This window comes from Toxotes jaculatrix, chromosome 12, assembly GCF_017976425.1.
Source record: "Toxotes jaculatrix isolate fToxJac2 chromosome 12, fToxJac2.pri, whole genome shotgun sequence".
NCBI classification, from domain to species: domain Eukaryota; kingdom Metazoa; phylum Chordata; class Actinopteri; family Toxotidae; genus Toxotes; species Toxotes jaculatrix.
The window spans coordinates 12,224,850-12,341,318 of record NC_054405.1 but is presented as its reverse complement, the minus strand read 5'-3'; the positions used below and the strand labels follow the sequence as shown (position 1 = coordinate 12,341,318).

At 40.4% G+C, this 116,469-nt stretch overlaps 5 protein-coding genes across 11 annotated transcripts; 2 read left to right on the top strand and 3 right to left on the bottom strand.

The window, feature by feature from the left end:
• Nucleotides 1-4,157: 4,157 nt before the first annotated feature.
• On the bottom strand, nt 4,158-18,574 carry il13ra2 (interleukin 13 receptor, alpha 2). Of its 4 annotated transcripts, none has more exons than XM_041051358.1 (11): nt 18,321-18,567; nt 18,147-18,194; nt 17,846-17,966; nt 17,224-17,375; nt 15,598-15,754; nt 15,386-15,506; nt 13,377-13,561; nt 13,022-13,170; nt 12,243-12,384; nt 5,988-6,105; nt 4,158-5,891 (listed from the first exon to the last, which is right to left on the bottom strand). In XM_041051358.1, the coding sequence occupies exons 3-11, from the start codon at nt 17,934-17,936 to the stop codon at nt 5,804-5,806; spliced, it is 1,203 nt and encodes a 400-aa protein (XP_040907292.1). In that variant the 5' UTR covers nt 17,937-17,966; nt 18,147-18,194; nt 18,321-18,567; the 3' UTR covers nt 4,158-5,803. The 4 variants fall into 4 exon arrangements, with proteins under 4 accessions (XP_040907292.1, XP_040907293.1, XP_040907294.1 ...); XM_041051359.1 differs by lacking the exons at nt 4,158-5,891; nt 5,988-6,105 and adding exons at nt 6,737-8,849; nt 9,174-9,227 and having other exon boundaries at nt 18,321-18,573; XM_041051360.1 differs by lacking the exons at nt 4,158-5,891; nt 5,988-6,105 and adding an exon at nt 6,737-9,227 and having other exon boundaries at nt 18,321-18,574.
• Nucleotides 18,575-21,829: 3,255 nt separating this feature from the next.
• On the bottom strand, nt 21,830-54,696 carry lrch2 (leucine-rich repeats and calponin homology (CH) domain containing 2). 2 transcript variants are annotated; one of them, XM_041051418.1, is made up of 21 exons: nt 54,390-54,696; nt 45,657-45,801; nt 45,314-45,440; nt 45,117-45,222; nt 44,473-44,609; nt 44,149-44,279; nt 43,928-44,015; nt 43,048-43,144; nt 42,826-42,923; nt 42,584-42,651; nt 41,834-41,938; nt 41,260-41,328; nt 40,623-40,685; nt 34,314-34,362; nt 34,081-34,221; nt 33,507-33,557; nt 33,328-33,391; nt 31,970-32,082; nt 28,909-29,046; nt 28,589-28,666; nt 21,830-27,487 (listed from the first exon to the last, which is right to left on the bottom strand). In XM_041051418.1, the coding sequence occupies exons 1-21, from the start codon at nt 54,694-54,696 to the stop codon at nt 27,368-27,370; spliced, it is 2,295 nt and encodes a 764-aa protein (XP_040907352.1). In that variant the 3' UTR covers nt 21,830-27,367. The 2 variants fall into 2 exon arrangements, with proteins under 2 accessions (XP_040907352.1, XP_040907353.1); XM_041051419.1 differs by lacking the exon at nt 41,260-41,328.
• Nucleotides 54,697-56,373: 1,677 nt separating this feature from the next.
• zgc:163098 (uncharacterized protein LOC100037380 homolog) lies at nt 56,374-66,475 on the top strand. 2 transcript variants are annotated; one of them, XM_041051129.1, is made up of 24 exons: nt 56,374-56,525; nt 57,733-57,817; nt 58,042-58,153; nt 58,748-58,857; nt 58,984-59,051; nt 59,155-59,270; nt 59,365-59,429; nt 59,511-59,676; nt 59,779-59,978; nt 60,613-60,656; nt 61,797-61,901; nt 61,990-62,056; nt 62,278-62,447; nt 62,545-62,707; nt 62,799-62,878; nt 62,973-63,060; nt 63,148-63,276; nt 63,423-63,612; nt 63,892-63,972; nt 64,058-64,121; nt 64,235-64,385; nt 64,765-64,875; nt 65,829-66,007; nt 66,096-66,475. In XM_041051129.1, the coding sequence occupies exons 2-24, from the start codon at nt 57,740-57,742 to the stop codon at nt 66,214-66,216; spliced, it is 2,658 nt and encodes an 885-aa protein (XP_040907063.1). In that variant the 5' UTR covers nt 56,374-56,525; nt 57,733-57,739; the 3' UTR covers nt 66,217-66,475. The 2 variants fall into 2 exon arrangements, with proteins under 2 accessions (XP_040907063.1, XP_040907064.1); XM_041051130.1 differs by having other exon boundaries at nt 56,374-56,547.
• Nucleotides 66,476-67,183: 708 nt separating this feature from the next.
• wdr44 (WD repeat domain 44) lies at nt 67,184-75,754 on the bottom strand. Its single transcript, XM_041051127.1, has 20 exons — nt 75,224-75,754; nt 74,200-74,233; nt 73,303-73,386; nt 72,564-73,173; nt 71,892-72,031; nt 71,664-71,759; nt 71,394-71,530; nt 70,866-70,949; nt 70,651-70,757; nt 69,797-69,948; nt 69,570-69,708; nt 69,398-69,462; nt 69,131-69,247; nt 68,893-69,015; nt 68,595-68,786; nt 68,387-68,488; nt 68,190-68,305; nt 67,925-68,052; nt 67,682-67,816; nt 67,184-67,599 (listed from the first exon to the last, which is right to left on the bottom strand). Exons 1-20 carry the CDS (start codon nt 75,298-75,300, stop codon nt 67,511-67,513), a joined length of 2,727 nt encoding a protein of 908 aa, XP_040907061.1. The 5' UTR covers nt 75,301-75,754; the 3' UTR covers nt 67,184-67,510.
• A 2,525-nt stretch (nt 75,755-78,279) lies between these two features.
• Nucleotides 78,280-113,154, top strand: klhl13 (kelch-like family member 13). 2 transcript variants are annotated; one of them, XM_041052140.1, is made up of 8 exons: nt 78,280-78,359; nt 79,946-80,017; nt 98,758-98,899; nt 100,520-100,652; nt 101,941-102,137; nt 102,915-103,710; nt 106,612-106,725; nt 111,941-113,154. In XM_041052140.1, the coding sequence occupies exons 2-8, from the start codon at nt 79,965-79,967 to the stop codon at nt 112,426-112,428; spliced, it is 1,923 nt and encodes a 640-aa protein (XP_040908074.1). In that variant the 5' UTR covers nt 78,280-78,359; nt 79,946-79,964; the 3' UTR covers nt 112,429-113,154. The 2 variants fall into 2 exon arrangements, with proteins under 2 accessions (XP_040908074.1, XP_040908073.1); XM_041052139.1 differs by lacking the exons at nt 78,280-78,359; nt 79,946-80,017 and adding an exon at nt 85,421-85,619.
• Nucleotides 113,155-116,469: the final 3,315 nt, after the last annotated feature.

Genomic DNA, 116,469 nt, shown 5'->3' with positions numbered 1-116,469 from the left:
GTATTCTACTGCAGCAGAAAGTTTTAAAACTTTCAGGATACGCTCACGCCCACGCTACATCAGTTAAACCACACAATTTGCAAATCTATTTCCCACTGCAGGTTTTCTCTGTTTTTATTCGGAGGGAAGAAGGTTTTAAATTCTGCACTCTCTAATTTTGGTGTGTTGTAAAGGTCAAAGGTCAAAATGTCAGTGGGTACTCATTCTCAGCAATCCACCCACACACAGTCACTGCTTTTTCTGCATTACATTGACCCTGCATTGTGAAGAGACATATTGGCACTGGTGAAGTTTTCCAGTAAATATAAGACCCCCCCCCCAACCCATGATCAGACTCAGTTTACTTGGGGCACCATATTTGACCACACCTATGCTAAAAACTCAAAAGTTCCCCCCACCAAGTGATCAGACTCGATAGTACCTGGTGCTGCGAGGCTGTGAGAGCTGTCAAAAATCATGAGAACAAAAGCCAAAGTTGAGATTCTGTCTTTCAACGGAGAGGTGACGTTCCAGCTGCAGCTTGTTAAATTAAACAAATGCTGATCCAAAATCAATGATGCATTTTGCAGCGGTTTGTTTATCTTCATTCTTTCTCTGGAGAAAAAAAAATTGTTTCATTTGAATCGTTTACTTTTTGTTAAGCTAGAAAGGAAAACAAGCTTGATGCCTGCATGCCTGTCTGAGCACAAGAAAAACAAAGGACTCTAGTATGGCTTACCTGAAACAATAACCCAGAATTGTCGTAATCATTTATAAAATGAAATTCTAAAATAATTTTTTTCATATGTGCAGCTGAGGATAGTTCTGTTCCTCCGCAGCAGCTGCTGCTGCTACATTCTCTCATCTCTGAATACTTTGGATATGACCACAGCTTTTCACACCACTGCAGAGAATTGGATCGACTTACTGTAAGTCAGCAAAGGAAAAAAAAAAAAAAAAAAAAAAAACTTTTACCGTGGTTGTCACGACAGACGACACATTTGGTCACATTTGGTTGTGAATCTCATGCCATGGCCTTTGGAGAGTAGCCTGACCCCTGGGAGCAGTAACCAGCCAGGCCCTGCACACTTTCACTCTGCAGGGACAGATTCCAGTTACTGAGCCCGGGGGACAGAGACAGAAACATGGGGCTCTGACACCTTGTTGCCTGAGGAGGGAAATAGTTGTTTCAGTGATATTCATATTCACAGATTTACTGAAAATTCAAGAAAATTATGACTGCAAACCTGGGGTTGTCCAGCTCCTCGTGTGATCCTCAGCAGTGGAAGTCCTCCGCAGACTAGTGAGGCAAATAAATGGACTGAAAAGTAACGCCTGGGCTATACATTACCCTCCTACCAAACCTCTGTCAAGCTTGGCTCCACCAAAATTACATATTAACCCAAAAAAGGTTACGCACTTCTTCTCCACTATCAGCTTGTGCTGCCCTGCAGTCCCCTTGGTCCCGATAAACCCCAGCACTGCGCGTGGAAAACCTGTTGTGTGAATATAAGTCAAGTTACATGACTAACATTTGTGTGTCTCTTCAGAATAATTCAGTTATCATTCAGTGAGCTGCATACCAGTCATTGTCTGCTGTTTTGTCACACAGCAAGGGTGCTTTCATTTGGATGAAACGCACAGCAGCTTCTATTCACCCGTGGCACAAAAATGAGAAATATCAGTGTGAGCACGCTTTATTAGAGTTTCTCTAATGTACTCTCTGCCGATTCATTTTAAAAGAATGCTAGAAAGAATGCTTTTTTTTTTTAGCCATTATAAACCATGTGGCTTAACCAAGAGAGAAGACAACTACCCATAGACACACATGAAGAACAAGGCAGCCTGGTGTGGGAAGCAGTCAGCTGTTTAGCTGACCTTGTGGATGTCAATGAATGTTGGATCAAACACTGAAAAATAGCAGTCAGCCTGGAGTCAGATGGTTACTTTCCCAACATGAAAGAAAATATCACGTTGAGGAACTTCTACATTTAATGTATGTTCACACTGCAAATTGACTAGTGTGGTGAGATCAATATGTATTGCACAGTGCCACAGAATAGTGCTATCTGTGTTAATAATGACAAGGAACATACCTGCACACTGAATCACAGCTTTCTTTGGCTTTATTACAGCGCTTGTCTTCCTCAGGCAAATACACACCTGTAGGTAGTAAGAGATCGTATTTATAACAAGATGACAAGTGGCGTCTAAAGCAATTAATCAAATTTATATGTGCACATGTAACACATTTCATTTATGAACAAACATGGTTGGGTGCTATTGTTGATGCGGCCACTAGAGGGCATCATGAGCATAACAAAATTAATACCATACACACTGGTGTTGTGCCATGTAACTGTGAAGGTACCCTATCTGCCTGCTAGTGTGTGTGTGTGTTTGAGTGTGTGTGTGTGTGTGTGTGTGTATGTGTGTGTGTATGTGTATGTGTATGTGTATGTGTATGTGTGTGGCCCAGTCAAATCCAGTTAACTTGGACTCCTTGGCCCCAGGACCAAGGGGGTTGTTGTAGGTTTCAGCAGTGAGGATCACTTCCACGTTCAAAAAGCTGCAGTTCCTCAGCTGCTGCTGGGGGCTGGCTCCAGAAGTGAGCAATTCTCCATTGACACCCATGTTAAAATAGCCAACTTTACAGCCTAAAAAAACATTATTATTATTGAGGCTTAAAATTCCTACATAAATTAGGGCGTGATTGAGTGACAGCCCCATAGACAGGCACTGGCAGTTAGCTCTTTGCTAAAGCATCGGCTGGGCTAGGCGGCTACATCCAGAGGCCTCTGGCTACCTCCAACCGTTGACAGGGGCTGCTGTTTCCGTGTTTGTTTGCCAATGTTCAGATAGGTTTTTGTGACAGTATGGCTTGTTGTAGTGTAGACTGCACTAACCGACCATCGAAGGAGTCTGTGTTGCAGTTTTTTCGGTAAGTAAATTTCTCACTATTTTACCTGGATGTTTGCACTAATTAGCATCTATTAGCATATTTTGCTGCTGGTTTTATGACTTAATTGCTGATTTATGGTCGCTGCTGATACAGATAGAGGACCGGAGCAGCTAATGTTAGGAACGCTGTTGCGGTGTGTTCCGGGTTCTCGGCCGGCTGACCCCAGATGACTCATAGAGTAACCGCCTCTTCGTCACATATGGAAAGTACACTCCCACTAAAATCCAAGATGGCCCAGCTCAAATGCCCAGGGTTTGGTCACAAAACCGACTCCCTGAAACCAATGGGTGACGTCACAGGTGCTACGTCCATGTTTTATATAGGGCCGTGTGGCTGCAGGTTTTCGCTCCAACCAGCAGCACACCAGACTTGACTCATTTAATCAACTGATCTCAGTCTTCAGACAGTTGATTGGTCAAACTGTGTGCTCTTCATTGGTTGGAACAAAAATCTGCAGCCACACGGCCCTTTGTGGAATAGTTTGGACACCCCTGTTTTATACAGTCTATGCCCAGGGCACAAAATGGACGCCAAAAGGCAAAAGTGGCTCCTCGATGTGTGAAATGAAAGGAATCTGGTTGCAGCCATGTATCCTTATTTCTAAGGTCTTGCTGTAACTGTAAACTATTTTTTTTCTATTTAATATAAATACAGCTTTGAAAATGGAGCCTCTTAGAGGTACTGTGTGATTAAAAATAATAAGAAGAATCGTTTGACTTTGAGGTTGAAATGTTATAAAAATATTCTGATATTGTGAAAATTTGAGGAAAATTATATTCAAAATAATCTGATAAGGCTGCTACAAAAGCATTGATTGTTGTCATTGCTTTTGACTGGTTATACAAATGTACCATGCTACATAAATAATGAATGGGCTTACACATTGGTTATGCCATTTCAGTCCCCAGGGTTATGTAGATGTTAAATAGTGTATTTTTACTGAAGCATTTTCACTTTAAGAAGTAAATTAGCACGTACGTCTGCCAAAGTTAATTGTTCCATATAAATGCATCCAGTGGACCATACCAACGTTGAAAGCTCAGCCTGATAAGCCTCCACCACACTAATATGCTTTTCACCTTTTCTGAGAAGAGACAGCTTTCATTTAGGCAAGAAATTCGGGAGGTTCAGTTGATGTGATCAGTTTCAGCTATAACCCTACTTAGTGTTCCTTAACAAACCTTTCTGAAATAATTTGCAATACTACATCTCATAGTACCTTCAATAGTAGACTTTATTTGAAATAGGCCATAAAGTGAAACAGGAATAAAAAAATAAACAAAACAAACATTGCCCATATCCAGTGGTTGGTTTGACATTTTGGGTATCTCATTTCACTGTATGAATCAGGTACTAGTAAAGTACTTTTGTTTCCCAGCACCCAAAGTGCAAAAAATACTTTCTACTAAAATGCCCAATTGTTACTGTAGTTTTGTTTTCTTACACTGTACATAGATTTAAGTATGAATAGGAAAAGTAAACATTTTTTTAAATTTTCTATAACCTAGGAACACATATCAAATGCTGCACATGAAACAATGAGGTGAAGAACACCAAACACCCAAAAATCCCATTAAGTATAAGTATACTGTGTAAAATACATTCATTCATAATGTTTAAGTAATAGGCAGTATTACGGTAAATATAAAAGGTCCTCATCATTCACAATTCCCAGAGTCATACTTATAGAAATAACAGCACTGGCTCAAGTTGGAATTATTTTGATGAGGATGGTTATTACAAAACATTTAACACATAAAGTAAGAGTTCATAATAGTCCAACATGACATTAGAAAGTGAGGTTGTGTGTGATATGTTCATTTTTTGCAGTTTCTTAATTACTTTTTATTCTAAGTTAAGAAAAGACAGATGGTCGGGTACCTGGATGTCATGTACATTTCTGATTAAAAATGATGCATTAAGGTCATTTAAAAGTAATGACAACATTCAACTGCACTATTCAATATAAGGAAATGTACCAAAGTTAAAGGAAGGGTAGGACATTTCGTGTCAGCTACAGAAACATTGTTTGGCAGTCATGTTGAATTATAATTTAAACCCTTCAAGACAAAAACAAAAAAACAACCTAAAAGTGGCAAGGTGTTGTGGCATTAAAACCCTCTGACACAGTCATTTCTCCTGTACTAACCTCTTTAAAGAAATATATACCTCTAAGTTGCACTATAAATTCTGCAGTTTGCAATAAAGACATAGTACAAAACCATTTCACATGTTTAATCCCTGTGTACTGGATTTAGACATAATAAAATCTACCTGGCAAGGGTTGAGGCAATAGGTAAACAATTAAACAAGAAAAACATAAAACAGATTAAAAAAAAAAAAATCTCCATAACATGAAATGAACCTACAGTGATTGGATCACCTGGCAAGAGATTTGGAAAAATAGTAAAACACCAAAAACCAATTCCCATAGAGTAAATACCTGCTTCTGAACAAAACATCTGCAAAATATATTCTCTCCTAACTCAGCTGGCAAGCCTGGTAGCAAAAAGTAAACAACATTTTGGAGTAGATCATACAAATTTCAGCATAAAAGCATAAAAATGTTAATTAAAAAAAACCAAGCACAGTTCATCATACTTGAATAATATAATACTGTTTGTAAAAGTTATATTTTTGAAAAATAACTCACTTTAACTTTCAGTCTAAACATGCAGTGTCTTCAGTAATGTGTCAGCATTGGCGACAATTTCAGTTGATGACTGTGTGGCATCTTTGAGTGCTTCATAGTGTGATTTTCAATCAAAGACCCTGAAAAATTAGAGAGGTGAAGTGCAACAATAAAACATCTGTCAGAGGTGCTGTGCATGAGCGAAGAACATGCAGGTTTTTCTTGTCTTTTCAGACCTCCGCCATTGTAATAACTGAATTCCTGGCAAACAGGGTGGTGAGCAGAGAATCCGGCTTCTTCTCTTGTTTTGATCTCCTCCTAGAATTGAAGCATAGTTTGGCGTGAGCTAACCTTCTAATTTCACTGTATATCTCAGTGTGTGTAAAAATATGTTGTATATATGTATGTACTCACAATTTGAGGACTGCCCCCACACACATAGACAGCACCAGTATGGCAATGATGGCGGCCGCAATATATACATAGACTGGTACCATGTCCCATTCTGGTTCAGGTGCAACTTTTTTCACTTCTAGAAGAAAAGCAAACACACACACACACGGTCAGGTTTACAAATCACCTCTTTAAAAACATCTATAAATGAACCATACAAAGACAAGTCAATTAACATCTATGTAAACAACAATAAACGCATGAATAACATGCAAAACTGAAGAGCCATATTTGGGCATTATATAGATCAATGAGTAGCTGTAGATGTCTAAAAATTCAGGGGACTACGCACACTCTGGACTGCAAGAGCATTGTTTCAACTCAAATATGTTAAAGATCAGAGCCAAAACAACAGAAAAGGTATCACTGTTCAAATGTTTGCAGACTGTCCTACACACCTAAGTAAATTAACCTCAAACACTGAAAACAGATTACATTTCAGCTTCACATTCATTTAGTTTTCTCTTTTTGGAGTTTAGAACCAGTTTCCCATGAATGAAAGTCATGAAGTGTGAAGGTCATTAAAAGCTGACACTGTACTTGGAGAAGGCCTGATTTGCAGTAGAGCTGATAGAATACAAGATCGTCGGCATAAAAACTGACATTGCAATGTTCAGTTGAAAAATTAATATTATTTCAAGCGGCCTAATTTTAATCCTTGAGGAACACCTTTATCAACCGTCTGAAGTACAAAGAAGGAGACTCCAGCACAGAGTTTAATCCAAAGTTTTATTCTCTGAAAATGACAATGAGTTTTATTCAAGCTTTAGTTACATTTTTTTCAATAAAATAGGAATTGTAATTTTAACAAGCATGACGTCAGGGAAGTCTAAATAAAGAGGTAGAGATTTGGCAAGTAGTCAAACATTAAACATCAAAACAAAAAACTCCAAGAATAACTTATTATTGGTAGACATCCAGAAGGAGGCGGATTTTAACAAGCATGAAGACAGCAATGTCTGCAAACCATTTCAACACATACAGTAGATGAACTAGGCAGTCTGTAGCCTATAATAATTTATCTTCTAGGGGGCAAAAATTAACAGTTGGGCACATTATGCCCTCCCACTCTGTGTACAGATGCTGTTGAATTCAAACTGCTATTAAATACCCATAAAAAACAGTTCCCACAGCCGAGTACAGCTGGCAACTCCATTGTACTGTATTTTATTTTGAGTCCCAGAAATCAACCAGCACTCCCTTGTTCTCATAAAGAGCTAGCTCATAATTGTCTCATGCAGTCCTTGTTGTGGCCAACTCCCTTTACCTGGCGGGGATGTAAGGACGCAGTGTAGACAGGATGAGTCACTACTGGCGCGACAAAGGCAGGATTTTTTCCTATGCCTCAGTCAGTTGAGTCTCTATTATCATACATTGGGAATCTAAACTTTCCAAGACATCTCTACCTTCATACTTGATGAAAAGCTACAACTGTCTCCAATAATGTCCAATAATTGTCCAATAATGTAATGTAACTCTCAACATAATCTCAAATAACACAGGTTCTCAAACTAGATTGACATACATCTACAACACATATAATGCAGGACTCACTATAAGGTGCTTATCCTTTTGGGTGATGTTGCAACGAGGCATTTCAGGGCACTGGGGGTCTTTTCTTTAAAGCTAAAATACATTTTTTATTTATCACTTTGAGCCACTCATTGTTACATCATTGTATACACTGTATACTATACAGTATGTTTCCATTCATCCTCATAATGTTCAGGATGTTGCTGATACCCTACACTGTGTTTGTGAGGTTCTCAGTCATCCAGGTCATGGTTCTCAGAGAAAGTTTGAATCTAGGGCAACAGGACTGGTATTAGACTCTTGAAGACCTTTCCAAGAGGTTCCTTCAGTTCTGACTGACTGGTGGGGAGACCCAGGTATTTATTCTTGGTAGGATCATTAACCAGGCCACTGATAGTACTTATTGGTCAGTGCTCCTGGGAGTTGTGATGACTGTCGTCAGAGTCATTAAAGTCACTTGATAGACAGTTTAGTCTCCTGGGAAGGCATGAAAGGACAGCATTGTAGGCCTTCTCCTCTTTTGAGGGACCGTTTCTTTACTTTGATGTAGATGGACTCCTTCACTCCTCTTTCAAACCACCTGTCCTCCCTGTTCAAAATGCGAACATCATTGTCAATAAGCCTGAAGAGTGCGGTCTGTTGCTGGATTTGAAAAACACAGGGATGAGATGCTTGTCGAAAATTCTCCAATACTTCAAGTTTTTCCAATACTTCAGACACGTAAGGGATGAAAATGTTGTTCCATCTATTCTTCCTTTTTTTTTCAGCACCCATTGTGTTGGTGTTCTTTCTGGATCTTGTGGCCGCTTTCGCAAAGTTCCAGTTGGGTTATCCACAAACTTTGACTGTGTTCTTCAAATGACAGTGCTCCTTTTCTTGGGCCTGGGCACTCGTAGGCACTTTATCAGGTCGGTGTCGCAAGGTTCTGATATCCCCAAGCTTGTCTTCCAGTGGATGGTGAGAATCAAAGAGCAGGCACTGGTCTGTGTGTGTGGGTTTCCTGTATACACCAGTGTGGAGGCTCCCGTCTTCCTTAATGTGTACAGCACAGTCCAAAAAGGGCAAGGTGTTGTTCATGACATCCTCTCGTATGAACTTGGTGTTTTTATCCACTGAGTTGATGTGTTCAGTGACCCAGGAAGTTCACACATTCACTCTCAGTCAGTCAAGAACACCAGTCCAGTTGCCTTAGATTAAAACTTTCTCAGGTGACCCTACACTATGAAGTCTAAATACAAGATAATTCCTTTCTCTGCCGTACAAAGGGCCAGACCTCAGTGACATCTGTGGCTGTAGAAAAAAAGACAATAAAATAGAAAATTAGTGCAAATTATAACTTCTGTTGGCTTGTTTTTTGCATGAACTGTTATTTTGTTATTCTGGCACACCTAGTTGAAGTGATATAAATTAGATATTGAAATGCATAACATTTTAGAATGAGATTCCCACAAAATGTTATTCATTGTCAGTGCAAGTATTTTAATGGCTCTCTGTATAAATGAAAAAGATTGTGACTAAACAAAATCCTTCTGAATGTCTATTAAAGTTAACATTAGAAAATAAGGATAGCAATATCATAAAATGAATAATAATAATAATAAAATTTACACTTACTGTGATATCAGGTTCTTCCAGCGGAAAATCCACCAACGTGAAGACTTGCTGTGGCTTTAAACAAAAATGTTGCTTTGCAGCTTAGTTTGTAATTCCTTAACTCATTGGAAACACACTTTGAATGGATCATTTAGGAATGATTAAATACAAATCTCTCATGAATTTAAATGTCCCAGTCAAGTTTTTTTGGCCCAGATCCCAATCCAACACAGACCTTTAATATTGAGTATTCAGTTTAATTGCTCCAGTCGAGAGTGGCACCAAGGTATGGTCTCAAGGTGAAAACAGCAAGTGGCAGAATGTAGTCTGGAAACTGAGACTAAATAAAGGAATAGAGAAGGCCACACTGATGATGGAGGGAACACAAGCTTCATCTGTGAGCCTTAAGGATATTAATGAACAAATTGCTGTTCTACTAAAGAAATTTATAGACTTACTCCAAAACACAAGTGAAAACAAAAGACAGGATATAAAGGAAACATTCAAAGGTAAGGCAAAAAAGTTGGCCGATCTATAGTGTCTAGAGCACTGTAGACGAACCTCGCCATTCTGAGCATACCAAAATGCCAACAGAAAAAACGCTAAAAAAATGTACAGTGTATATGAACAATCCAATATAATAGATGTCTTTTGTACGCACTCAACAGCGTTCAATAGCTTTGGTGTGTGACATAGAAAAAAATGCTTTGTCTGTTTCAAGTCCAAGAGAATGATTGCAAATACCTCTGCTTCTTATGGTGGAAAAATGGAGATGTAGGCACACAGATATAGCCAAAGAGAACAGCCTTGCATATCCGTTTGGTGCCCAATTCATTTGTAGCATTAGAGACAAGATCTCATCAGTGTTGAGAGAATACAGACAGATGTTAAGTGCCTGCCAACTTAGGAAAAGTGGTGAAAAGGGAACTGCATCAGGTGCAAGCACTACTAGATATGGACAGTGTTCTTATCTGAGACTTAAGAAGAAGGATGGAGACGTTCACTGAGTTTTTATCATGCGTAAGTCTTGTGTGTCTCCCACAAAGGTCACCGCTACTCTGAGGCTAGAACTGACAGTGGAACTGCTGTCATCCAGTTGGCTCATGGGTCCCAAGCACCCATGGGAAAAAAAATACATCTCTCATGGCTACTCCTAAAAGACAGATTAAATGCAAAAGACACAAAGCAGAGGGAATCTGCTACCAAGTAACAATAAGCTATATCATCTTGATGTCTTTTTAGACAGAGATGCTCTGCTCAAGGTGGGAGGAAGACTACGTCATTCAGCCCTTTGTAGCTCACTGAAGCTCACAATAGTCATCCCCAGAGTACATGTTATCACAAAACTGATAACTGCACAATGCCTTGAAATGGTTAAACACCTGGGCATATTTCTGACTAAACAAGAATGAATAGAACACAAAAGACATGGATTTTTGTTTACATGCTTTAGTTCTCGTGCGACTCATGTTGAGATGTTAGATGAGCTGTCGACTGATGTTTTCATCAACAGTCTGCATTGATTTTTTTCCTGGTACTGATTTTGTAGGTGCCAAAAATGAACTTCAAGGCCAAAAATGAACTTCAAGCAGTGTAAAGTTGATGCTGATAGACTGGCAATTGTCCTTGTAGAAAAACACATTTATTTTGTCTTGAACACACCTCATGCAAGCCATGCTGGTGGAGTGTGGGAAGGACAGATCGGTCCTGATAGAGTCAAGGGAATGTCCCCAAGGACTTTACCGTATGAGGCAATAGCTGCCCTCTTACAGCAGACAACCTGGGCAACCTCTGCACTGCACTATCTGTCCCAGGCAAATTTGTCAGAGAGGCCTTGTGTGAACAATGGCAGAGCCGTTTTGGAGCCACTGCAGGAAAGCGTATTCCATTAGCATCACGGTCTAACAACCTTGGCACATGCCCAAGGGAAACTTTCATGTAGGTGACATACTGATGGACACAGATGAAATGCAATCAAGATCTGTGTGGAGACTTGGAAGAGAGGCTGTATCAGACAAAGATGGACTTGTAAGGAGAGTCAAGATATTTCTAGGAGATAAAAGTCTGAACAAAAAAGGTGAATGCGTAAGCAAAGCATCTGTGGTAGAACATCAAGTTAGTGGCCCTTGGAGAGGCCTCTTAAACATAAGGGGAAGGTAAGAGTGTGATGTGTAAACAGTGTTCAGTAAAAAGTAATTTCACATAAGCAAATTACTTGTGTTTTAAATGAACCTACATGTAAAACATTTAATTTGGTGGTAGTGTAAACGACATCAATGCAGAGTGGTTCACACGTGTAAAATTTGTGTTTGTAATGTATTTATTACGTTGTTCTTGTGAACACGTACTTTTATTTTGAAAGGACACTACGCATATAACAAACAGAAACTAATCGTATAAAAAACAGTAAATGCTGCAGAGACGGTAACACAGAGCACGGGGAGAGAAACGATGAGGATGAAGAGGGAGAGTAAGTTAAAATGGAAATGTGAGAGTCGAGATGGCAACAAGGTATGCTAGTTGCATTTGTTTGTCTCTAATAATTTCAAGTTTATTTGACGTACTTTCTGACTTTGTGATGCTAACACAGTTTAATGTATTATTTGGTCTTCTGTTTGTGTCATTTATGTTTAACTCTTACATTGATCCACGAACTGCAAGAAAACAGAATAAACTGCATTAGAACATCAGTCCAGGCTCCCACTTGTTCAACTAGAATGCTACAGGTTGGCTCGGGACATCTCTACTCATGATGTTACAAAAACTCAAGATACGGTTCTTTAGATTTCTAATTCTGTGAAACATAATCACAGAGAGCAAAAGTATTTGTCAAATGGGACAAAAATCTCATGGGGGCATCCAGACAAAGAGTGAATAGGAGAGTACTGGCGAATGACAATGGCATTTACAAAATCCTAATCTAAAAAAAAAAGTTTCCCACGATCTAGCTTTATAATTTTGTCACACTCAAACAGATTTCATGCAAGAAATGATCATGTCAGGTTTTCTATGTAATACCTGGGATTACATTATGACAAGAGAATACTGGTGTTTTTAATGCAACGCTGTAGTAAACTGAAATACCTTTACCTGGGTAGCAGGTTGGATGACTCCACTCGCTCCAAAAGCTTCGGTCTGCACAATACTTGTGCAATTTGGACCGGACCCTGAAGCAGTTTCTCTCATGGTCGTGAATGAGGGGCAGGGTCAGTTTCATCTCTTTGGTTAAAATCTGCAGTTGTTAAGAAAAAAAAAATAAGAAGAGAAATGATTTGAAAGAAATACAACTTAGAGAGTTGACATCCATTGCCTAAACTGGCTTAAAGAAAAACATCTAACAGCTAAAGACCCAGAAAACCTCCTCAGGGGTCAGTCACAGCTAAAAGATTACTGAATATTGGACTGTCAGCAACCACAAACCCACCCCCAGTGGAACTATAATGTTCCTCCATGTCCATCAAATGTGTTAAGTTCAGGGATGAGGTTGCAATTGGGATTGTCAAGCATGTTTATATACTTCTCATATGTCTCAGAACGTTATAAATAGCAAAAAATTTATAAATATATTAAGAGGTTTAATGCTGCACTGCAAAAAGTACTTTTTTCTGACTTCATTGTTAATATTTCATTATTTTTTATCCTCCCCTGTTGCTCTTGCAGTTTTTAAGTTTTAAATTATCTTATCTGACTCTTCCCAGCATGCTCATACAGCTCTCACAGCAACTTAATCCTATTTACATCAGAAAGCTCTGGAACCCAAACCCATTCAGAGCAAACAAAGGCGGAAAGATACACACCCTATAAATCTCTGAATGAATAATAGCTTGATTGAGTGAGTGCCTTAAGAGTGTTCTTTAAGTAAACCTTACCGATGCAGTTTTTCCATCAGATCCCTCCTGTTGCACCTCCCATTCTAGGCAGCGTCCAGAGTCCATCCCAACAGGAAGCTCCCAGTGTACTTCCAGCTGCGCGTCTGGACCTGCTTGCAGATGCAGCTTCTCTGTGGTTCCAGGCTTCACTGCATAAATATTAAAATAAGGAAGACGAGATTACGGAGTGTGACAGGAAGCTGAGAGGAAAACAAACAGGAGTGTCATTACAGTGAAGTGAGTAACGACCACTAACACAAGATCAAAACTTGAGTGCAGTAATTATTATACCCTGACTGAACGCTCATCCTGCATATTATGGTTGCCCCACCCCAGAAGGCAAACATGCATGTACCTTGGTTTTGCATCTGCAGGGAGGTGAACATTGGTTTCAGCAGCCCTTCAGAAGAGGAGCCATTTATGCAGAAGTTGATATCAGTGAAAAGAGGGAGAGCGTTCTCTGTGAAGTTGCAGCCGCTCCTGAATCCGCCTGAAAATATGTATTTTGGGCATTCCTCCGCTCGTTCCAGTTTCTTGTGCCTGGGGAAGATGTAGACCAGAAGACACACTGCTTATCATTATCTATTCATCCAAACTGTTTTTTTTTTTCAGGTGTTGGTGAGGCATCAATGAGCCATCATCTATGATGTGACCATCTCAACCAACAGGATATCCAAGGCACTAGAGCTTATCTTAAAGCTTCTGGCAGAACAGTAACTCACAAGAAAGAAATAACTGAAAATGAGAATGTATATTCAGGTCTGATTTGCCAGTGACAAGTATTTATTTTATTCTGTTGCTTTGTGTTTAATGTCACATGTTGCTGGTTTTAAAGTGCTAAAATATGGTCAAATGGACCGGCTGCTTTCTGGCATCACAGCCACATTGCAGAAATGTTGACCCCGAGGCCGTGGCTAAAGCACGTAGATGGTTCCGTCAGCAAGACAAAAAGGCTTTTCAAACTTATTCCATGTCCAAAGACTTGTTTCTCCTTCTTCCTGGCTACGCCAAAGGAAGTGGTGTTCATAGGCCAGGGTTTTGTTGGCAGGAATGTGTGACTTAAGTGTGTGCATGCTTGTTGCCTCAGAATGGAAGGCCAGAAGGAAGTTGGGTTATTGTACTTTTGTGCGCTCAACATTTGACCATTGATTAGATGGCTTATATTTCTTACATCTGTACATTTCTCCCTTTAATTTTTTCAGTTACACATAATCAACACTTAATATGTTGAAATGACACATTTGTGTTTAATTACATGACACAATTACATTAAATGCCTAAAATATTTAGAAGTGGTGTGTGCCCACTCAGCCCACTCAGTGGTAAATTCATTTTTAGCCCACACAACAGCAAAATGGGTTCTTTGTTTCAAGCCTACACTGTGCCCACACTTTTGGGCTTGTGTGGGTTGCCCACTAGGGCCCCGTGACTTGGAGTGTGGCAAGCGTTTCACCAGGCATGCAAATCGTGAAACCCTCAGTGGCACCACATGGGACTACATGGGGTTGTTTGCTGGATTACTTTTGTTTTTTTTAAACAATCAGAAGTGATCATCAGTAATCATCGCAATCTTGTAGGGACACAGCTCAGTGATAGCAAACATCACTGAGCTGGTTTTCCATTGTTGTTTACATTTACGTCCCTCATCCATTAATGTTTGTTTCTGTCTGTGCACATCTGGACAAATGATAGGTGAAGAAACTACGTCAAACCAGCCTGTGAATCAAATGTGTATGAACGATTGCTGAAGAGTTTGTTTAATGATGAGAGGTGCAGAAAAGAGGTGCACGTGTCCTGCACCGAATTTCACAGAGGTGTTCCGCCTCAATAAAAAAGAACTATAATGTGCTTGTTTCCCCACCAAAAAAAGGGGGGTGGGGTTGGTGGTGGTGGTGAACAACTGAACAACTGATGTATTTCAGCGTGAAGCTTTTTTAGACTTTATCATCACACTGAGACTATGGAACTGGATAATCAGTTCATGTTAAAACGAATAAAGGGAATAAGTTTTAGCCTCAGTTTTAATTCAGTTACTTAATTTAGTTCTTAGCTAATATCTTTGGCTTTATTTTCGTTAAAGCAAGACCAAGTTTCTGCAGAACAGACTCTTGGTCTTAAAACAAACAAACAAAAAAAATTGTAAAATAAGACTTGAGCTCTAGTTTGTTTTGATTTTTAGCAGTAATGGTGACCGAATATAAAATGGTTAAAAGTGGTTGAACTGACTGTAACAAACAGATCAATGTCTGTAGAACATTTCATGGAAATCCATCCAATAATAGTGCAGATATTTTGCTTTGAAGTAGCTTGTGACAGGTGATGGCATAGCTAAAAAAAATAGTCTCTATTGGACATATGACATACCAGAAATACAGCTTTTGCTGTGAGTTGGCTGGCATCTTTGGGCTTCTTTCCCATGTGCACTCCATGTTCTCCATGTTATGGAACACACAGACAAAGTCCTTGACCGTGGCACCCACAACACCTAGAGGTCGAAAGATCAAGGTCAATTCATAGATTTTCCAAAGCGGACAGTTTTTTTTAATCAATATTTCACTATTCCTTTCTCCTTCTACCTGTGCTGGGAGGCTTCTGAACCAGTTCAGTGTAGTTTGTACTCTCGACCATAGTGCCGTTGGTGCAGGGTCCGCTCAGCAGCGTGTACACTCTCACTCTGACGTCTTTCATCAGATCAAACTGGGCACGGTATGACCTCTTAGACGTCCTGACGGCCTGTCAATCCAGAAAAGCAAATCCATCATTCAGGTTAGAGACTGGAATTCCCATGAGATATATTGTTCTGGGAAAGCTGACACTATAGGCTTGTATTCAAAGCTGATTATTGTTTTGAGCCAGTCCTGTTTGGAAAAAAATTTGATGCCTCAGCTGGCATCTCGAAAAAGATTGTGTCCTCAGGCATTCAAGTGTAGTGAGAAACTATAACCGGCCAACAATGAATGCACCTTATGACAGTGAAACTGGGTGGGGATTTGTAAAAAATTACAGTAACTTTCAGGAAGTCAAAGTCAAACTTTGTGTTTCATGCTTCTAAGCATTGCATCATGTCACAATTGTTACCATTTCCATTACCACAGTCTTTGTCATTATTATGATTACTCATCCCCATGGGCACAGAGATGATCATTGTCTTAGTCATTACACACTCATTGCATTCTACTTTTCTGTCATGGCTCTCCCATTTTAACTAGTGATCCTGCCAGTTCTGTGTTTTCATTGTACACTAACTCTATTGTCTATTTGTCTTCGTCACTTCAGACCCAGCTGCTTGCCTCTGCCCGATTTCACACCTGTTGGCTGCTCCATTCCTGCGCATACCAGTCCCCATCTACCTAATCATCACTTCTGTACATATTCCTCCCTTTGTACTGCTGCCCGCCCGTTTGGTCTGCCTTGTTCCAAACACACCATTAAATGCTTGTTCCCTGCCATCATTGACCCTTTTGTGCTTTTGGGTTTTCAGTTTCTCGGAATGCCCTAGCAGTATTTCTCATTGTAACCTGACTGCTTCCTTTGTCAGATGCCAACATCCCTTGAAAACACTACATGTTTGTTGCTGTTTCAACCTGATTGGTCTACCCTGTGCTGGCAGAAATCAGATTGACCCATGGCTAGTCAGTTTTTGTTCAGACATATCATGGTACAAACACAGGCATCTTTGATACATCTATGAGTCAGACACCTGGCTTCCGTAATGGCACACTTCCATGACGCATAAAGTCAGATGAAGTAATATCCTTACCTAAATCGGTGAAGCCACACTCAGGTATGTGCAGTTTGGCACACGTTTGAATTTTGCCAATGTATGAAAGCAGACTTTTTTCACACACACACACACACACACACACACACACACACACACACACACACACACACACACACACACACATCCTTGTTTCACATAGATTTGCACACGTAATCAGGGATGTTGGAAGTGGAGCAAGTTCCACTGAATTCCAGACATCAAAAACAAAATTACAAAATTCCTCTTTATCAACTTAATGTGAGCGCGAAAACGTGTCATCTGTGTGTGGTTGGCATCCTATTCTGATGATGAATCATCATCTCAGGATTATTATTCATTCTTCATTAATGTCATCACTTATCATACACATAGTGTTGTAGCTACATGAACATCAAGTATGTGAAATGACTGAACTTTGAATAAAATTGTAATCACTCACAGTCCAACTGTCCTTGTAGGTGTTGAAGTACTCCAGCTGGTAACGTTTGGGACACTCTGTCATGTTGATCATGCTGGCTGGGGGACTCCATGTAATCTCAAGGTGTCCAAGATGTCCAGGGTCTAATATCACAAGGTTCTCAGGAGGATCCACTGCAAGTTGAAAAGGAGCTTTATTTGCAGAGGTTGTGTCCCACTCTTTTCTGGTCATCAGCAGCATGGTACATCTCATCACCGTATTTTACCTGGCTCACGTTGACGGGTATTTACACTAAATTGAATAATCCACCGCTGTTTTTAGGAAACGAGGCGTTGATATTCTGATCATTTACACCCTTCTTTTTTTTTTTTTTGGAAACGCTCTCAGCGCAAGTGGAACCTTCAAGCACAGAGTCACACCTAAGCTCGTGCTTTCTCTGTAGAACAATCAATTTATTTATTTATTATGTCAATATCATGTTATGTTATGTTAATATTAATTAACTGTACTTTGCTTTATTTGGTTTCCTCGGTACATTAAAGAATAATTTCGTTGTTTTTTGTTTTTTTTTTAAATGGTCCAAGGGGGAAAAATAGCAGACGAGAGACCGGAGAATAACTGAATAAAACTAATCTGGACTAACCTGTATATCCATCGCAATGTATGCTTCCCCTCCAGGTCATTAAAAGCAGCATCAACGCAGCTTGATGAGTCACCGCAGATTTACTTGCCATCAGTGTATATGTACGCGTTTCTATCCGAGACTGAAAGAACATTTAAAGAGTGAAGAAGATGTAAAAATGGCTAAAACAGATTCAAAAATATATACAGCCTGCGTGAACTCACTTTCAAACCTACCATTAAACTGTAATTGGTTTAACAGGATAATGAAAGTTAAACAGTATGGGGGAATACAATCACAAAAAATAAAATAAAATAAATACCTCAAGGGTGTCCAAAATACTTCCCGAATGACTTTTCCCTGTGTGGTCCTGTGGTTAAGAAATAAGAATAGAAAAAAAAAATCTAATATTAGAACAAACAATGCTTAATGAAAAAACAAAACAAAAAAAACAAAAAAAAAAAAAACTGTCAGACTTCCAGACGAGTGTGCTTACCTGAACGTGAGAGGGAGCGTTTTCCTTCTGTAGCAGGTTCAGGCAAAGTTGAGGAGACTTAAGTGGGAGGATTGACCCAAGAACGAATTCTTTTTGGGTTTTTTTTTTTTTTTTCCTTCCCAGTAATGTTTGGATTCTAAGTAATCAGGAAACCCAAAGTGAGGGGAATCGGTGAGTAACTGTCCCGTAAACGCAGACGTGTTTTGGTGTCAAGTTAAAATTGCAAGTAGGGTGTGGTAGTGATAGTTGTGGCGGTGGTGGTGGTGGTGATGGGGTGGGGGATTTGAGTTATCACCATGTGAGATAACGTTTTGTTTCATTCTATTGACTCCACACCTCAGCACCTTTCGTTTCATGTTGGCTCTTGTCACTGCGACTTGTAGGATGATTGATAGTTCCACGAAAAATATAAGCCTGACTACATTAATGTCTCTTTGTCAGTCATAAAAGAGAGAGAGAGAGAGAGATTGGCCACAGATATTCTGAAACGCTGGTGGGACCAGTCCACGTCTGACCCAGTGGTCAGTGACACAGCAGATTTCAGCCAGAAGAGGTCAGTGAAACAAAGCTTTTCAGGCTGGTGGTAGATCCCTCTTTAAAATGCCTTTGGAAAGTCAATTTCTCTTGTATCACCAGTCCGGTGATGACTTGTTCCCAACAGTAAAGACAGACAGGCAGACCTGGCTACCTCACCTGGTACCTGCCAACCTGACTCTAATGGTCAAAGCGTAATATTTGATCCCTCCTACCTCTGAACTGTCTTCTCAGCACCTGTCTTTCTCTTTGATCTCCTTGGATCCTCATCATGGCTCCCACTGGCCCGTGGGATACCCAGGTTCTTGTATCTGTCCTGTATGTCTGCTGTCCTGGCCTCTGGTAACTCCACCCCTTCAGTCCTGATTTCCTTCTCTTTGCCTCCGTGCGCCCACACTCACCCAGTCCAGAATGACATCCTGATGTCCTCACAGTGAGTCAGCGTCTCATTCAGTCACTCCAGACATAAAGCTTGATGTTATCCATGTTTAAGAGGTGTGTTTTGTGGCGGCACTAATTCCAGTTAAAACAATGGTAAAGAATATATCAATAAATAAATAAAACTACTTAACTTTGTACATCAGAATATTAACTTTTATTGATGTTGTTTGCAGTATCAAATTTGGTTCTTCATACAAACTGAAACATAATGCACCTGTAACACCAAGGAATACAGTGTTTTTTGTTTTTTTTTTCATGTTTGATCAAATCAAATATGAAAGAAATTAAACATTCATCTGTAATATTTGTTATTTCTGATATACTGATATTTACTTGGCAGAACCTTGATAAAAAAAATGCTTCTGCATGAGACATTTGCTGAAATCAAACCGAGGCCAAATAACAAAAATGAGACTGCACCTGGGTTGGTTTACTGTAAATAAGACAAAGGCTTTGACCCTGATCAAAATGTTGTGTGTTTAGATAAACATGTGGTTTTGAGTCAATCCTTCATCGGTAACAAGTGCAGACAGTAAATTAGCCGTGAAAATCAGAGTGGTTCTGTCTCAGTGGTTTGAATTCTGATTGATACCTTAGATGTTTTAAGAGTTAAGAGGCTTCGTCTTTAAAGCTTACTTTTGAGACTGGTTGATTTTGAGGATAATGTTCATGCTACAATAACAGGCTGATGTCTGTGGCTGTGTGGAGGTTTTCAGGGTTTTGGACTGAAAGATAGTGTTGAGAGTTAGAAAAAAAAAAGGTGACATCATAAAAGTGTTGTCCATGAAACCAAATACAAGCGCAGACATGATATGGTTCAACTGCATTTCATAGGCCATTGGTCAAAGAATAGGCGAAAAGTTGGCAGCTGATTGGAAGTTAGGACAACAAACAAATCCAAACATGCTGAAGCAGGAAAGGAATCTGGCAGGCAGCAGGACATTCATACAGATAACAAGGGAGGTAAGGACAAACTAATCCAAAAGGCAAACATCATTCAGAACCCCAGAACCGGTCCAGCAAGCACTGAGCACAGGAAAAGCAGAGGACTGCTCAGGGAGACTGCCAGGAGGTTGGACAGACTGGCAGAACCACTTGGAAAGGAGTCAAATGAAACAGCCTGAACTGCAGACACAGGTGGGACTGCTCAGGATGGCAGCTCACAAGCTTGGAGAGACTCATGGAACAGCTTCAGAGGACAGCCTGATGGCAGGAGTAATGGAAAATGGCTCAGGAGAGGATGTCTTAAGACAAACATACAGATCCGCAAGATCAGGTTGATGACACTCAGGGGATGGCCGCAGGACGATCACGCTTGGAAAAGGAGCTACAACACTGAGGCTGAGAATATAGATGACTTGGGCAGAGAACTGAGGTGGAGTAACTTGAGCAAAGGTGAAGAAAAGGCAGGCTGAAAAACAGATGTTCATTGTAAGAGGAAAAAGGCTGAATATATACAGAGAGATTAAAGAAAACAGACTAGGGTTGAAATACTGACAGTTATCAGGGATCCTTGCCAAAATCATTCTCTTTTTTCCAGAGTAAATACTTGCAGAAAACAAACTTATAGAAAATTTTTAGCATGTGTATGCTTGTGTGTTCAAGTACCAAAGAATACAGATGTCTTCTCCAAATCGCTGACACCAGAGCAGACATCAACAGACAGAGCATCGAGTGCATAAAATAGCTCTAACCTCTAAACAAAATGTCCAAGAACAATGATCCCCTGTCTCAAACTGCCAAAAATGGTTGCACGCTATGTATCATTCTTCATGGTAATGAACCGCGGGTCATCATTGTGTGCTCATACCATGTGGCATACATGTACTGAACAATAAGAAACATTACAAGAATAGCAACATAAATGACAGTATAAAACATTTCATTGTCCGCAGTCATACGTTAGTAATAAATTCAGTTTACCTTAGAACAGGGACGCAAAAGACAGTGGGATGGAAAACACGGGCTCAGGATCAGATTCAGAGGGAAATTAATTTTGGTTCAGGCAGGGAAACCAACTGACAGACTCAGGCTATGAGATGCAGTTTCATAAAAACAGAAACAGGACAGGGCTTTGACACACGAGCGAGATCTGACTGATGGAGACATCACAGGTGACACCTGAAAGTGATTTAGCAGTGTCAGCATTAGGGCATACATCTGTGTGCTGAACAGTGGTTTACCCTGTTTGTGATTACTACACTTCTGATTGATTGATGTTCCTGTTTTGGAATTAGGTTGTTGATTCCCATCTGTTATGCCTTTTGGCTTGCTGTACCTGTATGGCTGCATGAATGTAATTAGTACATTCCCACAGTATTTACCTGGCACATCAGCCTGACACTTCTAAATAAATCTGTTTCGGGACAGTCACTAATCACAGTTATCCACTTCACAAGCTGATGCCACTCCTATAATAAAACACTGATGATGATTAGCAGACATTGCTTTTGGTAAAACATCAAGCAAAGTAGTCTACTGGTTAGAGGTGCATGTAATAAAGACAAGACAGCCCAAGCTGCAAAGAATTTGACTTTATTTTATATTGACCAAGTTTGTTTTTTAAGAAAACCCTGGAATTTATACAGATGATATGTACAGGTTCAGTCATTCAGTATTCTTGCATGCATGACTTAAAGTACAAAAAGCTCGTGGACATGAGTTTGAATTTTCTCAGCAGTGTAGTATTTAGACATAACTCACTTTCACTGTTTTCTTTGGATGAAATGATGAGTGTTAAATCATAACAAGCTAAATTCTTGATATCTGTTGTGGCACATGAACCAGTAACAGATACAGATGTAGTTAGTGCAATGATTTATCACATATACGTTGCGAAATATGAATCAGCACCACTATTTGTAGAAAATGATGCCCCACTTGTCTCCACAATGCAGACATTTCTGAACGTTCATTAACCTTTGTTGCAAGTGAGCTATAAAGGGAGTGTCCCGTAAAACTGAAAAGAAAAACATTTTGCACTTTGCTTTTCTTCCAAAGCACGCACAGGTCTCATTAAATACCTTCCGTCGACCTGTTTATTCGTTTTAATTTATTAGTTTAATAATAAAGAACTGGACAGAAGTGTTCTTGAGGTAAAACACTATGTTCACAAAAGACAACAAACCCATTAATGTTTAAAAAATGACAATCGGCTACAACTTTTGACCAACAGGAGTTTGGCATACTGTACAATTTCAACCTCCTCCAAGCAGAGCAAACCTTTTAAAGGATAGATTCTCCTTTTTTCTTCAAACAGCACTCACATGATAGAATTATCAGTCTCTGCAATCATTCCTCCAGTTCATATCGGCCCAGAAGTTTGATAGGATTCCAGTGTAAGTGATGAGGGACAATTAATGTAAATAAAAAACTACTTCATTAAGTTCAGCCAAAGTTAATAAAAGCCTTCCGGAGTCAAGGAGTTAGAACAAATCAAGAGGGAATCTTAAAGTTACAGTGTTTTCATTACCAGATTAAGTTTTCATGTCGTGAGTCTGTCCTTTGAAAAAAAGGACTAAAGGCTTAGCAACTCCTGCTAAACACACAATTCACACAGTATGTGGAAACATGGGATTTCTGGCTGCGTGTGCGTGTGCGTGTGCGTGTGTGTGCGTGTGCGTGTGTGGATGTCTTTCATCATAAAAGAGATCCATTGTTAGATACCTGTCTAATTGTGTTAATAGATGCCAGTATAATCTTTTTTTTTTTTTGCTGTAGGCTGGAATAAAATGATGCCTTCATGATTTGGCACTGGGTTCATTTACAGTAGAAGTGATGAATGAAAGGGCAACATGACCTACAGCAGTGTTCGCAGGTAAAACAAGAGTAAGGCATCAGTGTGGTGACATACTGTATGACCACACAGGTACACTGTGTACCTGTGTGGTCATACACAGGTACACTGTGTACAAACAGAACAGAAGTTACAGGTTCTGGCCTGCACAGAGAATAAAAGAAAGCGAGGAAAGGTCCCACAATGACACTGTACTGCATTGGACTATTAAGTAAGGGTGTATAACAAATATTTAATCTTAATTGGAATTCTAAGGGCTGATTAACTGCAACCTGCATGTACCAGCATGTGTGTGAAGTGATGGGGGGGATTAACGCTAAAGGCAATTAGAAAGAATTAAAATGGAGACGTCCAATCCAACTGGATAAATACTGAAAGGGAGACATAACATGCCCCAGAGTTGCGTGTCACTATGGAGATTAGAAAAAAAAAACAAAAACAAAAACAGACACAAGATGTGAGTCATGTCTAGCACTTCCACCAGTGTCCTTACAGGTTTGTGATGAAAGGCAGATGTAAACTGCCACTGTAGGACAAAGCACTTTCAGGGTGTGATGCAATTCCCAGCTAGTGAATTCACCACACCTTATGGCAGATTGAATGTTTCTGCAAGGATGATAAAAGTTAAAGGTTTACAGTCTTTCTGGCACTAACTGATGGTAATACTTGGTTCAGGATGTTCCTCAGCAGATCTCATTTCAAGCCGGTCGTGGGACTTTTCCCATGACACACAATGCACCTTTATCTGAAAGTCAAAACAGTCAGATAACAATTATGACAAAATATTCACTTTCTTTCTTCTGTGCCTCGACTCATTGCTCAGTTACAAAGTCGAACTCCTTTTGTTTCAGTTTTTCACTTGTTTTTTTACCCCAAAGATTAATTAACTGCATGTCATCTGGAAAACTCAAGATAAATGTGGAGTGACATGAGACAGAAGTGCATACATAGAGTAATTTATGGCAGTAAGTTCACATCATTTTAGGCATCTGGAACCATTTTTAACTTTTCATCAGAAAAGCATTGAAATCTAAACATGGAAAATTTGACACAGCAAACCCGAGGTAGGTTACACATTTTCATTCTCTTTGAACCTGCAATTTTAGCCCAATGAGCCATCTGGTGGTAAAGTCTTTCCCGTGTGACTCTTCCAGTTCAGATACAGCCATCCAGGGTCTATAATGCTGACATAGCGCTGTGTGCTACAATTTTGAGTTTATTTTTTTAATTATACGCTAGTGTTTCACAATAAATCAACATTTCATGAGGTGATAAATGAATATGTTCAGTAGTTGCTGTTCTAAGATGCAGTCCACTGTTACACATGATATAAAGTGTTATTGTTTTCCTATGGAGGTTTATATAGATATGTGTGTATCCTATAAAAAGCTGCTCATTTGATAAATATATGTTAGCCATGACCATAAAAGATGATTTGTCTGCAGCAGCAAAAAAAAAAAAAGAAAAACAAAGTGTAATGGACAGCAGGTATTTCCAGATGCAAACTCTTTCTGGGTGATTTCATTCACTGTGTGATAACTTGCACGTTTTAAACTTGAGACCTGATAAACTGGAAGCCCTGTATAATTTTGTATATCTGTGGTATCTGTTCTTCGGAAAATGGCGTCACATGGTTAGACAATGCAGCCCATTCAGAGGAAACAGAGGTTCTCATGAACAGTATTCAAATTGGAACATCTGACCACAGGACATACAAGTGACAGTTGTCCAACCTGTGAGGAGCAAAGCCAAAACAGTAAAAAAAAAAAAAAAAGCAAAAAAAAAAAAAAGCTGATTCGTGTCCATCAGCACAGAGTCAGTGAATCAAACCTCAGGTACAGTTCTGTCAGTAGACCTCCACACACTTGTTTAATATTGAGCACTGAACTCTCCTCCAGTTTGGCAGCCAATCAGAATTTGTGTAAAACAAAATCTAAAGCATCTAAAGCAGAGATAATTTCTGAAACTACAATTCATGGGATAACAAGGTAAAAAAAAAAAAAAAGACAGATTAATCTCATAAACCTAAAATAATTAAAGATACCCCTCCTCTAAGGCACAATATGTCAGGTTTTTGGATGTTACAATGCTGTTTGACATGATGACACAAGAAAAACTTTTTGCAGTTTTTGCAAAAAATAACTCGCTACATCTTTACTTGGCATCAAAACTCAGCTCCATCAGCCTAGCTGAACTAGCAAAGCCTGTGCCATAGTCAGAGATCATTTAATTAATATTCAATTGATGTCACCTCAATATATCCTCGAAGTATCAACACATCACAGGGTATTAAATCCTCAACTTCTCTTCAAAGGTGCATTTTTAAATATAGTGTTCTCTCTGGCCATTTGAGAATTGGAGCATGAAATTCTTAAGTTTGATTCACACACATTGTTATGTACCATTTGGTCCAAAAATTCAGTGACTCAGTGGGAATTAATTTTAAAATGAATGATGCACCACAGCCACCTCATGGAACCCAAAAAGTCAAGACTCACATGCCAACCACCTAACAAGAAGACTTTGCCCTGCAGAAAAACCAAATCATTAAGAAGGAACTAATGATACGCCTATTTAAAATGCAATAGGCTAAGTAAACAGGGTTGGTTAAAATTAGCTGATGACAATTCTGCGACGCTGTCGCTCCTGTGAACACAATCAGCTCTTGCACAACATTTACAACAGAAATAAGCCTACCATATGCTGAGATATTTCCTGCTGTCAACACTGTTGTCAGCTCTGTTGACATACAGTGTGCAAATATTTGTTTTGAACTTCCACAGAGCCTGTTCCCATGATATGCCGGTGTCGCCCTTTTTAAAAAACCTACATGAAGAAAACATGAGATCAGCCACACCTTAACAGCTAGTCAGGGTTAAGACGCAGAGAGTAACAACATATAAATATAAAAACAAGTGAATAAATACATAAATAATTTCATTTCCCTGAAATAATAAATTGTATTAGAAACCACATACAGCAGGATGAGGTGGCAGCAAGATAAAACCATGCCGTGTGTGGAAGGTTTGCAGGAGTGCTTACCTCTGAGCAGCACTGACCCACTTTCCGATCCAGAGGCCCATCACTCAGACCCCTTCCACTCACAAACACATACCGTATAAAGATGTTTCATCTGAGTAACAAAATCCTAACTGCTATGTGTAAACACGTTTCATCTGAGTAACAAAATCCTAACTTCTTTGTATATAGCAAGGAAAACAAATGCACTGAACTGAAGCAATAACTGGCAATGTCTGGGAAGAAAGTACAAAACCTTTAGAAAAGTAAGAATACTATTTTTCAAAAACAGACACCTTTCATGTACACTGGCGGAAAAAAATGCTACGAAACAGGACCTTCATGCTTTTGGCAACAGTCAAGCATGTTCTCACAGTGGTCGTATGTCACAATCCCTGGTGCATGCAGGACCGCATTGAGAAGGAGCTTCGGTACAGAGTTGCACATGACTTGAACAGTGGTTTAAAGTTGTCGAAACCACACCTGTGTTTGAAAAAGGGCAGAATGCCTACTGTGGCGTGGCTTCCCTAAAGTCACCACATCTAGAACTAGGCGATCCTCCATCAAAAAGCAGAGGAGATGTAATTGCTCCAGTGCAGTACCTGGCAAATAAATCAACACAATTTATGAATCAGGCTTGGCTGCTGGAGAAAAGAAAAATGGTACAGTCTGATGCAAACCGTGTAACAAACAGAAAGCTGATCAATTCAAAAATTACACCAAAAAAGAAAAGAAACTCAAGAGTGTAAGAACCACTTGAGGTCAGTCAGTGGTTTGGGGTTAAGAGGCCAGCGTGCAGCTTGGGCCTCTTCAAGTGAGTCACATGACTGTCATCTCCTCACTGCCGATGTGTCCAGCACCTGCATGGAAATGTCGTCAGGACTGGCACTTGCAGGCTCAATGATCACTGAGCGTGTTAAGAGGGATGTACAGGTCTTTCTACAGACCCTTTTTCTTGTCTGTCTCTCCTTGAGCAAAGTCCACACACATACAGGATTCTCCCAGTAACTAGAACAGGATACAAATGAAAAGGTGATGGACAGGAAGTGGGTGGCAGCTGACATCATATGAGAAGACAGAGGTATTTCAGCCTCCTGTCTCCTGTTTCAGTCAGACGGAAGCAGACTCCCAAAAACCCACCGCCCACTGGGTCCTCACCCCGCGGGGCTCTCTGGTCCCTGGCGAAAGGGTGTGGGTTTTGGCTGGGGACAGGGGTTGGCTGGATGACTGCAGGTTGGATGCAACATTCGGGCTTGTGTCAAACAGCTGACAGTTGTGTGGGCTTCAATGTGGGCAGATCCAGCAGAGCCTGGACAGTCACACCCACCTTCACCAGGCCGCGCTCCTCTAGGATGTGATGAGGCAGACAGAGCTTGTCCTGAGTTAGCAAAGAGACTTCTTTAGTCAGTCACAGTAAAAAAAAAAAAAAAGGTTGGGTTCACACAGCTGCTCCTCTCCCTCATTATTTAACAGGTTACTTCACCCCCATTAGAACAGCCACTGCATTACAGGTGATTGAGAACAGTTAACCAAGCAGATATTTTTTATGAGCTGAGGTTTTGAGATATTCATCACTGAGATTTCTATCTGTGATTGTCAAGATCACAGATCCCGTATTTTGTTTAATTAAAAGACTACGATACCAAATATGATTAATAGGTTTTCTTGAGAAATCCTTGGACATTCTCAAGAATCTTTGCGGTTGACTAAAGTTGACATTCTGAACTCCAGTAACAGCACGAGGCTTGATTCACTGTAACACAAATTTTACAGACCATTTATCAAAGGACTGGTTTACTCCAAACAAATACAAAAAACATGATTTCCTGCTTTTGTCAGTAATGTTTGACTTGTCAGAACTGTCATGCAGATTGTTTTGCTGGAGCGACTTTTGAGAGTCTTGTCTCTCTGAGTAAATGATATGCCATTGGCCATTGGTATTGGGTGAAGGCAGAAATCTCAACTCCTGGGAAAACCTACATCAAAACTATGGAAGAATAAAAAAGATGAATGATTCCGAACTTATATGCAACTACTTCATAAGCTGAAATTGAAATTTGCTCCCATACATAACTATCCATATTGGTTAAAACCACTCAGGGTAAAAACGTGTTGTAATTTGTGTGGGATGACGCATTTGTTTGGGGATAATTTTAGTTGCACGCTTAAGAGTGGCTCTTATCTAGATCTCCACAAGTATCTACTACAGTATGATATGTAAGTACCTGTTTTGCGGCAGAAATTTGTAGAAATTTCCCATCACTGGGAGGCTCAGCTAAACCAGACGAGTGAGCGTGCATGAATTAACTTGTAGAGATTTACTCAGTCATTACTGTGGGTTTGTAATTTGTGTCCCCGAGCTCAAAGCTTATATTGATAGGTCGCAAATCTTGATAAAAACATAAAAGAATCGAGAAATCGAAAACATATCGTAAGTAATGCATGACAGAGAATAATAACGTGTCATTGATGTTATTACCTGTGGAACACCCATCTTCTTACAGGCATCCAAGAAGTTCTCCACATTCCTACGGCATTTAGCCATGCTAAGCTTTGGCTGGAAGCCAGAATATCAATCATGTTAGCAATTAAAATCAGAACAAGCAAAAACAGATTATGAGGGTGTCAGGTTGTCAGGTCATGTAGACAGCCATATATGTAACTGACATTACACGGGAAAAATAATAAAATAAAAATAAATAAATAAATAAAATAAATTTTAAAAAATAGAATAGAAAAGCTCCTTTGTTTGATGAGGGTATTATAATAGGAGCCTTTTGAGGGTTTTAATGTGCTTACCACTGCAGGCGACGGTACATGGATGCTGGCTACAGACCGAGGACAAATGTGATTGGCTAAATGGCAAAGGACAACCCCATCCATCAGAGCAGCTCCAACGTCATCTGGGAGCAACACCTTCAGCCTGGACTCAATATTCTACAAACACATGAACAATGGCCTCATTACATTACCATCCTCCAACAAAAGTGCATTTTTGGTTGAGAAAGGTGTTTGTGATTTCTTTTGATTTTTATTGAAGTATTCAACTTGAGTTCCGTCTCCTCTGTCCTATATTTACCAGGAATCATTTTCAACACAACTGTCTGCTGCAATGGTGGTAGTCTGTGTCTATTTTGCACCTCTAAATGGAAATAAAATGAAATACATTTTGCAGAAGCCCAAACAAAGCTATGACACCTTTTCCCCCTAAAATTGATGCAGCCCATTAGCAAATATGGACAAACATAATTTGACTGTTTGACTCCAAAAAACAGCTGCAAATAAACACCACAACCGCTGTCTTGTTGTTGGTGAACAAAGGGTTGTTCTGTTGCCTAATGATGTTTTCTAAATGTGAAACTCTGGTCCATGATTTCTGTTCCTTTTCTGAAACCCGTCTGCTTCTGTCTGGCGTGAATTGTAGTCTCCATCCTGAACATTTTCCTCTGAGAACAAAGTACTGTTGTTTCTCACCAGACGTGACAATGATTTTATTAAGACTGAAAGTCCATTCTTGACCTCGAAAACAGTCGACCAATGTTTCCAAGGTCAGGAATAAAGTTCATATCCAAACCTTTAAGCCAATGGCGATGAGTAGACCTTGAAATGTTCAGAAAAATAGAATAATCAACATAAATAGAGCCCCAGCTGCTGGTGAAAGTGGCTGGTTTGCCAGTAAAGGGCATGTCTGCTCTATTCAGGGGAAGAACTGCCAGTGCATGCCCTGCGTTCCTTTAGTTCTTTCATCTCAGCCCTGGAACACACTCCCACTTTGAGTCCTTGTCCTTTAGCACTAAATCACGTGTCTCTATTATTCTCTACTTGTCTTTGTCTGCAAAATACTTGAGAAATGCTGTTTTGTAAAGTCCTTCAGGTATCTCAAGGCATCTGAACCTTGAACGTCACATACAAGATGAAGTCAAGAACATCAGTCACTGGTGTAATAACATCTTGTTGTTCCAAACTGGGTGGGTTCAGATGGGCATGCTGCCCATCTGTACACTTTGTGTTGTATTTCATAGGTGATGAGTGGGGTATAATATCTGTGGCAAGTGAGGACAGGTTGCAGCCACTGCCACTGACCTGCTGATACGGGTCTCCATGGGGTGCAGCTTCCTCTGCATAATCAACAATGTCCCAAAAAGCATTCTTTGGTCTCTCCTGGAAGAAAAGCTCCTGTCTGTGTTTTGCTTAACAGTCTGGGTCACCTTTGAATTTTATCTTCAAGCTGGTATCTATCTTCTTTAGTTACCTCTGACTTAAAGCCAAGGGCAGTGCACTCTTCGCACATAGTTTAGGTGTGTCTGACAGTCTCTAACTTGCTGCTGAGGGTTTGATTCTCCTCTGTTTCTTTACAGACACTTTGTAAACAAACCCTGTGTTTTTCTCGAGGAATTCACACCAGGATGCAGGCTAAGAAGGCTAGACTGCGTTAATAATAATGCGATAAGTCTTGTTATTCAGCTTATTGTGCCTGATTCACTGAAATGTTGTCCTCTTCTTGTAGGAAAAGATTGGACCATCAGTGACAAGGCTGTTACTAATTTCTGGCCAGTTGAGCATCCTAATCTCCATCCATAGCTGTCCATTGTTTATTCAAACTTTCCATTATTGGGTCCCATTTTCAATTTCATGTTGCAAATACAGTGAAATACTATTCAATCTTCCTAGAAAAAAAGATGTTATGGTCCACATAGAAATAACTGACATAATTACAGTAAGACGCAATGTCACATAGAACATATCTTGACAGTTCAAACTTCAACCAATCACAGCGCTGTGGCTGGAAATGACAGTGTTTTCGGTAATTAATATTATTATTAAGTATGTATGTTTATGGTATCCTGTGGAGTTTTTGATTTCTAGTATTGCTAAGGCGCCGCAGTTTTTTAAATGAGTGGGACCCTGTTTTGTTTTTGTCATGCACATGCATGAAGATACACATGGGTTAAACAATACCGTACACAGTCCTGCCAATGGTTTCACACTGTTCTACTGAACAGCACTGTGCCGAGATGTTCAGCAGTGCACCATCAAAGACAAGGAAGAAGATGAAGACTGTTTGCATGGATGTAAACAATTCCTTAACTTGACTCAGCTGCTGCTGATACACGCTATATAGCACAGACTTGTTGCTTTCAACACTGCTTTCCGTACACTAATGAGCGCCACAGAAACTACTGGGGAGCTTGATGGTTTCCAGTGGATATTACTCCTGATTCCTGCTGCCTGCATGCAGACGTTTGTGACACTTACTGCTGCAGTTTGGTTAAGTTACAGTAAGTATTAGCCTATTAGTGTTAATGATTGTTTTGCATTTAAATACTTTATCATCTCCAGGTCATTTCTTATTTCTGCTACTGTCATAATTCAACATAAATACGAGTTGATAGGGTTTTGTTTATTTACTATAAAAGAACACAAGCAGCAACACAATATCAGTGTAGTAAAATTACTTCTTGATTTTGTAATTTATCAGCTTTATTTAACCTGCAGCTAGAAGGTTGGTAGTTTTCAGTGGGCAGATATGTAAATTTAGCAATGAAACCGATTCTGTTGCAGCAGCAACGTGGTTTACGAGGCGTCACGGACAGGCAGCAAGTGAAAGCTGAGAACCTTAAGTACTATATGCTGTGCTGTCTGAGTATACTATGACTCAACATGAAACTGCATGGCATTGTGACATTTCTGTGTTGCTAAATGAGAACAAAGAAAACACACAATTCTCAGAAGATTTGATTTAAGTGTCACTTGCTGAAATGTATAAACACTGGAACAAAAGCAGGATCTGACAGGCTTTGGCATCTGAATGACTCAATGCTTTGTGCAAAAGGCATAAACAAGCTGTGCGGCTTCTGACCTGCCGTAAGAGTCCTATCTGTTCCATTTCCTCTCTCAAGTGCTCCATCTTCCTCCTCATGGTGAAACTGGGGTCTGTTGAGCTGTACTCCTGACGGCTTCCTCTGGTGAAGGCTGGGGAAAAAAATGATATGAAGTGAACTGTTCTAAATTTACAGCACAGTGAAATTCACAGAGAAAGCAGAAAGTCCTAGAGATAGCTACTATCCTAGCAGGTCAACACTGAGCCCCCTGCGGTCTGCTTCAGGTCAGTGCAAAGACAGGTGTGCACATTCCACCAGAAAAATTGGACAAATAAAATTTAGTCTTGTGAGGCCAAGAATCAAATCCACCACATGTCTGATGACATCCAAGCAACACATCTAGATATTATCTCTGCTATCAGTAAAAAGACGACACCACCACAATACAAAGCTACATTGTACAGAAAAAAATATCATTACATCTTTACCACTGTGGTTTAAAGACACTGTCAGGGCATGTCTCACAAATGATTCTCTTATCTTTATTATTTTTTACTGCGGTATACTGTAGGTGAGGACAATTCCCACATCTCTTGATGAAATGTTTCTTCTCTCACAAAGTTTTAATAGGGCAGCCAGCTCAAATCTGTTATTTGCTAAAGCTATAATGTAAATCAGCAATGAGGCAAGCAAACATCTAGGAATTCTTAATGCACAAAAACTAAATATATTAGAGCACCCAAATATAACTAATCAGGAAAAGATAAATAATGATCATGTTCCTCCTTGTCCCGCTGATATAAAACAGATTAGCAGTTCTTCAGAAACCTTCCCCACTTCCAGAGAAAGTACGCTGGGACTCCACCTAAAAAACATCTTGGCTTCATGCGAAGAGGATAGTGTTCACTTCACAGATATGAGCCCTAGGTTAAAATGGAACACTGCCTGAGTGTTTGTGTAAGCCAACTGCTCCCAATAAAGGCTCATTAAGCATGTTTCTCTGAACTGAGGGCATTCTAAGTAAAAGAGACTGTTTTATAGTCACCGACATAGCAAAGGCATGGGGAGGAAATTATTCAAGTATCTTTTGCAATTTAACAATTTTTATTTTTTACTTCTGGATTTATCAAGTCTCAGGGGTTTACATCCTTTCAAATCTCTATTTCACTATTATCTTCTCAAATCAATTCAAAAGAGATGATAGAAATGGACATGAACTTGGCTTGGCATGCATTCCCTCACGTTCACGCACAAGTTAGATCATACGTTTCCACCACAGACTGAAAAGATGTGGCTGTCTATTTATAAAGTTCCCTGATTATCACTGCAAAGAAAAGGAAAGACACTGAGCCATAAAGTAGACAATGGTGTTAAAACAACAAGCATTGTGTATTACCTGATCTGGGCTTCAGTCCAAACACTGTCAAAGTGGTGCTGAAATCAGTGTTACGCAAGCCCTCCTGGAAAGAAAACATTAATTAATGTCAGAAAAGAGTTTTATAATATCACTGAAAGATGTTGTGAGATGATAAGATATTTGGATTTTTGTCCACACGGGATGTTTCTCACACCCACCTCGCAGTCATCATTGCCACTGGAGTTTTTCCGTGAACTCTGACACTTGTACTGCAGAAGGAAAACAGGTTCTTTTTATTATATACTACAAATTGTTTTGTTTCTTTTCTCTTTATGTTCAACAGTTGGACAGGTGTTTGACTGCTGATGAAAATCTGATGTGTATTTTACTCAGTAGATAACAATCTTGACAATTTCAGTGAGATGATATTGGTAAAAGAATGACCAATAATCATCATACAATCTTTTGCGATGTTATGTTTGATTAAAATGACTGTTAAAATCAATCTTTCCTGAGAAAACCTGGGGCTTTCTCAAGGATCTTTGTGGTTACCTGATGCACTACAGAACACACCTGCACATCACTTTTCAAAGGGTCAGCTCACCTATCTTTTCTCACGCCAGTGATTATATCTAGCACTGCAGGTTTTATTGGCTAAAGTTTTGGGATGTCTGCCATGGAAACTAATGAGCCAGAATTTCATCTAGGACGATTAATAAGGTTAGTTCTGCTTTCATTTTACCAACCACAAATGCAACAGCTGCGGTCATGGTGACATGTGCACACTCATACCTTTAGATAATCTTTTCTCAGGTACTTGTTTCTCCTGCGCTCTTCATTCTGATTGAGAACAGGCGGGACTTCGGGCCATTTTGGCTCTGAATCTGACTGATTGGTCTTCAGGCTGCCATCAAAGGAGCAGGAAGAAGAAGGCTGTAAAAGCAGACAGTTAACATTAAATCATTCTCTGCATCCTCCAGAGAGAAATCATCACATGAGAAATGAGAGACACAAAGAGTTTGTACCTGTCCACTTAGCACTGACGCTCCACTACTTCCTTCATCCAAAGATGCACTAGAATAAAGACACAACAACTTTTTATTTTTACAGGTCTAAGGAGAAGATACTCCATACATACAGTACTTAATTAATTTCATGCAGTTCGCAGTAAACAGAAATAAATCAAATTAACATTTGGCGAGTCCACCCTTAGAACAGCACCTATTCTCCTGGGAGCACTTGCACACAGTTTCTCAAGGCACTTGGCCGGTAGGTTGTTCCAAGGATCTTGAAGAACTTGCCAGAGTTCTCATGTGAATTTAGGCTGTTTCAGTCTTCTGTCTCTTCATGCAATCCCACACTGACTCCATGATGTTGAGACCAGAGCTCTGTTTGGGCCAGAACACCTGTTGCAGGACTTCTTGTTGACGTGCCTAAGAACGAATCTATGACCAACTGCACCCCTCCTGATGGTACTGCATGATGGATCAGAATCTGCCTGTACTTTTCAGCATTGACAAATCCACTAATGCTCAATCCTTTAATTCATTTGCAGATATGCAGCCCAAAAACGAACCTCCATCATGCTTCACTGTTGCTCGCAGACACTTCTTGTTGCTCTCTTTAGCCCCCTCTGCAAACAAACCATCCTCTGTTGTAGCCAAATGTTTCCAAATGTGGCTCTGGAGCACATGCTGTCATTTATCTGCACACAAGCTCTTATGTTTTCTGATACATCCAACAGAGTATTTCAGCTAGACATACTGGAATTGGAGGATGTGGGTGGAACACACTGCTGAGTATCATCTGCATAACAACGACATTGGATTTTATGCTTGTAGATGACATGACCTAGGAGGAGCATATAGATTGAAAATAATAAAGGTCCCTTGGATAGAGGATAGACCAGAGGTGTCAAACCTGTTCCACAAAGGGCCGTGTGGCTGCAGGTTTTTGTTCCAACCAAGCAGCAGCACACCAGACTTGACTCATTTAATCAACTGATCTCAGTCTTCAGACAGTTGATTGGTCAAACTGTGTGTTCTTGATTGGTTGGAACAAAAACCTGCAGCCACACGGCCCTTTGTGGAACAGGTTTGACACCTATGGGATAGACCCTTGTGGAGTGCCTCAAGTGAGATGGGCTGAGGAAGAATTTTTCTGGGGACAGATCTATGTGGAGAATGGTATTCTTAGTATTGAAAGAAGTAATCATCTTGTCATTAATTTTAATCAGTCTGCTGATATTTCAAAATGAGCTGCTTACTGTTAAAATTGTTGCTCACATCATCAATGTTGGGATAGTGTTCAGTGGGACATGGGTGAGAAGAGGCTATAAAGCACTAGCAAACTCAGAGTTAAAAATGAGGGATCTAATAAGAGCAGATGGTTTTGGAATAGCATGGATTGTGGAGAATTAAAATCCACAGCTAGACCCAACGAGAACACTAAATCATTCACAAACTGCATAAAATCAAATGACTCAGCCAGACTCATTAAATCAACAGAGAAAGAGTAGGAGGGGCAGCAAACATGAATGTTGAAATCTCCTAATAAAATAATATTATCATACCACTGAGTGATGAGAGATAGGAGTTCAGAAAATTTTGCAAAGAAACCACAGCTCTGTTTTGAGTGTCTCACAATAATCAAAAAACAAAGAACCTTGTTGCTAGCAGGGGGGGAGTTGTAGCTTTCAGCAGTGAGGATCACTTCCGAGTTCAAAAAGCTGCAGTTCCTCGGCTGCAGTCCTCGCAGTCATCATTCTGGCTCCAGAAGTGAGCAATTCTCGATTGACCGCCATGTTAAAATAGCCAACTTTACAGCCTAAAAAAAATTTTACATCCTGGTAGGCTACATTTTTTGTTTTTGGTCTCTATTGATAGTTTCCACCTCCGTGGGCACTGTGGAGGCGGGTGAATTTTTTTGTACTACAACCGTTTTAGTGTTAGGCTTAAAATTCCTACGTAAATAAGGGCGTGGTTACGTTGAGTGACAGCCCATAGCCAGGTACTGGCAGTTAGCTCTTTGCTAAAGCATCGGCTGGGCTAGGCGGCTACCTCCAGCGGTTGACGGGCTGCAGTGTCCGTGTTTATTTGCCAATGTTCGGATAGGTTTTTGTGACAGTATGGCTTGTTGTAGTGTAGACTGTACTAGCCGACCGTCGAAGGAGTCTGTGTTGCAGTTTTTTCGGTAAGTAAATTTCTCACTATTTTACCTGGATGTTTGCGCTAATTAGCATGTGTTAGCATACTTTGCCGCTGGCTTATGACTTATTTGCCGATTTATGGTCGCTGCTGATACAGATAGAGGACCGGAGCAGCTAATGTTAGGAACACTTGTGGTATGTTCCGTGCTCTCAGAGTCCGTTTATTGCGGGAGTACTAGGCTACAATTTTATTTCGTCTCATTTTTCTGTTTAAAAAGTTGGACATTGCATGGACTGAGCAGCTCCGTCAGTAAGCGGCTGCTGTTGTTTGTGTGCTGCTGTAACTGTAAGTGGATAGTGGATGGAGGCAGCGGTGAAAGCCGGTAAATATTAAATATTGCTCCGAGCTAAGTGGGCGGGTTCTCGGCCGGCTGACCGCGGCTGACCCGTAGAGTAACGGCCTCTCCGCCAAATATGGAAAGTACATTCCCACTAAAGTCCAAGATGGCGCAGCTCAAATGCCCATGGTTTGGTCACGAAACCGACTCCCCGAAACCAGTGGGTGACGTCACGGGTGCTACGTCCATGTTTTATACAGTCTATGGTTGTTAGTTAAAAAACAAAATTTAATGAGGTGGGAGAGACAGCGAGCCCACCACCCCTCCTCTCTAGTCTTGGCAGGATAGAATAAGCAATACTGGTGGTGGTTAGCCAGGTCTCTGTGATCGTGGAACACACAACTGTTATGTTACCTGATAAAATCTTGACAGATAACAGTCTTAAAGGACGGAGACCAAACATTTAAAAGGCACATTTTAAAATAGGAAGTAACAGGTGGAATGTGGGAAGCCAGGGTGACAGCAGAGAGCTGAACAGAGTCCAGAATAGGTCTAAACCAGATTGAAATGAGATTTCTACTGACAACTGAGTGTTCTTTTTTATTCTTAAAATTTAAATTAGCCCTGTGCAGTCTGGATGTGTTATTGATCAACACAGTAATTACAAAGGGACTGTCTGCAGATATATTTGTTAGTCAAATTAATTAGGTAATGCTTCCCTCACATTAGACAAAAATTGCTTCACCCCATGTCTGGACAGATGAATGTCATCTCTTTTTAAGTAAATGTTCTTCCTTCCAGAATGAAAAGTGTTCAACAAAATAATAACCAGCAGCAAGAGATAAAGTCTGGAGCCAGAAATTCAACTTATTAAGGCAGCTAAAGCATTTGGATCTCTTCCTCAAGCTAGGATTTGGACCAGACAGAATCCAGATTTTTCCAAGGCTCTCAACAGTGGGCACTACTGACTTGAGCTTGTGGTGGAGTTTAGCCAGGTGCCTCATCATGACTTAATTGGTGCCCAGGTGTAAAATCACAGTGTGCACAGTGGGATGCAAGTCTGTAATAGCAGGGGCTTGTTCGATCATATCAACCACCTTAAAACTAGAGGAATTACAGTAACCCTGGATTGTAGCCATAAACTGCTGAAATATAATGGAGGCATTGACTTATTGCACAGCGTAACAGCAGAAAACATTATGTAGAATGATATCAGCATTGAGAGCTGAATATATGTATTCATTCAGCCTGCAAGCCTGCATCCTTGAGCCTGCAAGACAGAACTGACAGTCTGGTAGTGTGTGTGTGTGCATGGGCGTATGTGTGTGTATTAAAGGGAATTGAGGAGTCTGACAGCCTGTGAAAAGAAGCTCTGGCAGAGCTTGGCAGTCTTGCATTGCATGCTGCGGTAGCGTTTGCCTGAGGGCAGAAGGGTAAACAGTCCGTGGGAGGGGTGGTTAGAGTCTCTGGAGATTCTGGTGGCTCTGCTCAGGCAGCATTTTCTATACAAGGAGGCACTGCCCCTGAGGGGACTTCTGGTCTGAGGCAGTGCAGCTGCCATACCAGACAGAGATACTGCTGGACAGGACGCTCTCTATGGTGCCTTTTGTAGAATGTGGTGAGGACAGGGGGAGGGTTTGCTCTCCTCATTTGTCACAGGAGGTGCAGATGAAGCTGGGCTCTCTTAACAAGACAGGTGGTGTTTGTAGTCCACATCATATGATCTGTGATGTGCACCCCCGGGAACTGACTCTGAGAGAAGTGGAGTTTGTACTGTATGGTTCTTCTAATCATCTCCTTCATCTTGTTGACATAGAGCGACATGTTGGTGTTGAAGAGTTGATTGATGCCCTCCCTGTGGGATGAGTCATCATCACTGCTGATGAGACATACAAATATGGTGTCATCCACAGACTTGAGGATGTGGTTTGAGTTGAGGCATCAAGCTGAACAGCAAAGGGCTCAAAACATAACCCTGTGTGGGAACCCATGTGTTCAAGACAATGGTCTCATTAGTATTTTTCCCAACTTGTACTGACTGGGTTCGGTGTATGAGGATCTGTCTGATGACCAGTTCCACGGAGGGGTGTTCCAGACCCAGTGGGCTAAGTTTCCTGATCAGGCGCTCAGGGACGGCTGTGTTGAAGAAGGAGCTGAAGTCAACGAAGAGCACCTGCACATAACTGTTCTTATTCTCCAGATGTGTCAGGCTCACACGAAGGTGAGGGGGACAACCGCTGAACTCAGGGTGCTGTTGAAGATGTCTGTGAGGACACGTGTTAGTTAATCCACAAATTCCTGAGCACATGCCCTGGAGTATTGTCTGGACCTGCAGCTTTCTGTAGATGAGTGTACAAAGGCCCCACTAGTTTCTGCCAGTTCTGAGCTGATTGTGCTGCTGGACATCTTCCGACTGTGAACAGGAGTGAGCTTGATGTATCTTTTGTTTGGCCGACCACTGCATTTTACAGTCCTCAGAAATGCCGTTTCTTTCCCATTTCTTAATGCTCCTGCAGAAGGGACAGCTGTTCTTGCTGATGCAGGATGACCACTTTGCATATTAAGCTATGCTCATTCTTGCCTTGGTGTTTTTCATTTTAGATGAAACTGTTACTCCACCTTTTTCAACCTCACCTTTTAAGTCTGTCTGTCTCTCCCTCAGTATAATTCGCCCTACACAGCTTTTCCTGTTTCAGTAAAGGATTTTTTAGTTTAACCAACATTTAACCAACATATTGTCATTAGCACCTGTTTGGTACTGGATTGTTTTATAATGCACTGGACTGATATGGCTACAAGTTCCTTTATGTGGAAGGCGACCTGTTTGTTACTCTCTTTAACAGTAAATACAAATATCTCTCTGGAATATTTCACTCTTTGCAAAAGGAATGGCCTATTGACTCACTAATGCAGAAAATAACCATCTTATGTTTTTGTGAAACGTAAAGTGTATAAAGCATTTGCACAGAAATGCCAGACACATGAGAGGCTGCTGTTTTTTTTTCTGTTTTATATCATTTCAAATATAATATTAAGTTTTTGATCATTTGTCAGAAAGATTTAATCTTCCATGACTGGAATGAATTTTTAATGTTGTTGAGATTTCTCCATACAACTGCATATAAGTATGGTTTGCTCATTGTTCTGCAACAGACTGTAAAGCGCTCCCATGGGTGGTGATACCCATCGGAGAGATCACAGACGCCTGCTTGAGAATGTTTACCATAAACGCTGCTGGAGAAGAGCATTATCAAGCATGCGTCACACATGGACGTTTTTTTTACTCTCCTCCCATTTGGCAGGCACTACAGGAGCCTCTGCTCCCGCATCAGCATGCTCAGGAAGAGCTTCTGCCCTGAGGCTGTGGCAGTGCTTCACATCAGCACTTCACTTCACAGCACTGTGCATTATTGCACTCATTACTGCATGTGTTTCAGTACTTTTATATTTGCACTGCTCATTCTTGCACAAGCCGAACTTCTCACGTTGTTCAGATCACTGTTATTTATATTGTGCATGCAACCAGCTGTGCATATTTTGTTTATACTGTACATACAACATTTGCACAACCCTTTCCAACTCTGTTCACTTCACCTCTATGTACACTATATCGTATTTAATGTATTATACATACATAATAATCTGTATATATGTTGCTCTCCAAAGTCAGTAACACTGTACATACTGTAAGATATAGCACCATTTATGCTGTAAGTACTTACTTATACCTACACTTATCTGTAAATACAATTCTTTGGCACATCTGGTTTGATGCCAACTGTATTTCATTGGCTTTGTACCTCCACTCTGAACGTGTGGTGGTATAGTATATGTGATTCAGTATGTACCTTCGAGCGGTCTGAGGAGGAGGTCTTGGTTTGCTGCTGGAGCTTCCAGAGTGACTCAGGAACCTGCAGACAGAAAGAGATTCAGATTCAGATACGGTGCTGTATTTATACGATAACTGTTAAAATGACAATGACTCGTGTCACCCAATACGTTAAAATTTCCCCAAAGGTGAATTTGTTTACACATAGAGCTGGCATGAAAAAAGTGAAACAACTGGGCTGAGTCAAATTCAACAGAAATGTCACAAGTGGTGCAACAAAAGGAAACTAATCTGCACAATGGATGGATTTAAGAGCTGTCTGTTTATGGGCTGGGCTTCCTTTTGCAGGAGTATTGATTTATACAACAATCATCAACGCTTGCATAAACCAGCTCATGGAAAAAGTAAGCCAGCTCCACTTCTAAGAGGGAAATATTTTTATATATTTATTGAAAAGAAAGTTCATCATACTCACTCACATATGATAAAAAAAAGACCCTAATGAAAATAGTATGAAAATGTGTGTTTCTAATGGCATTAATTATGTACTGTACTTGTTGAGGTGGATAAAGAAACACACCAGAGACTGGCTGTGTTGGCATGTTTGAACAGTAATATTCTATCAAGTGAGGCATAAAAAATTCGGCCCCCTCTACCTGTGTGCCCGGCCAGTCACTCTCCGTCGGTGAATAAGACTCTCTGCTCTGCAAATTAAGGATCGTCGTCTAGAAGCCATAAATCAAATATGCAGCAGGCCAGTCAAGTAGTCAGGAGAAAGCAGGGAACAAGAAAAAATCAGGGAAGGATAAGAGTAAACAGAGAGAAGGTGATGTAATGCTGAAAAGAATTTGATTTGCGGAGAGGTCACATGGTGCAATTGGAGCAACATTTGAGGACATAAGGAAAAACAACCATTGGGATATTGATAAACAGACAACAAATCCACAAACTCAGGGGTACAGCACTGTGTACAGCTCCGATTCTGAGAGAGATCAAAAGCATATAAACACCAGATTCTGGGAAACAATCTCCTCTGTGAGTTGTCAGCCTGAGCAATGGGAGCAGCACATATGAACACGCATATTACATGATAAGGAGTAAGAAGAAAGTATCAAAAGAAATGTGAATTTAAGCAGTGCAACGAACAAAGATCCAAATTAAAGCGCAGCGTTTTAGTAAGTGTCCACTGTCTTTTGTTTTACTGCTGGAAGAGAAGTGAGAAACACACACCTATTCTGCTGCTCCTGCTGCAAAAGCTGAACAGCAATTTTCCTCAGGTCCAGCACTTCCTTCAGCTCATCATCCTCTTCCTCAACTAGCTGCTCCTTGTCAGAGCTGCAACAAAATCAGAATCAAAGTTATCGCCATCACAGACAGTATGCAACTTGCCACAAGTCATGAGTTTGCCTAGGGCAACAACATACAGTAATCTAGCCCAAATGCACAAAGTGTCAGGAGAGAGAAGAGCAGAAGCCATATCACTAAAACAACAAATTCAACAAGATTGAACACATCAATCAAAACATTAAATCCTCTTTGACATAGTCAATGTCTCTGTAAACTAAAAAAAAAAAGGAATGGAAAAAATGGAATCTAAACTAGTCTTTTTTGGCAACAAAGCTGCACGTGATTATGCAACCTTTTGTACTATCAATTTCTCAAAATATCTGCAGATGTTTTAAGAGACTGCACACTGAGTGTGCCTGTTCAGAATTGCTCCAGTCATTGCATAACAGATTTTTTTAGTGTTTATATGAACAATATGTTCTTATATGTTATCCTGTTTAACATCAACTACTTTACAAGTCCATAACTGTTTTTCAGCCCTGTTAACTCATTCAAATCTGTGATTAGGAAAGTCCTCCGTTCCACAGAACTCTTTTTGCAAGTCTTTGCACAAAATGATTTACATGCATTTTGAAACTGACACATCACAGTTACAAGACTTAGCTTGATCAGTGTGCAGAATAATAAACTCACCCTGACTCCTCTTTCCAGCTGTCTTTATCTTTGCTTTGGTGAGACATGTTAAGAACTTTCTCCAGTTCCTGAAACACACACAGACACACCATGTTTAGGTGATCAAGAAGCAGGAATCTTATCTTTCGCAGGCTTCCCATAAATTTCCCATACTTGACGTTTGTCACCATCTTTTTTCCAAATGCTTGCTCACATGTGCATACGTGTGTACATAGATAGATCATGGATATATAGATTCATACCTTTATACAAGACACATGACTGCTCTGCTGCCCATCACACTCTGACAGAGCAGGATCCTCATCGGGGTTGGGCTCTATAAAGTCATAGAGATCCTGATCTGATAGAGGGAGGAAGCATCCGCGTTGATCACATGAACTGTCACATTTTAGGCACTTCATTCAACAACCCCGTGTCTCTGTTATTGCTTTCAAAGGGAATATGTGATACTTATTTTCGGTAACCTTTGCAAGAGTCCATTTTGGAGAGGAGTGAGAGAGCATCAGCACGGGCTGTCTCTGAGACCTGAGAGTGCAGGCTGACGGTGTCATCATCAGAGGGCTGCAGGAGACGAAAAGAAGGAGGAGTGAACTCTAGGTTATTTGGCTCTAGTCATATTGGCTTCTGTGCTAGTCTGTGTGCTTGCATTGTGGTAGTCTGGTCTAAGATATTTAAATAGGAATGTTTGCACATGATTTTCATTATAAATTGAACCTGTCCAGTTTCACCTGATACAACCTCTACTCAGTCTGTCTTGTTGCCTTCCAAAACATTTATCTTCATATTAATCAGTATTTAACACTATCTCCATTTCTTGGTGAAGTTTAAGAATTGTAGCCAGCTCTAGAAATCTAGCCAGCCATTCCTCTGAACTGGATTCTGTTTCCAGTGTTATTCTGCGGTCAAGAATAAGGATGCAATACTGTGGCTCAGCAGCAGGAGGGAGGCTAGTTGTGTCTGAGAGAGTTGGATTCACACACACACACACACGTCATGTGGACTCAGTTAAGACTCAGTTATTCCCCATTTGTCCACCAGTCGGCCTCAGGGAGCTCCCATCTTGCCAGCTTGTGCACTGACTGATTGCCCTAACATATCCAGTCACTGTTTTGTCCACTCTGTCCACTTTTTTATGACCCTCAGCGAGTGCTGTGCTTCTCTGGTGTTGACAGCAAGGCTGAATTTTGACTGTCCTATTCTCTACTGCTTTGTATGAAGAGTCCCATTGGCATTTACTTTGAAACTTGACATTTATGTATCTCAAACTGTTGCATTCTGGTATGTAGTAGACATGTTCTTCATGTATTGGCAGTGCTGTTAATTAATGTGTGTTTGAACTCTGACCTCTGTTGTAGACAGCCTCTTGTCACCATTGTCACTACCAATTCCAGAGTCAGGCCCGTGGTTCTTACTGGGATAAAAATCTTCCATGCTGGAAATATGCAAAGTCAATGGTTCATTAGCGTTTCTGTTCATCACAGTGAATGAGAAAATCAAATTTGCATGTGCACTTCAGAGGATACCTTTTGATACTGTACAACAATATTTAGTAAATATGTCAGTACCTATCTGTAAGTGGCTGTGGAAGGCAACGTTTGCCGAGGGAGGGGAGGTCCAGGGTGTCTGGTTTCTTGTCCATCCTACACGCCTGGATGTTCAGGTACTTGAATATGTGCACTTTGCCCTTGAGACAAATCTGAAACATACAAATGAACACAGGGTGTCTCTAGAGTCTAAGTCAGTGTTAATGTTCATTCATCCACTAGATGGTGCAATGGTACCAATTGTACCAGGTAGAATGTGAGGACAATGAGAAGCTGTGTCATCTGACACCACATATATACTCCACATCATATGCACAAGCACAATCATGAAGTGACTGCACATACCTGAGCGGGTGGAGACTGCATAGGATTGTTGTCTAGGATGATGTGCTGCAGCTGCCTGAGTTTCCTGTAGGCTGGAGGAATCTCTGTGATCTTATTGCAGGAGAAGTCAAGTCGGATGAGAGGCAGGTCAGCCAACTCTGCAAGAACAGACCAGAGAACAATTTTGAGACATCTCTTTTCCAAACTCTTTTAAATGCAGATTTCCATTACAAATTAATAGTTTCCAAATTCCAGTCTCCAAATTAAATGTGGGATCATATTACTTTTTTTTTTAATTTACTAAACTCAAATTCAAATACATACAAAAGGAATGGGAACTGCCTTTATGACTCTACAGATTTCAATCGTGGCAAATTCATTATTAAAAAAAAAATCAACAAAAATATCAACAACATGAGAGGCTAGGTTACAGTCAAGAAATGGCTAATGCCAATCTTCAGGAATGCTTTGCTTTAGCTGTCTTGCTACATGTCGTTTATACTCATCAAGGTGATTTTGGCTGCACTGACAATACCATGACAGCCAACACAAAATAAACACAACTGATAAGAGATTCTTGGCTATGAGAGGAAGGCTATGCTTGCCAAAAGTGTCAAACATATTCAGTAACAGAGCCTAAAATATATCATAAGCAATGGACGGACCCTCAGGCAGCATGTGAAGACAGTTCTTCCTGATGTTGAGTTCTCGTAAACCTTGAAGCCTCCCCACCTGAGCTGGCAGCACCTGGATCTCATTACAGCTCACATCCTGAAAGGGGAAGCAAAGTGTAGAAAATGGAATTGCTCTGACTGTACAGTGTACATAAGTTCATATGCACTAATGCAGACACACTGCTCACCAGTTCCATCAACTCTTTGGCCTTGCCGATCTCCTCGGGGATGGACACGAGCTTGTTGTTGCTCACAAGTAGAACTTTGAGTGGGAGGTTGAACAGGTATTTTGGCAAAACTGACAGTAGATTTCGACTGTAGAGAAAGACAAGACATTGACCTACTTTTAAAACAGCATACAGAAGCATGTAACAGTGAGGATCTGGTGACCTGGGATTGAATCTCAGAAAAAGAGGAAACGCTTCTCTTTCATGTAGGCATTTGAAAGGGGAACAAGCACCTCCTGAGAGACATAAAGCTGAATACACATAAACATTCCAAACTGAAAGTATAGTGTTAGCAATGATCCACCTGATGTCAAGATACGTCAGCATCTGCAGGTTGATGATAGCTTCTGGGATGCACTTGATGCAGTTGTGGTAGAGATTGAGCGATTCAAGGGGGGCAAAAAGACACACTTCTGGAGGGATTTCTGTGAGGCGATTCTTGGACAAATCTGTAAGGTGCAGAATAAAATCAGATAAAATGTGTACATGTTGAACATTCGGGAGACATACACATTAACTTTTCAAGATATGGGCATCGTCCATTATGTTTCCTTTAGGCATGAGAGGCCATAGGCTTGAAGTACTGATCAATATGTTTCCGTGGCAGAGCAGCGGGTAGTGTCCCTCTTCAACACTGGTCTAAGGTTACATAAGAGTTTTGGGCCTTTAGGTTTTGAGTGCTACTGGCAGGGTAATATCTTAGTATTTCCAATATCGATCTCACTGGGAGCAGAGCAGTAATGGCTTTAGATTTGTATGAATGGGTGGAAAGTGTTAGAACTCACGTCACATCTTTTGTTTTTGTTGAAACATCAGTTGCAAACAACAGAAGATAATCACCACATTGTTATTAAAGAGGGAGAGTGGTAGGTTTTCTATGCCACAGGATAGTTTGAAATAATTTACAAAAAAATGTCTCTTTCTGAGCTTGATCATTAAAACTGCATATCACACTTGAGTTATATAACTTTACTTATACAAGTATGTATTTTTCTACAAATGTTAATTTTGATATAATGTAGCATATTTGCAACGTAATGTGATATGTCTAATTATATTGTGCTATATGGTAAAATACCACTTTTAATATACTGTGGCAAAGTCCAGCCATTATAATGACTGTAAGTCTATACTTAGATACTGGAGTGCTATAAGCTAAAGGCTAATGCTGGCAGGGCAACATATTCACAGTGACAATGCTAACATGTTAGTGTTTGGCAGGTATAAAGTTGACCATGTTGACCATCTTAGTTCAATGCCAGGACCATTGCTAGAATAACATTGCAAAGATATTGTAAATACAAAGTAGGTACAGTTGTTGTATTGTTGCACTATTCTTGAAATACATATAAATCTTAAAAAGAAATAAATAGAAAGTATTTGTTAGTAATTAAAGCTTAAAATTAAAACTGTGTGACAGTTAATACAAACCTGACAACAACTACTACTGAAGCCAATTTACTGCAAAATCAAGGCATGCACCTGAATCAGTCAGGTAGGTGTGGGTGCTTCTATCCTGAGACAAGAATATAAGTGTAATTCCTCTTTCCAGTCAATGAATATGAGCATAACCACACATCTGCATCTGCCTCTTATGATAAAATATTTAGATACGGCTCTCTTGCCCCTCAACATCAAAGTGAAGGAGTACACTCAAGCTGATTTTGCTGATGAAGCTCATTACTCAGCTGTCTGTCCTCATTTTTTCCTATTTATACAATCGTGTCATAAATGTTTTCATTGACATCTGATATCAAATAAATCTAGACACGTGCAGTCCCTAATCCAGTGTCTGACTGTGCTTTAAGGCTGCACTGTTATTACTTCCAGGAATAAGAAAGTGTTAGATGGAGCCAGACAGAACAAACAACATACTGTTGATTTTGCAATTCTTCCAGCCGTCCTATTGGTGAGACTACAAATGTAATGTATTCTTAAAGGGTTATACTGAAGAAACAACATCAGGTCAGTAAAAACCAAATGTCTGGACATTTGGTATGGACATAATGAAAAGACAAAAAGCTCATTAAATAGAAAGGGTTCATCCTCTGAAGCGTCCCATGCATGCATCTATAATCCACCAGGCTCGTGCTTATCCCGGAGTTCTACATTTTCTGCATGTCTGCAAGAGTCTGAATGACGGCACGTTAGCCCTCAAGGTTGCTGAATCACTCACACAGCCAAAGACATGTCCATGCAAACATATGAACACAAATCCACACTATCTTTCTCTGTGTCTGTCTTCTATTAAATACAACTTAACACAAACAGCATCTATTTAAACGGGTAACATGAGGATAGATAGGAACCCATGAGAACAGCACTGGCAAACCTTCCTTTAGCTTGTACAGAATTCACCTTCAGACATATTGATTCAGCCGCTGCTAATTGGTGTGTGTGTGTGTGTGTGTGTGAACAATCCTGTCTTCTGAATTATCTCTGGGTGACATGGTAATTAGAGACCTATGTGAGGAGCTGCACAGCCACAGATAAACAGAGAGAGCTTTCAATTATTCTGTCCCACCTTGCTCATCCAAGTGCTACATCCTTACTGCTGGAAAAGGAAACAGTACTACAACCTCCATCCCCTCAATGCATGCAGTTACATATGGCTTCCACCCTTTTATAAAACAACCAAGCTACTGCGTATGGGGTTTAGTGGAAGCACACGTTTACTGTCCTACTGTTAAGAGGTTCCTGTTTACTGTAGACGGATTAGCAGCATAAAGAATGTATAAAATGGCAAATGAGTGGCTTTTTAAATAGCATAACACACTTATACAGATAGTGTCTGTATAATCCCTACTGATGAGGTTACAAGACGTCATGAGGAGAGCAAAACCGTGTTTGTGTCTGTTTAAATAGACTCTAATTTCTAACAAGACTGAAACGACCAACAATAGACCTGACAGGCCTCACTCTGTAGCTGTGGTCTGAGCTCTGACAGCAGCCAGTAAGGAGAAGTGAGAAGCAGACCATGAAACAGTCAGCAGCTCAAAGGAAAAGACGTCCAGGGGTTAAGGGAAACAGAAATTACCACATGGGGAAAGACCAAAGCTGAGGTCACAGGGTATATTCGTTTTCCATTAAGAGTAAATTCTGCCTGTCCCTGAGGCTTGGGCCTTGATGCTGTAACCCAGTCATACACGGATGACTCCCCCGACCCTCCCTCCCTCCAACCCCACAACTGGGGATTCTTCTGTAGCAGTGAAAATCATATGGGTCGATTGGAGATGGGGGGTGGGTGGAGGCAAGCTTTGTGAGCCTGTCCATCTCCACCCTTGTCTCCCTCCTCCAACCCAGGCCATGCACCATCTGCGGCCCACAGTGGGTCTTTTATCCACCTGCTGGTCGCCTAGGGCTCCCGCAGGATAAGACCCCCGCCAAGCAGATGAGCACTCCACTGAGGCAGTGTACCCTCACGCCAAATCAGCAATGTATTCATTTTTGTAGGGAGTGCAGATGATGTCTGGTTATGTCTTCCCATGACGCGGCAAAGTCTATACTAATAGATATCCTGCTGAGTGCTGGAGCAAATAACAGACTAATCTCTTTCTCTCTCGCTCTCTCTCTGCTGCAAGTTGCTGCAGAGCAATTTGGAACAGGAAATATTTCTGTTTATGACTACCAATAAAAAATTCAAGCTGGCATCAGCTTCATACAACAGGGCATAAATATCATTGCTGACAAGACATCCCAGCATCAAGTGCAAAATCTGCAGAGAAACAGATCCCAAAATACTTCAATTGTAAAGCTCTTTATTATAGCACTTTGGCAATGCTTTTACAAGGTTCAATAAAATGAAAACAAAGACAGAACCAAACAAAAATACGATTAATTGGGGCTAATTAATTGTACCCTGCAGCAGATGAGGCCACAGTTTCTGGATGGCAGGTTTTGGGTGTGGTCTGGAGCTCTGCTGGGTGTTCAGACCCAGCAGGTACCTTCTGTGGGGAATGAAGTGTTTGATGGCCCGTCAGCTAGGTGCTCCTGCTATCAATCTGCTCCAGAAGACACCCTTATGGGATTCCTCATCAGGTTCTGAGGACCCATTTTTAAGAAACCTACTATTTTTCCCTCAGGCTTTGACCCCAACAATTACCAACAAATGGAATGAAATCTTGGATTTGACCCATTTTCTGCTTTTTAAAAGAAGAAACAACTAGCTGCTGCTTAACAGTCACATGTGGGGGACACCCCTGCTAACCTCTAACCCAACCATGCTTTGCTAAGTAAAATTAGCACAGCCACTATTATATAACACACATAAGTATCTCATTTTATTTGCAGGCAATTTCTATAGATTCTAAATTAGTGAATGTGTTACCTGTCAGTTTTTGAATAATCATTTAAGTCAACTGTCAAGTACAAATATCAGCTAAACTAAATTCATATTCATATTCATACACATAGGGCATTTATATTTATTGCTATGCATATAGACAACAACACTGTTTGATTAAAAACTAGTTAACTAATAGGTAAATGAAAATAATCACAAGTTGCATCTAAAATTAACCCCAAGATAACACACAAAAACCAACATACTCTAAATGTATTTGTTGTTTTTAACAATACATTCTGGCTTAAATCACTCACAAGCTTCTTTCAGTTCTGGGGCTTTTGAGGAACATGTTTCGTTTTGTTTTCCATTCAGCTGTTGAAATACTGAAGATTTATGACCCGAGTATCTCTTCTTAATTAGTTAAGAGGCTAAAGTTATGTGTGGGGGGTGACAAATGGCATTTCCAAAAAAAAAAAAAAAAGAACAGATCAGTATCATATTTCCAAAAAGCTCAGGTTGTCGCTGCAGGGAATAATCTCCAGTAAGAAACATTCCCCATCTGCTTAATATCCTAGAAACAGACAGTAAATCATTGGACATATACTGTGTGAGTAAAAACTCTAATTACAAAGGAACTAAATAAATATTTTTCACAATCATCTCATTTTTAGCAGTTTAGTTTCACAATCACAAATATTTAATGGTCGAATCATTTAGGAGATAACGCATTGTTTTCCCGCTGACAGGTACACATATGTCTTGTCTAGACATGCAGAGGTACATCTAGAAAGAGCCCTGAGGGAAGAAAAACAAGTCAGGAATGTGACTTTTTTTTCAGGCTACACTTGCATTGAGGTGGTAGAAGGGTTTTTTGTGTCCGTGTTGTCTTCACAGACCAGCCGTGGTGAAGCACGTATGAGCAACTAAGAGCAGTTTGACAGTTTTTAGCCTTTTGAATGAGTCTGCCTGCAATGTGCTCGTACTTGGGGAACGACACCATTTCTGCTGGTTGATCATTATTATCTAAGAATGCCACCTCGCTGCTTGCGTCCTTGTGGAGATTGTCCTTCACAAGCTGTGTTAAAAAAAACCCAAACTTCTAAAGAATGTGACAACGAAGAAGCATTTGCACAGTGTGCTTCACACAGTCAAATGAAATATGCAGTTTTCATTTTGCCTCTTGTTTCAACCAGCTCTGGACAGTACACTAAAGAAGTATTGGGCACACAATGAATTTTGCAGCTTTTAAATCACTTAAACATGTGCCCTCAGTTAGCGAAAAAAAAAAAAAAAAATCACACTCCTTTGTCTTTTCTTTGACCTCATGTTCTTTTCATTTGAAGTAGTATTTGACTGTTAAATATTACACCAACCCTTTCTTTAAGGACACGACAAAATGCGAGAAGGTGAAAGATTTGTAGGGTGATGACAGATTCTGGGCAGTCTTTAAAAAAAGGGAAAATAAACTCAAACCACAATCACTCTGCACGACCCATATTCTTCCCCATGTACTGTTAATACTCTACACTGTGAATAAATCATTATGTTCCCTCAGAAACCAAACAAAGTTGTGGGTTTAAAAATCTGTTTGTTTATTAGGAATCCCCTGAGCTACCACAAACAGTACAGCAGATGATCCTCCTGCTGTCTACACTTTGTTGTGTGTCTGAGAATAATGCTCACATGTGAAAACACTGCATGGTGCTGCAGCGGAAGCACATCACACTGTCTAACGCGTGTGTGTTTGTTCCCTCAGGGGCGGCAGGAAAATGGCAGGCAGGGGCATGCTGGGATATGAACCTGAACATCTGCCCAGGTTGTTGCACCGCTCCCCAGCTCTTCTCCAAGGTCAGGGCAGCGACTCAAAGCTCTTGCACTTTCCCCTGGGAAAACAAACTGACTGGAGACAAACTGCCAGTAGCACACTGCAAACACACACCCTTGTGTGAGAGAGGCCTCTCTCTTTCTCTGTCTCTACAATGACTGCTACTCATTAATCAGATGGAGACCACTCAGTTAGACCCTGTTCTGTATATAAACCCTATGTAATTTCTAAAAACCAGCAGTGGGGTTGGTTTATGGTGGAATAACATGTTATTGCTTAAATGAGCAGTATAAAATGCAACTGAGAACAGTTTTAGAGGAATCAGTCATTTCTTCTTTTCCATCAACTTTCAATTGGCTGCAAAATAAGCTAGCCCGTTCCCAGACACCCCTATTTTTGTGCACAAGCCTGAAAACAACATGCCCAAAATAAAAAGGTTACTGTTCTACAACTATTTTGATTGGAGTCATAACCCTGAGGCAACTGTTTAAATTTTACAACCAAAAAGTCAAAAAGGCCGTGAGAGATACTGAACCAAGGCTACAGAGGCACAGACATAGAAAAAAGGAAGTGTTTCTGCCTCACCTATTTGTTCTTTGGAATCAAAAAGGGAATATAAGGCCTACTGTAGTATCTTTTGAGTGGAAATCACTTAGCCACAAGTCTGAACCAATTTTGTGTAAACAGTTGTTTTGCACAGATAGAATCAGAAGACTTTGAGCGTTCAAACAATGTATATTTTGTCAAGGTTGTGGGAAGGTTGAGTCCAGTACAGATTAGTCCAGTTGAGTCCAGTACAGATTAGAACATTTATGCATTTAAAAGGAACACTTGACTGGTACTAGAGACTATTTGAAATCATAAGGCGTGCAGTCTGTTAACAGACAGAATCTGTGTCTCCAAAATGACGGATTCTGTTTAATGGTTTCAGAGGACCAGTTTTTACACGTCAACTTGAGCTGTCCCCCTAAGAGAGAACTACTCAACTAAATTGTCGAGAGAGAACTAAGAAAGAACAGGTTTTATGTTCATTTCAGGAGAAATTGCCTTATTAAATGTGAATGTGTTCGATCCGGTGATGACACAGAAACGTAACATCTGTATGCAGTGCTGCAAAAGCTGTTTCTTTTCGCAGCAGAGATTGCTCTTGATGTGAAAATGGTGCTGTGTGGTGTTGATCTCTCTTTGCACATTTGAAAGTGAGACTTTGCTCTGGCACACCTTTAATTCGAGGCATCGAAATGAAGATGTGGGGGGAAAAAAAGCGAAAAGATGGCAGCATTCACAGTCACAATCTAGGAAAGGGATCAAAGACATGACAGAAATGTATGCTCTCTCTCAATATCTACTTTGATTGCGATCAGTGTTATATAACATCCAGCCATGATAACAGCAGTTATTTCAAAATCCTTTATGAAACCATCGTGGTGTTTAGGGGTTTAGGATCCATTGCAAGCAATGAATGGTTACACACCTGGATCACTGACAATGAAAAGCAAATGTCGGCATTCATGTCCAAAATACAGTCTGTGCTGGATGTTAATTAAACTTGTTGTCTCAAGAGGCTGCAGCCAAGTTAATCAGTTCCTGTATACCATGTATATATATATATTATGATCTACCACAAATAATTTATCTATGATTTCATGTATAAATCTCTTTTAAATCTGTCAGTTTTTCAGATGGGTAGGATTTTCTCTGTGTTGAAAAAAGCATACTGTCAGGGTATGAAGAGGTACCAAAATCTTTGAGCAGAAAATTCAAATCCCCCCGGGGTTAGCGCTCTCCAACAAACCAGCGGCTTGCCAGAGTAACACCATATGGTATGTGGACATCTCTGAGAAGGAGATTGTGATTCTGAGATGGAGCATCATCTAGTAGTCCACGATAATGACAGGATAATGATGACTAAAAATTAATTCAATTTACCTAAAGTCTAAAAAGATAGATTGTTGTAATAATATGCACAAATATCCTCCTACACAGGGTGATCTTACGAGTAGCATGGTCTACCTTGTGGTCCTTTCTGTATAAAAGTTAAACCCATCCCTTTTCTACATGATCATGTTTTAATACAAATTAGTATGTATGGCCTGACCCTGATAACACAGCCCTCAGAAAAGATAGCAGAGATGGCTCATTATCCTAATCACATCTTGCAGAAACCCAGTAAAATGCATGATCAAAGATCAGATAAATAGCTATCAGCCAGCATATGAAGCCACAAGCAGATCACGGTCTTCCTCCTGTCTTGACAGATGCTGGGCTGTGTGGGCATATGCACCCAGGCAGGCAGGCAGGCAGGCATGCAGGGGGGTGAGGCTGCAAATACCCTGCATCTTTTGTCTGGTGTTGCCGAAAATGAAGGAAAGCGTGTACGTGCATCACATGCTCTGCCGCGAACGATTATTCAGAGAGCAGGGATTTACACCTGGCCTCACGGTTCATTCATATTCTGCTCCCGCTGCCCGGTGCCAAATCAACTGCAGCTCGGTGTGCAAACCGCTGCACAGCGCCTGACTTTGGGTGCGCCTGCCGTCTCATTCATGTGTCTCATGGGGTGGAGGGTGGGGAGGGGGGGCTACCGAAAGCGATCGGCGTCGACCAAAACAACCACACAACAGCAACCGAGCCCCTTGTGTAGTAAAACTGGTGTGGTTATACGGACCCGAGTGGACAGTAAATGCAACAAGGATGTATGTGTGAATTTGCACAAGCCACCTCAGTGGCCGGAATATCCCTTTAAATATTGTCACCTACACGTTAATGCGCCCCTATTAAGAAAATCAAACAAAAAATCCAATGCACAATGCGGACGTGCTGCATCCACTAACGCATAAATCCGTGAGATTTTTTTTTTTTATGAAGCACACTGGGACTGACGGACTCGTGGTTTTCCTGTGGTCCAAGCATGCACGGCAACCCACCTGCTTGTGTTGTATCGGTCAGATCGTAGCTCATCCCCGGGTACTCTCTCAGCTTCCTGCCGCTCAGGTTCAGAATCCCCGAGCACACGGCATCATCCAGAGCCCGGTCCAGGCTGCGGGCCGTGTGGTGCTGCTGCTGCTGGTGCTGAAACTGGTTGACGCCCGGGCTCCAGTGAGGTCCGCTAGAGTAGTGATGGCTTTGTAGAGCCGTGACAGCTCCCACACCTCCCTGACTAGACGCCATTTTCGTAAAAAAGAAATTACTCTTACAATAATAACAGCGCACAGCGGCAGTTTCTCCGCCCATGCGCATACAGGGTGCGTTCCCGGGACGGACGCTAGGGGATGGGCTTCTGAGGAGGTGATGGTGGTGCTGCTGCTGCTGGTGGTGATGGTGATGGTGAGTGGGCTTTGGTGGCCATTTTAAGTTTTTTACCCTTCCTCCACCTGCTTATGCCAACATGCTAGAGGAGGGGCCCCAGTGCGGCACACAGGGGGCAAAGGGCTCTTCATTCATTATAGTTTTCTCAAATGCAGCTTCCAATGCCTGGAGGTCAGTGGGTAGTTACTCACAAACTATGATTAATCACTATGATTAAAACAATATCAGCTACATTTAAACAAAGCTGAGTGTCCCGTGGTACCTTCTGAATATTAATAGTACATCATTGATCAGAGAGTCTATATTACAGATTTTAAAAAAAATAATAATAATAATACAGCAACCACATATCGGGTCATTACTGGCCTACAATTCACTGGGTATCAATTATGGTTTATCATCTACTGCTTACTGCTACTCCTGGTTAGTGGATAGCCACTGGCAGATTGCAGACTGGAGGCTAAGCAAAAATAATTATCCTTAAATAGACCTTTGTGACAACCTCCACAACAGCAGCAAGATATTTCTTGGTCCTAATGAGGTATTTCATTTTGTCCATCACACCAGGGGCACACTAAAGTAGCACAAAGGCCTCTTTTTGGCCAGCCCAAGCAGCCTTTAAACTGCCCAACCGGTGCTCCTGTCAGTCCATGTTGGCTCAAATACACACAGACAACCTGTTGGCCCAAACGCTCCTGTGTTCCTCTAGTCAGCCAAAGCTCCCCTATGGCCAGACCCCGTCTCCCATAAGTGGCTTTCTGGTCGACCTAGTTGCCAGTCTGGTTAAAAGATATATATCAACAATAGCAATTTTATTCCAGCATTAAACACTCAAGGTGACCTCAAACAGCTGGTTTCTCTTAGCTCCACTGTATCCAACAGAACTTTAATACGAGAAGTTGAAACAATTTTATTGTTTTTTCTGAAACCAAAAAAGTCAGACCCACATAGCCTGTTTGATATCTTCTGTGGAGTTTTATCGTTGTTAGAAGCAAAGACAAATATGGCCTACATTTTTAATTTAACATATTTGATTTAGTATATTTATTTATACTGCAGGCTTGTGTTAGAGATATTTTATGCATCACAGTTTATATTATTAAATTATTATCTTTTATCATTTGTGGCCAGCATTATCAACGGTACTTCACGGCATCAAGGTGTCAAAAATATATTGTCATATAGTAATATTCATGCTAATAAAAGATTAAATCAGATTGTTTTTACATCTACCTGTTTTCAAACCAAGCTTGTTTTATCCATGAAATTCACTTTATTCCGCAATGCACATAACTTTAATTTTCAAAATATGAACGATTTTAAGGGTTTAAACCCCAGAAAGAAGCTTCTGTCCAGTGGATTGAAGTGTCAAATTATTTAAACCGTGTTTTTTTTTTTTCTCAGCTACAGGACCTGTTTACTAGAAACAGAAAAGATTATGTGTAGGCTGTTACATCTGAAGCAAACCTGCCTCTGCCAGAGATGACCACAGCACACACGGGGATATAAGGAGGAGGCGGTATGCACATGGAGAATCTGACTTTACGGAAGTCAAATTTCCACGAAAGATAATGTCTTCTTCATAAATATGTATGAGCGCTGAGACAGGCTCATTTATTACCGAGCACACCGACCAAGGAGGCGTCTTCAGTCCAGAGCTACAGTCCGATATCACGCCTCCTGCTATTGCATGTTGTGATAGAAATCAGTTGTCGTCGCAACCAAAATGGTGAAGCAATAGCATGACACACATTGTAAGTTGCAGTTTTAGCTAAGGTATGGAGCTATGTGCATGCATTGTGGTTTAATAATATCCCGTGTGGCCACTCGGTAGTTTGTGGCGTTACAGAGGAAAAACAACCAGACAGTTAATGTTAGCTAGCTGAGAGTTGTATTCGCTGTATGACATCCAGAGTTAGCAGATATTAACGATTGAGGTGGACAGGGATGTTTGTATCTGCATGGGTTACGGGATTATCAGGATCGAGGATGAAGTAACAGCTGTGTTCAGCTTTACTCATCTTAAGGTTGACGCTAGCTTGCCATCTCACTGGTGCCCAGCGACAGTTAGCTAAGCTAAGCATTAATGTTAGCTAACGTTAGCAAAGTGAAGAGATAGCTTGTGTTATGTCCAGGCCTACTCAGCAATATTTGTGCTGCAAATGGACTAAAACAACATCCAGAATATTTGTTGAATGCTATGGTTGAATGGCATTATGAAGATAAAACAGCTACATTATGTGATAGATTAGCTTGGCTGTTGCTAACTCCAGACTTATTTACATCCCAAGTTCCCATCCCCTCTGATCATATGTTTGAGCAGTTTGTAGTGTATGTGGGAAAACAGAAATACTGCTGGTTTGTATGGTTCAAACATGAAAAGTTTCAGGTTTTCAAACACCTTCTGTATGTATGCCTCACTCCCTGCCTGTATCTACCATCTGACTAATGAAGGGATGGTATATAATAATGGTCGATAACGGATGGTGTATGCAAATTCATTAGTGACTGAAAACATAGACTCGTGCTGTTTTTGCCCAGTCCTGTCCCCCAGAGCTGTCTCACTGCACCCTACTGACCCTGAAACTGACGCACAGTTTCTGCATGCAACACAAAGGATGTCAGACATTTTCGGGACAAGGGTACATGTAACAGGATTGCAGTAACTTGAACACCAAATGGGTGAAATGTGTTATATTCTTACTTTTAACTAGTGAGTGTAGTAGAAAGGGCTGGGTTAAATGATAGCAGTAAGGGGATTATGTCATGGATTGAACAGATATGTAACTGTCATTCTTTTATTTGAAAATTTAAACAACTAATTAGTGAATTGATTTGAATTGGTACAAAACAGTTTGCCATAAGAGAGAACTATGACCTGGATGAATGAGAACATTCACAGACAGTTTGCCAGTAGCCTCCTTTTTTTAAAATTTCTGTATTTATTTCTTTATTTTGCAGTTTGAGCATGGCAGATAGAAAGGGAAAACCTGTCACTCCAATCAAAACACTCACAAAGAAAGAACAAGAGGAGCTTAAGAAAAAGGTAAGGAGGTTGGGGATGGTATAATATCTGATATTATTCAGTGCTTGTTTTATTTATAAAGCGTTTGTCTTATGAGGATACATGCCTTTCCAGTAAAAGAATATGGGAAATAAATGGATATTAGTAACCACTAATCTTAAAGTTTTGAATTTGATCAACAGTAAACCAAAGGAAGGGATGAAGTACATATTATATACTGTCTATGTTTCTGTGTGACTTTCTAGGAGGAAGAAAAAGCAGCAGAGGTTTTTGAAGAATTCTTGGCATCATTTGAGACCAGCGAGAAAAGTGGAGTCAAAACTTTTGTCCGTGGTGGTATCGTGAATGCAACTAAAGGTCAGCAGCTAGGATTTCACGACTTTCAGTCTGGCATTATAATAGGAGGCAGTTACATCGCAATTCTGTTCCTCTATCTTGACAAAAGATGAATTGTGAGTTATCTGTTCCTAAAATGAAAGAAAAAGAGAAGTGAAAATTAAAGAATAGCAGGCTGACTCAGCAGTGAAGTGGTTCAACATCTTAAGTTTTCAGTGCCGATTCTTTTTGGATGGTAAAATTCATCCACTCTTGGGACCTATAGTCAGCAGTTCATTATCACATTGATTTGAATAAAGCTTTTACAATACTGAGCAGTTCTTCAACTTACCGCTACACATAAAGACTTTTAATTTAAATGTTAACTGCAAATCCAGTGGCATGATTGAGACTTAATTCATTCATGTCAGTTTTTCTTGGAGCCAAGGCTGATTTGTCTACCTAATTCTACAGGGAGCTGCTCAGATGTCCTGCTGACAGACTAAAGAACACGGGCATTAACAGAGCCTCCTCCTGTTTTTACACATCTAAATTACTATGACCTGAATTACAGTTTGCACACCTAATGAATTGTCCGTGGTCATCAGTGCTCATGAATTTCTATACTTTCTTCAGAGGAGGAAGCAGCAGAGGTCAAGAAAAGTAAGCTGTATCGACCTGCTACGAAGTTTGTCCCTGTGTCCCAGCATGTCCCGCCAGTATTTTCTGCTGAAAGCAAAAAGTCTGTAAGTTTGTATTAATATTTACACCCATCTTTAAATGTTGTTGACGACCTCTCACTTTGGTCAGTACCACTGTACAAATCAGTCAGTTGTAATAACAACCATGCTGGTTGCCTGTTTGATTGACAGACATTTAAAAGAAAGACAGAAGAAAAGAAGAAGAGTAATCTTGAACTCTTCAAAGAAGAACTTAAGCTGTAAGTGTTTTTGCATATCTGCCTGATGTTGTGTTTCTGCTCAATCCGTTGATATGTTTTTGGCATATGTAAGCCTATTTTTATATGTGGAAAAAAAATGCAGAATACAAGAGGAGCGTGAGGAAAGACATAAAAGGAAGAAAAATGACCCTGGCGGCGGAGGAGGAGGAGGTGGAGGAGGATACGGAGATCTGGACATACCATTATCAGGACGATCAAGTAAGAGTCCCTCTTCAGCATCACTGTTTTATTAGTTCAAGATGTTGCTATTCTCTAAATCATGCTAAGCTCAATCCCATTTTTCCCCCTACAGCGTTATATGATGACCTGACAGTGCCAACCACCACTAACCTCTACATCAGCTGCATTAGCCCAAAGGTAGAAGGAGCACACTGACTTTGACTGGCTCGGGGCAGCACAGATGTTCGTCTCTCACTGTTCATTTTTATCATTTTTCAGATGAATGAGGAGATGCTCTGCAAAGAGTTTGGTAAGTATGGTCCCCTGGCCAGCGTGAAGATTATGTGGCCCCGAACTGACGAAGAGCGCTGCAGGACCTCCAACAGAGCCTTTGTGGCTTTCATGACACGGAAAGATGCAGAGAGAGCATTGGCTGCACTTGATGGTATGGCTGACTCTTGAAAATAGGTTTGCATTATCTAATAACCATTGCCCCATTGCTTTTATTGTATGGTTATGTTCCCCACTGACTGCGGTTGTATTGCAGGTAAAGTGATAATGGGGTTTGAGATGAAGCTGGGGTGGGGAAAACCGGCTCGCATTCCACCTCAGCCTCTCTACACACCGGTGGGGGTGAGAGCCACACCGCCACCCCCATCTGGTCTGCCTTTCAACGCACAGCCAAGGGGTCGCTTCCGCAATGACTTCACCAAGCCCCTGGGCATGTCCAAAGGGGAGCTCGACAAGGTAAATATGTTTCTGTTCTCTGGAGCGTCTGCATGACCTTTTTTTTTTCTCTGTAATGTGGAGTTTCACTTGGTGCTATGGGCTCATATATTTTAGTGACAAGTAATTGATGCTGAAAATGATCTTCATCGAAAATTAAGGAAGGATGAGCCTTTGAAAAAGATGACTCAAAATTCATCCCGGCCTTTATGTTTAATTAAAATGTGACTGATTCAGAATAAATCTAAGAAGAAAAACAGTTTCTTTCTCATAAATCTCTGTAAAAAATATTGACAATCATATTAATATTATGTTGCATGTTTGTTCGTTCATTTGCTTGATCACCTTGTCCATGTAGCACTGTATTACAGGATGCAGGACTATGGCAATGCACAAATTCAAAGTAACAGTTTGACTGTATTCAAAGTACTAATGCATTTTAGCTCTTATATGTTCAAATAAAGTAGGTAGTTTAGATGGTTTTAGTATTGTAGAATAATTCACTGGAGTAATAAAGCTGTGTCCCCCCTCCCCCTCATTTCACTGACTGTGAATGCTACTGTCGTTTTCTATGCTGTATGTATCCTGCAGTGTTTCATCTGTACAAGTACTCACTTTTTAATATTTTCACTATTTGATTTGACTTCACAAACAGACTCTGTCCGAAGCCGTAGTCAAAGTGGTTATCCCAACCGAAAGGTACACACACTCTTCTTACTACGACCGACCAGCTGTTAATAACACAAGTGTTACAGGACGGAGGCTGTGGTGCAGTGTTCTTATAGCCACACAGGTTGTTTCAGGCAGGAAGTCCCACTCCTGAGAGCTGTTACTGTATTTGATATGTAAGATTTAGTAACCAAACATACACGTCAAACTCTTTGTACTGTTGCCATTGTCAGTGGACATTTTGACATCTACAGCTGGGGGCTCTCATTGTTGATGTCAAAGGTCCCTCTGGCCTCAAATTTACATACAATGAATGTGCTTAGCATTGCTTTTCATACTTGTATTTTCTGCTCTAGTCTGTTCAAACACCTCAGATGATTCCTGTTGTTTCCAAAGTAATATTAAGGCAGTATTATTGTGAAGCGAATAGCTGTAGACTTTGTAAATGACTGTTGCTTTATACCAACATCTTTGAGGCCTGGGTTTCCCGTGGGCTGGCTGAGACACTGCAGACCGATACAGCTAGAAGGCAGATAGATTTAATATTAACCCTAACCAGACTGTGTCAGAAGTAGTTGGATGCTAGTGCCGTAAATCAAAGTAGATAATGTCTCAGGTTAGAGTAGTGATTAATATGAACAATGGTAGATCGGACCCATAATCAGCAACACTTGCATGAAGATACTGTACGTTGATACTCCAGAGATTTCAGGTCTGAAGCCCCACACCACAGTATCTGTTCGACACAGTATGTAGATACTTTCTGACTTTCTCCAGTTATTTTCTTAAACTTTGGATTGGGGCTTTCAAACAAATTCAGCGTTCAGGAATGGAAATTGTGATTGGTGTGATTTCTTTTACCCCTTTCATGGACACAGTGAGAGTCCCGTGTCCCATGTAGAACTATAAAGTTTAATACAGTGGAATGTCCCATGGGCTGTTACCTTATTATGTCCAACATTTTTTTTAATAGTAAATGATTTGACATAGAATGACACTGGTTGGGTCAGTTGCATTCAATTTGTCAGTCAGCCAGCAGTTTGCACGGGCCAGTAGTTCACTGTAAAGAGATATTAGAGATCTCATGGTGTAACTGGCAGAGAGGGAGACAAGTTTGCATTGAAAGTTTTGTCACAAACCCTGGTCTGATACGCTCCTCTTTCCCCACAGGAATCTATTATTCCTTATTCACAGGATGATAGAGTTTGTGGTGCGTGAAGGCCCTGTATTCGAAGCCATAATAATGAACAAGGAGAAAAACAATCCAGAATACAGGCAAGTGTTCCTGTACGTGTTCGTGTGTTGTTCTCCCAGGTGACCTTGTGAAGTACATATTTAATTTGCTCTTTCTTTACTGCCTCAGGTTCCTTTTTGACAACAAAAGCCAAGATCACGTGTACTATCGCTGGAAACTGTTCTCAATCCTCCAGGTATGTCAGCCAGGTGTAATTTATAAAAAAAAAAAAAAAAGTGCAACCTCCAGGAGTTTATCTGGAAGAACTAAAAACGTCTATGCCAGTCATTTAATTGTTAATGTAATTTTTATAGGGAATAGCCGTCTGAGTCATGCTGATTTCAGTATTATCAAACTAATCAAACTGTGCTGTATCTCTGTAAGAATCCATGTATATGACCTTCAACCCTACCACAGGGAGAGTCCCCAACAGAGTGGAGAACCACTGATTTTCGTATGTTTCGGGGGGGCTCCTTATGGAGACCCCCTGTCCTGAACAACTACTCGCAGAGAGGTGAGGAGAGGACAGAAGTGGAGGAGGATGCTTCCCCTGAAGAGGAGGTGAAGAAAGGGCAGCTCAGAAATGAGTAAGTGCGTCTCGCAGGCGTAGCAACATTTACATTTGATAACTTGAGTTGGAGTTGTCGAATTTAGTCCTGTTGCTCTTCTGTACACATCATTCAGGCACAGACAGAGACTGGAGACTTTGCTGAAAGAGCTCACTCCCAGCAGAGAAGATATTGCCAATGTCATGCTGTTCTGTCTTGAGCGAGCAGATGCAGCAGAGGAAGTGGTGGGACACATCACCGAATCTTTTTCTATGCTTCAGACGCCCCTTCAGAAGAAGGCTAGTGGTTTCCTTTAAGCCTTTATGTAAACAAACTTGCACAGAATGTATGAATATTTAACTTTTTTTTTTTTTATCCTCATTCCTACAGATTGCCAGATTGTATCTGGTGTCAGACATCTTGCACAACTCATGTGCCAAAGTAGCTGGCGCATCATATTATCGTAAATAGTAAGAAACTTTCCCATAATTAAGCTTTGACACATTTATCATGGTCTGTTTCTCCTCTGACAGTCTCAAAGTGTTTTTGTCTTTGTCTTTTCAGTTTTGAAACAAAGCTGACACAGATATTTGGAGACCTTAATGCAGCGCACAAAAACATACAAGCCAGGCTGCAGGCTGAGCAGTTTAAGGTAACTGTGTCTTTCATTGGCCTCACACAAGGACATTTACCCAAAAAAAGAACAACCAAAATACATTTTCATCTCCTGTGTCCATAGCAAAAGGTCATGAGTTGTTTTAGAGCATGGGAGGACTGGGCCATATACCCCGAGCCTTATCTAATCCACCTTCAAAACATCTTTCTGGGCTTCGCCAAAGCAGGGGAAGAGTTGACAGAGACAGCAGAGGTGAGCTAAATATTCACCTGCTCATTACAGTCTCCTCTTTCTAATGGACAGCTGTTCATGTCCAAAGATGTATGAACATAATTGTCTTCTTCAAATATTTTTTAGCACCAACAACCAATGCAATGCATTTGTGTGTCTGTTTGTAGGAGGTATCCTCTGATCTCGATGGTGCGCCAATGGACAGCACACCTATCGATGGGTTACCTTTGGACAGAGCTCCTGCAGATGACCTAGACGGCTGCCCCATGGGCTGGGACCCTCTGGATGGAGTCCCTGTTGATGACATAGACGGCGTTCCTTTAGCAGTCGCCATTGATGACATTGACGGGATGCCCTGTGAGTCCACCACATATCAAAAGCACATCTTTCAAACACGGTCCACGGTTTCCTGTTGGTGTGGTCAATTATCTGTCCGAGGCCGGTGTTTTAGATCAATACACTGATCCAACTCCCACATGTAGCTGAGTGTGCACCCTGATCTCCATGAGAACAGGCTGTGCAAATACAGGATTTTCCTACAGGGATTTTTAGAAATGTCATTAAGCATAAACCATAATCATAGTGTTATTCACCTGTCCTGGTCCTGACCAAACTTTCTTTTTTTTCCTTCCTCAGTGGATGACAGCAATGTTCCTCTCTCCAGAGTGCCTTTGTCTAAGTGGGAGAAGGCAAGTGATAGTGGGACATTTTCTCAAGGTAAATGGGGTCAAGATGTGCTCAGTATCATATCACTCTGTCCCCCCCCCCGTGATCCTGCTCATCCTTTTCCTTTCTCTCTCAGCCAAGGCTGAGTCTAAGTGGGACGCTGTGGTGGAGAAAGACAGTGAAGATGAAGTGAATGTAAGGTAAGAAGCCCAGCTGTCGGTTTCAGTGTGTCATCCGTGAAAAGCTTTCGCAGTATACATAAACTGTCAAGCGGTATGGAAATTTATAGCTCTCCTCTCCCTCGCGGTGACAGCATCAACTCACAGGAAGGAGATGAGGACTCAGAGAGTGACAGCAGCGATGACTCCTGCGGTTCGTCCAAGTACGACAGCGCAGCTTTCCAGAGCTCCCTCAGAAGTTTTCAGATGTCTGAGAGCAAAAGGAAGAGGCTGAGAGAGCTGGAGGCAAGTGCACATTTTAAAAAATATATGCCATATTACCTGAAACACTGTTTGAAACGCTGCGGTTGTCATCTTTGTCAGCACTTTTGAAAGTCCCACTTCATTTCCTGTTCACCTCAACATGTTTAAGCCAGAAGTATAACTTGTTTCATTTAGGAAGGAAGACACTATTAAAATATAGCTTTCTTGTGATCTTTAATTATCACCAGTTGTTGTATAGAGCAGTTAAATCCACAGCTGTATTAGCACATTCTAATGCTCTCATACCAACAGTAGAGACTTTAGTTTGCTGCCGCCCTGTGGTAGCAGATACAGCTACTATGAAGATATGTCAAGATTAGAGATAATAATATATAGAACTAATTAGATTGATGTGACACAGGTAAAGGTTATGAAGATCCAAGACGAGTTGGAATCTGGCAAGAGGCCGAGAAAGTCTGGAATGAGCATGCAACAACAAGTGGAGCACTACAGAAACAGACTGCTGCAGAAGGTGGGCCACTCAACAGCTTCTGTTTGCATAGCTTTGAATTCACATTGCATGTTTTATTTTACCCTTAAAAAAATAAGAGGTTTCTTAACTATCACTGCATTTAATTACACACAGTCATTATTTAGACCCAGCATTTTTTCGGCAGTGCGGGGCCTCTAAAGCAAAACAGAAACCATCACTGATGTGTAAAAGAAATATTTCTTTATTCGCAAACAGTATGGGGCAAAGTTTAGAAAAGTGCTTGTTATTAGTACTGTACATTGAAATAAGAATATCAGTTGGCACCAGAAAGCAAAGTGTTACTGATGTAAAGCTCTCAAACCCAGACACAGTTCATGTGAAACTGCCCAGCCACAGTGTTTGCACTTTCACATCTGCAGACTTTAGTCCAGTGTGTGCTATCTACAGGGAAGTAAAGTCTAGCTAGTTCTTTTTTTTCCCTATTTCTATTTGTGTGTTATATTTGTATTTTACAAGTTAAACATGCAAAACTGATGTTTTGCTTACCGGAGTGCAGTTTCTGTTGAACGTTAAAGTGGGAACAAAGTTTATGCTGCTTCGAGCATCATCTCGTGTTCTATCCTTGTGGTTAGTTTGTCCAGAGGAGGAACTGCAGGGGTTAGCCAGGACTGACACTGTGCCAGGGCATTAGTGGTTTCACTGAATGGACAAAGATGCTGGTTTTGGAGAAATATCTCTGCCACACACAGAGAACACAGCATCTTTAAAAAAGCATGACATATATTTCTACACCTGTGGGTGTCAATGCTGATATTTATAGATCTGCAGGTGTGAAATGATGTTATTTTCCTTGACCAAACAGCTCCCCCTTGTGGAGAATCTGCAGGCTATTAAATGGAAATGATTGGGTTTTTGTTGTACAAGTCCAGTTCCATGTGGTGTTTCGCATAGAAGCCTATTTCTGATTACACTGAGATGTTTTACTACTATAGGAGTTTGAAAAAGATGAAGGAAAGAATGAGAGACCAAGATCAAAGTCCAAAGACAGGTCAAAGGAGGACAGAAGGGACAAAGAAAGGAGCAAAAGAAGTGACGACTTTGACAGAAAACAAGGACGGAGTAGAGACCCCAATGACCAGACTCAAAAATCGAGGAGCATCTCTCCTTCAAGGTAAGTGCTGTGACATGTTTTGATAACACACGAAGACATTCACCCTGGTTCTTGAAAGCCACTCTACCCAGTTCTACCCATTTAATAGGACAAGGTCTCCTAAGTGGTCCAAACGTTCCCGATCACCGTCTCCAGACCGGAGGGCGGGGAAGTCCAGGTCACGGTCACCGCACCGCTCTCACAAGAAGACAAAGAAGAGAAAACATTGACTCTAAACTGTGGACCTTGTCATCCATTAGCTTGCTAGTGTCCATGGGTTAGACAGTGCACTCCTGCAGTGCTCTTTAAACAGACGGTGTCTGTTCTCTCGGTCCTCACTTACATTATCCATGCAAGATTCAGCACTCTTTTGTATGATGAAGTTTGAACACTGTAACTAAATATATTTTTGTTTTATTGTTTTTAAAATGATAACCAGAAATGTTGCTGCAAAGTTCTGACACTAAATAAATCACAGTTGGTGATGAATGTGTGTGTGTGTGGAGGAGATGATTGATAGGGCCAGGTATCAAAAATATTTTTACTTTATTTTTACTCTACTGAATTGTTGATATTGATTTTTTTTTTTAGTTTAAAAAAAGATTAACAAGCATTTTTGTGTGGATTTTTTTTATTGAGGAAATTAATAGAGCATCATTTGGTTCTGTTTACAAAAGCAGTAAGTTTGCAATGTTACACAGTAAATTTACAATACTATTTTATATAATGAAATGTGCTTTCATTGATCAAAGAAATGTATCAAAAGTACTTAAGTACTGCCAGTACTGTTTCTGGGGAAAAAAAAAAAAAAAATTAAGATACCCAGCCCTAATCATTAGTAACCGTGTACAGATTTCCTGTACCATATATTTGCTGTCATCCGCTGAAATATCCGCTGTCTGATATATTTTAGAGGAAAGCTTGAGAAGCTTAATTTAGAAAAGCGATCTAGATTTCGTAGGCACAAATAGTTTGTAAATGACATTTCAGACCACTTTGCTTACAAGATGAGACATAAAAAATTGTGACTGACATTAGGATAGTGTCTTGTACTTCTTAGGAGTTAATTTTTCTGAAATGTGGGAGAGAAACAAACTAGTACGGTGCCCGTACTGTTACAAATAGCTTTCTAGCTATGCTCAGCCTTGACCATCCACCTGTTAGTTTACACATACGTATCTGAACAGATTTAGCTTCTGCTCAAACACGTTTGGCATTATGGGGTCCTTTTTTTTTTTTTTCTTCTTAATGCCAAACCATTCACAGTTGCTTGGTGTTAAAGATGTGAAAAGGAATCACACTGTGGTTTGCTTTGTAGGGTCCATTTCTTCCAACTATTCCCTTATCTTCCATTTAAGGGTCCCTGTTATCCCGAAAACGCTACAGTCAGCTTTCTGTCTCAGAGCAATAACCGTTAGGTAGTTGACGTGACGACGGCTGACTCCTGATGGGTTGTCCTGCATCTTTAGGACAAGTGTCCAACAGACAGGCCTGAACATTAAGAGCTGACAACCTCTGAACTGCTCAGTACTTTTTTACATTGATGAAAACCTTGATGGCTCCAGTGAAGTCCGCAGAGAGAAGGACCTCTGTGTGATCTGTCTTAAGGGCTCCTGCAAAGGACAGTACAGTTGAATAGCACTGAAATTCTTGATGTCATGAAATCTGCACATGAATGACTTCAAACCAACATACCTGAGGGTATCGTTTCTGAGTCCGTGGAATCCAGACTCTTACACTCTGCTTCTGGTTTCTCTGCCCCAGTTTCTTGTGGAACAATGAGGCCTGGGTGCGGCGCAAAAATGGCTGAAGTGACCACTGCATTGTGTGCTGAAAGATAAGCAAAGCTTTACTGATAGTTCAGTCGCAGGTAACACGTTAATTAGACAGAGTGCTGTATTAAAGTGCTGTTTGTCGTTCAACGCATGGCACAGTTACCTTTAATCCCTTCCCAGAAGTCATTGCGGTCTCTTCGCACAGATGTGAACTTGCTCAGGTCGTGGTAAGTGCTCCAGATGTACACATACTTATCCTCTGAGCCACTGACTATGAAGGAGTAGTCGTGGCTGTAGGAAGACAGACCCACAATAAATCATCAAAGGTGTAGTGCAACATATAAACAAGACTAAGTGATAGTAGATGTTACTAGTATTAGTTCGACACGCCGTCAAGCCAAAACTACATGAAAGGAAACCTTCCTCACCTGAAGCTCGCCTTGATCTGGCTGCTGCTGTTGACATAACCCTTGTACTTCATGGACAGAGACAAGTCCCTCAGGTCATAAAGGCGAATGCGGGAGTCATTTGAGGTCACCAAAATCTGTTGAAGGGAGAGAGGGAACTTGACACATCTGTCTGACACACCTCATTATAGGGACGTCAAACATACTGCAGATGTTACCTTATTCTCTCCAGGTAAAGGTTCAATGCCAGTGATTTTGCGTCCAACTTTGTTCCTGCCTCTGGTGGACCTCACATGAATTTGGGTGTGATATTTCAGACGCTAAGTAATGCACAAACGGAAAAATATATTAGGTTCAACCTGGAATTAATGCGGCCATGGCAAAAAGGACATTATGAATAAATATATTAGCAGCTCGACTGGTTACCTCTGTGTCATAGAAGATGCATCGGCCATCGTAGGTGCCAATGACGGCGTACTTCCCATTTTGGCAGAAGTTGGCAGCAGTGATGAGTCGTGTTTGACCATCCACCTCATTCCACAGCGCCACCTTCTTGTCTGGAATGTTCCACAGCCGTAACTTTCCATCTAGAGAGCCGCTTAAAAAGTACCTGTCATCCTGGGAAAAGGAGAAATGAGCGTTACTATAAATACAGCCTGGGAGTCCAAATGAATAGACGTCTGATTTGTGCTGAGCTAAGTAACCACAAGGCGATTCAACTTACTCTGGGATGAAAAGCGATGGCTGTGACAAAGTCAATGTGCTGAAAGCAGCAGAGACACTCTCTCCTGGATATGTGCCATAATCTGACTGTTTTATCCATGGAAGAGGAGAGCAGGAAAAAGTTCTAGATGGAGACAAAAATAGAAAAGAATTAGACGAGAGGTAAAAGTCCTGCACGCATCTAAAAATATATGAAGAACAGGGACAAAAGGATAAACATAGAGCAGGAAGACCATCACCTTAGACCAGGACAAGTCCAACAGATCGGCTGTATGACCCTTGTACTTGCAGAAGGGGACTTGGCGGAAAGGGGCATTCCTATCTTCTGTGTCTGGGTCCTCTGGAACACAACTTGCCTAGGATAAAAGAATAATCTGTTAGGAAAACATGGAGCCCCAAAACTGCAAAATATGCAGAATCACAAAACTCAAACTATTAGTCAAATACCTCACAGATCTTATAATGTTTACTTGACAACCCATTAAGGGGGTATTAATTTCACTCACCCCAGGATCAGTGTCAGATTTAGAGGAGCATAAACTTTCCTGAGAAGGAGAAGGTGAAACTCGACCTGGAGAAGCCAAAACGAAAAGAATCTTACTGCGGCCAAGGCTGAGCGACTAAATTAAAATAATCAATCATCATACAACACAAAATCTGAGATTCAGATGAGGCTACCTTCAGTGTTGTACTTTAATCTCATGTTATTGAAGTAGTCAAAGGCGGTCTTCAACACCCAGATGCGAACCACGTTATCTTGGCCTGCGGTTGCCAGCAGCCTCCCACAGTGAGAGAACTTCATTGTCCAAACGGCCCCCTGAGGACAAGACAAAAAAGCTGTAACACAAGCATTCATTGGTCCACATCTTCTCTTAAACATTAACAAAAAAAATAAATAATCTTACCATATGCTCCCCGCTCAGGTCCTGCACGACCTTAATCTGATCAAAGTCAAAGGGACCCTTGAAGCTGTGTGCTGCCTTGAACTTGGCAGGCCTGGTGTAAGGCATGCCCTCATCGTCACTGGATGATGGATCATCCTGATCGTTATGGAACACTGAGTCCAACGAAAACAAAAAAGAATAACCGATTATCAAAACCTCTGCAGCGGCAGGAGCATCAGTATTTCATAAGCATGTTAAAATGAATTCAACAGCTCAATCTGAGAAATTTAACAACTGCTCTGTCCGAGCAGTTACCACTCCCATGATTATGAAGAGCCTGTTGTGGATTTAATAGCCACGCTTTCAACAGTAAAACATTTTAATGCGAGCTGGGACCCACAGGGAATAGAAACACTTTTATAACAGTTTTATAAATTCACACATAGTAAATACAAGAAGATACACAGATGAGGCAAAAGCAATAGTTCACTAAGCCAAGGAAAACAAATTCTCTGAATTATTAGTGTAACCATGTTTGTTGATTGAATTACTTTGTGAGTTTTAATGATTCAATGGTGCATTTATTTGGCTGCTGCTACCTGCATGTGTATGTGCTTAGCATCCTGTTTTACTTTCACTTACTAAAAAAAAAGAAAAAAGAAAAAAACCCTAACCACCCCTTCAACCAATTTACCTTGTACCTCTAGCACCTACTTCAATGTGTTTGAAGTAGGTGCTAGAGCCAGTACAAAATTTAAAGCAGTATATTTAACATTTAGACACCTTTCTCACATCAAAAAACAAGATTACAGTTGAAGAGTTTTCCTGAAATATAACCATGTTCAAAAAAGCTTCAAATTACTGTTTTCTTTTACCTTCATCACGCACACTTTTCACTTTGTTGACGGCCTTCTCTCCATATTCCTCAGCGAGATGCTTGGCTTTCTTCACAGACTTGCCCAGGAATTTTTTTAATTGGGTTCTGGTTAGAAACAAGGGATGACAAATTATTTTACTCTATACTAGATCTTGTGGCGAGAAGGAGAAGGAAATCAATACCCAGCCACAGGCTACAAGAAGCAGTTCTTACGTTTTCTGTTTCAGTTTTCCTCCATCTGTGTCGGCCAGTGGAGCCTGAGGCTTGTCATCATCATCCGACTGTGCTGCATCATTCCTGCAAGGAAAAAAAATACATAACAGATCTTAAAATACAACAGAACTTCCTCTAGAAAATGTACCATTTGTTTTTACATGATAAGGCTTTTAAAAAAGCTTTTCACAGTGGAAATATAGTTTTATTTATATGTATAAACTCTCCACACTACAAAGTTTTTCCTGGAAGCTTGATTTGTGGTCAGTTGTCTGGATTTTGTATATTCTGTCCACCTTCAATTTTTTTCTGTTTTGCACCAGTGGTTGCTTTTGTCTTTCTTTTTTTGCTGCTGTTGTGAGTCCATGGTCACTGAATGTTGTTTTCTTCCAACTTGCAGCTGGTTTTTGAGTAGATTACTTCTGTTTTCAATGTGTGAGTCAGAATTGGTGTTACATATTAGTTACACTGCACCAATCACATCTAACAATTCTGCAGCTAATTCAAGACATATGACTTTCTGCTTACGTAATGTACTCCTTGGTCCTCCTCATGATGTGCAGAGTGAGAGGGTTAATCCCAGCAGGAAGTTTTTCCTCTGCCTGAATTAGAGGGATCTCTTCACCAGTGTCCAGATTCTTGATCATCACACTTGCCAGGATTTCCTATTTTAAGATAACACACAAATGTGGATTTAGTACATAGAGGGTTGGGGGAAGGAATGTGCAAGAGGCTGGGTTATGGCTTAGATTCAAGCTGATAAAAAGGCAATAAAAAGAAACACAAAGGGACTCTTACTTCATCTGTCAGTTCTCTACCAGAGTTGGAACGTGGACGTTGAGGGCCTGGAGTTTGTCCTCCGCTCTGAGATGAGGCCTGTTCGTCCTCATTTTCCTTAAAAAAAACAAAAAGCAAACAATGCTGCAATAGTACAACAGATAAGGAAACTGCTACACCAAATGTAGTTTCATTTTGAGCAGTTCTGGGTGAGTACCAAAAAGAGGTCAGGTTCACAGACTCACTCACCTGTGCTGTCACCACCTTGTCCCCACTGGTGGCGCTGGCCAGATCCAAGGAATGCTGCAGCTCTTTGGTTAAACTCCTCACTGTACTGCTAGGAGACACCAGGCCGGAGGGCTCCAGAGCATCACTGCTGACCGCAGACACTGACCGATCATACAACAGAACACAACACCTCATATGAAAAACGGGTCATCCAGTCTGTCTGCTTTGCACACAAAATAAAGGTTGTCTATAGCAAGGAATGTGATATGACAGCATAACCCTAAAACGCTTTACTTCCTATTATAATAGCAGTTTGAGTAGCGGATGTTAAAGTCTATGTGTAGCAAATATTTTGAAGTCATACCTTTGGTTGCTTTCTGTCCACTTACTATTTTACTGTGGTTCGAGGCATTCGCCAATAATCTGAAACACTATTCACACTTGGAGGCTTCAGGCTTGTCATTGAACAGTACAAGTAAATCAAAAGCAAAACTTTTATGCTCACAAAACTAGGACTTGGAAAAAGCTGTTGCTCTAAAGGCTGCACTTCACAGCAATCTCAAATGCTTTATAACAGTTACTAATCCAGTGATGTCTTAAAGGTTGAGTTCAATGTTTCAAAACACAAACTGGATCAAGCGGGGTGTTATCAACTTAAGCGCCATTAGCTGTACACTGTTTTTGTTTTTTTACCTTCTAGTCCACTTGGCCTCAGACACTCCTGAGACTTCTTGGAAGGTAGACTATGCCAAGACGGGGGAGGCGGTCTCGGTGGAGGACCTCCACTGGGAGGAGGTGGGCGTGAGGGAGGAGGCTTCTTGGTGCTGGCTACAATGTCTGGCTCCACTGTGAATTGACGTGGGGGTTTCGCAGGCCCAGAGGAGTCTGAGTCAGCTGACCTGTCTGTAAATGGGACCTGGTCTAAGATATCTGCAGGTCTCTGCTCCTGCTCCACTTCTGCAGCCCCCAAAGACTGACTCTGCCCTATGGTGCTGGTGATGTCTGGGGGCTGAACATGTTCTTGTGACCCAGCTGATGGCCCGGGGAGATCTGCTGGCTCAGGGGCAGGTATAGAGCACGCTCCATTTCTTGCTGCACTTTCCTGTTGTTCCTCTTGCCTCTCAACAAGCTGGGGTTCGACAGCTGGCGCTGCTACCTCCACAGGAACTTCCTGAGAATTAATCTCTTCCTTTTGCTCCGGCTCTGCTCTTACATCAACATGTAGCTGATCTAAAAGCTGAGCCACTTCACCAACATCCCCAGCACTTCCCTTCTGACTCTCCTCAATGATTCTGTCAATGATCTATGAGAAAGAGAAAATATCAGTAAGCTGATTTAACAGTACAGTAACTATGTCCAAGTTCCCATGTTCAGCTCAACTACAAAAAAAATGACTGTCTGTACATGGATCTTTTCTGTCTTTCTTTCTTACCTGTAGGGAATCATCTTGCTGAGTCTCAGATGCAGCCACTCCGCAGCTCACATCTTGTGCATTATTAACGGATTTCTGCGAAAGCTGTTCAGAAAACAAAACATCTTAACCAACAATAAACACACATGGGAAATTAAAAAAAAAACAAACACTGTTCAATGATGAAATTTCCTTTTGCTGCAAAAACTATTTGCACTTTGCTGAGTTTAGGTGCAGGGCTGTAGATCTAGTGTAATTTAAATTTCAGCTATAACAGTCTGCGGGAACGGCAGGCAGAGCGAAAAGATCATTTTCATTTCATTTACATTTTCCTAGCTGTTAGGAAGGTGGCACAGGCTAACCTACAAAGGAGGCAGGCATCACGGCAAAGGGCTGAATATCTGCAGTCAGTGACTCATTACTGAACACTGTGTTAGTGTTTTTGCACAGGGTACCTGTATCTTAAGATGAAGTTACTTAAGGTAGGTGCAAAGTCAAGGAGAACTGCTATTAACACTGCAATCACCTGCAGAACAGTGTGTTGTATTTGTAGGGTCAGTTCCCACAGCCACTGATACCTGAATCTGGTAAAATATCCAGACTAATTAAGGTCCAGCTCTGACAAATTTGCTCTTTTTCTATCAGACAAAGAGCACAGCTCTAAACAAACAGGTAGTCATTTTGCCAAACAACAAACAGATATAATCTGACAAAACGAACTAACAACAAAAGGCCCAAATATATTCAATAAAGGATATGAAAAGGTTCCAATATGGCAACATTTAACCCTGTGTATTAGCTACCTCTACTTCATTTTCGAGTCTTAGTAACTTTCAAACTAATGTTGGTCTAATCCTTCTGTTAGCAACTAGGTACACACTGCTTGTTTCAACAGTGCCTGGGTTTAGATAAACATACCTTAGGCGAAGGAATGACAAACTTTGCAGGTGACCTAAAAAAAACACAAAGGGAATAAGGTTAAAAATGCACTGGATGTTTGAAATACAACATCCTAAAACAAATCTAATATAAAGCTTAAATTGTTATCATTTTAGCTTCCACTTCACAAACAGTTTAAATTAATAGGCACGAGTTACAACTCTTTTAACCCAAATAAAGACAGAGTTTCAGATCTGCAATATTATTACGCAAAACTTTCAGAATGAGGCTGCTAACAAACAGAAACCCGAATGTAAGACATGGACAGTGATGATCTTTGACTCAGTAGCATTCTGAATAATACTCTGCATGTCAAACTAGATATTTACAAGGTGGCCTCTACTTTTTGCATTTACTTTGGGAAATTTTCCAGCAGTTACTTACCAAAATGTAAGACAGGTATAACAAAATCCAACAGGCAGAGGAGCAGTTTAATTTTCTCAAATTTATAACATCAGTCTATCACAAACTGGTTGCACTCCCTAATATATCTTTGTAAATTACACCATTTAACTGGTCAATCCGGACTTCAGTCACTGTACCCACCAGCCAGTCTTCTTGCTGTTGCAATAAACAACGTTTTTGAATGGACACTGTCGATTTGCATCTAGGTTTCAGCTTTCAAAAGAACCTGTTCCCAAAAACAAACCTTGTCCTATGGTCCCGAGATCTCAGGAATAACATCATGTGACTCGAGTGTTGGGGTTAGACTCTCCCTGCACTGTCAAACAGCTGGTGAACTGAAGCACTGTGTGACACTTAACGACACATTTTAATTACTCAAAACTGAATGGACAGTTGTTTGCACCTAGCTTCTCTCTGAAGCAGACACAGTTAACGTTATCTATACAGATGAGCATATTTGCAAATTTAACGTTAACCAGTTAGCTGTCAAGGCTAAGTAGGCTAGGTACTTATACTAACGTATGGCAAATCAGATTTTTAAAATACGAGCAGAGGTGACAGTAATCAAACGTAATATAATGAAAATGTGTTTCCTTACACTTTTGGAGATGGAGTAAAATTGACGTCCTCGGCAGCATCATAGAATTCCTCGGTGTCACTTGTATCTGACGCCATGCTAACGTGAATTTAGCTCGCTTGCTAGTCTAAGTTAGTCGCCAGGCAGCTGTCTAAAAGCCTAACCTGCGAGAGACGTAAGTGTTGCACACATGCGCTTGTCCCTCTTTATCCTGCCTCCTCGATATTAATGTTATAATTTAAAAAGGCTTGGCCCGGGCGTCGTCAAACAACCACTTTCCTGTTCAACGTCACTCCATTACGTTTCAGTAAGTATGCTAGCCAACTGCTGCTAGGCTAACAAATGCAATCTGGTTGTTCGACTGGCCAACACCTATTGCTGACTAGCTTTCAACACTATTTTAAATCTGTCTCGTTCACCGCAACGTATATTGCGTAAAATCAGACATCAAAATGCGCGTTTCCACAACAGGATACACTTGATCAGCTGTCCAGCTAACGGAGCCAGTGGACCGCGTCATAAACAAACCATACACTGTATGAAACACACCAGTAACACACACTAGAAAAAAAAGAAAAAAAAAAACATCTGAGCGAGGTGAGTCAAAGGGCGGGGCTCAGACGGACGCCCTCTTCTTCTGCTCCACTGTTAAAGCAGCTGGGAATCGTTTCGCGTCAAGACTGCCCACCACTGGATTCACTGAATAGCAACGAGCAAGATGGATGGAGAGATCAGGGATGGGCTGTCATGCCATGTGCCACTGGATGCTGAGTAGGGCTTATCATTAGGGAGATTTTCATTATATACAAATAATACATCAGCTACAGTATTTTTCAGAGGCTGTAAAAACATCCTCCAAGGGTGAGAAGCTAGTCACTGAAATTACTGATGCTTGATATACATACACATCAATGGCAACACATCTGTGATGCACAAAATCTGGCCAACAATATCAGCAATGCCGATTTAAAAGTCTGTCTATGTACATGTAAACTAACTTTCCAAGTAAAATATCTATATATCAGTCTATTCGTTATTTATTTATTATCATACCTTTCTTTGTCCACTCTTAACCTCTAATCTGTACCTGAGAATCCTGCTGAATTACTGCTGTGCCCATCCATATGTGAAATGTTCCTCCCTGATTCTTCTTGGACCCCATACTGGTCATATATCAATATTTATTTCACAGTTCAAACACGGCCTCCATCCCTGCCAGGCACCAGTTCTTCATGTTACATTAAAGATTCTCTTATCTCCCACATTCAGCCTGTCCTCCCATACAAGCCCTTGCATACTAAATAAAGAGGCTTTATTCTGCTTCTTCCTGCTCCATGTACCTTTGTAACCCAAGGCCCAATCAAAAAAATTTTAAAAAGTGGAAATGATATAGCAATAAATTACTCTGGATGGTGTGCGGGAATCGTTAATTATAAACTTTAATTATACTTAAAATGTAATGACATGGTACTGTTATCAGTTGGATGTTTCTTTATCTCCAAGTGCAACTCATGAGGCGAGGATAGGGTGGTAAAAGATGCACATAAATTTGCAGCTGTAGGTCTCACTCATTCACACATGATGTGGGCAGGCACTATGAAGGACTGTAGCACAGTTCAGCAACATGACCACTGAATTTTGATATCTGTTTTTTTATTCTGTCATCAGTTGATTTATAATGAGCTTGTAATTTAACTGATGATTTGAGAGGACAAAAAGGTGGAGGTGGTAGAGGAGTGATTATTGAAAGAGCTTCCGTGCATTTTAATGAATGCATACATTATTTTGTTTTGGTTATATTGTAATTGGAGACTGTGGTTGAGTTAATGTTGTCAAGCATGGATTAGATGATGATTGTAAAAATAAGCTTTGTCGTTCTTCAAGCTTTCAAAATTAAGTATCTCTAAACCCTGTTTGAATGTTGGCAGCTAAACAAAAACTCACTGCATTAGTTCATCTGAGGTTTTGTAATTCTTTCCCTTGCCACTGTGTAGGGTTATCTTTCTTCGTCCTTTTAATTTCAAAACAGTTCTACCAAATTATGGCAATAAGAATGTGTTTAGATTTAATGGATGTCAATGGTCAATGAAATTTTTACAACATTTAACAACATTTAAGGGGAAATACAGGCCATTGTAAAACAATTATTTATAAACCCTAAATCCCTTTAGTTATTGTTTTCGGATGTGTCTGTTGTGCTCCTCCTTGAAGCTCTGTGTGCTGCGCTGAAGCTCTGTGCTTAGATTATTTTAAATTATTGGTTTGTCTGCTTTCTTTTGTTGAGGAAGTTTCTGAGTGTGGGGACAAGGAGCGTGATTATGTGTGTGTGAGTGGGTATGAGAGAACAAGAACATAAAATTAAGGAACCTGCTTAAAGTGTACCTTATTGTGGTCATGCCAACAAAGAAAATCTGAACTTGAATTTGAAGAGGAGGAGAAAATGACTTAAGTGTTTGCACTTGCGATAACAGTAAAAGTAGGGGAAAGGGAGTTATTATGCAAACTGAAATATTTAAGAAATCTCTCAGATTATTGCAGTGTAGTTTAGCAACTGTAAAAGCAGATAGCTTCCGTATTTGAACAAGAATAGCATCTCATTACCTCATCTAGAAATTTCCTCTTCAGTCCCCCTACTAGCCTGTTCAACCAAAAAAGTAATAGGCTTGCTTTTGAAATAATTACCATACATGTAGAACTAGGGTTTTTGTTTTTTCCCCCCCATAAACCACACAGTGTGTTTCCTTGTTACAGTCACTTTTGAAATGAGTGATGTTTTCAGTAAGTTCACTTTTATAAAAGGAAACCTGTCAGGTTCCTTGAAACTTCTGCTACTTAAACTTCTGTTTAAAGAGACACGTTTTAAATGATCATAAATAACAATTTAGAGCAAAGAAATCCAAGCATTTATTTCAGGCTGAAAATGCTTCAGAGAAAGGGGACTCTTCTTTAGAGCCACTTTATTTAGTAACGGAAGTTTTGAGCCAATGAGAACAGATTGCCATACTCTTCCACCAATGGAAAGTTAGGATGCTCCAGCTCTTCTAGTAAGCGACAGCTGCATTGGATAAAACGAGGAAGGAGGCTCCAGTGGCATAAGTGGATTTGAGGGCTTGGAAGGAAAACAAGGACGCTAGTTAACGCTGTGTCGTTGTTGAAGGTATGGAATCTGTTTTTTGTTAAAGTTTACAGAGTGTATTTAAGATACATACAGTGATTGGAATAGCATATATAGTGTATTAAGTTTATAGCTAGCAGGTTGACAGTTAGTCACAGTCATTTGTTGGTGGTGGCAAACCAACCAACCAACCAGACTAACTAATAACTAACCCAAGTAAGTCATGTTAAGACCCCGCTCCTTTACGCTGTCGTTAGTTAAGAAACCATTGCTAGCGGATAATGGTTAACTGTAACCAATTTCACAGGCATATAGTCGACTGTCCTTATCTAACGTTATTTCAAGCTAGCCAATGTTAACGTTAAAGGTTAGCTTAGCTAGTTAGCTTTACCCTGTTCCCACTGGGGATGTAACGACAGTGTGGAGGCAACATGGCCAGAAAATGAGCAAAGCTCCGGTGTGACAGCGTTGCCTCTTTTAACAATACAATAGTTCAGTTATGCCAATAAACACTAACATTTTAAATGAGGACACCCTAAAGCCTTTGCTAGCAAGTCAGCTATCTCGTCGTGGACTTAGTTTCTCCCTGCATGTCACACTCAGCTTTGAAAGAACGAACCTCTCCGGCTTGTTGTCTGTCCGAGGGCTACAGCACTGTTCATACACACTAAACAGTCATGCAATTCATCTTATTTTTTACGTGTTATAACAACGGACTAAGCAGCAACTTTTGAAGAAACTTTACTGTATCCAAATTGATATTTTTACCTGTTACCATTCTTTAAAAAAAAAAAAAAAATCGAGATCAATGTTAATACGCCCTTTGTTTTGTACATAGTGTTAGCCGAATGTCACAATACGATGGAGATAGTTCTGTCAAGTAACACACACTACAGATATTTTTAGTTTCCATTAGCCTAGTTCTGTGTAAAGCAACAAGTTATAGACATATGATGCAACTGTCACATTTCAGCAGGAAATAAGGGGTCAAGGAACAACCGTACACCTTTCCATCGACTTCTATAGGACAAGATATATCCAAAATGAACATGAAAGTAAATATATTGGTATTACCCCACTCTCATAAGTAACATGGCTGCAGGTTGTAAATTGAAGATAAATCTGGAGTCATAAAAAGGAGTTAAAGACTTTGAAACTCACAGATGGTATTTCTGTTTCATTGTCATCTCAGTTGCAAAAACTAAGATTTTACCTGTGGTTAAGTTTTTTAAAAATAACTGTGTGGAACTGGATGCCAGTGTTACTTGCGATCTGTAGTACACTAATGATTTTGTTTTTCATGTATCTTTCATTACACAGCACCAGATTCAGAAAGCTTCCATGCATGACTTTGTTGTAAGGAGAAGGTTTCTTAATTACAACACTCACTAAGATATTGTTACCATTAGACTGTAAATTGCATCTAAAATAGTGTGCAGACTGGAAAAAACATATAGTGTATTCTGTTAAATGTGCAGATGTCAGTCTGACTTGCAAATGCTGAAAACTAACCTGTCTACATGTAGTAGTGCTATCTTGTTTTACTTATTTTACTTTTTTTTGGAAGAAAGACTTAATACACTTAATACAAATGTTGAAAGTACTATGTTTCTGTTTTTGTTTTTGAGGTGTGGTTTTGGTGAGGGTATGGAGCACCCTGTACACAGAGGGGAGACGATGCCCATCGGACTGCATGAGAGGTAATGTGCAATGTCTCATGTTCCATTAATTTGTTAGCCACTGTGAATGTATGTATTGGTTCACTTTTACTGAGCACATATCACTTTATAGCTCACAAACCTTGCCAAAAACTCAGGTGGTGTTAACAGACAGCATTAGCTGTCTGTTAAGAATGTAAAGAATGTTACTTATTAAATTACTTTTTATTTTTATTTTTTTTTTAAGCAGTTTTTTGACACAGGACTGCTGGTTAACTACTATTTAACTACACAAATTGCAGCAGTTATCAGTCCTGGTATCAGTCCTGGCTTGGAAATAGCTTCCACTAGGAATCAGCGAGTTAATGAGGTAATCCCTGATTAGGCTGACAGAAAGGAAAGCAGAAGGGCTGTGGCACTCAATGACAAGGACTGAGAACTGCTGCTGAGTCTTACCAGAGTGTCAACTAATGACTTGAAAGATATTATAATGTTTCTGCTACATGTATGTGTGGCAGTCCTCCACACCTGGTTGGTGCTGGCAAACAAGCAAATCTTTTTATGAGCTGACCCCCTGTCTCTGCCAGGCGGCTGCGAGAGAACCATTGTATAGCAAAAACCATGGTGAATCATGTACTTCATTCTCAAGTTCAGACAGAATGTCAGAAAATAACGTTAGTGAATAGTAGAAACACATGAAGATTACTATCAGGGTCCAACACATCACATGGTGGTCACTGAATTTGAAGTTCTTTAGTCATCTTAGTTGTGTTTCTTTGTCCAAGCACTGACTTCTTCTACAGTTGTTTGTGTTTAGACAGGAGTGCCCTTTAACCTGATTAAAAAGACATTTTTAAGATGAAATGTTTGTAGAGATTCAGAGCTTTTTGCAGTATTCTGCTTATGACTTCCAATATGAGTTGAGGCGACACATTTGGCAAAGTTTCCCTTGTCTTGGCTGCAGAGGGATTTTAGTTTGACTGTGAGTGAGAAGAGCTCAGACAAGGTCAAATGGAGAATATGCAGAAACTTTGGTTTGATTATGTAACCGTAGTTCTCTAATTAACATGTGAGTGTATCTCACATTAGAAACATCTTATGCGTGACCTCAACAGAAACTATTGCTCCATGTCAGCCATGATTGGGCACGCACAAGCATATGAATGTCAGGAAGAAATATACTCTGGGCTTACACCACACAATTCAGAAACCTTCTCTGTGCTCCTCATATAAATTCTGTAATTGTGGGCTTCAGCTGTTTCTGATGTGTTGATTTGTTTATGTCCCAGTTACTCTGCAATACCAAATGAGGCAGTATATGTCAGTTATAAAGTTTGGAATGCTGGCACCGGTGGCAAATGAAGACAAAAACCAGGAAGAGGATGGAAGAGTCTGTCTCACATTATGTCAGTACTGTAAATCACACATTAAAAGAAGAGACGTTAGTGACATTTTTCTGGATCTTTTCAGTTAAATGGTACAGGTATAATACCCTGACTGGCAGGTATGAGAAGCGTAGTGACACATCAAATATACCTTTTCTTGTATGCTGTGGTGGTGGTGGTGGGGGGATATTGGCTAATGGTGAAAGAATGAATTTATGGCTAGTGAACTCCCTTTTTCTTTGGCTGGCTGAAATCAAAGTGAGCATCAACAATCAGCGTTCAGTTCATCAAATGCGATGCACAGTAAATATCTTTTCAAGAGACATCATGCTGGTTAATGTGATGTTTGAATTGAGATATGTTTGCAGAGAACAGGACTGTGCATAGAAGATGCAGTGAAGCTCATATAATCATTCAGCCCTAGAGGCTTACCTGCTCTCTGCCAGCTTTTAAATCACTATCACTGCCCTCATCTTGTCACGTTTACTGACAATTATGTGACTTATGCATGTTGACACATCAATTGGCTGGCTAGTTTAAAACATGGCGTTCTTGTCTGATCGTTTTGTTTTATGATTTTTTTTTTTCCTCAGCTTTTAAAAAGGCTAACACTGCTTTCAGACTGAAGCTCTGACCTTGGATAAACCCACGTTTGCTGTCAGTATGAAAATGTCAACTCGCATTTTCCAGCCTAGTTCATGCACTCCAGGTTCAGTGCCTGTTTGACAGATCAGTTTGGAATGAATGTGTGCATTTGACAAGTCCTCAATTTTTGAGGCTGATACTGATCAATATTTGAGAGATTAAAAAATAAGATAGAGATATATATATAACTAATTTGTTTCACAAACACATCACCTAAACAGTCAATGTTGACATAGATTTTTTTTTTAATAGAATTGTGATTAAGGTCCATACATAGAGGGGACATATATATTATATATAGGTGACACTGTTTTTAAATTGCTTCAATTCAATAGTTTTGGCATTTCTGTACTGTTTCTTATCAGCTGGCATGTACATCAATACCAATATATCACCGAGAAGCTAATGGCAGTTTGAACAGTTTTATCAGTCTCGCTCTAATAACTACAGGATTAGTATTGAATCAAGCAGATATTGGCAAGTGACCTCAAGCACCCTCAGCAAACAACGGTCCTACTTTTGCATCACTTTCCCCGCACTGGTTACTGTGTTAAATCTCCATTCTAGACACTGCAGTGACCAATGTTGTTGAACCAGAAACCTGCTATGTCATTCCTGACATACCTGTCATAGTCAAAGCCTAGCCTGCTGGAATATGTAATGCATGTAGATAAAAGCTCAAATTGCATATTTATCGACTTCTCACTGATTTTTATTTGTTACTGTAGGCAGTGCCAGTTGGTTGTATACAGATACAGATTCATCTTGAAATTTGACCTGCGTGATGAAATACTAGGGAGAGGAGGTTGTCTGATGTGTGTTTGGTCCAATCTGTTCAGTTCTCCCTCGCTTGTGAACAGAATTGTAACTGTGTGGAGGTGGATGAGACATTACACCAACTGGATAGGCAGAGTAAAGTATTGTAATTAATGCAGGTGGGGGCAGAGAGCAGACTGTCTGTCCACAGTGTGAGCAATCCAAAAAAAAAGCTATTTCTCAGAATAACCCAAGAAAGAGTACTTAATAGTGCTAAAAAGTAAATTAACATCTTTTATTTTATTATTGCTCTGCTATTTGTTAATTTGTATTATATAGAGCAGTGAAAGTATATAATATATTTAAAAAAAACATTTAAATCCATATGGGAGTTGGGTGCAGTTTTGGTTGGACAGTCACATTGTAGAACTGAGGATAACAGGTGTAGCGCTGAGCTGACAGGCTTTGACAGAGGAGATGTAATGACTGCTGCCTTTGCTGGAGAGATGAACCCATTCTGCCATTTACAGTATAAGCTATTGTGGCCAAAATGTGTGGTGACAAGGTTGTTATGAGGATGGAGCTGCAGGTGGTAGAAGAAGGCGAGGAAAGAGTCATGACCAAGATTTAAAGGACTCTGTCTTTGCCGGGAGACTTGTGAACCATAATGCTCTGTGGTTTTGAAAGCAGCACAAGCAGCCACATAAGGTAGCCATTTAGCTTAATAAAGGAATCAGCTGGTTCAAGATTTTCTTTTTTGTTTTTCCCTGATGTTGGAGTAGACAAAACTATCTGGCTTAAAGTTGGTGTTTAAGTGATCAGCAGTACTGCAGCCATTGTAGTGTGGTTTGTCTGGGGGTGGGTTTGTATGAGCGGACAGATGTATGTCATAGGCAGAAATATCCCTGAGCGACTGGGCATTGTATTTGTACACGTATGTTGTGTAGTTGAAATTTGACACAAAAACAGATCATCTGGACCGATGTGCAGCTTTTTTTAGGGAGTTATTTCAAGGTCTATTAACTTCCATTTGAACACTTGTTGTGAAACTGTTTATGTATTAGCTTCCTATGCCACCTTGACCACTTGCAGTTTTCAGTATTTTTGCTGCTTTGTTTGGTGTATGTATCTGTGAATCCTGAGACTGACTGTGTATCCTGTTTTTGTGGGTTCCATTGCTTCTTCAGTTATTTGACTCATACTGATGTGTTTTTGTTTTTGTTTTTTGGTTGTTTTTTTGGGTCGACGTGCCACCAGCTAGTGTTGTTAACTAGTTGTTCCCTTTTTTGAAGTGGTTGAACTGGAATTTGTCTGTTCGATACTGGGCAGGACAAAATCCACTGAAACTACACCCGCATGCATCTGTTTGGGTGTGGTTCACTTTTATCTAAGTCGTCTTTGTACATTTTATAGAATTATAAATGCCATCAGAAGTTGTTGCTTCTCAGTCCATAATGAAATAAATGTAACTGATTTGATTAAAATGGTCAGTTTTCAGTAAAATTGGATTTTTTTCCCTCTTGTAATGTGAAGCACCTGCTTACTAAGAAGTTGAACCAACTCTGGTCATTGACATTTTTTAACTTTATGCTTATAATCTGCCCTACCCATCACTCAAGTTTATCAAGCTCAGTAAAGCCTTGACAGACTTGGCTGATGCAAGCTGACACTGTTGTCAGACACTGTTGTCCAGTCTTGTTCGTCTGAAGTGTGCAGAAACGTTTTCTGTGTCAAGGTTACTTTAATCATCGCAGCAAAGCATTGAGTGGTTTACCTGGAGAATGACACAGAGGTGGAGAGAACAGTACCTTGCAAAGAAAATTCTGAAATTACAATGGCTGCCTCAACCCATAAATGCTCCAGAATAATGCTCATTCATCCCACTTTGTTTTATTTAACAAAAACACAAAATAAAGCCATGTCCAAAAACGATGGTGGAAAAACCTATAGATTCAGTGAAGGAGTTTCTGATCATGTGTTCAGAGTTATCATTTAATTTGGTGTCACAGCTCTCAAAGTCTCAAAACTGTGGACTGCCATGGTGACAAGACATATAGTGAAAAGATAATATAAATTAAATTCTGTAGCGTTTCATCAGTGCATCCACTATGAAAATAATGTGTTGTTAGGGCCACTGTTTTCTTGATAAACTTAAAACCTACTTTCATTGTATAAGGAATCACTGGATTTCAAGTTTCATCTGATAGATTTTATTTTAGCATTACTGCTGACTGAAATTTGACTTCCAGAAAACCATGTTTAACCCTTAGAGGATAGCAGATTTATTTGGTTCAAATTAATTAAATTGTATAAATTTCATTATAGTTTTTTTTCTTTCTCCTACTACTTTTATTTCCCCTTTACTTCTTTCTATAGCAGGCCCAGAGCTGTAATCACAACTCCTTTAACAAGGTGGCACTGTTGCTTAGCTACTGGGCTATTCACAAATCCTGAGAGGGTGATGGGAAGGCAGGGCTTCTTCCCCCTCCTACCACGAGACAACAGTGAATGCAGCAGGGCAAGTAGTCGTGGTGGATGCAATCTATTGGCTTCTCAGTGCTGCCGCTAAAGTCACAACCCTGACTATAGCCTGCACTGCCTCTACCAGTGTATTTCTGTAGCTGCTGCTGCTGCTGCTGCTGCTCTCCCTCCCCCTTAAATGGTGTGGGCAGAGTGGGATGGAAGTCTGCATTGGAAACCTTTTCATGGAAATGGTCTTTGCTGTTGGTATTGCTGTAGCACCATTCTGGTGACAACAACATGCCGTTGAAATGGAAAAGCGGTTCTCCTGTCAGCTGGAAATTCCCAGTGCCAGTTCTTAAGACATCCAGGTCCTCACCCCTTTCGCCTGCATACATGTGAGTAAGAGCTAAATAGCGTTTGCAGTATACCTTAGTGGCATTGCATATAAAGATGGATTTGTTTGTTTTTCAGTTTTAAAGATATCTTTTTTTTTTTTTTTTGTAAATTATTGTGACATTATTTTTTGTTGCAGACCTAATTAGGCAGAATGCGATTGAGCCTTGTAGTGTGTCAAGAGATTTGCCTTGTCCAGCATGCATTTTATGGTTCGCTGGCAGAATGCTTTTCTCCTGGGCAGAAGGACTCATTTTGCCGCTAGTCTGGACATGGCAGGCACCACATCCCCGACTCTTGCCCTCTCCCTGCGGCTATGTTTATTTGGGAACAGGGACTCAGCAGCTTGGGAGGAGCCTGCCTTTGTCAGGATGTCTGGCGTGCCCTGGTTTAGAAGCTATTGTCATCTGCTACTGTTCAGGAGGGGGGGAAGGGTAGAATGGAAGTGCTTCACTGTGCCTCTCGCCATCCTCTCTCTTTACCCCTTTTCCTGAGCTCGGCTGAAAAGGACAAGTGTCTTGTTTGACTTTTGATCAGTAATATGGCTTCGGCTAAAAAGAGAGAGAACCAAAATCATGTCAAACCACTCCCCCCACACAGTTTTCAAGTCAAGGTAGGCTAGTTGATAGCCTAAAGGTAATTTCAAAGGCTAAGAAGACTTGGATGGATTTTTTTTTTTTTTTTTTTACCAAACTGGATTTATGCAGTCTGCAGTTATCATACGGCTTTACTTAGAAGCTTAAGAACTTGATTTTGCTAGTTTTACTGAAATGTTTATTTTAAACATTGCTGCACCAGAGCAGGAGAAATCTGTGCTCTAACCTCAGTTTTGGCACTTTTCCTTTTAAATGTTCTCAATGAAACAGGTGATATCTGCAGCACGGCTAATTATAAATGTGCAAAATACAGTATGCCTGTACATTTATATAGCCCCACCTTAAAGCCCTAAGCCCCACAGAAGTCTTGACTAAATGATTTCACTGAATATGCAGAAGGACACAATGCTTCACTATTGGCACTGCTGACTTGGTAATAATGGATTTAATCTTTATTTAACCAAGGCAGTTTAACTGGAACGCCCTGCCTCTCTCACACACACACACACACACACACACAGCTATTCATATCCACACCTGCAAGCCACCCAGTATGACCGCAACCTTAGCTCATGGCCACTGAGCAGCTCCCCTGGAGCAGCTGGGGGTTAAGGGTCTTGCTCAAGGGCACCTCAGTAGTTGTACTGACTTAGGGAAACACAGCCTTTTTCACTGGTAAATATTCTTGATAGTTATGGACCTTGTACCTGTGGAGAAATATTTTTTCTGTACTTCTGTATGTGTTTTTTTAATCACAATACCCTGTAGTATTTCTTTCACATGATAGCAAGTGTTTATATTATTCAATAATTTTTAATTTCTCTACAAATAGTCATAGATTCACTCAGTTCTATTACATCCCAGGGTATTTAAAGTCCTTTTTTCACTTGTATTGTTGTGGCATAGTGGCAGATTATTTCAGAGCTCTGCCAGTATGCACACACTGGCGAGTGGAGCATATTCAAACCTTGAAGCTGCACCTTACTCTGCCCAGTGTGGCTCAGCCCCACCAGACCACCTTCTATTTTGAAACGTGTATATTGTAAGCTGTGTTTTTAGGCAGGCTGATATTGGGCCCCCAATTATAGGTTACTCTGTGGTCAGGGAGAAGTCACTCTTTATAGGCCCTTTGACTGGTGCCTCTGTCTGTTTGGCTTTAGAGACATTTTTAACTTGGTATGCTGGTAGGGTAATCTTTCTATAGGTGTCCAAAGCAGCAGAATGATGGAGGAAACAGAAGACAGAGTTTTTGGAATATCTGACGTACATAATGTATGAAGAATTAAGATGTGTTTGCACAATGTTCTTGGCTGTCTTGAAACCACCCTAATCTATATATAGACCGGTGAACTGCCTGTGGTGCAGATTTCATGCTAGCAAGGAATGGTAAAGGTTCCCTGCCAGTATGGCCCATGGAATAATCTTCAGCTCAGTAAGAAGTCGCTGGGTTTATCTTTCATTCCACAAAAAAAGTCCTTGAAATGAATGTCATCCCTCATCTTACAGTGGTTCAGTACTAAGCACTTAATATGTGTGACTGCTGTCTTTAATAATCACCTCTTGAAGGCGTCATGGTGAGCCAGCAGCCTTAACTGCAGCAACGCCTGTTCGAGTCCAGTCAGGGACCTTTATCCCATGTCATACCCATTTTCTCTCTCCCCTTGTACCCTGTCACTCTTTGTCAGCAGTCTAATTAAGGCAAAATGCTAGAAAATCAATCTCTCAGAGACAATCTAAAGAAGAAATCACATATTGCATGTTTTGACCTTCATGTTTTTCTTTAGCACATTAGAGTGTAAAAGTGGCTTATCATCTGCTGTGCCTTGGTTCTACTGATTTAGATTTATTTATTTATTTTTTTTGGTTAGAGTGTTGAGACTTAAGTTAATGCCACTGTGACCAGATTAAATACCACGGTGATTGTACAGCTATAGGTAAAATGAAAGCTTTGAAAGTCTGTTTAACAGATTTTTGCGAATGTAGACGCTTCACATGTCTCATGTGGCTGTCAAATCCTTCTGCTGCTGCTGAATCCTCAGTGCTGCTGCCATGAGAGGATTTTCTTTTTTTCTTTTTTTTTTTTTTTAACAGTCTCTGAGGTAAATAGCCCATTAGTTTTCATACATTTCTTTAAAACCTACTTCGTTGCCAACCTAGATTAATTTGTTCGATTGATTAAATCATTCATCTAATTCAAAATAATCAAAACATAGTTGATTTGACAGTTGACATAAAACTGAATAAGAGCTGGGTTTGCGCTGGTGGATTTGCATTCACTTTGACTTTGAACATCAACTTCCACTGACAAAAAAAGACTTCATAATTCAAAATTCATAAAACAGTGGAATTTATCTCAAGGGTCTCACCAGATATATCACTGTGTGATTAATGTGTTAATTGGGCTCAGGGATGATATGTCAGCAGAGATGTTAGAACTACAATGCAGTTTGTTAGCCAACATGTCTGATTTTAATGGAAGGCAGAGAATCAGCTAGCCAGTGTGCTACATCAGCTAAAAATCAGTGCATCTGAAACAGCCTGCTCTGAAATGAAGACATTACAAGTGATTGATAAATATGCCCTCTAAATGCCTGGCTAGATAGTCACTGATCACAGCGCTGTGAAACAACATATGATAATTATCATAAAACATTTTAGATTAGCTTGCTTAATTGTTTGCTTGAAAACTGAATATTGAATGCCCCCTTCCCGAGCAACATCTGCCACTGTTTTTAAATGAGGCCAGTGCTGTGTCACGGTTTTGATATTCATAAGTGTCCAGCTCCGTGTGCACACACTCACACACGCAGTGCATCAGTCACAGGTGAACCTGAGCCACACGTGCCTTGTTGGGGAAAAATGATCAACTTTAGAGAATCGTGGTGGAGCTTTTAATTTACCTGCCCTTTGGAATGGACATTAAGTTCTCGCTGACTTGTGGCCATTTTGTACAAAATGCAGTAGCCACCCAGGGATCATTTATTTTCACTGAAATGCCAGAGGGGCGGCACAGCCAGTCTGGCTGGCAGAGCATCAAGTGAGTTCAGTCAGGTGAAACAGTCATGTCTGTACTCATCACTCTCACACACACACACACATTTGCCTACTCAAAGCTGAACTGTGATGAAGTTAGGTGGAGTTTCACAACACAGTTGACTAGTCACTGGATGTTATTGTGTCTGACAAAAATAAATCAAAAAATCCTGCAGCATCGTAGAAGTCTCTCATTGCATAGATTATCAGGTTCACCGTGTTCCTGTCTAGGTGCCAGAACGTGGTTTAGAATAAGAAAAAAGACCTGCAAAGTCCTCCTCCTTAACAAAGGTAAACTTTGAATTCTGACCCATTCATTGGGTCAGGTCAGAGCTACTTTACTCCTTATCAGTTCCAGCTTTTTACACTCTGTTGGTAGTGTAGGGTTTTTCCTGCTGCTGTACCTTTTGCTCCGATCACACAGTTGCACATTTAGCAGTTGTAACAATCCCCTCGTAATGGAAAGTGGACCACACTGGGACAGTCATAGGAATTAAAAGTATTTATGAATTTCAGCATTGCTGACCTGTATGATTACATGAAGGATTATATATTATATGAAGGTTTAGATAGTGACGAATTAAGCCCCTTTGTGTACAAAGCTACGCCTCTCTACTCATTTGAGTCCTGGCAAATTTATGCTGACGCTTCTTAGTACCTATTCCCTTGACACATCTCTTACCTTTTCATTTAGAATCTGGATTCAGTCCTCGGGTACACGTACCCTGCTACACATGCTGAATAATTCCTCAGACCTGCAATGGCAGTACAGAACAGCCTATCTTGTTGCTATTTCTAAAAATATTAATGCAAACTTTCTTTACAAATGTTATTCAGGCTGTCCTTTTTGATTTCACGTCCTCAGCGAGGTCATGTTCCTTCTTACAGCATCCTTCAGGTTAATTTAGCATTTGGTACATGTGCACAGATTGTCTGCTCCACCCACACGCAAACACGCTCTGAAGCTTGTTTGGCTTAACCACTTGTGATGCAGGTTGAAACTGTGGGCCTGAGACTTAATTTTAGGTACTCATAAATTCCCCAGCCCCTTTTGATGTGAAAGCCCTGACCTTAAAGTGCTCTCTGATTATAAAGCGTAATTACAGATTCATTATGGCACACAGACGGCTAAGATTATTAGCAGCGATTGGAGCAATTATCTGGAGATCGTGGCCAATCTGTCCTGGACAGGGTGGACGTACTGGAAATATCATTGGACCTAATAAGTAACACTTTTCGTGACAACTCTTACTTACACGTGGTCAAAAATGTGAGGAGACTCACAGTCAAGCAGCATAATCACTAAACCCAGAACCTTCAGGCAACGCATGCATGCATACATTTTGTGTTTACGTCTTAAAGATATCTTCTCATAAATAAAACTCCTGTTGTATAACCTGTTCAAAGTAGCCAGTTTTTCAGTGTCCAGCAGTTCATTTAAAACCTGCAGTTTTCATGGTATTCCATTTTAAAACCAGTCTGTAAATAGTATAGAGCAGCTATCCTTTCAGTTAGTTAATCCAGAGCATTAATTATGGAAGTGCATCAGAATGGGCAGAGCAAACAACATTTGTCAGACACATGGGACACAGATGTTTGAAGTAGTCTGATAAGTGATCGTCTCCATTTCTACTGGAACTCTGTGAATGGATGAAAAAGAAAATGGAGTATCTCAACTGGACAGCTTATGGCTCATTTTTGTATTTTGCTGCATTAAAAATGTCTATATTCATTACAGTGATGAATATATTCCCATTTTGAGATTGCAGTCTATCCACCAGACATGCTGTCACATTTTAGATGCACCAAAGTCTGTTTGATGGAATGGAGACGGTATGAGAGAAGAATTTTAAGACTGCACAGCTACCTCCTCTTGTCTGCCGTATTGCTTTTCCCTGTGTGTGTGTGTGTGTGTGTGGTGGGGAAAGGGAAACAAGAGTTGCACCCAATTTGCTGAAATGCTGAAAGAATTTCTCCTTCTCAATTGATGATTTATTTATTTATTTATTTATTTGTCAGTTGAGTTAAAGCAAAAAAAAGTGTTGTTAATGCAGGAAAGATGGAGAATCCTGATAAAATATGCAGCTGCTAAATTCAGGCATGGTTGTACAGCGCAATAATCATATGGCTACTCTGCTGTATGTTGATTGGTTTGGTATTTGGTGGAAGTGTTTAGCATACTAATTTTTTAAAATGGCATCCATAGACAAACTCTGCAATAATAGAAATCCAGGTGTTACTCTGCCTCACATTTGCAAGTGGGACACAGCAGCATAGTGTCACTGTGTTGCTTGTATTGCAAAGTGTCTTTTTTGTTTGTTTAAGTGGCATAAAAGTTCATTTAGGACCACATTTTATAAAAGTGAGAAGCATTGCGGGACCATTGTTTTGGGTTGGATGATATTAAATAGAGGCTTCTATTTTCTGCATCTCTGTAAAAGGTACTTGAATGTTACTGCATCACAGGATGGTCATCTTTTTTTTTTCCCCCCCCAGAAGAAGCTGTTCATCATTTAACGTTATTGCATTGCTGTGCTCTGTGATTGAAATGATTCTTCAGTGCAGGTGTCTGTCATTGCTCTGCTTGCTAGGACAAATAGAGATTTCCCTTCTGACTCCACTCACATCACTTCAGAGGTTTTCAGGGAGCTGCCCTTGTTTAGTTTCCATGCACCTCATCGTCTTTTCTTGTGCCTTCTCTATTTTTTATGTGAGTGGTCTGGATTCAGCCGCTGGTGTGTTATGTTCTTACTGCAAACTCATTCCTGGAGTTAGTGATCTTGTCAGAAAAGATGAGGCACGTATTGTTTTAAGATTGACTTGTGGGGAAAAAAGTGAACCCATCATTTTGAAACATGGGTGGAAAAGTATTCAATTCCAACCATACAAGTTCTTAGTTATTTGTTCCAGAAACCATGACATTGCTCTTTCAGATATTCAGAACCTGAAATAGATGAGATTAACGAAGTTTCTTTCAGTGCATGGCTAAACATGACAAGACAGCAAAGCTATACTCATTAATCTTTTAAGACCCTTCCACTGTTATCCCCAGGAAAAAGCCATGTTGACTTTTGCTTCCTGAACTGTCACTGGTGGAAGGATGTTTTTAAGCTTTCCACTGACATGAAGGGGCTGGATAGACTGCTCCCCTTGTTACTCCAGTCCTTCTTTTCAATCCTCCAACTTCCTCCTCTGCCTCTTAATTTTTCCTTCTGCCCCGTCTTTCTCCTGGCCCAGATCAAACCCTAAATTGATGAAAATGAAGGTAACTTTGCTGCTTGTGCAAAGTGTCACTGATATTAAAATAGGACCCATAGCACAGCATGTCTGCGATTTGTTCTTTTCATTGTAGTTAGCAATGTTTGTTTTTTTTCAGTGCTTATGGGAATAAAAACCATGTGGGCAAATGGTCCATAGTGTAAACACAAGCAGTGGCTGGACTAATCCAATCACAGGGCTTTGTTTTTGTCATGTATCCATCTACCAGGTTATCTTTTTATTTATTCAAGTTAGAGCCTGAAACAAAAACCTTCCTCTGTACCATCGCTATACATACCAAGCGATGGCTCTTCTCTAATTGAACTGGTACTGTGAATGTGGCAGCCAACTGTTAATGTGATTGGGGATCTAAGATACTAACAGATTGTAAATATAATCAAAGATACAGTGTATAAGCTAGCGATGGTCTTCTTATTAAACCCTGACGATAAAAGGCTTTTGCCTTTGTCTATAATTTATCACTTCCAGCTTAGCTTAAGGTCGGTGTTTTCTCTTGAATATAGAGATGAAATGGGAGCTTTTTGTGATCATATTAAATTACCCCCCATTTTAGCTTTTTTTTCTTTACATATAGTATATTCTCTATGAGATAAAGAGTTCGTCATGTGGTTTTATATTCAATTCATTCTCATTGTGTTAGAAGTGTGAACAGTGAACTGCAGTATTCTGCTATGGATCAAATTAAACTGTATTTACCAGTGTATGTGAGAGTTCATTTTAGTTTAATGTAATTCATTTAAAAAATTAAATTAAAAAACTTGATACACATGAAACAATCTTAAACATACCTAAAATAAACCCATATTCGGCATCAATAGCAGGCATTTGACAGGATAATAGACCGTGAATTCTTCTGTGATGTTTGATAAATGATTTTAGCACTGGTCAGTGCTGAGCTGCTCTAAATCTTTATTCACAATTATCGTCCAACACTCACTGGTCACAAATACAACTAGAGATTCTGTCCCTTTGGGAAGAGCAGAACTTTTATGTGGGATGCTGTAGCTGTTGTCTTCTTTGTTTCGTTCCGGCAGCCACCAACACTCCTTTGTGGTTTGGACAACCCACTCTCTCCTCGCTGCCTGTCCGACTTACCACCTGACGGGGTAAATGTACCAGTACATTTTCCTGTGCTGTGTGTCAGTGTGATTGTGACCACTGTTCAAGCCATGCCAGTTTCTCAGCGTTCAGTGGTGGTGGTGTTCTCAAATTCCTACTAGATGTGGTCCATGATCATCTCCTTGTAAAATGTACATTACTGATCCCATCCTCGCATCGTCATTTCAAAAATTGTACTATTTCTGAGTATTAATCATCAAGATTTGTATGTAATAGACCGTAAGCATGTGTGGGATAGATTGTAGAGTTGTACCTAATTTTCTTTTCCTCTTGTGGTAGCAGAAATCTCCCATGTTTTTGTGCTTGTTTTGTCTTGATGTATCCTCCTACTTGTTCCTCAGTTGTTGTACAGCATGTGAAAGGAATGACAATTGGATTCGACCTGACCTTCTCTTAATGTTTATCCATCATATGCCCCAAATGTCTTTGGCTTAATTTTCTTGAAAAAAAAAAAGACAGTGTTGCAGTGGACTGTTGGTCTGCTGAAGTCTTTCTTGGTGTATTCAAGTGCAAAGATGTGAGGTGACACAAAATGTTTGGTCAGTCAGCCTTTGTCCCCTTTAAGGTCAGCTCGGAAAGTTTCTGTGAGAAGAAAAGAGAAAATTTTCATTCCACAGTTCTTTAGATAAGTGGCCGTGAAACGTTTTCTTTCGTTAACACTAAACATGCCATTACATAACTCTTTCTGTTTCTCAGTGACATTTCTAACCCGATTGAGAAGCAGTGCTGACATGTTTGCGGTGTGAGAGTTAACAACCTTTTTCACACCTCCAGGTTACCTCACATAATTGTGACTCACAACTTTGCAACTAAATATCGTCATTATGCTTTTCCAGTATGATGTTCTGTGCTTGTTTTCTTTTTTTTTTGTACCTCGTAGCAAAGAGAATAACTCCCAAAATTCTCATCCACTCTGTACTGTGTAATGATTACTTTAAAGATAATTATTAAAAACACAACAGTTTCATATTAATGTGCACATTGTGGACATCACCGGACTACTCATTCCATTCTCTATTCATAAGCAAAGCAGAGTAAAACAAAAGCTTTCTTTTTTGCTCTGTTTCTTCAAAATCAAAAGCAGAACAAGCAAATAAGCTTTGTGTTACTGTACTTAAGTTATGGAGGGTTGTAGTAGACGTGTTTTTGAAGTTGCCAAGTTATGTGTCCCTTTTGTTTGCTGTTGCTGTGAATCTCATGTCTGAATGTTAGAGGTGAGGCTTTTGGTAGAAATAACAAATAAATCCTTTGCACCATTAAGATGGTACAGATTATTGATGCAGCCATTAGTTTAACCTTATTCTGATCCTTTATGGCCAAATGTCTGCCAAGATGTGTCTTGATGTAATGACACTAACATCAAATCTCCTCAGTCCATTCTTTAAATTAGAGAAAAGGGATTGTACAGGATTTAATCGTTAACATTTTGATTTCGATCTTTGTCAGAATCATCAAATTCTTAATGGATTGCAGGCTTTTTTTTCTACTCAGATGTGTGACGGTGTTATACCTCTAAAAGATTGGAACAAATGTTCAAACCATTGCACCTGATTACTCTTATATTATAATAGACCTGCTCTGGAAGGTTCTATTACAATACGTCCTTTTATCCTGCGCCTAAAAAGAATATTAAAAGTGCCAATTTGTTTTGTTTTTGTGTTACTGTCATTAGGAGAGGCGATTGATTTCAGTTGAAGTGAAATAATTTGAATATCTGCCTCATTAGTGAACACGTTAATTTCGAACATAAAGAAGAAGTGTATGGCTTTGACAGCAGTCCGCCAAACATTTTAGTAGCATCTAAAAGCTAGGTTTTATTCAGAAATGTTGAATAATGTCCCCTCAAAGCACAGGGGACATCTACTTACAAATAATAAAACCACTCTGCTAACCACAAAAAAAAAAAAATATATATATCAAGTGTTCATCCACACAAGGACCTGGAATTGCTTCATTATATAAATAGTCCACCCAAAAACCATTAGTCTTCTACATCTGACAAGCGCTGCCTGCTCATGGGCCTGTTTGAAGACGCAAATCTACTGCAATGCTGAGCCAGACATTTTTGTAAAAGAACATTTTATCAAAACCAGGCCAATCTTCATCTGAAAATGAATGCCTTTTAAGTCTGAGATGCCACATTCATTGACTATTCTGTCATCTCTATAAACTGCAAGGAGAACAGTTGAAATATTTTAAGCTCAGTTTTCATTCAATGTGTGAAATGCAGATTTTTATGCATCACTGTGTTTCGTATCACTTCTCTATATTCATCGCCTCTTATTAGAAACAGTGACGGTTAAAGCACTTTTTTTTTTTTTTTTAACACAAACCTCCCCATTATTATCAGGCACAAGTCATCGCACGTCATTCCTTTTGGTGTTGTGCGCTAATTTCATCACTTTTACTTAAAGCTCTGTGTTTCACCTCTAAAACTCTTGCTTTTTCTAGAACTGCTGTCAGAGACGGGATGTTTCATAGTCTTTTGTTTAACAAATTACGCTGTTCACGCCATGACCAGCTGTTTTTTCTTTTTATAGAGGCAGCAGTCTCACTTTTAAAGGGAAGGACACTGGGGCATGACTTCAAAGTCAGAGGGGCAGTCCATGCCATTGGTTATGACATAACCTTTAGAGACAACTGCTCGGCTGATTTTTTTTTTTTTTTTTTTTGATCGACAGACTGTTTTTATAAATATATTTTCTTTCTTTTTTTTTTTTTTTTTTTTTTTTTACTAAATGAGCTTCATACTCTAATGGCAGTTTTGTTAGCACAAAATGTTCCTATATCCCAAGAGAATTCCCTTTGGGCCTCTGAGTCACACTTGCCATCTTTCCACATTTATTCTCTGTGGAACAGTTAAGGACTCTACACCATACTACATCACCAGTTAAAGTCCTATTTGCAGCAGATTTTTTATCCTTTTACACATTTTTTGGTTAGACTGTTATAGAGCTCAAGGAACATCATAAGAATTGGGCTATACAGAATGAAAAACACAATTTAAATATGTTCCCACAGAGCAGATTTTTTTTAATTAGTAGAAGGTTGTTAAAGCCTCTCCGAACAGATTTGTGTTATAAGTGTAGAATCCCTGGATTATAAATCAATTATACATTCTGAAAAAACAACAAAAAAAAAAGTTAATTTGCTTCAGTCGTCATTAGCATTGTTTTGTCCTCCCTTTGAAAACGGAGAAACGATGACTGTACCTGGTTTGTGGTTTCATATTTTAGCCACTGTTTTCAAAATTGTTTAATTTCATTTCATGTCCTCATTTGAATCAGATATGTGATACAACCCATAGCTGTGTAGTTTATTGAAGGAGAAGGCTTCTATGATCATTCATAGCTTCAGACAGAATAATTGTCTATTTAGCAATAAGCCTTCACAGTAATGTAAAAATATCCTAGCAAAGCAACAACTTGAGTTTCACATCCTCTTTTGTTAATTCTTTGGTTTAGTGTTTTTTTTGAGATGCACATTAAATATATTGGATCCTAAAGCCTTGCTGAGAGCCCCTAGAGCACACAGTGTACGTTATAACCCACAATAGAGAAGCATTCAATGGAGCGAGCAACATGGACAAAATGCAAAGCTGGTCCTGGGTATGGTGGAGGAGGAAAGGCTGTTCTTAATGGCTTATCCATTTGCAAATGATCCATGCAAATTTTATGTCAGTATGTCTTTTATATTTATGAGATATATCTTATGTTTAAAGTTGACATGTTGGCCTGAGGGAGGCACTAGCTGAAAGCTGATATGGAGTGTGTTCAGTTCATTTTTTTTTTTTTTTTGTTTTTTTTTTCTTTTGGGTGGGGGGCTCTTCAGATATGGATATTTATTGTGTTCAAGTGGCAAATGGCTGCATTTATATAGCACTTTTATCCAAAGGGCTCTACAGTTTGCCTCTTATTCACCCATTCTCTCACGCACACACACTCCCACACTGATAGCAGCAAGAAGCAAGCTGCCGTGCAAGGTGTTGGCCACACCATTGGGGTTCAGTGTCTTTAAGGATATTTTTACATCTGGACACGAGACAATGGAGCTCAAAGTGCCACCCTTACAATCAGTGGCTGTTTGTCCTGAGCCATAGCCAGGACAAGTGGAGAACTTCAGTTGTGGCATTAAATCAGGTTAGGGATTCTGCAGTCAATATCCGCCTCAGATTTCAAGGGAATCCTGCAAATGGTTTTTGACCTTAAAATTACACGAGGTAAAAGGTCAAGGGGTCACAAATTTTCTTTTGGATCAAACTGTTTGGACAGACTAACCAAATAACATCACCATTCCCAGACCCTGCTGGTGGTGTGCTAAACGTGGTTTGGTTTATACACCCAGTACACGCGTGTTGCTTCTGTCTTGTCCATCTGCTCTACTAATCAATTCAGTTTGATCATAGTGGTCCAAATAAAATGTTACTCTTAGGAATTCACAGGTCATTGTGTTATGTTCTTGTGTTAATACTTCATCAGCTTAGAAATTTGTTGGCATACACACAGTTTTTTGCACAACATAACTTCTGTAGTTTTATTAGCCATGGGTATTTTTGCAGTTTACAGCCAAGACATTTGACTTCTAAATGATCATATGACTCACATTCATTGCTGATGTTATGGAGAAAAATGTCTTGCAGCTAATGTTATCTATTACTTTGTGAGCTCTTTTTCCCAGCTGTTATTTTATACAGATATCTTAGAACATCTAAGCAATGTGTATTTCCTCTTTTCTTTTTCTTTTTTTTTTAAACTAGGAAAACACTGTATTTTCAGAGTAGATGGAGATTTACAGTGGCACACAACATCAAATATGGAAGCAGCCAGTCTTATTTTAGACCACTGAGGAGTTGAGTTCTTTCTCCAAAGGCACTTTGGGAAGGGTGGAGCATGCCCTGTTCACTTCCCCGCCACTTTTTTCCCAACTGGCCCACGCTTTGCAGACCTGCAACTTTTAGGTGACAATGTGTCCAACAATTAGGCTACCACTACCCAATATGTCCTTAAGAAGTGTCACTTTGAAAACTTCTCTGTCCTACTTTCCATAGGCTAAAATTGGATGGAAACACGTGTTTTTGGGTTTTTGAAGTAAAAACTTTCCTTTTTCCTAATAGATCCCTCGTGGAGGACGACGACGCTCACATGAAAGTTGCTCTGGGCTATGGTGATATGGGCATCTCTGCTCACCTTCAGGCATCAAAGACTGGAAACACTCGATTTTTCACAAGCAACACACACAGCTCAGTTGTTCTTCAGGTGAGAGCACAGACACGTAGTCACAATGTCTCATGAAGACGTGAATGTTAAGTCAAATATTGTCATTGTCTGATGATGATGATGATAATGTTTGCATTTTTTTCTTTGTGTTTGCTTAGAGTATGTGTAAGTAATGTAGGCTCTACAGGTCTGTTAAACTTTTCAGATTGCAGGCTGGAAAGTGAGATTCCAATTTCATCGCATAATTTTTGAAATGAGATAAAGCTCTATCCAATTTAATCTGTTCATATTACAAGACTACAAACTGGAATAATTGTTTGAATTTAATTTCTTTGCATTTTAAAAACCATCCACACCACAAAATTAGCCCAAAAGAGCCCATGGCATGAATTACTGGGTACAGTTTAATAGCTTAGATAATATTGCAGTGATTAAACAAAAGCATTTGGGATTTGGTTTCTGTCTAATTTGAGTGAGCGCAACATGAATATCATAATATACTGCTCATCAAGAATGTAACGGAAAAGCTTTAATAGAATGTAATACGTTTTTGAAGTGACCTACTTTGTATTGTGTAATTTGAAGCGGTCATTTAACAGTTGAAGTAAATAACATCATATTGAAAAAAGAAGATAAACTTCCCTCTCGCTGAGGTGTAGTCACACTTTATATGCCATCATGCTTAAGCTAGCCATGTGCACAGACACTAACAAGAAAGAAGCTTCCACAGTATATATTAAAATTGCACCATCATGGAGAAACAAGCTGCTTCAGCATGTCACCACTTTAAAGCACTGATCGCCCTAAAGTTGTGGTGGGTCCTGGCATTCGCGCCGTTTGTTGCTGCCACATCAGTGTCTGCACTTCGTCACCAGCTTTCATTGAAAATGATTGGCTGTTGCTGCTCATTGATCTTCTAGTGAGAGTAACGGAATGATGATGATTTTTCTAGGCCATCTGATCTTACACCCTGATAGTACAATCAGTTAGTCTCAGTTAGCTGGTGCATCTGGAAGAAACCCATCTAGAACTCACAGATTAGTACAAGAGTAGGTTACAGGATCGACATTTTGTGTATATTTTCTGACTTGCACAACATTAGTACTACATTAGGTTGTCAGTGAAGTAAAATGTGTTTATAAGTGAGTGCATGTGTGAAGAATGTGGTGTGAGGGTGACAAAAAACCTCAGACCATTAATATATAGCCTGAAGCACGCAGCAGACAAGCGATTTCAACAATTAAAAAGAAAACTTTGTGCACAACATGGCTCTCCAAAGAGACACTGCAGTGGCCTTCGAAGATGCCATGAAATTTACTGATTAAAGGAGAAGGGCGGGATTATTTGTTTTTAAATATTACAACAGTTGTGTGAAGCAAAAGTCTGATATACTGTAGCTAAAACCTCCAACTCCCTTCTATGTTACTATGCCTACAAGGGTACAATATAGCTGCAGCTCTAAGCCTACAATTCTGAACCAGTTACATTCAAGACAGTCAAGAAAACAAGCAGGCCACAATCAGAGAGCTCAAGTAGACCAGAGGGCTGCAATCACATCTGACTGACCATGACTAAACAGTATTTTGGTGGCTGCATATTTCAGGTCCTCTTTGCATGGCTGAGTAACATTCATCTCTCACGTTACTCGTCTTCTCTCAGGGATTTGACCAGCTGAGGATAGAGGGTTTACTATGTGACGTCACGCTGGTGGCCGGGGACGGCGACGAAGCGTTCCCTGTACACCGTGCCATGATGGCCTCCTCCTCCGACTATTTCAAAGCCATGTTCACAGGTGGGTCTAAAAAGCCTCACACTGACCAAAACATCAGCTCAGCTGTGGGTTAGAGGCATTTTACTGGTCCCAGTTATCACTGCTGTACTGTTTTATGTTGGACGTTCTTCTTGCTGCTTTGACACATGAATTTCATTGCCGTATCTTCTTCTGCCTGCTCTGTGTTGTTTAGTAAAGCTTTTTTTTAAAAGCATGAACATTTCCACCCTTTGACACAGATCTGAAATGATATATCACTGTCATTTTGCCTCCTTACAAATTGTGTGCATGTCCTTCCAGTATTGCATGAGTGTGTCTGTGTGTGTATGTATAATTCATAAAGGTTTCCATGTTATAAAACCAACCTAGTAAAGTCATTGTCCATGCATTCATGTTCATGGTCGTTATGAATGTAAATGTGACATATTGGCCTGTTTCATTTCCTTGACGCATTGTATGCAAAGCTAGAAGAACCTTGAGTACTTTTAAATGCATACAGTGGTGTGAAGGGTATTATCAAAAATGGCTGAAAAACTCTATAAATGTAGCTCTTTTTGATACTGCAAGCATTTTAGGATGTAAAAAAGGAAATTAAACTAAAAAAAGAATTGTACCAGGTTTCATAGGATTATTTTTTTTTCACTTAAACCCAAGGTTAAGTAAGTGGTTGCTGGTAAATGTGACTTTACTGATTTGATAGGACCTTATATTAAACTGTAGCCTATTTACATGAAGGTGTTTATTTTTCATGACTAGAGCTTTGAATTTAGCAACCAGTCATTTACATTACAAAGTATATAATGAGGAAAGAAAGTGAATTTTAATGGTGGAACAGCTGACAGGGAGTCTTTTGAATGTCATTTCAAGGCTGTAGTGGAAGAAATTTGGACATTTGGCATTTAAAGTATATGATGAAGATGAAGAAGGTTCTGCAATGAGAACAGAAGAGAAGAGCTTGTTAAAGTGGGAATAAGGGGAAACCGTATTTAGAGTGAGGGATTTATTAGTGATAAAGAAGCTGTGCGAGCATAGATGCTGAGCGATGGTTTCTCCCTTCAGTCCTTTTTGAACATAAATTCTTTGATGCCGAAAACATTTCATTGACATTTACACATAATAGTATATGCACCTAGATGATGTTTTTCAGCTTAATCAAATGTGTTCAGTTTTGTAAAATTTATCCTTCAAGTTGTTTGAAAATCAAATGGGTGTGCCTGCTAACAGATCTGTCCGTCAAATACGATTACGTGTGAGTTGTACCACGTGTAAGCATCTACTTTACTTGATCCCCTACTGTCTCCTGATGCAGGTGGTATGAAAGAACAGGATTTAATGTGCATCAAGCTTCACGGAGTTAACCGAATAGGCCTGAAGAAGATCATTGACTTTATCTACACAGCCAAGTTGTCTCTCAACATGGAGAACCTTCAAGACACACTTGAAGCAGCCAGCTTCTTACAAATCCTTCCTGTGCTGGACTTCTGCAAGGTCTTTCTTATATCTGGGGTAAGGAAGCAGACGCACGAGCCACAGCTTCATGTTGCTGTACAGTACACAGCTTTCCTTCACCAGTTGTAAATTAGCTGTCATTTTCAGTTGTATCTCATAACAGAAATGCTGTTGTTTTGCCAAAATGTTTTAAACTGAAGCTGCTCTAGAAGTCCTATGAGAGTGTCTGAGTTTACAGGGGGGCAAACACATACATAAAAGCACATTTCAAGAAGGGTTTTGCTTGTACTGTCTGATTTCTGTTGTTATCATTAGCTAGAAATTTGCAGTCAGGAGAAATATTCTTTCATGATTATTTCTCCTCTCATTAAGACTTAATTTGGTTTTGCTTGCTGTATTAAAGTCAAGAATTAACTGTGGTTTGCAAAAGCTGAGTAGATATCAGTGGGATAAAGGATGTCATGCGATAAAAGAAGAAGAAGAGATCTGCAATAAAATTCTGGTAGGCTACACTTACGTTAGATAAACCTGCTGAAGACTAGTAACCAGTTGCCCCAGGTTCAGGGCTTGTCTCATAAGGCAGGATTACCACCTTGCAGCAAATCTTCTTGTGCACTGCCAACCTACATGTTGTTCAGTGTACACTGTTAATTTGTCTCTGATTGCAGCATCCCGTCAAAACTAAACCACTGATATTTTGTAATGAGAAATCGTTCTGGCTATGAAGATGAGTTTCTGTTGACACGCTGGGAAAATCCAGTTACTCATGTCTTTAGATGAGTTCTCCGTGTTTTTTGCAGCTTTCCAAGATTTTGATTTCTCCTTCCTTTTCAGGTCTCTCTCGACAACTGCGTCGAGGTGGGCCGTATTGCGAACACATACAACCTCACAGAGGTGGACAAATATGTCAACAACTTCATCCTGAAGAACTTCCCCTCACTGCTGGGCACGGGAGAGTTTGTCAAGCTACCATTTGAGCGACTGGCTTTTGTACTGTCCAGTAACAGCTTGAAACACTGCACTGAATTGGACCTGTTCAAGGCCGCTTGCCGCTGGCTACGCTATGAAGACGGTCGTATGGACTATGCCCCAAAGCTCATGAAGAACATCCGCTTTCCCCTCATGAACCCGCAGGAGCTCATCAATCATGTGCAGACAGTGGACTTTATGCGCACGGACAACACCTGTGTCAACCTCCTCCTGGAAGCTAGCAACTACCAAATGATGCCCTACATGCAGCCAGTTATGCAGTCAGAACGGACAGCCATCCGCTCAGACAGTGCCCACCTGGTCACCCTGGGTGGCGTTCTGCGCCAGCAGCTAGTTGTCAGTAAGGAGCTACGTCTGTTCGATGAGAAGGCTCACGAGTGGAAGGCGCTGGCACCCATGGACGCACCCCGCTACCAACACGGCATCGCTGTCATTGGCAACTTTCTCTATGTGGTGGGTGGCCAAAGCAACTATGACACCAAAGGCAAGACAGCAGTGGACACCGTGTTCCGGTACGACCCTCGCTACAACAAGTGGATCCAGGTGGCGTGCCTTAATGAGAAACGTACCTTCTTCCACCTCAGCGCACTCAAGGGACACCTCTACGCTGTTGGTGGAAGGAACGCTGCCGGGGAGCTTGGTGAGTTTATTTCTCTGCTTGTTTGTTTTGTCTTTCCTTTTAAGTAACAACAGAAATCTTTAATTAATATTGTATGAGATTATACACTTAAATATCAAGTATTAGGAGAAGAAATGTGCAGTTTAGTAAGGCTGCAAGCACACAGACAGTGATCAGGAGTTGTACCTACGAATCATGTCACATGCATAAATTTTAAGGACGTACACATTGTTCTGAACACCTTTAAAATCAGATATAATCCAGTACAGGAGTATTTCAACACAAAATCCTGTGAAGCATAATGTTCAGATTTAGTTCTCTCTGTGTCAGAGAAGTGTTGTTTCTTCATTTTGGGGCTGTGTTTTGGTGGGTGTTGTTTTGGATTCCATTATATTGTACATTGTGGCTTTTTTTATTTACCTATATAATGTAGTGCCATCCAATACAACAAAGCCACAGCCTACACCCTTAAGTATGTCTGCTGAGTTGTACAGTCTGAACAAAAATTTAAATCCCTCTCACAGTGGTTGAGTTTGATACAGTGCTGTATCAGATAACCGATCATCTTTAGTCAGTAATCTGATCCTTTTCATAGTTTAAACATTCAAAATTCACCTATCTGGAAGAAAACACTTCAGTGAATTGAGATATTTATATCTGTTCATTGTAGTTTGGATAGATTGATGGTGAGTAACCAATGTGGAATCTCTGCACCCGTAACTGTGGACCACAGAGAGGTGCCACCCAGTACTTAAATTCAGCTCTGTGACTGCAGCGGACAGAGCAGGGCCACTGTGCGAGCAGTCTCCTCTTCTGGGTTATAATTAGACCAAAGAGCACAGCCCCAGTTCACTGCCTGTCTACGCAACTGACTTTTCCTGCTCTACGTTCCACTGCTCTTTCACTGCGTGTGGTTTATCCTTGATGTATTTCTGGATGTGCCCAGCCCCTGCATAATATTTGTTTACTCTGGGGCTGGTCATACCCTGGGTGTGGTTTTATTGTTACATCTGAAATACCCAGATTATACATAAGAAATAAATAAATACATAAATACATAAATTTAAAAAAAGAGCTTAGCAACATGAAGATAGATCTCTGCTTCATTATATACTTTGATTTGGGAGGGTGAGGTAGCTAAGTTAGTTTCATTACAGGTTTGTCAGACTAATTATTCAGTTTTACCCAATCATAAGATGTTGTACAAAGGTGTTTTAAAAAGTAATTACATTATTGTTTACATTAGACACATGAATGAGAGAAGAACTATTTTAAACATATAGTCATAGTTATTTGATAATTTATTCATGATTCTTAATTTTGTAAATGATATTCTTTCCCAAGAGCAGCACGTTTTTTGTTTTTTTTTTATGTAAAAGGAAAGCTACACTCAGGAATGTGTAAACTTGCTTTAATTGGCTTAAAGGTTCTTTTTATGACCCACTGTGCTGAAGCAAAATGTACAGATCAGCAAAGATCTCCAGGTCACTGGTTCTCAATTTTTTTGGCTTGCCCCCGATTCAAACAAAGCAGTCTCTGAAACTCAGAGGTTGTTGGGACTGATCAGACTCCACAGATCATTTACAGTATTAGTCCTGGCTCACCATGTTGGTAACCACTCCTGTGGGTCAGAGAATAATGCTACACATGGTGTGATACATACCAGATATCACCAGCTACCAGCTTGATCCTTGGAGTGATCCATTAATTTTTAGTGAAGAGCCTGCAGGAAGAGAAATTCATGCTAATTAGCAATGTGACCTTTTCAGCTGATATTAGGAGAATCTGATTACAGCTGACTGAGTGAAAAAGATGTTCACTTTAAATCAGTGTACCTGTAAATTAAATTATATAAGCTATCCGCCACTGGTCTGTGTTATAGGTAAACCAGAAATATTCAGAGTTTATGTGTATTTCAGGTTTATCATTTATTTATTGAGAATTATCAATATGACACATTCCTTTTTCGGTCCAACCCCTTTCTGCATTCGTACAGTTTAACCACTGTTTTAGATCTGCTCACTACAACTTTCTAATATATCTTTTTTTGTGTGTGCTGCTCAAGCTGGCTTTCATAGTTTTTGAGCAAGCAGAGCAAGGTGTTCACTCATTTTCCCCTCTGAGATTTCCTGAGCTGGCCCAGAGACAGCCTCGCACTCCTTTGTGGTCCTGAGCTCTCTGTTGTATTTTGGAACCAGTATGAATAATTTTTCAAGTCACTGATTTAACCAAAGCCAATTAAAAAAAAAATGCATAATTTCACTGTATGAATTTATTCTTTGGATTTCCTCCAGTCCTGCTTGTGACATGCAACCAAAAATATTCTGTTATATGCTGATGAGACTTCCCTCAGCTGGGAAGATAACAAGAACAAGAAGATAACTTATCTATGGTCCACAATGCTCTGGTGAAATGTACACTTGTGTTCCTCCTTATGTTTGATGACTATGTTTGATACTAGGCAAGGCACGCACTCTTGTAGTAAAATTAAAACACTTTGAGGTGAAGATCCCTTGATGCTTAGCTCTGTGCCCAATCAAAACCCTTTTCCAAACAGTGAGCCCACGGGTTGATGGACCCTGGCTGCTTGGTAAGGGCTCAGCCGTCCCTGTTTCACTCACCTACACGCATCACACACAAATCCTGGTGTCCTTATTCCTGGTTCTCACAGATATAGTGAAACCATCCTCGGGGACCTTAAGATAAAGGATCTTACAATCTCCCTATTTCCTGTACAGTCAGTGCATTCAGTGCTGGTGGGGTTGCGGGGATGTGTACTCTGTATTTAAATCTGTGTTTTAGCTCCCACGCTGAGACCCTCCAAGGCCTCATTTGCTGCTGTTTGTCCTCCTTAGTTGTGTCTTGACCTACTTTCTACTAATACGTTCCTCTTTTTTTTTTTTTTTCGTCTTTTTCTTGAAGCCACTGTGGAGTGCTACAACCCAAGGACAAATGAATGGACATATGTTGCCAAAATGAATGAACCACATTATGGCCATGCTGGGACAGTGTATGGCGGTTATATGTATATTTCAGGTAAGTGGCTCCGGGGAGCTTAAGTAAGTAAATTTGTAATCAGCCCAAATAAAGGGGGGTATGTGATGCCGTGGGGACGTGCAGTGAGTTAAAAAATATATTTCATGTCTTTGAGTCATAATTGGAATGAATTTCTGCTCATTGTCATCACCAATTAGATATTTTCTTTTTTTCTTCCCAAGTATTTCATGGCAGAAAACGGCTGATTACATGTTATTAGCTTCAAGGCCATAAAATCTAATCGGTGGTTACCTCATCTGATACCTTTCCTCCAAGCTCCACTGCATATATCATGCATTGCCATGAGTCATCGAGAGAGGGGTATATATGTGTATGTGTGTTCAGTGGAAGGATTCAAACTGAATTTTCAGTTTATGATTGACGCATGCATTATTAAATAGTGCGTACAGTGCATTCTAGTTATCAGCGAGCTAGTAATAAAATTTCCACGAGTATGTTAATGCTAGGTATTTGTTCGTGCTACATCATAGGAAAAAAGTGTTTGTCACACTTACAGACTTTTGTAAATCATTCCTCACACGCTTGATTCATCGATGCTGAGCGCACAGGTGAGGTTAGTTTAGGTGTGCGAGCCCTCTGCGCTCAGGGCAGAGGGTGGCCACCGAGACTGGGCCTTTTTGGCAGTCGGTGCTTGCTCTTTAGGTGTCACCTCAGTACTTGTTCACTTCATAGGATTGAAAACAAATCCTGCATTATGGAGATGAGCCCTAGTTTCTCAGTGTGACTAATCCAGAGCGATGCTACAAAGGACGGGGAGGAGGGGAGGGGAGGGGAGGGGAGGGGAGGGGAGGGGAGGGGAGGGGAGGGGGGGGGGGGTGGCTACAACGTGGAAGGGAAATTGGGAAGGATGGAGCAAAGTAGAGGACTGAAGTCTGTGTAGGAGGTGTAACACAGAAGAGCCTGTGTTAATCCCTCCTGGCCGTGGGTACCGTCATCCTTCTACAACACAAACATGAAAAAGGAGATCACTAGAGGTTTCCAGAAGTGTAGATTTTTTTCTATATATATATTTTAGCATGACAGAGGTAGGGAAAATATGGGATTAGGGGGTTAGTTATCTCTTAATACATGTACAATGTATAGGTTCTTGAGTGTCACCAGTAAAATGTTACCGTCTTTTGAACAAATCACAGTACAAATCATCATCGTGTTTTAGACATTTGAAGCTCTAGTGAAAATCTGTGAGCACATACCACCAAAGAAATAAACACTGACTCTGAGTGGTGAAGCAAATACAAATAACCACGTCAGAATTTCAGCCAATGCATTTGAGCGTCTGTGGAATATTTAAAGAGGTGGTATGTTGGCATTGAGGATAGACGACTGTCTTTAGTTTTGGTGAATTAACATTACATTAATATCTTTGCACTAGTTACATACTGTACTTAGAATCCCACTGTGGAGGCTTTGGCAAATGAAAATAAAATATTAAAAAAAAGCAGTAGTTTAGCTGTAGTATTAAGCTTATTTACAATGTAAGGTGCTGACCAGCATGCACGCAGTTTTATTAGATACACTCCCTGATTTTTGATTACTTTGCACAGCAGCACTGAATGTAATTTCATAATCCACAGATCTCATTATTCCTGCAAACCTTTATCAGTGTTATGTAGTTCTATACACAGCACATTACCGACCGTATTAGCTCCAGTTATGTCATATTGTTTTTTTGTTGTTGTTTCTGGTCTTCAAAGGTTTTTTATTACTTATTACTTTTTTTAGTCTTTACTATCAAAGATTCATAATAGTGTTTTATTTTATTTTCATTTAAATTTTTTTCTCAGTAACACAGAGCGTTGCATGAAGATAGTCACTGTGTGCATGCATGTGAAAAGTTAATAGTGCATGTAGCCCCTTTAATTTGATTTCATATTAACTAATGCTGAATTGTGGGAAACAGGCCAGAAACTAATTACTACCTTCATACGTGATTATAATCATTGTTTATATAAACAAAAAGCAAAACTTTTAAAACATTTTTAATTAGTTAGTATTTCACTTGGCAAGCACGAGAACCAGGGCCATATTTTGGACCATACAGAGCCCATGATTTGGCAAGCCTAACATTACAGTGGAGTGAAGATGAAAGCCACGTTTTCACTTTTTCAAATAAATAAACCAAAATGATGAACAACATAGTAGTCACGGACTAAGCTAATCTGCTGGCAACCAGCTGTTTTTCAGTCTGTCTGCCTCAGGCTGTACTCTGCGGTACATGGTATTTACTGCTCACCCTTTTGATATTGTAATGGCTTCTTCTTTTGTTGGTTTCATGTTTCATTGATGCAGTTAATAGCGAGCCAATAGCTTGGTAAATTTCGCTGTTGTAACAGCTGGCTGAGCCACGACACACTCTCATGCTTTGCATATGCAGAAGCTAAAACTACGTGTGGGGGAGGAAAAAAAAAAAAAAAAAAAAAAACATCATTTGCATGTTACAGAGCTGGTCAAGCAGTTTTGTGAACACATCTGTGGGTTATAACCCAAGAAAGAAACACGCATGGCACATAAAATGAAATGTGTGTCTAACAGACAGTAGTGTTTTTATTGTAAAAGGTGGAGGTGGAGCGAGTATTACCCATTAGAGGAATTTTGTTGCACTGAGGCCCTGTAGCGTCCACACTCTGAGGTTACAGGCGAGCTGTGCTGAGCTGTCTGAAGGTATTCTGTCAGCTGGATGAACCTGACAGATGCACTCAGCCCACAGACCATCACAGCTCAAGTGGTGTGGCAGAGTTCACAGCCACTGTGGTCCTACAGTCTTATCTGAAAGACTAACATTGGTGTTTAGATCCTGTGCTCTTACTATTCTTTTTTTATTATTATTCTTTTTTTTAATTATTCACTGAGTCATCTACAACAAGGACACTGCATGGTTTGAGTAATTTAGGCTTGAATTTAGAGGTTTCTTGACAGATGAATCCTCACAGCCTAGAGTTTTACAATTATTGTTATGATATGTGATTAGTTCGTGTCATTTTTCAGTAATTTGTTGTGGCATTTTTATGTATGTGCAAGAAAGCCAGTTTTTATGGCCTCATAACTGTGGTTTTTAATTGGAGTATTTTATACTGGTGCTCTGTAATGTGTGCAAGCATTCTCCCCCACTCGATCATTGTTGAAATATTGCGTGCATTGACAAACCGCAGTTGCAGCTCTTATATTGTGGGGATTGGTTATTTATTGGAGTGTCCGAATTCTGAGCGTCAAATTTATGCTCAGTGTACTGCCCTCAAAAAAAAATTCTCACAATGGAATGGAAAAAAAAAAATGTGCCCAATATACTATACCTTCTGCTAACAGTTCCACAATGCAATGTGTATAATTTCGTAGATGTGGAAATTACTCTTGTGTGACTCATCTGTCAGCGATGACCCAAAATGGCGATGATTCATAAGCATCTGAAATTTCAATTTCCTTTTCACTATAGTGTAGATTACTGTTTATTATTGTAGGGAGTATTGAATGAGTGAATGAGTGATTTTAGACGAAATCTGATTGTAAAATTTCATGTTCCTGCAGAGCCAGAGTGGAACGTCAGAAAGCTATAAAATGAACTCGCCAGTACGACTTTGAGAGTGCGGTTACTGTCAGTGGAGAAACACTGGTTACTGAACATATCTTACTAGAATGTGGACCACAAAGGGAAAACACTGTGGGTTTTAACTTGATATGAAAAGTGAAGTGAAAAGAGTGAAATTTGCTTTCATTTGCACTTCTGTGCAGTGTCACACGTTCTGAGTTATCCTGTAGAAAAATGATATCAATCCTAACTGCAGCTTGGGTTGTGTCTTTAGCTATGTGCATCCTTGAGGGATGTGACTGTACATGTGTTGGTGCACAGACCAGAACAGATCATTAGAAGCTGATATTTCTACCGACACTCAAGTCTGGATGCTCTTAATCATTGCGGGATGTTTTTGGGATATGCGGAGCCTCCCTTTGTTTTCTGTCTCAACTCTTTGTCTCTTCTCCTCCTCCTCCTCTTTGGGTCCCACCTGTGCCAGCACTGATTCAACCAACCAAGCAGGTCACTGATTTTACAAGGGGACTCTGCAGTTACTTTACATCTACACGGCTGCACAGGGAAATGTTTTTATCTGGTAAACTACTGGACAATACAAACAGTGACTCAGTCTGTCCTGGGCTCTGTATAGAAGAGCGAAAGCTTTTAGGATCAATTTGGCAAAACCTTGTCCACTCTTAATGTCTCACAAATAGCACTGATTGGACATTAGGGTACCGGGATACTGATCAGACATCACTGTATGAGGGAAAGGCCAGCTGAATCAGAATAGCAGCAGGGCCTCTTGAGAGGAATTAGGAGTACCCTACGTCAACTCCAGCACTGTTCTCTTGTCAGGATTTTAATAGCAGCCTTGTCCTGTGGACTACTTGGATAAAGAAAATGGACAGTCAGGCTATCTTTGGATTTGATCAGTTAAGGAGGCGCAGCATCACAGATCTGAGTCATGGCGGCTGAATAGACAGCTTAGGCCGCAACAATAAACCAAGCACACGATCACTGGGCAGCAGCAAAAGAGGGATTCTGCCTGTATTCGCCATGCTCTGCAAATCTTCACCGCATTTGCTCCTAGTCACTCTGCCGGGAGGTGGGAGGGGGGCGGTTGGCTTCCACCCAAATGCATGCTGGGATTGTGTTCCTCTTTATTTTAAGCCTTCCCTGTAGACATGTCCTGTTTTTTTTTTTTCCTCCCCACTTTCCCTCAGCTTTCTGTGTCCTGGCGTCTACAGACTGTTTGTGTGTATATGCATGAACGCTTTGTAATGATGTTACTCTTTGTACGGAGTGGTCATCATCAGCATTATTTCACACTGTGGAAAAGAGGCTGAACGAATTTTGATGTCACTCTAGTTTGTAAAATTACAGTTTTAGCCCGTGCTCTGGTTGTCGAGTTCGAGTTAAGGTTTGAGAAACAGGGATCACAGAAAGGTGAGATTTAAAAATGTACAGCCTGAATCCTTCCTCTCGTTCTGCATAATGCTACCGAGGCAAATGTGACCTGTTCAGTTGTTATGGCTGGCGCTCCACATGGCCCAGATAAGTGAAAATGTAGGTTGGAATGGGTGAATGAGTCACCGATGGGTCTGATTGACAAGGCTACAAAGCTGTTTTCCTCCCCCAAACGATCAGTGCGGAGGCTAATTTGCGCTTTTTTTTTTTGTGCTGCAGGGGGAATCACTCATGACACTTTTCAGAAGGAGCTGATGTGCTTTGACCCAGATGCGGATAAATGGACTCAGAAAGCTCCCATGACGACAGTGCGCGGCCTGCACTGCATGTGCACAGTGGGGGACCGTCTTTACGTGATCGGTGGCAATCACTTCCGGGGCACCAGCGACTACGACGACGTGCTGAGCTGCGAATACTACTCACCCGCCCTCGACTTGTGGACACCTATCGCCGCCATGTTGCGAGGCCAGAGCGACGTGGGCGTGGCCGTGTTTGAGAATAAGATCTATGTGGTGGGTGGCTACTCGTGGAACAATCGCTGCATGGTGGAAATAGTGCAGAAGTATGACCCTGAGAAAGACGAATGGCACAAAGTGTTTGACTTACCCGAGTCGCTGGGCGGGATACGAGCCTGCACACTCACAGTTTTCCCCCCTGAGGATATTTCAGGCTCGCCCTCCAGAGAGTCGCCCCTCTCAGCACCTTGATGAGTAAAGGGGGGGAGTGCTCATACCCCCGGAAGCCCTTGCCCACCCAACCCCCCTCAACAAACACACCTTATAGACATTGTTTGCACTTCCTCTTTGGACTACATCTGTACTGCATCCCCAAGTATCCCCTCCACCTCCCCTAAAAGCTGTGCAGAGACCCCTCCCTAAGTGGTTAAACCTACATACCGATACGGTTTGGCAACCTAATTACATGTTAATGTTGCATACTCGGTATATTTTGGCAGGAAATACCTTGACTTGAAAAGTGACTTTGCAAATCAACTTTTCTACCTGATGTCTACAGAGTTTTCTTATGTCTCGTTTCTTTCGGCGTTCTACCTTGAGATCCTGACAACCACACTTGACTGTCTCTTCTAGTCTATGCCAGGTTAGATGCAGGTGACCCCAGAGAGCAGAAGCGTAGGGACAGATGAGCTCCAAAAAACACAGCTGGTTTTTAACTCAGGGGTTGGCCCAGGCCCCATCGACGTCTTTCTCTCTCTCTCTCTCTCTCTCTCTCTCTCTATCTCTCTCTATCTCTCTCTCTCTCTCTATCTCTCTCTCTATCTCTCTCTCTCTCTCTCTCTATCTCTCTCTCTCTCTCTCTCTCTCTCTCTCTCTCTCCCCCCTCTCTCTCCCTCTCTCTCTTACAGTTTCAGTTCTTTCCTGCTATTGCTATGAAACTGTTAACAAAATGGTGTTTTCTAAATTTAATAAACATGATTTTGAAAGTATGTAAATGTTGTTGTCGTTACTGGCCACAGCAGACTCAGTACGAGCCTGAGAACCCCCAAAAATGGAAGTTGATTGGCATCTTGAACGTGCACGGTCAGTGTAAATCCTCTGCATCCATGTTTGAGCTTTCACAGAGCTGAGAAAGTGTTTTTGTTGTGGTATATTGTTGTTGGACACTTAGTCGACCTGGTTGGTTTGGATTTGATTTATACAGAGTTTAGATAATTGAATTTTGTTGTTGATTGATTGTTGATGACTTCAGTGAAGCTTCCTGACTCTGGTGCAAGATGTGTGGTCATTTTTCGGCTGTGGGGAGAGAAGCCGTCTTCCTTTTTCTTTGTTTTGTAAAACTTGACTGTAATGAATGAGCTGCAGAGGTGAAGTAAGAGATCAATCAACCTGTTTGCAGGGAATGGTCAGTTTGCAGACGTTTAGATTAAAACGTTAAAGGTCTTAATCTGGTTTGTTATGGTAAAATCAATCAGATTACCAGGGATGTTCAGTGCTTAAATATCAGCCTTGTCACTGGTCAGAGGCTTGTTCCGTGTGCTCGTGTCAGCTAAAGAAAAACTGTTAACAGCACCAAACTCCCTGCCAGTGGTGTAAACTTTATACTGCTGACCAGTGTGAACTGGAAACGGGCACTTCCGCCACTGTCGCCTCTCCTCCTGGCATCAAGACAGACGGTAATGTCGCCCACAGCCTGCCCACCTGCTCCCGGACGATTAAAGCCTTAATAGCAGCATATGGTGTCCGAGACGTCTGCCTCACGCTGTTACCAGGAACAAAAGGTTTGTGTAATCATCAGGTGAGTTTGGTCTGGAGCTTTAAATCCTCATTGCATTCTCATTATAGTGCATTAGTGAGACACTGCAGTGGTGCTTCTGTTTTCAAATGTTCATGCCTGTTCCCATGTTGTTAATGGCAACAAAGTTTCAGTGCAATATTATCAGGTTATTTGTCTCAGATTTACTTTGTTTTTGTGCCTTTTTAATGATTTACATTTAGCTTTTGGAGCTTGTATGTGTGATATTTTCTTTTTTCATAGCCAAAATCTAATTTTTTTCATGTTTATCTCCATAGCGTGTCACATGCAGTTGCCCTGTGCTTCTTTCACCGGTGAGTCTTTATAGTTATTTTTGTTATTTTTAAAGCTTTGTCACGTTGTTTTGAGAAGTGCTATGTTAATACCTTTTTTTTTTGGTGACATTTCAAAAGCACTATTTTCTGCAGCAGCTTATTGTTAAGTCCTTTTGATGGAGCAGTTTGCATCATTCTTCCCGAATTTAAAAATAGGCAGCTTGTAATCCCATAATGGAAAGTCACTGAATGAACGGAAGAGCAAGAATATAACACACTCAGCTGGAGAAGGTGAAAGGGTATGAATTTAGTGCCATCATTCCCTGGACATTTCACTGAAAATAAATCACGCATCATCAACCATCTACCTACTGTATCACCTGGATCTGAAGGCAAAAGAGTCAAAACAGGAGATTGAGAGGCACTGTGTAAAAAATCAGACCCACAGCCACACTGGTGACTCTACCTGGAAAAGCAGGATGAGAAGGCAGAGCAGGACAGCTCCAGTTGGACCAGTAAGGGACTGAAAATATGTTGCCTGTCTTCATTTCTGTATAGTTTATGGAAAACTGCAACAGAATTTTTGGCAGGACAAGGGTTTTACATATGAGGTGACATATATATATATATATATATATATATATATATATATATATATATATATATATATATATACACACACACACACACACACACACACACACTGTTGTCAAAATACAACTTTATTAGTGGGGCATAACATTTTTTTGTTTGAGGCTTTTCTCAGTAAAATGCCTCATTAGGAGTGGGTGATGATATACTGTGAGATGATTTTAAATTTGCTAGCTGTTAGAGATTTTTCCGTAGTGTTTATACTGATGCATTTATCACTCTGATATCTCTGGATGAGTTAGGCCATCGCAGGCAGATTTGCAAATCAATGCAGGACTGCCCTGTGGCAGTATTGGATTGTTAGCCATGCTGCACGGCACTGGGGATAGTAATGTTATAGCTCAACAGCTACTGGATGGATTGTTGTGAAATTTTGTCACATTCATGGCCCCCGAAGAATGAATTGTAAAGTCAGGCCATCATCAGGTCCGAACATGTGTTGTTTATATCTAGTGCTTTGATTTACAACAAAATACCTTCAAAACTACACTGACTTTTCTGCAAAGCACTCTGCTGTTCTCAGACATATTTTACAGAATCAATTGTTTTTTTTTTTTTTTAATGGATGTGACACTTAAATGCAATGAAACTTTAATGGCTTCCAGAAGAAATCTTTTTTTTTTTTTTTGATGGTGCAGTGAACTTTAAGGATGGATTTGAAAAGTAGAGACCATCTTGCGATGGGATCACACCAGCTGTGACGCCCGTCAGCATCTTGAAGTTCTGACCCATGACTACTCAGTCACTGCTATGTTATTGCATGATTACTCAGTACTCATGAGTCGGGCTATCTTCAAACTCTGCCTTCATTCTGATCTCAGCTACTCACTTGTAAAGTTTTGTGACCGAATCTTGTACAATTGTGACACTATTGCTTTGGCATGGCGGCTGATGTGATCCCAATGTAAGATGGTCTCTAGTCTCACCTAATGTCTTAGAGTGGACGTGAAGAGTCTAATGGCCCCTTCCTTACTTCCTATCCCCCTACTTCCTGCACCTGTGCCGGGACCACACCCATTTTTGAACTCACTCAACTCACTTCATTTTCATCACAGCTGCACACCTGTAAAGTTTCTTGACTGCATCTTGTACAGTTGTGATGCTATCGCAGTGACAAAATCTGTCCGCAGACAGACAGACACGAAGATAAGCACCAGCCAAACTACTCAAAACCACCTCTGTGGTAGTTCCCGCAACAGTGGGTGTCTCCAGGACCACATTTTGGAATAATGACACACACACACACACATTCACAAAGTGAAAACAACAGCCACAACAGCAGGGCTGGTAATCAACCTCAGCACATGCACCATCTCTGTAGCGATGCGGCACATGATGTTCCAGATCCAGTGTGTAATTCCTGCCACATGGTTGCATTGCTCCCTGGTATTTATGCAAGCCAGTGTCAATATTACATGACACAGAGCTTTGTGTGTGCTGAAGACTGAATGTTTGGATTTTTAATGAACAATGTGTCCTCAGTGCTAAAGCAAAGAGAACTGGAGCAAGAAATTACAAGCATTCACCACGCTCCCCCCCCACCCCCGTCCCCCCAGTCCCCCCGTCCCCCTG

Bases quoted from the DNA above. Each gene is read 5' to 3' on its own strand.
- il13ra2 (XM_041051358.1), bottom strand. From the start codon at position 17,936: ATGGCAAGTAAATCTGCGGTGACTCATCAAGCTGCGTTGATGCTGCTT. The intron at 12,385-13,021 runs GTAAGGTTTACT...TAACAACTGCAG, and splicing joins CTGATGGAAAAACTGCATCG to ATTTTAACCAAAGAGATGAA. The intron at 6,106-12,242 runs GTAAAGGTATTT...CTTTTCTTCTAG, and splicing joins TCATCCAACCTGCTACCCAG to AAGTGAAAAAAGTTGCACCT.
- lrch2 (XM_041051418.1), bottom strand. From the start codon at position 54,696: ATGGGCGGAGAAACTGCCGCTGTGCGCTGTTATTATTGTAAGAGTAAT. The intron at 29,047-31,969 runs GTCAGAAGCCGC...ATGTGTTTGTAG, and splicing joins AGATAGGACTCTTACGGCAG to AATATTGAGTCCAGGCTGAA. The intron at 28,667-28,908 runs GTAAGCACATTA...TCTGGCTTCCAG, and splicing joins ATGTACCGTCGCCTGCAGTG to CCAAAGCTTAGCATGGCTAA.
- zgc:163098 (XM_041051129.1), top strand. From the start codon at position 57,740: ATGGCAGATAGAAAGGGAAAACCTGTCACTCCAATCAAAACACTCACA. The intron at 59,979-60,612 runs GTAAATATGTTT...CTTCACAAACAG, and splicing joins CCAAAGGGGAGCTCGACAAG to ACTCTGTCCGAAGCCGTAGT. The intron at 62,879-62,972 runs GTAAGAAACTTT...TTGTCTTTTCAG, and splicing joins GCATCATATTATCGTAAATA to TTTTGAAACAAAGCTGACAC.
- wdr44 (XM_041051127.1), bottom strand. From the start codon at position 75,300: ATGGCGTCAGATACAAGTGACACCGAGGAATTCTATGATGCTGCCGAG. The intron at 72,032-72,563 runs GTAAAAAAACAA...ATGATCGGTCAG, and splicing joins GAGGCCAAGTGGACTAGAAG to TGTCTGCGGTCAGCAGTGAT. The intron at 70,758-70,865 runs GTAAGAACTGCT...GTTTCTAACCAG, and splicing joins GGAAAACTGAAACAGAAAAC to AACCCAATTAAAAAAATTCC.
- klhl13 (XM_041052139.1), top strand. From the start codon at position 85,522: ATGCCGTTGAAATGGAAAAGCGGTTCTCCTGTCAGCTGGAAATTCCCA. The intron at 85,620-98,757 runs GTGAGTAAGAGC...TTTTCCTAATAG, and splicing joins CCCCTTTCGCCTGCATACAT to ATCCCTCGTGGAGGACGACG. The intron at 106,726-111,940 runs GTAAGTGGCTCC...TTTGTGCTGCAG, and splicing joins CGGTTATATGTATATTTCAG to GGGGAATCACTCATGACACT.